This window comes from Tachysurus vachellii, chromosome 5 (assembly GCF_030014155.1).
Source record: "Tachysurus vachellii isolate PV-2020 chromosome 5, HZAU_Pvac_v1, whole genome shotgun sequence".
NCBI lineage: Eukaryota > Metazoa > Chordata > Actinopteri > Siluriformes > Bagridae > Tachysurus > Tachysurus vachellii.
The window spans coordinates 14,271,483-14,415,661 of NC_083464.1; the positions used below are offsets into that span (position 1 = coordinate 14,271,483).

A 144,179-nucleotide genomic window follows, 5' to 3' on the forward strand; every position below is an offset into this window, starting at 1 on the left:
CTAAATTTCTCAGTGGTTTTAGAAATTTCATCATGAAATCATGTAATAATATTAATAATAATAATAATAATAATAATAAATGTATTTATGCCATATATTGAACTGATAGCTGTGGCTTCTAGCATGTGGCCATGAAAACTTTAAAAATGTCAATAAATCATATCAGCATTTGAAAAATAAAGCTGATATTTTTTTATTTACCTTGCTGGAGCTGTGGGGTAGATCACTCTGATATGCTCAAACGCCATGTCTTGTGTGAGAACATCACGAACCCATGCTCGTAATCCCTGACCGGTGTCTCCTTACATATCAAACAAACCAAATGCCATTTTAATACATCATACATCCAATTTTTAATACAGTTCAGTTCACTCTAATATCAATTAAATATAGCAAGAGCAAAGCAATCCATTAGGAGATGGTTTGACATTTTAGTTCTGACAAAAGCCATTACACCACAGCTCTGCTGAATTCTCTTATCTTATTGGTCAGAAGATGTTGATTCATTTTTTGTAACACAAACCAGCTCTGACAATAGTGTAGTATTAGTAATATGCTTAATCTAATAGGATATCGTTTCTATATTAACGGCTCATAAATAGAGATATGTTTAAGGAAGACATCCGGCATTATTTTTGTATAATAGCATGCCTTTATATAAAATTGTGTTGTATTGTGTTTTATTCCTTATATCCAGGAATGGCCTTTTCCAAAAAGTGCTCAAGTTATTCTTGAGTCTAAATCCAGCAATACCACGTATTCAGTGATGCTTTGCAACTTGTCAATCGTGCAGGAGGTCACTGGGTATGCTTTTACCTAATCAGGTTACCATTAAAAGCCTCTTATTCTACTCAGTATTGATAATGTCCATAATTAGCAAGGGAGAGAACAGCTAATTCAGTTCTGCAAATTCATGGAGCCCGTTTTGTGCCCCAGTGCAGGGATATTGTAATGCTACAGCACACAAAGTTATTCTAGCTGATTATGTGCTTCCAACTTTCTGACAACAGTTTGAGGAAGAACCACATATGGGTGTAATAGTCAGGTGTCCACAAATCTTTGGCCATTTAACTTTGTGTGTTGCCTGGTGTGTGTAATTTGGCTGCCTACTTCAATTCAGACCACAGGTTATTTATACAGGGTTCAAATCCATAGACTTACACAGACAAAATACTTGATTATATATTCTTGGAACAATCCTTATATTGATTTAAATGTACATTTGAGGTTGTTATTGTAACGAAAGACCAGATCTGTAGCAACACCAGCTCATAAGTTCTCTTTCTAACAAATTTTAAGCATTTCTGCACAATGGAGCTTTTAACTGTTTGCATATGCAGGTCAAAATATGTCTTTCTGTTTGGTGTTGAATAGTTTATCCCCAGCAAAATTATGCCTTTTACAGATGCACAAACTCTGAACGTACTATCGGAATGGTATTTTTACATGGAAAGCTTTGATTCTAAAGTTAATGTGTGAAAGTGTGACGGTATATCAATTTAAAAAAGCATTTTTATGAGTGTCCAAGTGATAAGTTAGACAAGTTAAATTTGCATGAACACACTTAAAAGCAGAAAGCAAAAGATGTGTAGAGAACTCACAGAGCTAGTTATGCAGATTTAGTGTTCATCAGTGACACAAAAAAATCCTAAATACATAAATAAATAAAAATAAACCATTGAGCAGACTTTTTAAAAAATAAATAAATCAGACAGTAGTCTATGTGAACAGGGATATCAGCCTTTATGGCAAACAAAAACAATGTGTAATCCAATACAGCCGACCAAAGTTAATGGCAGCGAACAGAGTTTTATCCAGTAGAGTCTAAATATTGTGACATACGATTTAATATAGCGGAGCACAGTTTTGGACGTAGCTAACCTTAGTCCAGACTCATTTACGCCTCATCCATTCTACACGAAGCGTTTCCAGCAGGTAATCTATTAAAGAGCAACTGATCTGTGCACTTTTGTACAGACTGTGACTGAGTTTTGCTCATGACTAAGAACAGGCACCACTGAGGCTGAGTGTAAACAAACTGGTCTAATTCATAGCTGTTGCCTTGTGATGGCAGTAAATCATAGTGTTCAACAGCTGTATTTAATTACAAAGCCTGGCTGTGATATGAGGATTCCCTCAAAGTCTAGATACAAATACAGAAGGTAAATTCACTGAAAAAAATGCTCTCTGAAACACTTTATATTACTTGTACAGTGTACTGTGTACATACAGTATGCCATTACACACATATGTATATTACTTTTATCTTCCATGTCACATCTCAATGCTTTCATTTTAACTCTTATACAGTACTACACAGTACCATCCAACATACTGTTTATTATGCACACAATACAACGCCTGTGTGTTACATTCCCCTCATGTCTCCATACTTAGTTGGGGAACTGCTTGGAGAAATGGAGAAGAAAAGCTTAACTCTCAGTGCCACATCACCGACGCCTTTCACGAGTCTGTCCTTAATTACTGTTGTTGTTGTTTCAGGCGGGTAAACAATATTTACGAGCTTATTAATGTCATGTCACTGTAATACAGGACAGTTGATATGTTTGTCGTCTGAAGCGCAGTAATAGCTTGTTAGCGAGACTAAAGAGAAACTCCTTCAAGGAGGAAAAATGTCCCAGCTCTTAAATACCGAAATTAAAAAAAAAGGCACCTGAGCCATGAAGAAAAATGACAGATGCGGTGTGTTGTCCAGTCTGAGACACTGCACACTTTTGCAGTTTCTGTACAGCAGCCATATCGACGTCAGGTGATACTTGTGATCTCGCGATACTTTGTTGTGGAGTGGAAGGGATCAGGATGCATGAGGGCGGAGGAAGTCCACGCGCCTAACAGAGGCTCTGCTTACAATAAAATTATACTTAAAATTGTCATCATAATCCTTATTATTATTATTATTATTATTATTATTATTATTATTATTATTATTATTATTATTATTATTGCTGTTAGAATTTTCAATAAAATGAAACAAATTTTTTTTAGAAATTTCAATAAAATTAAAAAAAATCTAAAACGGGCTGTGCTTAAAATTAAAATTAGACTTAAAATTGTCATCATAATCCTTATTGTTAGTATTATTATTATTATTAATTACAAACAAATTAAAATATATCTAATATTAATCTTGAATTTTTGTATAATAATAATCTTTATATTATTCTTTATATTAACATTTTGTTTTATGTTTATGTTCTGTAAAGCTGCTTTGAGACATTGTCAATTGTAAAAAGTGATTTACAAATAAATTTGAATTATTATTATTATTATTATTATTATTATTATTATTATTATTATTATTATTATTATTATTATTATTGATGTTGTTAGAATTTACAATTTCGTAATTGTGATTATATGAGCTGCATCTTATTATAATTCTTATTCATTATGTCAGTACAGTCTTTTATTATTATTATTATTATTATTATTATTATTATTATTATTATTATTATTATTATTATTATTATTATTATTATTATCTCGTGACTGATCGTTTATTTTTGGTGCTGTTTGGGTCAAGAATGAATGAAGAGCATAGCCCTGTATAAGCTGTCTGATAACAACTGGTCCTGCTATGTGCTCCAGTGAGCTCTATCATGAGCAGAGATTTAGTGGAATGTCTGGATCTACAGTTCAATTTAAACACATTCTGGACTCTTATCTTTAATAAACATAGATATGTTTTGCTTTGATTCTGGTATATTTCAGTTGCTACACACACCCAGACCACACATTTTGTGTGCTAATCCTAACTCTCCAAAATACTGTCATTATGTTGAAGACATTGGTCAAATTGCCAAAGTGTGTGTGTCTGTGTGTGTGTGTGTGTTTGCGTGAGAGAGAGAGAGAGAGAGAGAGAGAGAGAGAGAGAGAGAGAGAGAGATGGGGAGGGGTGGAGAGGTGGTGGTGGTGTTGGTGGGGGGTATATCTGAGTGCTGTGTGTGGTCAAACAGACAAATTACCTGGGTCATCTCCCCACATATAACTGCAAAAAATTACCTCCCAGTGTCTGTTTATTCCTCTTCTCTACACAGAATTATGTAATGCAATGAGATCAAAATCATCTGATTTGCCAAACAAGTTCATGGCAATAACTCTGAGTCATCTGAGTTAGAACTTTAGAAAAGTTATTTTTTATATTAATAACAGTAGAAAGTGTTTAATGGAGAATAAACATCAATAAAATACCCGATGATCATCTTATCTTTATAACAATTCATTACTGCTGTTGCTAAAAATGATCCCATAATAAATGACAATAATCCCTGTGTAAAATCTAGGGTTTAGCACAAATGCCTTCCACCTCTGGGGTTAGGTGTTTGATTCCCACCTCCACCCTGTGTGTGGGGTTTTTATGTTCTACCCAATCTTCAGAAATTTTTCTTCCAGGTTCCCTGCAATCCTGTTTAAGATAAGTGATGCAGAAAATGGATAAACAGAAAATACTTTAAATTCCTCCAAAAATTTAGATATAACCTAATCAGAAAATCTCTTTTTAGGCACTTCAGACACAGCACAAGTTTAATGCTTTTACCCGGCATATGAGCATTGATAAGGCACTCGTTTAGTGATATACATGAATATTGTACATTTCTCACAGATTTAGGTATACCTCTTTTATTGCTAATCTGTATGATTTTGTATGATCTGTGGCAATTGAAATTAAAATGAAAATGGAATAAATAAGTGTTATATGATCAAAAACCTGGCCTGACAGTGTATATTAGTAAGAACCAGCCAATATATTCTATAAAGCTAGAGTAGTGTACAGTAGTGCAGATACAATGGTCTAGATGCAAACTTTCATTTACTTTTTGATTCTATACATTTGACAAAATCTACCATCTCAGGTAATTTCTCATTAGCTCTTGAATGCAGTACTGAGGTATTTATGGCCAGGGAAATTATACACAGCACAGTAACCTAATAGCAGGACTGCAAATAGATAAGTGTAAAACATCTTGTGATACTGAACAGATAGCACTCTGTTTTATTAGATGATTCACTCTGTTTATCTCTCGAGTGTGGGATTTTATGCAGTGTATAGAGCCACTCATACAGAGTGCTTGTCTGCTGAAGATTTGTATTGAATACAACTGCTGTCTACAAGGCTTTATATCTCCAATGCTGCCACATGCTCCTTTTTAGAACAGCCAGTAGTGGAGTTTGCCAAAGCAAACCTACAGCAAGTACATATTAATGCACCACCTCTTTGTAGTATCTATGAACACACACACTCTCTTGAAAAAAGGCATTCATTGAGTCAGAGAGGACTAACGTTTCTGTTAATACCTGCTTCTGGTTTTATCATAGTGGAAACTCTGAGAGGGGAGGAAGACCACTTTGACGGCCATGATTTTTCACCACGCTATTTTTCTTCAGCTTTCTTTTATGCCGTCCTTTCGTCCTTTTTTTTTTTAAAAAATGAGCTCACCGGTTAGTCCCCATGAGCTTTCCCTGGCACACTACTTAGCACTCATCAATCAGTGCTGATGAAAGACATGTCACATTTGCGCTGAGAATAGTGATGACTAAAACAACTAACCATTCTGATTCAAGCCATTCCTATTTGATTTAAATTCACCATTTTGAATGGGGGAGTTGGCTCCTAGATGAGTTCTCATGGTTCACTGGGTGAGGAGAGGGTGCTTGCAGGTCAAACTCAGCTTATTTTAATCAGAGGAGACTTGTATTTGCATTTGCTCTCTCTGCATGTGTCAAAGGATATCATGTTAATGCTCTTTGTGGGTATTTCAAAGAAGGAAGAATAATTCAAATACAAGGGAGACATTTTACTCAAGTCAAGCAAATAACCAGCAACACCTGATGATGCATAATTTAGGTTGGTAAAACCATCCTTTTTCCCTGATTGGTCATGCATGATGCACACAACCAATCAGACTTGCTCCATTTAACCCCTCAGTAAAATTGTACCTAATTCCGACATCAATGAGGAACTCTTGATTGAGATCGAAACAGTCAGAGCAGGACTAAATTGTCCTCCATTGTCTTTAGGAAGTGGTTTAAGATTCACAACCTCAAACGCTTATGTTGTGCTCCTTTCATTTTTCTGAACATGCATCACAGCTTTTAAAGTTTAAAGCTTATTTACTAAGTTTTCCTTAGGTTTAATCCCACTGCCATTTACATGCATGCACTGGGTACATGGTCACGAGTGACACTTTGGAATACCTAAAAATTTTACATCCATTTTTGGTAAAGAGTGAGTGGCAAATAAAACTTTATTATACTAGGTTCATTCATTCATTCATTCATCTTCTACCGCTTATCCGAACTATCTCGGGTCACGGGGAGCCTGTGCCTATCTCAGGCGTCATCGGGCATCAAGGCAGGATACACCCTGGACGGAGTGCCAACCCATCGCAGGGCACACACACACACACTCATTCACTCACACAATCACACACTAGGGACAATTTTCCAGAGATGCCAATCAACCTAGCATGCATGTCTTTGGACCGGGGGAGGAAACCGGAGTACCCGGAGGAAACCCCCGAGGCACGGGGAGAACATGCAAACTCCACACACACAAGGTGGAGGCGGGAATCGAACCCCGACCCTGGAGGTGTGAGGCGAACGTGCTAACCACTAAGCCACCGTGCCCCCCTACTAGGTTCATGATTTTTTAAATTAAACATTATTCCAAATACAATCTTTCAAAAGATATGCCTGAGAGATTTATTACCCTTCTAATTAAGTTAGACCCAGCAGAAAAAAGATTACTAAACTGTACAGTTCATTGTCGCTGAGTTACATTCAAGGGTATCTTTTGTTCTTTTAGTGTAGGGTACCTTTACATTTTACTCTAAAGGGTGATAACAGTGACTGCATAGAGTCTAATCAATTGCATAGAGTCCTTATTCATTCAACCACAAGAGCATTAATGAGCTCAGGCACTGATGTTGGCTGAGGTGGCCTGGGGTGCAGTCACGTTTCAGTTCATCCCATACGTGTTCAGTTAGGTTGAGGTCAGTGCTCTGTGCAGGCCACTTGAGTTCTTCTAACTCCAATTTTGGCAAAGCATGTTTTCATGAACCTCGCTTTGTGACCAGGGGTATTGTCAAGCCAGAACTGGTTTGGGTCCTTTAGTTCCAGTTAAGGAAAATGTAAAGCTATGGCATACAGGGTCATCCTATAAAATTGTGTGCTTCCTACTTTATTGCAACAGTTTATAATATAACACTTTATAATACAGTAGTTCCACTCCACGTCTAAAACTTAAGGTTCCCTTCAAAGCAAGCCACACTTTAATCTCTTTGCATGTTAAAGATTTCATATTGTTCACAACGCCCATTGTTTGTCACTGCTTCATACACGAGGCTATAATAAAAGAACCATTACTAAGAAAGCAATCTGGCTCTCCCAAATCACAGGCTATGCTTTTATCTCTCATATGGTGTGCACTAGGTCGAAGCTGGCTGCTTGGATCGGAGCGGACCGCTCACACCCCTGTTCTGCTTCCACCTCGGCGGGAGTGCGCGCTCTTGGCCGCTCGCTCGCGCCGTTTATGGCCTCACTTCAAAGCCCCCTAGCGCAGCTCTGCCAGAGTGCACCACATAACTCAGCCAACATGAAAGTATGGCCCATCGTAAATTTCACGAAAAACTAAAACAAACATGCTGGAACACAACGAGCTTAATATGTAAGAAACTGTGTTACAGGTTCCGACCCGAGCTCATGGCTCATGTTGAACACGTAGTCAGCTGTTTTGATTTCGGCTTAATGTGTTTAAGTGTTTTTTCCGTATACAAGCTCTCTGTAATACATACACATACAGATCTGCAGAGGTATAGGGTTTTTTTTTTATTATTTTTTTTTAGGAATGCGTATAATGGGGCCAGGGAATTTTTTTTGGCGATAGGATTTTATTTTCCTCAGTAGACTTTGATGTGGATCAACGTATTCTCTGTTCTTTCTTTCTGCTGTGGAAAATTAGAAGCATGCATGTCAGCACAAAGGTCAAGGGCAAAACAAGCTGTTACAATGAACTTAGTTTTTTTAATTGGAAGGTTTTACTCAAAACAGTTACACTTAATGGTTAATTAGTGGGCAGAGTTGCACAACCAGCTTTAACAACTCACTCCTAAACTCATTGTACCCAACAGTAAATAATAATACGACCTCCAAAAAAAAAAAAACTACACTGATATTCACTCAGGATTTCAGTCAGCCTTAAAAAAGTAAAGAATAATAAACTTTGTCCCATATTATGCATCTACAGAAAATATCCCTGCTCGCTCAGAAAAAGGACGTTCCAGAGTCTGAGGTGGTCTCATATATTTAGTAAATTTCATGTGAATCTATATATAATTCACATAGAGCATAATAATGCTTTATATATATATATATATATATATATATATATATATATATATATATATATATATATATATATATATATATAAATACAAAGAATTGTACTGTATAGTACAATTTTTTTCTTAGCATGTAGCAATAATATTTGCTGAAGCTACTGCTATATGGATTGAGTTGTTAAAGATAATTTCCCATGTCCCTGTGTAGAATCCTAAGGGTCTATGAGGTATAATGTTACAGTTGGTCCTATGATCTATAGCACACAATGGCCCTGCAGTCCTATCGGTGTCATATTTGCGTGACTCTACATCCATGTATCCGGCCGTGACCCTTCGTGGCTAACGCTGCAGAAATTAAAATAAACACTGGCAGTGAGTGCCTGCTTGTCTTCATTTTCATGTCCACTGTGTAACAGCAGCACCTTGATGACCTCATTCCTCGCTCACCCTATAATCCTCTCCTCTTACTAGCTTCCCCTGTGCGGGGTTTTGGAGTTCGGGGAGCACCTGCTTTCACCAGTCCTCTTATCAACAATAACACCATGGTTCTCTCTCTCTCTCTCTCTCTCTCTCTCTCTCTCTCTCTCTCTCTCTCTCTCTTCTTGAGACAAGTTTCCATTACACTTGGAGGGGGAACCAATGTTTCCTGTCCTCTGCACCTCTGCTCTTGCACTTCTCTGCCAATTCCACTATTTTTGGAAAATGAAGAGCCAAAAGAAAACGTTGTTGGGACGTTTGCACTACCGACTCCAAGCTTGCGGTTGACTTTGGACCGACGTAGCACTCTGGAATCGATCTTCACACTTTGTTTTGATGGACTTGCCATGTGGAATGAAAGAAAAGCAAGAAAAGATGCAAGAACGTGAGAACAAATGAGAGGGAAAGGGACAAAAATGATGCAATATGCAATCAGTAAAATGACATAATACTATACAAATGTAATCTTTGGTAATTGTGAAAATACAATATCTAGTTTCAAAACTACCTAACAGAGATGATGAAATCACTGATTCAACTTTTGAGACTTGGCTTCAGAGGTTCAGCTTCATAAGGTGTTATTTCTTATACGTGGGACCTTCTGACCCAAATTGATTCAATAAATGTTGCTTAGAGCTACATGTTCAAAATTGGAGATGATTTTTCTTTCCTTTTTCTCCAGAGTTCAGATGAAGTATGTGATGCTGATATGGAGATTTGGAGGATTTGCGCTGCGTGAAATTCTATAGTCTCCAGGAGGGGAGCAGCTGGGTGGTTCCTGATCTAATTTGCAAACTCTTTTTTATTCCACCCTTACATTCTGTTCCCAGATCATTAGATTGTGATGGCCCATCCCAGGGGTCCAGCTCTTTCTCTCCTCCATCACATCCTGGTCCTTGTGTTCACTCTTCTTTGAAATCAGACACTGTAGTGAATAAGTTATTTATTATTCTCTCCCCTCTCTAGTCAATCTCTACTGGAGGTAAAGCAAAGAGAGTGAGAGCAAGAAGAAAGGAGGGTTTTGTTGTAGAGAGTTACTGAAGTTATTGAATCTCACTCTTTTCCTTTGTCTCTCAGTGGTATCGGTCCCTGATCTGTGCTACTGAACACACAGTGGTCATATTTGGGGGTCAGGCAAATTAAACATGTGGAAAGAAGACAGAGATCTGTTATTTTCACACAATAAGGGATTGTTTTTTGTTTTTTTTTTTGGAAAATGTACAGTAGAGATTTGTCACTTGACCATTGTGAGATCATTTAAAGTATTTGAATCAGTTGTGGTTGTGGTGCGGCAGGAAGTTGGCTTAAACAAATCACCACAAGTTTGTGCTCCATTCAGAATTTTCAGTCCTGGGAGCTGGGAATTAAAAACATATTCCTACCTTAAAATGCACTATAGAGCACTTTATTAGTAAAAATGTAACCCCATTATTCCCTTCAGTTCTGGGTAGCAGATTTGAACAATTGGTATAAAATTCAATGGCTAGTTATTCATCATTATATAGACTTATAACTGATTGAGGCAGTATCACAGATCAGCCTCTCTGTGAGGTTCAGAAATGTAACTAAGAGGAACAAATCTGAAACCTGAAATCCCATTTGGCTCTAAAACCCAGCAAACACAGGAAAACAGAAAGGTGATTGTGAGTGTGTTTATTGCTGTGTGTGTGTGTGAGAGAGTTGGGGTGTTAGTAATCCATCCTTTCCACTTAGCTCTGTGCTGGAGCCTGTTTGGTGATTTCTTACAGGATGAGGTTAGGGCCAGAAGAATGAGTGAATAAAGGTCTTATATATGGTGTGGGTGTACAGGGAGGAGTTGAGGCCAAGTATTCACTATGTGTCATGACAGGGCAGGAAGCAAACGTCAGAGGGAACATACTGAAAAGATGCTATTTACACTTGTTTTGCAGGTATATGATAGAGGTGTAACACACTAGAATTATCTGTACCTGTATTTGTTTAGTATCCCAAACATATCATATCTGTTCAGATTAAATCTTAATTCAAATCTCATTTTCACTTTGGTTTTTATATTTGTTTCAATGTCCCTGCAATTTTATAACAAATGTAGCTGATTCTACAGTATTTCCTAAAATCTAAACAGCCATAGTTTTAACTCCTGAGACCCTGACCAGGCAGTTACTAAGGATTCATGATTGATAGTTGTAGATGCATCACTGCAAATGCAATTTCATGTAAATGAATGCAGTATTCCATCTTTCTGCAAACTTTATATCTGCCCTTTTGCTTGCATGAAAGTCCTGCCTTTGTGATCTTTTCCCTCTAATTCACACCTCTAGTGTCAAAAAATGCCATGTGGTATGCCTTTCTGGCATGCTTTCATAAAAAACGGGGGAAAGAAGGGTACGCATCCTTTTCCTATTTGTATCTGTTCATTTACAATAAAGTAATATGTCCCTATAATAACTATCAGAGGAGAAAAAAGTTTTAAAAAATGGACCAATATGTCAAGTTTCAAGGTTAGTGCTTTAGGCACTGTCATCGATAATGGTGTTAAGATGTGAATATCAGCTCCAGGTGGGGGTCCTTGAGAAAGTGCAGACAGGGAATTTATTTTTCAGTGAATAAAAATAACGAGCAGCAATCATTCTTCAGATAACTAAGTGTCCAATGGTCCTGCTCTTGGTATGATGTGGATTTGTTGTATGATGAGATCAAACAGTAAGAGAACGCAAATCTTGACTAAAGACATCCAGACCTGGACAGCAAGAGAAGGAAGTGAAATATATTAAAGCAAGATTAATGGTGTTACCTCTCGACCAACAAACAGCATATGCTTTTACTTTATGTAGAAACATGATGTAGCAAAGGCAGCAAAACCTTTTTGCTAGAGATGAATATTCCTATGTGAACAAGGCGCTGACTCGAATACTGAATCCATTATTTTCCATCTTTTGAGGAATCAGTAAATGTGTAAAAGCCATTTTGCCCATGTGGAAAATGTGTGTGTGCAAAGTGAAGAAACAGACATTGGTGCTTTTCCAGAGCCATATAGAACAAGATTCTGGATGAAAGGATCTAGGGGCTGAATGTGTGTACACATTCACATGGGCATTAGTGTATGTGTTTATGTAGCATGTAGGTGTCTATGCTTTGGGTTTATTTATTGTCTGCTGTTGTAAAGGATTTTCTTTTCTTTAAATTATTTGGTTTTCTAGATTTGCTTTTTCTACCCAGATTTCCAGCAGCCCCAGTGAACTCTTAATAAGCCTGTGTTCAGTTCGACCACCTGCTCAACCAGGTGCTCTAAAACGTTGTTATTCTAATGGAAATCTAATTTTGAAGTCTGCTCAATGATCCCTTTAGTCACAGAAGATGGGTGGAAATAGACTGTAAAGGTCCACAGGTGGGTAGATGATCTTTCAGAATAGCCAGCTATATATACAGCACTAAAGTTACGCTTCCCACATGCTAGATTTTAGAATGGTAACTGGATGATTTCTCCAGGTTAATGTAATAGGACTATTAATCATAACCTGGACCCCTAGCCAATACTTGCAGCCAATATGTGCAAAGTTTATTACATGTTTTTATATATGTTATATATGGTAAGGAATTGTGTCAGAAATGTTTCAGAAGTATTTCTTTAAAAAAAACAAAAAAGGTCTTTTTGAAATGATTATCTGACTCCAAGGTTTCAATCCATATGGCAGTGGTGGCTCATCTATAAAGGTTCTTGGTTATTGATTAGAAAGTCAGGGATTCAAACCCCAGCACTGCTAAGCTGCTACTGTACCTTAACTCTCTGTACTGGCTGTGTCATGGATAAAGCCCAACTTCCTGACAAGCTGAGATATGCAAAGAAAAGTGTTCCACTGTTCTGTAATGTATATGTGACAAATAAAGGCTTCATTATTAAATACAAGTCAAATATTTTTCATTTTGTTAGAATTTATATCATTATTGACACTGCATTGGAAGTGTTCCTATGAAAACCTATGTAAAAGTTTCTTTTGCTGTTCCTTCCAAGATTTTATTATATCAATTATTTGAAAGATTAATGTAAAATTGTCCTGCTTATTTTCCTCTCTGTTTTTTTTTTCTTTCTCTCTTTTTCTGCCTCTGTGGGACACGCTCTCCAGGACACTGCGATATGTATTTGAGCGTAAGGAATCTGGTTGCGGAAGACTGCATTTACACAGTCATGCTATCCCATAATTCGGATATAATGTGCAGCTGCGAGCCACAGTAGGACATTTCTGGATGAACATATGTGTGGAGGCCTTGAAGACTCGAGTGATTCACTGTAACCGGGTGCATTTGCTTAGTATCCTGGCTGCAGCCTCCTGGCTCCCGTACGCTTGCTCTGATTAGGTCCAGGTCAGATTCTACCACGCCACAGAGACCCCACAGACACTCTGAAAGCTTTTTATTCCAAAACATCTTGCTTTGTCGGTGTGAATCAGTCTCATGGAACTGCAAACACAACTCACTGTAGCAACATCGATAAAGCTTCATCGTCGCATTTTCACCCTGTCTGTAATCACATATTGCTTCCACTCCTCGGCTATGAGCTGTGAGTCATGGCCCCTGTGGATGCTGGTCACGACCCATGTGCTTCAATTGCTCTCTTTTGTCTCATCTAATCTGTCGTCAGTTCAATCAATCAGAGTGACTTCACTTCTCTCTCCACCCCCATTCACATGACATCACGCCCTCATGTGGCTCTAAACGGACCGAATGCCGCACAGGTCCCGCGGGCTCTCACCTTGGATGCAGCTCCAGAAATCTTTCTCAATATTCATATGTCATCGCTTGCACTGAGCTCCAGAGCTGCTGTGGAGAGAAGCTCCGCCACCCAAGTTATCACAAGAATGTTGAATGTGTGTAATGAGGCGATGAAAGGTGGCATTGAGCTTGTTTTAAAGCTAGTGTGTCAGGTACATTACAAAAAAGTGTCCCTCTTTTTTTTCTTTTTCTCTCTCTTACGCTCTCTCACCTTTCTGTGGGACTCACAGGACACTGTGATATACAGTACATTTGAATGAAAGGAATTTCACTAAGGCATTGTAAGTTCCTCTTCCAGCCTTTTTGGCACACACATTTACAGTAAGAGTTTTCCAAGCCCTTATCTCTTAAAATAAATGCCTACTGTATAGTATTATGCTCAGGTGATCGTGACTTGCTTAATCATTTCTTCATCCTGTTTTACATACCTTGTTTTTTCTCATAAGGCAAAAGGCAACAACTATCTTCTTCCCTGTAGGCAGAATAAGAGAAAACAAGGGAGACTGTTGACATACAGATAATAGTAATGGCTTTTGCTTGAGCGATGACATGATGCTGGTTGTTGCAACACTAGAAGATCAAAACCAGAGAGCAGGGTGTGGGTTTAGCTTTTAGATTCCTTCTCCACCCTCTGTGTTATTTTTTTTTTCAGCCTCCTGGCCCCTGAGGTACAAATATGCAATCAGTGAGCCCATGAGGGAGTCCATTGTGAAAGTTCTGGGGTAGTTACAGAGACAAACACTCCAATTGCCCCTTTCATACCTTTCTGTATATGAGACATTCTTCTCAGTAAACTACACACCATGTTTGGGAACAAGAGGCAAATTCAAGTTTGCGTGTGGTGAAAGGAGGGCAATGGGTTTATGATCCCATTTTACCTATTTACATTTATTTAACACAGATATGGTCACCAGTAAAGCTGATTCACTGACTATAGTAGCCCAAGTTAGTCACCTCAAGCTGAAACACAAAGAAAAGAATTGTACACTGAAATCACGCTTCAGCAATGAGAACACACTTATGACGTCAGTTTTATTTTATTTTCTTTACTTTTTGAATGGTTAGGGATTGCCTGCTTGTTTATATTTGTTTTTTAATGTTTTGCATTTTTGCTACTATGACTGCAAGGAATCAGATTAAATTTAAGAAATATAGAATATCTATCTATCTATCTATCTATCTATCTATCTATCTATCTATCTATCTATCTATCTATCTATCTATCTATCCACACACACACACACACACACACACACACACACACACATACATACACACACACACACATACACACATATATATATATATATATATATATATATATATATATATAAACAAATAAATAAATAAAGAACAGATTTTGTCACATATTTAAATGACGCTTAGTCCAGTTTAACACAATTAAACTGCACAAAACATACCCGAGTCTACATATGAATTATTTTAAAGCTTTTTTAGGACAGTCACTGAAATCTTGACTTGCAATATTGCACTTTATAGAAAGTACTTTTATTATATGTAATGTCTGACTGCATTATTACTTTACATCTTCTCTTAAACCAGCGGTGGAATTAAACAGGTGGAATCAGGTGTGGCTTCTGCTTGGTTGGAATGAAAACCTGCACCCACACCGGGCCTTTGTGGATAAGATTGGACACCGCTGTCTTAAACGGTCCTTCCAGCATTTCAGTGAGATTTGTTGGGATTGTTGTGCCCAGTAATGCTTGATTTTGGCTTTATTTTTTATTTTTTTTACTTATGATGCAAGTTTCTGTATATTTTTTTGCAAATAACTGCTTGAATTGGCAAAGCTGCAAGCAAATGATTCTACTTTTAAACTACTACCAGTGAAGACTCATATGTAATTACTTTCTAATATAGTTATACTCAAGTTCAACGCATGTGAATTTAAGAAGGCTTTGGCTGTCGTTTTGTTTGTAATGACGTCATATGATGTTTTGGTCCAAATCATGTGAGGAGTTTGCTTGAGTTTGTGTTACTTTTTGCAACTGCATTATTATGAAATACTGGAAGGATTGCTTAAAACTATTGCACTGTACTGTATGTAGCTAACCCTTGGAGGTGGGTCTTGCTGTACAGTACCAGTTCCTTATCAGCTATTATGGTTTTGGATGTGGATCTTCCTGCATATAAACTCTTCTCCATATTAGCTAGCTCACTAAGCTGTTTCATTTTGGTTGGGATGTAGTGCATTTTTAATGCTATTGTTTGTTGTGAAAGTCAGTCAAGTATTTGACACAATTACTGTACACTCTAACTTTCTGTTTCACATGAAAATACATCAATATCAGAAAGGACGGACAAAGGAAGCTCATGGCACCTAAGTAGAGTTCTGTAGACGTAATACAGATTAATCCGTGTCTTGTTAACAACATGGAGATTAATATGTCTACTTATCATTCAGTTTTGGTTAATGGTACATGGCCACAGTAACATCACATTTTCTAAAATCATCTAAAGGTACTTCTCATTATATGCAACATGAGCAATCCTGAAATGAATGAATCTGCATCTGTGAACAAGCCTCAAATTACCCAACAATAACAAACATGTTATTTTCAAATCAACATAATTAGTGGTTATTCAAAAGTTCCTTTCACATTAATGATTGGTTTGAAGATTTATGGCTTACCATGGTGTGACTCACCATTTCTTTCCAAAGAGATTGCCTCAGCCTCATCTAATCTGATGTGCCCTATGAGGGATGAAGACAACACAAAGGGTGCCTCCATGTCTTTACATAATTCCCTGATGTTTTTCTCCCCCAGTCCTCCTTTAGTCAGGATCTGGAGGAAAGGAGAAGCCTCGTGATGCAATGCTATATTGCAGAGCATGTGTGTGTTTATAGAGTTCAGCTGTGAAGGAGGGGAAAGGGCAGATTCAAATTGTTCACTAATGCATTAATACTACAGTCATTTATAAATAACTGCACACCTTAGAGAGCAAGAGCAAGCACAGCTGTTTAAGTTTGTGTGCGTGTGTGTGTATTTGCGCAATGTTAAAACAGAGGCTTACTGTGTGTGTGTGTGTGTGTGTGTGTGTGTGTGTGTGTGTGTGATATAGTGAGAGAAAGAGAGAGAGAGAGAGAGAGAGAGAGAGAGAGAGAGAGAGAGAGAGAGAGAGAGAGAGAGAGAGAGAAAGAGAGAGAGAGCAGAGAAAGCAGAGACTAAATGGCTCGCTGCATTGTAAGCTGTTTAATTCCCTGTCAGAGTGTTTTGCCCCTGAACACCCCCACACACTCTCCTGGCCAGAAACACAGGCAAACGTATGTCAAGGCCACTGATGTCATCTCTCTGTGGAGATTTGAGAACCATGTGCTTGGGACTTGTACACAGGTCAAGCAGTGTATGCCATGAATAGAGCCAAACACTGAGAGAGCACTTCAGGTATTTTCACCAGAACAGAAGAAATTGTAGAATAATAGAGTGTACAGCCAATGACACAGTAACAATATGAGTCATGACTGTAAAGACTGTAATGTGCTTTAGTTAATGAAGGGGAAAAACAAACAGATGGGTTTAAAAAAATAAATTCAAGAGTAATATATTTACATTTATATTAAGGGTCATTATTTACAACATTTCAACACTTTTAGTCTGTTATGTGCTTCTTAGCTTTGTTTTTAATTTTGCACAATATATTTTGAAACAGGAAGTCCCAGTGAGGCGGTATTGAACTGCTTGACTGGCTTACATAAAATGATCAGACAATCCACCAAACGATCAAATCCAAACAAATCTGAAAGTAGCTATGCAAATATGGAGAACAGTGAAGAGATTAACAAGAGCTTTTAATTCACTATTAGTGATGGAGAAACCTTGACACTATATAAAGACTGAATTATGTTCTTATTCTTTTCTGTGGAAGCAACATATTTCAGCAATGAACAGATCCTGTAGGTAAAACACTTATATATACATCCACTTACCTTATTTCTGTAGTCTTTTACCGCTTATCGTACGTAGGGTCATGGGGAACCTGGAGCCTATTCCATGGGACTCAGGGCACAAGGCAGGGGACTCTCTGGATGGGGTGCCAGTCCATTCCAGGGCACAACTAAGCACACACTAATACATCCATTTACACACTATAGACAATTTAGAGATGTCAGTCAGCCTTCAATGCATGTTTTTAGAATAAGGAGGAAACAGGAATACCTGAAGGAATTTCCAAAGCATGGGGAGAACAGGCAAAAGCCACACACACAGGGCAGTGAGTAGACTCAAACCCCCAACATGGAGATCTGATGTAAATACACTGATGTCTATAACACTAAGAGATCTGTAGGAAAAAATCTCTGAAACCCCAAATTTGATTTCAGGGCATTTTATAGCACATTATTCAGTAACCATTATGTTCATTACCACTTCAGTAACCAATATACAGTCAATTCACCATGATCAATATGAAACAGTGCCTTAATTATTATAATCATGGTTGTTAGATCTTATGTAAGATTCAATAAAGTTACACCATGGGAACAGAATAAAAAAGTACAAACAACATGCAATAGAAGAATGAATACTTTTTATAGTTCTTTATGTGTTCTTTGTGATCTGCTAATGTTAAGTACTGTTGTAAATAATGTTAGTTAAGAAACATTAATGTAAAGCTTAACCATTGGATTTTAGTGGGTAAAACAGGAATAATGGTATTTTTGTAAAAGAGGAATTATGTGACTACAGCTATAATTATTTTCATCTGACTGATTTAACACAGTTACACAGTAAAAACTAAACATCTGCACTGATCATGGCTTACAGCTGAATAAATGATTAGCTAGAGTTGTTGGTGTGAAAATGAGAATTTCATCATCAGGTTTTAAAGTTCCAAATTGCCTCCTGACTCACTCACTACTTATTACTACATCACTACGGCATCTAAAGCAGCCTGGCACTGAGGTCATATTTTTCCATAATGGTAAAAGCAGAGTTAATGTGTCTTCCTAAGCCAGAATGCAGCCACAGTGAGTGAGACATGAAAATGAGTGTAATTGTGACCTTCTCAACAGCAGTCAAGCATAGCAGAGGCGGTAATACACTTTATATGATCGTTCTCCAGTATCAGATAAAGAGTACATTCACGTCCTGGCTAGATTACTTAAAGATTAGATTATTTCTGTCCATCTCTCTCTCTCTCTCTCTCTCTCTCTCTCTCTCTCTCTCTCTCTCTCTCTCTCTCTCTCTCTCTCTTTCTTTCTTTCTTTCATCACTCAGCCCATCTTGATCACAAGCTGTTTCATGAAAAACTGGTGTGGATCATTTCAAGCCCACATATTATTTCCTTACTGCAGATGACAGGGCTATAAACTTGGACATAATAGAGCTACATTGGCAGATCTTCCCTGTTCCCACTTCTCCTCCTCCTCCTTGTCCACCTCCTTCTGTCTCCACCCTCACCTGCATGCTGTATGGCACTCTCTCATGCGTCTCATCAGATCACACCTCATGCTGCAAATAAAAACAATACCAAAGCCATAGACTCACTTCCACCACAAGAAATAATTCACCTTGCACTGAAGCGCTTTACAGTAATGGGCTGTAAATGGCTGGATAGACAATGGTAGTAGCAGTGTTTTGGAAACAGCTCACTCTGTTCAGAATACCGGGAATAAAAATGAACAGGGTAAGGAATACAATCAGTTGACATTGCTCGGAAAACTGGAAATCTGCCCTGATTAGGAAGAGCACAGAGGGCCAAAAACTTCCACATATTGGTAAAAGGACATATCTGACATAGAAATTCACCTTCTTTACACTTAAACACACACAGCTGTCCAAAAAGATTAAGTGCTTTGAAAAGCACAGATTTCTAATTACCAACTTCTGTGCCCATAAACCAAAAACCAAAAGCTGCTGATTAATTTGCTGGGTAATGGCACAGTTCAGTTCACTCTTTCCCTAAAAGAAATCTTGGTTTGTTGGTGAAATACCCACACTTTTCTGGGTGTAAATATAAAAACATGTGTATAACATGGTTACTATGGTTTGCCAGTCACTATAATATTTTAGTCGGCTCTCGTTTCATTAGTTAACAAATATGAAGGAAATATATGAAGAGCTGCAAAAATGTTTCATAAGAATGATAAGTAGTTTTCAAAGCTATATGATACTGTATATGATGTCCCTCCAAAGTATTATTTGAAAGTACAACAGCACAATCGTAATAAATTTTTATTTATTAATTTATTATTTCATCCTGGTCAAGGTTACATTGAATCCAAAGCCAATCTTGAGAAGTATAAATTTTTTGACACAGCTCCAGGGTCCTGGGTTCAATCCTGAGGTATGGTTATTGTCTGGTTATGGTGAATGAATAAATGAATGACTGGACAGATGGATGGATGGATAGATGAAATGTTGCACTAATAATAATAATAATAATAATAATAATAATAATAATAATAATAATAATAATAACAACAACAACAACAACAACAACAACAATAATAATAATAATAATAATAATAATAATAATAATAATAATTATAATAATAATAATAATAATAATAATAATACTTTCAGTGTCAATTTCTGCCTTTAAATTGAAATACTGATGAAGATTACATTATTTGGAAAGGTATACTCAGGTATTACTTTTTTTTTTGCCTCAATGTCACTGGCTGGAAATAGTAGACCATGACCAATGAAATGTAAACTTCATAGTTGGAGACTAGTGAGGGTCACCAGATTACAGAGAAGGTGTCCTTCACTTATCACAGATGGCTGCTGTTCAAGTCACTCAAGAGAAGTTACTCAACTGAGTTAACAACATTGGAAGGTATGCTTATTGTGGCCAGGCGTTTCATGTTTGGTTAGATTCAAATGATCTCCAACATGTTAAATTCATCACAGTTAAAATGAAAAGTAAGACAGAGAGAGAATGTGCAGTCAGTTTTTCCATTCTCTCAGTTTGAGCTCAGTTTGAGTGAACAAGGATCATGTTGAGTGGAGAGAGAGAGAGAGAGAGACAGAGAGAGAGAGAGAGAGAGAGAGAGAGAGAGAGAGAGAGAGAGAGAGAGAGAGAGAGAGAGAGAGAGAGAGAGAGAGAGAGAGAGAGAGAGAGAGAGAGAGAGAGAGAGAGAGAGAGAGAGAGAGAGAGAGAGAGAGAGAGGGAGAGAGAGAGAGAGAGAGAGAGAGAGAGAGAGAGAGAGAGAGAGAGAGAGAGAGAGAGAGAGAGAGAGAGAGAGACAGAGAGATGTGTGTGTGAGTACAGTCTGGCCTTATGGGTCTATTGTAAAAATGTCTCCTGGCTGTAGTGAAAGAATAGGGATGTTTGGTTTCCTCTGCTTTGACCATCTCCGCTTTAACTACTACAGGCAAAGTTGGCATAACTCCAACTACTGTCCAATGGAAACAATACCTTCATATGGGCTTGTAAATAAACAATACCTTCACACGTTCTTGTAAATGTCCAGACGTTGAAGCCATTTGGCATTATGTCAAATTCAGAAGATTTCAGTTGTTTTTCAATTAGTAATTTGTATGAAAGATGTCAGAAAAATGACTTAGCTGTGAAAGTTGGACCTTCATCAATGCTACTACCCCTTATCCCACCCTCCTTTTCTCTTTCATAGCTGTACTCATACACAGGCTTTCATTCTCCTCCTTCATCTGACCTCTCTTTCCCCTTTCTCTTCATCCCTGTCCACACTCCTTGGACCTGTGTCCATACAGCATGCCTTTAATGCTTGCTGCATGTGGTTTTATATGGCCTTATTAGAATTTATATCTGACAAGTGTTTCCCTGCGATATGATTCATAGCCTAATGCTGCTGGAATGGCCTGGGAATCTCTACTGCGAAGGGGAACCTCAGGTAACAGGCCAACCCGACATGCACCCTCTGTTATAGGCCGGCAAATAAATTGGGGGGAATAAGATTGTAATATTACACATAATATTCATTTGAGAGGATCATGTAAGGCGCTCATAGTTTCCACAGCAGGAGGTAGTAGAGGGAGTCATGTGTGGGTGTTTCTGTCTGGTGTATTCAGGAGGCGAATACTTCATTGCCTCTGAGAGAGAGAGAGAGAGAGAGAGAGAGAGAGAGAACAAGAGACAGATAAATGTGATACGAATAGATCAAATAACCCTGAACAGCAGAGAGGGGGCTCTTGTTCTTTTCTGATCTCCTTAATCTTTCTAGCGAGCATACTCTGGTTAATGTTACCAGCTGCCACAAATATCTGAGATAATCACACACCCTCATACACATACCACCCCTATAATGATAATACTAAAATATATGCTTATAAAACAAACAGTCATTTTGTGAAATCCTCCTTGAAAATGCATGGCACAAAATCACGAAAGCACATCTGTAGAACTATTAGTACATGTCACAGTGGGCATAGTTGTATGAGGCCTCCCAGCATGTCCAAACACATTTCCACACCTGATTATAAGATCATTTGTCCATATTTCATGCAAAATAAGGGAACAGCAGCACACAGCATGGGTCTAATGTTCTCCAGCAAGGTCCTGTAGCAGAAAAGGGGAACACTTTGTCCAGGATTATGCAGGGTTGTAGGATCAGGTGGCGCCTGTGGCCTGAGGGAAAGTGTGTGTGCGTGTGTTGAGGTTGTTGTGTGGAAGCGCAGCAGGTGCCTGCACGTCAGACGGCGCACTGGGGAGAGGCGACAGCCTCTGATCTGACAGACAGATAGGCTTCACACGCTACCCGAGCCTGATCTTCTTTCAGCAAACACTTCTGTCACGCAGACTCTCTCTCTTTTTCTTTCTCTCTCTCTTGCTCACTCTTTTGCCCTGTCTTTCAATCTCCCTCTCTCTCTTTTCTCCTTGTATTCCCATCTTTTGAGAAGATAATGTTGCCAGGGCTGGGAAACTCACTCAACTCTTTATCTTTCAAATTTGATCTTCTTCCCTGATCCAGGTCCAGATTTGAGGTTTCTAATCCTAATGGTTAGAATTTGATCAGGGACTAGGGGTTGTTGGGGTTGTATTTGCATGTGTGTGTGTGTGTGTGTGTGTGTGTGTGTGTGGTGTTGAGTGGGTTGGGGGGGTGTTGGGGGGTATCAGACGACAAGATACTGATCAGTGCAAATAGTGGTATACACTTTCAACTGATAAAGAGCAGGAACAGAGCGACTACACAGTAACTGTTTGAGACAAGAAGCTGTAGTTTTTCCTGTTCCTCAGATGGCAAGTTGTTATTAATTGTTTTTCAAAAGCCTACATTTTTTTTTAGGAATTTATAGGACACAATGAAAGTGAAAATGTGAATAGTCGGTTTGAAAAAAAGACTAAAAAAATGTGGGTCTTTGATATGCAGTGACTGAGGAACTGAATTTGAAAAACTGCACAGAAAATGTAAATGCACAGATTGAAAAAAAAGAGTTGTGTACTTAAATTAATGCTAGAATAAGCATAGGGTGATGTCAATAACATTCTATTTATCATATGGTTAAAAAAATATGCTAAAGCAGTGATTCATTTCCTATACATAGTCCTCTAGCTATCATGACAGATTGTCTAGTCCTTGTGACTGTATGCAGTGAGTTAGTAGCAAATATTAACACATTTCTATGCAGATGACGTTTCATAGCTTAACTCAGAAACAATTCTACCATGACCACAGAATCAGAGCATTTTTTTTTTTAAATCTGAGTATACTCACTCAATTACTTTCAGTAATAGCTTTATGCTGGTCTGGGCAGATCTTATGAAGGCTGGACACCAGTATATTTCACAGCAATGGGCACACACACATTTACAAAATCATTCACACAATCATTCACAACTATTTGCAATCAAACATTGTCAATCTTCTTGTATATAGTGAGCTGGGAGGAACTCTGAGGAAAGCCACACAGACAAGGTCATATCATGCACTGAAACATCACCAGGACCTGACATTAGGATGAAACTGGGACCCTGTCAGCAGCAATGTTACCTGATGCCCTGTAGATGTGCCAATTGGTTGATTTTTGCATAATTAGAGCTGCAATCATGTAGCCTTATCCAGATTCTCTCCATGTCTGACAAACCACCAGTAATCCTGTTTACATTTTCCACAACTTTGTCTCAACAGCTTACTGACAACAACAGCTTATTTACTACTACCCACAAAACCTTATTTCATGGGTTATTTGTCTATTGTGTCTTTACAGACAGTGTTATTGTGTTAATGTTACTTGCACGTGTTAATGCTGGTTTTTATAATGCTTTTTCAATGCTATTTTTATTTTTATGCTTTTGAATTGTGCACAATTTCTGAAACCAGACAGAAGACATAATGTTCATTAAATTCTATCTATAATATAATGTTTTATCACTGTTTTTAAATTTCTCAACCAACCAGTGGTCAAAAGCTATGTTAAGTAAAACACACACACTCATGGGAAGTATGTGGGGGTATATACTGTACATAGTACTCATGTAACTATTGATAAATGCATTTTTTATTATTGAGTTTAACATTTTAGCCATTAATTATGTAATGCATGCCATAATGTATTTATATTTTATTATTATTTTGCCCAATACTGGTTTATACGTGGGGGACACGCTGGCTTAGTGGTTAGCATGTTTGCCTCACACCTCCAGGTTTGGGGTTCGATTCCCACCTCCGCCTTGTGTGTGGAGTTTGCATGTTCTCCCCGTGCCTCGGGGGTTTCCTCCGGGTACTCCGGTTTCCTCCCCTGGTCCAAAGACATGCATGGTAGGTTGATTGGCATCTATGGAAAATTATCCGTAGTGTGTGAGTGCGTGAGTGAATGAGAGTGTGTGTGTGCCCTGCGATGGGTTGGCACTCCGTCCATGGTGTATCCTGCCTTGATGCCCGATGACGCCTGAGATAGGCACAGGCTCCCCGTGACCCGAGAACAGTTCGGATAAGCGGTAGAAAATGAATGAATGAATGAATGGTCTATACGTCTTTGCTACTAATGCCTTCAAACAAGCTTTAATATTTTGATTGAATAACATAGGCTTTCTGAATCTTTTTGGCCAGTTTTTGATAAATAAATATTAACTAGTATTAACTGGTTAAGTAGTATTAACTAAAATGTATAGATGAAATGTTAATGTAAGATAATTGTAAAAGTATGATTTTTGATCTTATGACGTAAGTCATAAGACTTACGTTTTATGATAGCATTTTATGATAGTGTATATTATAGTTTATTTCCCACTATTCATTCTCCTTTTAATCTCTTTTTAAGTGTATATTCGAATGTGGTATTGATACAAAGTTATTGAAAAACAGAATATAAAGGAATTAGGTTCTTTTTGAATAACTGCAGTCATAGACACAGTACCGAAATGTTTTATTAATAACCAACATTTTGTTATTACATTTGGTGAAACACTGAACAGTGCTATTTTGTTAGGAAAATTGTGGCTTTACTGGAAAGTGAAAAAATGGTTTAAACTATAATGTTGTTTTTAGGAAATCGTAGCTGACTTTGGCCTCGACCACAAACACTGAGTCATGTTATGGACTTTAGTAAACTGATCCCTGGGGACCTTCATTCCCCTTCTCTTGTCTTTGCCAATTGCCATGGATTGCCCTGTATTAAAATGCTACTCTCTGTCTCCAGACTAAAAGACAATGTGCAGGATGAGTTATGGCACCTCTGGTATCCACTTAAGAGAACACATAGTGAAGATTCTTCCACTGTGGATGGTCTGCTCCATCACCCACACCCCCGTCATACCTGGAAGATTATTGTCTTCTGCTGAAATGCTGCAGATTTTTCACATTCTTTCCCCCTGTTTTCATAAGGCTCTGAGAAAGTGAGAAGGGAGCCACTGGCTTGACTGGGCCAGAAACAGCCTCTGAAGTTACAGGGTTCAGCAGTGGTTCAGTGTATTGGGTTTTGTATTGAGGTGTGTGTGTGTGTGTGTGTGTGTGTGTGTGTGAGAGAGAGAGAGAGAGAGAGAGAGAGAGAGAGAGAGAGAGAGAGAGAGAGAGAGAGAGAGAGAGAGAGAGAGAGAGAGAGAGAGAGAGAGAGAGAGAGAGAGAGAGAGAAAAGGAGCTATTAAATCAAAGAGATCTATTAATTTGTGTGGGAATGAGATTCAGTGAGTGTTAGTGTGAGGGAGAGTAAGGTGATTTAAATAGTGTGTGGTAAAAAGAAATGTATTGGAGTGTGTGTGTGTGTGAGAGAGAGAGAGAGAGAGAGAGAGAGAGAGAGCACTGCTTGAAAACACTGACACTATTAACCTGTTATATAGAGATAATGAAGAACAGAGTTTTTTAAGGGAGCGGGAAGTGCTGGATTCTACATTGTGTTATAACCTTCTTGATGCAATGAGAAAATAAAATAAGTCTTTAATAGGCCTTGAGCCTCATAATTTCCAAAAATGGAAATATTGTAATGTCTAAACTTGGGTCATGAGCACATCCTAGAAATGCACAAATCGGATGGCATCAGTCTGTGCGCTCAAAAAACTGCTGATGAATTTGTGCTTGCCATTGGAGAAACACTTTTCATCTAACCACAAAGATCAAGCATGGTGGACATCATGTGTTTATGGTGGAGAATATTTCCCTTTATGTAGGACTGACACAATTTTACCAGAAGAATGACACCCTTCTTTTGTTATTTAACGAGCACTTGTCTTAGAAAATGGCAAAAAAAAGAACAGACTATGTGGAGAAGAAAGCAATTCCATTGTTCTGGGTCCAGTAAGAGACAAAAATGGCATCTGATTAGGTAAAATGTGGTCAAAAAAGAATCTGAAGCCAGAGAAGATGTGTGTCTCACACAGCTTGTGTCTCTGTTTAATTTCTGCAATGTCAAAGAATAACCTCTGACCTTAACATCATGTGATAGAGCACCATTTTACTCTCACACCAAACATGGCTCTGAGGTAAGCAAATGGGGCCAGAGAGACCCCTAACCAAGACCATGAGAGAGAGAGAGAGAGAGAGAGAGAGAGAGAGAGAGATACTGTTGATGTGGAAAGATACAGTATGTGAGTTCTATGCCACTGCTGACAGTGTAGCAGACACACACCAGCACTTCTGAGCAAACACGCCCGCACACAGGGTCTATCACACACCCTCTCTTTCTTGTCTGCCTGACTCCCACACATGTTCTGTCTGTGAAGCTGACCATGGCCAAGAGACCGAGACACAGCACATGGGACTGTATGTTTGTTTAAGATAGGAAGGAGAGGGGCTTTCCCTGCCAGACTAAGAGCCTCCTGTGAGTTAATGTGAAATACACAGAACATTCTAACTACAGTCTTACTACAAACACAGGGCGCCCTTGGCGTAGTTAGGGACCGTGGTACTCTCACAAATCACTGAGGCCATTTGTGTCAAGAAAATCACAGGAATATACAGTACTTGGTGCATTGATTATCATCATCATCATCATCATCATCATCATCATCATCATCATCATCATCATCATCATCATCATCGTCACTGTCATCTTCATCACCACCATCGTCATCATAATCTTCACTGTCATCAGCATCATCATCATCACTGTCACCATTGTCGTCGTCATCATCATCATCATCATCATCATCATCATCATCATCATCAAAATTGTCTCCTTGCTTAAAATTATTTATTTAAATTAAGCAGCTGTAAAATCATTGTCAGTCAGCTGTTAACCATAAGGACCATAACCATAAATCGTCTTTATAGCCCAACCTTCTGTCCTGTCATCTAAGAGTCTTGACCTAACCGCGTTCATCTTATGCTCTCTTTCTACATCCATGCATAGCCACAAATTTGACTAATTTTCTAGCTCTCATTGTTCACCCTTTCTTGCCACTACACTCCAGCTTTCCGTCAGGCACTACCTCTAGTGTTTGAGGTCAGAAGTTGAGCTGTATGAGCCACCCACTGAGACTCACAGGTACACTACATCATCAGCAGGAGCGATACTGGCAGGCTCGGGGCAGGCAGGGAAGACAGCCAGCAGGTACTACACCCAGATAAAACCACCCAGGAAGCAGTGCTTGAGTCTGACAGAGCCGGAGTCAGTGAGTCTCGCGCACAGTGTGAGTTATGGCACAGTTGAAACAGTCAGACTGTGGAGGAAACACAGAGCACCAACAAACAAGTGCTACAGTTTCACTTACAAAGTACAAGATCATCAGCAATTAATAAAACGGTTGGAAGTGCATGTGCAACATACAAATTCTTCATTTTTTAACTCCTTTATTTAAACTGGAGATACTGTACATTACACATACTAAGTGTATAACTGTCTTTTCTATCAGTGGCACTTTGGTTACTGTATAATTCTCATCAGTTAATAAATATTGTGCTTTAAGTACAATAAGCCATTACATGTGTAAAGCACCTACTTAAATGTACAGTAACCAATCACTTGTAAATAAAGCAGCTGCTAAAGTATTAGTTTTAAGGGAGATGGAGAGATTTTTGAGTTTAGCCAAAAACATACTTAAGTTAAAGTACTCCTGCTTAAAAATCACTCAAGTACATGTAGTATTCAAAGTAACTACATAAGTGAAAGTTAAGAAGTATCTGTGAAAAATATCATATGACTCATGATTCATAATGGGTCAGAACAAGCATTGTTAGGGAGTTTAAACTTATTCAATGTAATCTAGACAAAGAGGTTAAAAAATATTCAAACTCATGTTTTATTATATTTATTACCTCATACAGAAAGTGCATTAGCTATGTAGGTGAGATAGACACAACCACAACTTATCACAACACAGCAGTACATCTTCAAATCTCAAGTCTTTTTATATGTGACCAAGGACATCCAGTCTCTGCCAAATCACTAGTTTCTCCCACTCATCCCTAGTTTCTCTAATAAATATATCCCGCTGAGCAACACGGTTGACCTTAATATGACAACATTTATAGGGTGAAACTAAAAACTCTCTGGTGAACAAAATGAACCATACTTACAATGCATTTAAATGTTTGTCTACAGGTTTACTGTGTGAAAAGGCACTTTATTAACATAAGTCTTACTATTTATAATACAATTTATCCTAGTTAGCATTTTTTAAACTGTAAAGGCTGCCGATGCACTGTGAAAGGCCAGTGGTAAAATCCTCTTTTGTACTGTATATGAAGAGAGACTGTTGAGCAGAAAGGGGCAGCATTGTTGAGAATTTGAGTGAGCTTAATGAGGCTGCCACACAAACACTCCTTCCAACCCCCCACACATTGTGGCCGGGTCGGTGGGTTTACCTCTGATTAGACTCATCAGACTGATGGACAGGGACAGTTGAGTTTCCTGGCTAATGCCCAAAGCTGGCATTCTGCCTGAGAGGCACTTTGTTCAATAAAGAATCCATTTCACATGGAAGCTTTGCTTCATTCATTATAACGTAATTTCATTTGCTAAAACTTTCACCAATTGATGTTGCATATGTGTGTGTCTGGTACTATTATGAAATACTGTTGTGTTCATGACAATGAACTAAAGTCAGTGTTATGGATGTGTCAGTTGTGTCTATGTGTTTCTATGGACCTGACAGGGCGTGCAATGGGAACTGGCATCAGGAATTTATGGGCAGGATTGTGCTTCTGTACCATGACCCGATGTACTGATTCTCATACATATAACAAACACAACAATTGTCAGTAATGCAGTATGTTACAGTGATTAACCATCAAAAGTGATTTGGCCACTTAGAGAATGATGTATAGTAACGTTGGCTTGTGAAGCATTTTTCTCTGGTGCTCTCTGTAGCCAGCAGTCTGTTTTTTCCTCTTCTTGACAAAATGGCAAAAAATGCAAGGCATTCTTTTTTTGCTTTTATAGCCTTGGGTTTAGGCTCTGAATGATGTTATCAGTGCTTGAAAGAAATGCGAATGGCCTGATTGAACTGCGTGCGATGCTGCAACCATAAATGGCTTCTATCATGCCATGTGCTGGACTTTAAGAACCAGTCATTATTCTGTATGAAATGGTCAAATCTGGGTTTGTCGTTTAAGATAGTTGTTACATACATCAAAGTAAAAATGTGCATGTGTGCACACACACATACGCACAAAGGATATTTAAGCAGCTGCACTGCCTGCAGACAACATGCCTCTTGGATAGTGAGGAGAGGAGCTAGCTGAGCTTACAGCTCACCCAGGGTCATAAAGGTCTCTGGAGATATAGCTATCCTTGGCAATGATGAGAGAAGAAGAGTGCGAGGAGGAAACAAAGTTGGTCAGTTTTGAAGGATGTGTGAAAAATTACATTTGCTCTGTTATTACTCACAGCAGCTAACGACAGCTCGATTACACCCAGCATTACAACCCATTATGTACCATTAATCTTGCAGATTGGACCAAGTCATTATGCACTATTAATCTCTACTCTGCTGGGTGTAACACATTATGTGCCATTAATCTTTAGGAGTCAGGCTTAAATGCAAGCTGCACTGGCCCATGGGTCAGACCCAGCTCTGGACAATTCCTCTTTAAGATACAGTATTGTGCTTTACAGTGAAGAGTTGGGTAACATACAATGGTAAAAATTTCATGAATAACAACTCCAACATGCATATTGGGTAATAAAAAAGCCCCCAGTGCCTTTCACCACCTCTCATAAAGGGATTGTTGATGCAGCAACTTGCACATGAAAACAAAGTATGAAATTGTATCTAAAAGACTTTGCCAACTAAGCAATTCTAATATTAATCACCAAATCCCACACTTTGTTCCTAATTGTTAATAGTCTAACTTACTGTTAAAAGTTCCTGATTGAGAAAGAACCCTGAAATGATTCTGCAATGCAATTTTTTTTCTTCTTTTCTGTTTCTTTTTCAATATTAATATTTAACAAACAAAAAAATGTAAGATGTAAAATCCCAGATGTAAAAGCACCCCATGGGGAGATTTGCTTGACCTCTAGAGGTGCAGAGGATGCCACTGGATTCTAGCCTACTACCTGAAGAACATAACAATGGGAAAATCATGTACTGTAACTGCCGAGTATCTCAGTGAAGTGCTGTACTGTCTGCTTCAGGCTCTGCTGTTCATGCTTCCACCTCCACAGATGTTTTATTGAGGGCCCAAGAAAGTGCTGGATAGGTAATTTGCCTCTAAAAAAAGAAAAACAGAAAGACAGAAAGACAGAGTGAGTGGGGGGAAAGTAAAAAAAATCTGTTGCAGGAACGACTGTGGTAAAGATGTGAGTAGAAGAGGAGCCATGCACATACTTTCCATAAAGTCTCTCTTCCATATCCTTCTTCTTTTACGCCGTCTCGCTTTTGCTTTTTCTCCCTGAGCTAAAGAACCAAGTTGCACAGCCCTCTTACCCCCTTTAACCTCTGCAGGGGGTCTAGGTCATTCTCCCTTTGCACAAGATAAATTAAACACATATGTGTGCAGCAAATAAGTGATTCTAATAAAGAAGCCTATTTGACCTATAATGCAATCCTTACTTTGCTTCCCACTGTTACACTCAGGGAAAAATGCACTCTCTGACACACAAACACACATGCACACACACACTGACATACACATACCCACACAGGAGCTGCAGTGTTTGCTTATGTGTTAGGTAAAGTTTTGGTCAGTAACATGGTTGTGTGGAATTTCTCAAAAGGTACAAAGCGAGAGATCAAGCCAGCAGCACTGTACAGTCCGAGGTAAGAGTTAAAACTTATGCAACTTTCCTGTCTTGGCAGTACCTCTATAATGACAATACCATATTGCTATTATCACCAGCAATATGAATGCCCAGCATCCACCCTCCTTATTCCCATACACTTCTCTCTCAGTAGCATCCAATAAGAAGCCGTTTCAGGGGCCGTTGAATTACAATTATTATTTGCTATTATTGTGGGTTGTGTTTTATATGTAAAGTCTGAATGTCCCACCGGGATCCTAAATGTTTCCCAGTCCTTTTCATTGGTCACTTCTGCCTGCATGTCTTGCATGTTGTGGATTTTCCCTTTACAGCACAGTGAATTGTGAGAGAAAGAGATGGCTTGTTCCTACAAAGGCCACACTGCAGTGAAATGCTACCAGTATCAAGCGTACATAACAAGCCATGCACTTTGACAAAGTTTGACACTTTATTTGTGTGTGTGTGTGTGTGTGTGTGTGTGTGTCTGCTGAAAAAGGTTCCCCCACTTAGCAACACAATCCACAATATGTGCAGTTATTGAGAAATCACTATCAGGTTTGTGAAATAGAAACCCCACTGTGAAAGAACAACCTGGGCTTTTCTATTTCAAGCCTCCTTGCTCTCATACTCGTTACTATGTTACTATGGAACAATATCATCTATACTGTAAGTGTTATAGGTTTGTGTGTTTGTCAGTGCATCTGTGAATACTGCCCAGATTAGGAAATGTGGCTCAGGGAGAAATTAAAGCTGGTGGATGTAAGATTAAGAAATTTCTGCCTTTCTGGTTTAAGAATAGCTCCTGCTACCTATTTGCAGAACAACATTTGTAGCATGTGGCTTAATCACAGGGCTGCAAGTGCCAAGTAATACACATTTAATTAGAATTCAAGGCTGTGCAAACAACTTACTGCACATTAAGTAGTACATCTAAATATTAAGTATACCAAAGATGTACTGACATATTATTTACTACAGTAGTATGCTGTTTGGGATGCGACCCAAGTCTTCACAGCTCTGAGGATATAAATAGACTGTTGCCATAATGATATTACAGAAGTGTTATGAGAATAGAAACTTTTTCAAAAAGAACCTCTTTTTAATGACAGCCACCCAGCTTTCCCAGACACTGTATGCATGTCCAAGGCTAAGTTAGCCCAATAAGTCTAGCCGGCTAGCTAAAATGTCTTAGTGGGCAGTGTAACTACACTAAATACACTAAACACAAGTAGTTAACACTTTTCTATTATTATCTCTGTATCAAACTGGCATTACAAAGTCAACAATGAGAATTAATCAAATGGCTACCATTCCCTAACCAAAGTAGACAGCAAATTAAAGTCTTAGATTTCCACACCTAAATCAATATTTCATTGGATTCATTCGCCCCCTCTTTCTGTCACATCTGATTGGCTGTACCAAATCAAATATGTGGATCAGATGATCTGCTGTGGTGACCCCGAGCAGGCAGCCGAAGGACAACAAGAAGAAGTATCATCTCAGATGGAAGGTTTATTTTATTTCTTCCTTTTTTTTTTTTACCACTAACTAAAAGTATATGTTGAAAAATAAATCCTACAACATGAGATTTTTAAAAGATATTTGTAAGATGTCTGGTTTGCCAATGTGAGTCCTTCAAAAAGTTCACTTCTTCTTGTTGGATGTTTCAGTGTGAACATGTGATTTGGAACACAAATCCAGCTTTTGCAGTGTCTTTTTCATGACTTTTGTAGAAATATTTGGGCTGATTAAGTTTCCCTGTTTGCCTTTAGAGTACTTATCATCTCCATCAAGATCCATTTAGGAGTTGCTCATAGGCAGGTGTGTATGGTCATAGATGAGTTAACATGGCCATAGGCCCTGGGCATGTGGGTGGTCATGGACCATATGAGTTTATTTGAAATCCATAAAATCAGAATGACAACACAATACACCAGAGAATCCTCCTGCATGATATTACCAAATAAAACAAGCTGTAATAAGCATGCAAAATCAAGGGGGTAAGCCCCAGGCTTAACAATCAGCAAAACCAATGGATACATGCTTGCTCTGTAAAACTATGAACTTAATTAAATTAGCATGCCTATGACTATACCAAGTGATAGCTTATCAACCAATCATTTCACAACACATGGCAAAACACTGCAATATTAAAATAATCAGGAATGATCTAGCTGTGTATGTTTACTATTAGTAGCTCTTACGTGCATGAACTTTTCTTTAATGATGTCAAACAAGACTGGCATTTAAGAAACATTATAGTAAGATGTTTGAGAAGATTATCACTGTCTATAAAACTGTCACTAGGATATCTTGACTAAAGCTGTGAGGATGATTCCACACAGCTTCTTATTATATTATTAAGTAAAATAAAATAAAAATTAAAAATAAAAATCGATGATACTTCATCCTTCTCACTATTACTGCAGTTCCTGTTGAATACGTACATGCTATATATAAACTTCGATATGAAACGTGCATCAGATATGGCTGCCAGACCTGATGGCAGATCTAAATAGATCTGGCAATCCAGCAGCCATAGATATGCATGTATGTGACATACAGTACATGTAAAAGAGTAGAATAAGCATATAAACAAAATAAATCCTCCAAACAATGAGGGTTATTTAGAAGCCAAGGGCTATTCAAATCCATGTAAACATCTCGGAACAAGTTACACCATAGCTACAACAGTGGCAATGTTGAGAGCTTACTTCCTAAATAAACAACATCATAGACAAACATGGTGTATTAACCAATATGAATACATACAGTATGTATATTTTTGAGGCTGTTGTAACCGTATTGCTTAGGTTGTGATTATGTCTATATGTTTCTATATGATGTAAAAGTTGTATGCATGTAAACATTTTCTGCACCAGGACATACTTACTGTGTATACAAACTCAGCTATTGTAGAGAATCTGTGTGTGACAAAGAGTGCGTGAGCAGCATGCGTGTATGGCTTAGAATGAATTATTGTAACTAATATTTATTCCAATGAAAGATCTAATTTAGAATAATTATTCCACTTGCAAAGATAATACGATGCATATGGGAGCAGAGTGTAAGGATGTGTGGCAATTTGCTCGATGCATTTTGCCCAAACTACAGACATGCAATTGAGTACCAAAGAGATTGAATGCCTGAGGCACTGCATTTCACTCCCAAACCTCCTCCATCGTATCGTCTCCAAAATGTCTGTCAAGAGGAACTCAAGAGGAAGGTGGAGGGCTTGGAGGGAATCACTTTGTACCTGTATGCACTGATACTTCAGTCTGCCAGTTTCTGGTGGATTTTTTGTCTCTGCAGTGCCCTCACAAAGAGTTACTAATCCTCAGTAAAAACAGACTTTCCTGTGTAATTACATACACAATACAAGACTCTAGTTACAAGGCAATTACTGCTGACACATGAGAGAGAGAGAGAGAGAGAGAGAGAGAGAGAGAGAGAGAGAGAGAGAGAGAGAGAGAGAGAGAGACATGGTTTTATCTTTGTAAGACATTTCCATTAGAGTTTGTGTTACAGAAGCTGAAGAAAATTAAACACTGAAACCTAACCTTAATTTAAGTACCTATAAAAAATCTTTAGCACTTTCTTTCTTTCTTTGCTCTAAAAAAGCAGTGGGGGGAAAATGGGGGCAAGTCAAATGTCTCTTGCAATCTTAAACCCAAATGCAATCTTAAACCTGTCATGTATTCCTATAATCATGGGATATTTGGTTGTTACATAAAGCAAAATAAAGCAAAGTACATGCTCACACACATACACACAATTTTGTCATTTCTAATTCATGTCTAAATTGTTGTCTGTGCTAATGGGTTTCCTGCATTGTTGCACAATGACATCACCTTTGAGAGAATGCCTCTTTCTGATTTCATATTATTGTGTTCAGGCAGCTGCAGCTGAATTACCAAATCCCTCAAATGGCTGTGGTCATACAGTATTGCCAACCCTTTTACCCCAACCCTCCCTTGTCCCCCTCATCTTCTCAGGCCTTTGGTGTGTGTCTGTGTGTGTGTGTGTGTGTGTGTGTGTGTGTGAGAGAGAGAGAGAGAGAGAGAGAGAGACAGAGAGAGCGAACACTGCCCTCATTACAACTGAAAGCCTCGGACCAACTAGTGCAAAGTGGACTGCGGAGTCCAGCTTTGTTAGCATCTTATTGGGGATTAATTAAGTACTCTCTACTCTAAGTAGTGGTGCTAGGATGTATCTACATCTCTAAGTTAATATATTTTTTCTTGTATATTAATTCTTGTATGGATTTCCTTCTTATTGTGTTTAATTAGGAAGAAAATAAGTCTCAACAAAGATTCTGATGGCAAACTTTTTCTGAAAATGACCAGACATAGCAGAGCATCCAGAAAGTTTATAAAAACATACAGCATATATGTGTGACATCATCTGCTTGTTGTGCATTTATCTCTAAAATGTGGAGTTCAGAATAAATCAAAGTGCATGCACTTAGAAATTGACAATATCCAGAGCATAGCCGAATCCTCAGCTTAGCGCCTAAATAAAGAACTACAAACTTACTAATGAGGCTGGCACCACTCCAGGACTGAGGGGCCACTGGAGGATATATGGTATCATAGGATCCTCAAAATAAGCCAAAGGGCATATAAGGCAGTCTTGTGTGTGTAAAAAACCTGTTTGTGTACGTAAAACAGAATAAGAAAAAAGTCAATGGAAATGATTTTTTGGGCGCACCATTAGGTGACCTTTCCCAGTTTGCTTTGAGATTTCATAACTTTGCCTTTATATATTAGAAGAGTTGCCACCATTTGGAGTGTAAATAATGAATCAATTTGCAAGGTGTAGGATTTGTTTTGGCAGCGCTGTTTGTCTATTGCAGAGCCAGAGTCTATATTAGGTTCTGTAGTCGCTTTGGCCTGCGCACAGAGCACAGACCACACCATCTTTATTTATGCAAACGATTGCCCAGAAACGTGCCACACAATACTTTTAACAGGATGCTTTCTGTCTTCTTGAGCTGGATCACTGCAAAATACTGTCCCTGTTACAATACACACTACACTGTAGTTCACAGTAACAACACAGTACAGAAACCTGGCAAATTGTTTTAAACATGTGACAGCAATAAAACAAAAGCATAAAGGCATTACAATTCAAGCAGTTCAATTCACTTGTATTTGTAAAGCATTTTTAAGAACAGACCCTTTCACAAAGCAGCTTTATAGAAATCAGTATGTAGATTTAGATCTCTAACGGCCAAACCAGAGGCAACGTCAGCAAGGAAAATGTGTAAAATAATCTGAGGAAGAAACCTCAATCTTCCTCATTGGTCTTCATTCAAGTGATACAGAATATTAGGATTATAAGACATTACGTTACATGTTACGGATAAAAAAGAAGAATTGTGTTGAAAGGATGTTCAGTATTCACCCTGGGATGAGCACAGGACAGTTTTTATGATTACAACAGTATGTCTTAGGTACAAATCGTAAGTGAGAACTGGGTATAAACTTAAGAATACATGAAATATTATTTTGTATTACTTGATTTTGTTGTACAGTATATACAGGCAATGTGTATACTGACAATTTACCTGGAAATAAAAGTTGTAAAGTTTCACTTCCCTTTGAAATTTCATATTTATGCTTCCAGTTTAGTGCATGCAGTTGTAATAAAATTAAGGCCAATTGTTTTGTGTTCACCCTTGTTTTTTATTCTAAACAGTAGCCATACAGTATCCATAAAGCCATAAAGTAAGACAGGTAGACACACGTCTTTTCCCTTGTTACTTAAATAATTTATTTACCACTAGAGCATCACAACAATAATGTGTTACAATACATCATAGTGAGTCAACAAGATCAACATCATCATAAACAACAATAACAATATACAGGTCTAACGTAGAGGTCACTGATATGGTCCTCGAAAACCCTTGGCCGTGCCACACTCTATTCTAGATCATATCAGAACCAGGAAGTCAGAGTCGCAGAGTTCTCTTTTACATGGCTTAATATGATCAGAAATGGAAAAAGAACAACAAATGTGGTTTGGCGAGAGGTGATGGAGGACGGAATAAAGAAACCCCTATTCTAACGTGACAATGGTTGTGCTTCTTTCCACTTCCTGTGTCCACTAGCACTATGAGGAGCCTGGGGTAAGGATGTTGTATACTGTCACCTACATATTATACAATGTTGAAAAGATCATTCTACACTGATCTGAGCTGTTTCCTTTTTGTCTGGCCAAATTTTTTACTGAAGTTATTCATGTCATTAACACTTGCAATATGTTAAGGGTGAGGTGTGGGGCATGAACTACAAGTAAAAATCCAACAAACAAGTTACAAATAAAAAAAAGGTAATAAAATACAGTCAGTGCAATTCTTTGTATCAAAGGATCTTGGTTCCTTGGAACGGGAAAAATAAACAAAGGAGGGGCTTTGCTCTCAGATCTGAGTGCAACACAAAGTTTCTCAATGGCACATATCCATCCATGGCTACTCAAGTACGCTTGTGAGGCTGGCCTGGCCCCAGTTATGCCACATGTTGTAACTTGATAAGCTGGAAGTGCCAATCTTTTACTGACTCTCATTACCATAGCCAGCCACAGAGACATTGTCAGACATCTGCTCTACATGCCTCTAATCACTTGGCAAATATCCCTCTGCTGTTGTCCTGTCCTTCCTATGACTTTACTGACACAATCTCCTTTCCAAGCCTTCCACAATACATTGTCACCTACCATAAACCTATTCTCAACTCATTACTTTGTAGGATGTTGACATGACTGTACCTGATGAGCAAGATTGGTTTTATAGGAACTCTTAAGTTCCTTCATTATAATTCCCTAAAGTAAACACTTTTATGTTCTTTTATGCCTTGTAAAAAAACTGCCTTTTAGGATAAACGTGTGGGAGTGCATGTGCGTGAATGTTTTTTTTTTTGTAATCATGACAGATGTTCTGTAGTATATAATGTGTTCTGTAGTGTGTAATCATGATCGCTCGGCATTACAAATGATAACGAGAAAAACAATCTTTTTGTTTTAACTGCATGATTCACAGCGTCACAGACCCTAAACTTTCCAAGTTCAAAAATCATCCTTTTATAGCAGATTCCTTAACTCTGTGCATATCATGAGGCAGACTTCACACCTGCTGCTTTTCAAACTCTTCCAGTCATTCACATGCTTGTTTTTTGGAAGTATCTTGTTCAACTCTTGTTCATCTGCAACGGAATTTAGCAAAACTATTTTCAGTCCCTTGGTGTCTTTCCATATCACAAAATCTCTTCACCTTTCCCTTTCCCGTTCCTCTTGTCATGTCTTAGCCAGGAAAGTCACTAACAGGCCCCACTGACATTAAATAAGTAAAGTCTTCAACTATTTCCCAGAATCAAAACCAGCTTTAAAAATAACAAAAAACAAATGTTACTAAGGTTTTGAGGGATGTACAGGTAAAGAAAGGAAAGAAAGTGACAGGGTTTGCTCTAACTGTTTGCTGAAATGAGGGATTCTCTTTCTACTACTTCACATGTAGACACTTAATCATGTACTTCCAGTGTTTACCATACTCACGTCCTGGTGTGATGAGTGTGTGAGATGAGATGTACTAAAAGGGCCATTTTTCCCCCAGCACACATACACACACAAACATGTATGCGCACACTTAAGTGCAAACTCTGCATGTGCGCCTTTGTGTGCTCAATTTGAACAAATACATATGCTGGTTGAAGGAAATGTACATTTTTGTTCCCGGCCTGCACAGCAATTTCTATACCTGTGTGAATGAGACAGTTCGTGACTGAATTAAAATTATAGTGTATGTGCTGTGTGTGTGTGTGTGTGTGTGTGTGTGTGTGTGTGTGTGTGTGTGTGTGTGTGTGTATGCAGCTTTAGCCAGTTCCTAGCTGCATTTACAGGACTTTACAATCATATTGGAAAGCTGCTCAATTTTGGGGGTCTTTCCAATGAAGTAAAGGATGGTAAGAGGTTCCAGGTCTTGGGACACGCAGCATGGAGAGGCTGATGCTTCTGGATTAATGGTGTTATATAGACCAAGGACCTGAGAGAGAACACAACAAATGTTATTATCAATCAATATTTCAGTATTTCAGTAGTGTTGACACAGTTAGTGACACATTTATCAACACAGGAAAATTTCTTCTTTTGTATAATAATTTAAAATTTTTGTATGCACAATAAAATTACGATGCATCAAATCTCAGGCCATAGGCCTGTATGGAATTTGTGGCTTTCAAAATCTGACCAGGAAAAGCCAAAGAAAACCCCCTCTGCTCGGAATCCTTTGGCTGCTCACAGCATGAACAGTAAAGTAGTGCCTTTAAATGAGTTACTGAAAATTAGTTCGAGATCAATCAATATACAATCAACCAACAAATTAACTTGTTCAATCTACACCTGACTTTTTCACCTACATTGTATCCCCAATCCTTTGAGGTCAAAAATGTTATAATTCTGATATGCAGAATTGTTAAGGTGAGTTGAATGCTTATTAAATTCCAGTTGTTTGCTTATTTAAATACTGGCATGCCTAATAATAACCATATAACGTTCAATTAAATAAATTTTTAATTCAGTTTTATTTGAAAAGCCCTTTTAACAATGGACATTGTCTCAAAGCAGCTTTACATTATAAGAAATATAAAAAATATTATTATAAGAAATATACTACAGTTCAAGTTAGATAAATATGGTAAGAAATCATTTTTGTTGGTACAATAAGAAATAAACAAACAGCGAAACATTACTGAAACAAAGATAAGATTTTAATAAACAAAGTGAAGAGATATTTTTGTGTGTTTGTATTGCATTTTTTATCTAATATTTTCATTTACAGTTTTTTTTTTTTTTGAGACAGCGAATTAGTCAAACAAGCTTGTTTTGAGACATGTTTGAAGTGTTTTGTTGGATTGCGTGAGTATTGGAGATGAAATCAACTGGTTGGCCAAGACTCATATTGGTAATGCAAACATTATGAAGTTTAGAAAAATTGCTTCAGTATTGGCTGAAGCTTGTTAGCAATTGGAAAACAAAACAAAACAAAAAAACACATGTGATGCAAATCAGCAGGGATGGAAACCCTTACAATAAACATATTTAATTTTCTGTTCACACTTTAATTGCAAAATGAGTTCAGTCCATAGTTCTACTGACTTAATTGTGCACGTGAGCTCTATCCAAATTGCATGACACACAACATTACTCATTAAAGAGAGGAAAGATGCATCTTTACCATGTTCACGCTCTTATCCTTTTATAGGATTGAAGAGTAATCACAAATGTACTGCACTGGATTAAAAAACAATTAAATTAATTTTACCAATTCATAAAGAAATCCTGAGCTTAGATATTCCATTTGTAAATTATAGAACTGTAAGCAAATATATTTTGTAATATATATATATCTTGATATATATTTGTACAGCTGAGCAGTTGAGGGTTAAGATCCTGACTTAAAGCTCCTGCAGTGGCAGCTCCGTGGTTCTGGGATTTGAACTCATGACCTTCTGATCACTTGTGCAAAGTCATTCAAAGTCTCTAACTACAAAGCTACTACTTTTCTTATTTACTGATACTATTTATTACTGATGAATTAATGGTCAAGGTTCTAAGAATTTGAAGTACCATGGAAATATCTGAATATCTGATCTGTTTCTGATGCGTGAATGGCCACATAAGGACCTTATTACTATAACGGCATCATAGTTGCTTAATAATAATTGCCTAATACCTAGGGGATTCTACTTAGGTTATCTACAATGCTACAATTATGATTTACATCAACATGAGCTAGATATTCCTTAATTAATGAATTAAGTCTGCATGGATTCTATAATAGTATCAGACCTCTCAGAAATATGATCCAAGGCTACAACTAGGATAACAAAGCTAATTTCAAGGTTACACTATAGACCCAAAATTTGAAAGCAATAAAAATAAGTTTACATGTAAAGATAAAACAGAACATTTTACTTTCTTTAGCTTTAACGACAAACTGCTGCCTTTATTTAGATATGGTAGGTATGGTCTGTGTCTACTTTATGTCCTTTTTCTCTGAGTGCTCAAGTAACTCTCAAAGGAGAAGCCATATTAAGTGTTTCTCAAGGCCAGAGCATTTTGCATAATACACCTTGACGAGAAAACATTGTGTTGTGGTTCTGGTTGGCAAATGAAATCAATTGTAAAATATTTTTTAAAACTTTCCGCTCCAAAGCTTCTGGCCTGTATTGAGTACATTTTATTGCATTAAATATTCTTACCTTAGTGTGTTGGGTGTCTGCACTCCAGAGATAAGGGCACGCTCCAGCACAGAAGTTGGCATTGTAACCTTTTGGCTCATGGATCCATCTCCATCCCAGGTCCTTCTTGAAATCAATGTATAGTGAGCGCAGGCAGCAGTTGTCCTGAACGTTCCTGTGAATCAAAAGCGAATATGTGGATATTTGATGACCCAGATGCATAATGGCAAATGGTAACGCACTGTGGTTTACTAAACACTCTTTTCTAGAACTAAATGGAGACTATATGTCTTCTGACCTGGAGCAGAAAGCAGCATCTAGGGCTCGTTTTTGTCTGTGGCTCTTGTGCTGGGACTCCAGGCGGTAGGATGGGAGCAACATGAGCAGCAAGTGTGGAGACTGGCCACTGTGACGGCGGAAACTATCATCAATCCCTGTCAAGCAGCATCCCCAAAACTGATTAGCAAAGCCAGGAAGTGAGAACATTTTTAATTCAGTGATTATGGAAATTACTGCAAACATTTTAATCAGCTAGGTGGATTTAGAAGATTAGGTGTCCTGCTGTGAGATAGAAACAAATATGTAGAGCATCTGCAGATGTATTCTTTCAAACTTGGACAACTTTGTTCAGACTGATTAAAAAGAAAACTTAAAGGGAAAAATCCCTTGTTGAACTGCAGAAAGACATGACACACTTTCTCAATTTCCTCTCTTCTCACATATGCACACATTCCCACACTGCAACCCACCTGCAAAGCGGGCCTCCAGCTCCTCACTCTTGTTTGGAACGATGTAATTATTTGATGGCACAAATGTGCAGCAAGGACAGTGCAGACTGATCTTGAATCCATTGTTTCTGTCTGAGGGAGGGAATGCGGAAGAAGTCAGGGCGGTTAACCTAGTGGAAGTTGATGAGCTTACCCTGGAGCTGACACAGAATTTGGGTGACTAAGATAACTCACTCCTTCTCTCCGTCATGTGAAGATACAGCTAAAGCCACCAGTCCCTCTATGCAAACAAAGCCAACGTCTGCATTCATCACAATCCTGCCAACAATGCTGACTAACACCCAGTGCACTCAGTGCTCTCTCACTCATCTCTTTCATTTCATTTTCAAAAAATGATTTTTTTTTTCTTTACTTATGCTGAATGTTTGAAATACTTCTGCAACATTTCCAACACATTGTTCATTCAATATATTACTCTCTAACTGTATACTACAGCAAATTTGGCGTCTTCTCTTTTGTCTTGATAATACTGTTTATTGTTTTCACTATTAAATAATTATGATTAACACATATCATATGCATTGTTCTATCCCTATGTTTTATACAGTATATAATGCCTTATTTTGTTATATTTACACACTTTAAATATATGTATGATTTTGTAGGCCAATTTTAGCCATATATTTTACTATCTAGAAAACGTGGCAATAATCTATATAGTGTAAAATTGACAATACTTTATCAGTGTATTATAAAAAATACTTTAACATGCATACAATATAAAAATGTATTCATTTTATATTTTGCTGTCTTAAAAGACGTGATTGATGTGGTTGCTATTCTGTTCTCAACCACAACCACAGCTCTCTCTCACAACCGCAATTGATTAAATATGACGACTAAAGAGTAAGAGTAGCTAGCCAGCTTATTGAAGGACAATAAATTGTCGTAATTTTTTTGGGTAAAGGATATGCAAGTAGACACTCACACATACAAAAGTTGCTCACTTTTTCCCTTTACCTCTGTGAAGTAGCCATTCGCTGACCGCTTCGGTTACGTCAAAGGATAGCCACTCGCCCTCTGTACGAGTGCGCACCACTTTGCTGTCAATGTAGCGCTGTGTGGGTGATGTGAGGTCTTTATGACCCAGGATCTAGAAAAAAGAAACAGAAAAGATGTTTAGCGCTCACAACTAACAGTTCCCAAACCCCTTACAACCGTTCCCAAATTTTTCTTTCCTTTCTCGTTCCTGCAGTGTCCCAGTGAGTGCAAAATACAGATTGGCCATCTGCCTGCTGGTTAAAGCCAAAGTTATAAACAGTTCAGCTGCACAGGTCTGGACAAGGCTGCCAGCCCCCATCTACATCCCACCACCTTCTCCACCTACTCCTTCTTTACTCCGCCCCTTCCCGTCGGAGGCTCCCTGATCGATTAGCCAGGTCTGGGAAAAAGGCTCGGAGGAGCTGTGCTGGCGGAAACAGATGCTGGCCGGACCAAGCTGTTATTGCTCTGTCCTTCATGGCTGTGTGTTTACGTTGGACCATGCACTCCTTAATGTGTAAAACACTGCTGGGTCTGCAACATTGAGAAATTCGGCCTGCCTCGCCTCCGTGGCAAATGTTAGACATGAGGCTCATGCTGGGTCTAAGAGGTTAGAGTGTACACTAGAGACCCACAGCTACACTACAGGCATCTGTAGGAGGAACTAGGGCCTTGTCTAGCTGTATAGCTGTAGTTTAGTTTCACCACAGGAGATAGTGATACAGTAAAAATCACTGTCAAGATGCTGTAAAAACCATAGAAAGTGAAGGAAGAAATAAAAAATGTACCCGAGTCATGATGTAATGAAATTCCTATTTATAGACAATAAGTTGGAAGGTTTATCTGGTTTATTCTGAAATAAACCATAAACTTTTATTTTGTTTTTTTCAGCCCTCCAGAGTAAGACAGGCTAAATCATGTCCTATAAAATCTGTCCTGTATGTAGCCTGTGGGTTATGTTGTATCACGAAAGGATTTTAAGGCTGAAAAATGTTCTCCCTTTGCACCTTCTATACCACATAGATCATCATAATCTGTGTGTTAGGAAGAGTGAATCCCAGCTTAGCTAGTGTTTACTGCACCTGTCATAGCCGCCATTAGGCATAAACACCATAGTGTGGAGGGGGAGCCAAGTGGAAGCCAGAGACAGAAAATAGGTATTTTCAATCACCCTCCAGAATTCAAAGGAAAAACACTTAACAATAGCTGCTACCTATGTGAAGAAAAGCTGTTTACTGGATATGTGTGGGTCATTTATTTAGTGTGGATTTTGATAGTTGTAAACACTACCATTAATGACTAATTTGTGACGGGCTACAATTCAACCTTATAACAGGACAATAAACGGATAAAGTTTCAAGGGCTCTGCCTCAATAAAAACTTACAACTTCGCTAACAACCAGATCATTAGCATAGAGTCTTAATCACTGAGCTACCACTACCACTAAAATACTGGATCAGTGCAAGTGGTGGGTTTATGACTGTACAGAATAGATGAAACCAAACACAGTATGAATACATTATTTTCCAGACAGGTTCAAAGGGCATCTAGTTGAGTTTAGAGGTGTGCACTGAGCTGGGGAACCAATAAAGTGGTGAGCTGGAATTTTTACTTCTCTGTACCAGACAAACTAACCCCGGGTTGACATACATTCAGATATATTTACAGCATATTTTCATTTATCCTTAGTAATTGCCTGGCCAGGATCATGATTGCTAAATTAGACTATTCCTTAATTTATATTTTGATAAATAGAACCAACCACTTGATATCTTTGTAGATGGGAGTTTAGAATTGGTTAGTCAAGGTGACCAGGCTTGTGTTATATTATTTTATATATTTCTGCGGTTTCAGTGATTGCATTATATTGCAAATTGATTCAGTTCAATTCAAGGTGCTGAAATAGTAAACATTAGTATTTTGTATTGACAAACAGAGTAATGTATGGACACATAATGCCTTCAAGATAATACTGCAAGTCTTCCATAGTGAACACTCATAATGACCTGTATTATATATATATATATATATATATATATATATATATATATATATATATATATATATGTATGGGTCACCTGATAAAGCTCAATGCGCTGCTCAGTCACACGGGCCTTTGGGTTCTGCAGCCTGAAAATCCTCAGCTCGGCCTTCACTAGGTTCGAGGCATTCTTCTCCATGGAGCTGACGTCAAATCTGAGCCGTCTGAAGTAGGGATTGTAGAGGGTCGGAGGGATAACATCTGTAAAATAGAGCGGACTCTCTTACTGACAATCAAAGACAGTCAAATGTGTACAGGACAAAGATCTTTAACACCAGCTGCACTGTTTTTGTATGTTCTTGGCAAAGCTTTTTCACTAGCGATTAGAGGCTGCTGCCAAATGAACGGACCTGATAGCAGAGCCATATGTTGGACGATTCAGAATGTTCTAGAAGACTTCTGGATTGCACCTGTAGTACACACCTCATCAGTTATTTAACCAAGGGTTACTTGGAGGACGTTGGAATTGATGCTTAAATGCCTGACTCAAACAATGTACCTGACTAACATTTAATTTTATATCCTGAGTAACAACCCTTGATATTGCACATTTTGATGTACTGATATAAGTCTTGATATTACACATTTTGACAAGATACATTAGTGATAGGAAAGGCAAATGTGTTTTTTTTCTTTTAATATAAAAGCTAATGAATTTGTCATGATCCACTGTAGCATAAAGAATTCTTAAAAATGGATGTTTTAGTAAATAGATCAGAGACAGCTGGGGATGTGGTGCCTGTATGAGCCCAGCAGTACAACAACACTTGCATAATACTCTAAACCATGTGTGACAGCTGTGTGTTTTGACCGGGTCTTGTACACCATGTAGCAACAGCACAGTGAACTGTCAAACACTGTAATATGAACATCTTTTTGCAAATGAGTAAAAGCACTCAAATGCCAAACAAACTACAGTTCTTAACTCACAGGCCCAGCTAACCATGGTAGCCATCTATAGGCACACACAATTGCCACAACCACAGCCTACAATAATTGACCCATAACCAGGTATATTCAATGTATACTTGGCATGTCCAGACAGACAGAAATCACCTATGTAGTTGTGGAGGCTCTAGTTTAGCCTGCTTGGTGGTGTCGGACACAGCCTGAAGCCCTAAATTAATGGCTGTTAGGGTGTGCAGAAGCCGAGGATTAAGGAACTGCGGTGGTTTGTTTAAAGAGCCTACACAAGCAGGATGTCCAACCAGTGAGTAAAAAAAATGCTTAGCAGCTGCTTCTAGAGTCAGCATGACAGTGAGTTCAATCATGATTTTCAGGGAAAAACCCATTTACTAACTTCTACTTCATGGGAATGAAGTGTGTGTGTGTGTGTGTGTGTGTGTGTGTGTGTGTGTGTATGGGGTTGAAGTAGACTGTAGCTGCTTTGTCCGTGGATTTTCAACATCAGATAATAGGTGCCTATGTGTGATGATGGAACTACATGTAAAAGTATGAGTTTGGGCCTACTTTGTGATAGAAGTGTGGCAGAAATATATATAGTGGAGACAATATAATGACGTACAATTGACATTTAACAACATTACTAAACTGTTTCCAAAACTCATGATTTTCTCTCTCTCTCTCTCTTTCTCTCTCTCTCTCTCTCTCTCTCTCTCTCAGATGATCCTTCTGACAGGCTGCCAATACTAACTTTTCAGTGTATGACCAGGAGGACATATGGGCCAAGACTAACTAAGCGCTTGCTAGCTTCTTTCCCATTCATCAACAGAAAAAGAAAAAAAAAATCACACTTCAAACCTCCAGTAGGCGATCTTAAGGAGCAGAGTTTATATAAACTTCTCCCAAGCATCCGCACTCTATGAATGACTCTGCTGTGTTCAGCTTCGCGCTGGAGACTTTAAGCTGAGAACTACTAACGCTGCTGCGATGAACACACCCTATTGTGTCTTTACACATAAAATTACATCACGTGCAGGCATACTAAGAAATACTGAGACCTCTAATCCCAATATGCCATGTTTTTCCTGTCACACTCTGATTCGCTGGGGAATTTGGGCTGACTCAGTAAGCAAACCACCAAGTTACTGAGGTTGAGAAGCAAAGAGGAGAGTAACTATGTTACCACTGATTTATATGAATTTGACATGAATGTGATCCACCACAACTGGCGCCACTGTGGTCTGAATGCTCCCTTGCCCTGCTTCAGAAAAGGATTTCAGATATATTTCAGGAGGAAGTTCTCATCAACTAACACTTGCTAAGGTTATAGGAAGTTATTCTATTATTCCTTTAGGCTATCAGCTTTATACACATAGTTCGGACTCTTCAATACTCAATCTACAATGGGCTGGTAAGGCCACAGGTTTTCATTCTAACCAAGCAGGAGCCACACCTGATTCCACTTACTTAATTAGTTCAGATTGCTCTCCAATCAATTATAAAGAGTGCTTCCTGTACACTTTATAGCTGATTATAGTTGATTCTTATATGAGGCTAGAATGAAAACCAGCAGTCTCAGCAGACAAGTTTGGAGAAACCTGTGACTAAGTTTTTACTAAGTGACTAAGTGTTTTCTTTGATTTAATGGGTGATATTACTGGGAGACTGTAGGGAACCATGAATTTTACATAATCATTCATTTTACGATATCATACTTACTCCTGTTTTTTTTAGAAGCCAATATATATATATATATATATATATATATATATATATGTATGTATATATATATATATATATATATATATATATATATATATATATATATATATATATATAGGGCAGCTTGGGGGCATCTCATAGCTCTTAGGTTCCCAGCTTAGTGTTTTCTCTGTGTCTGTATGGATTCCTCCACCCACCTCCCAGAAACATGAATATGTGTGCAAAGGACTGCACACTGTTTCTGCCATAGGCTCCAGATTCACAGTGCCTCTGGCCAGAATAAAGTTACTTCAGTTACTGAAGATGAATGAATGATATATATATATATATATATATATATATATATATATATACATATATATATATATGCCATTTCTAACTTTAATACATTAAACATCATACAAATTTCTTTCACATGCCACAACACTGAATCTCAGCTTTTGCACATTCCTTGTTTTCACTCTCTCCTTCATAAGCCTCTCCATCTCAGGCCATTACAAACATTTGGTTAATAGATCCTGAATGGCTTCCTGAGTGAAAAGTAACAGGAGGAAACGTGAACTCTTAAAACCATCAAGCAAGAACTTCCTTCCTGAAGGAGAACACTCGTGCAGATGCCTTTCCCTCCTCTTCCTGCTTGGCCTGAAGGCCTGTGCTACAGCAGTAGATGATCCTCTCTTGGTCTGTTGATAATCAGCCACCACTGCTCGGCCTGTGCTCAATAGGCTCTAAGCCAACACATCTCTGCACCACCCAACACACATAAGCCTCACCTCACTCACCCTTACAGAAACGCACATTCACACACATGCAAACAGAGGATGTAATGTTTGCTTCCCTGCACATAATATGCATACAAGAGAAGCTCTGAGATCTGTTTACCCTAACCAGGATTTGCATCTTGGGGTATTACATTAAGTAGACATTTGTTCCAGCACACTGGAGCCAAGTTCCAAATCTGCGCCAGTGTGTCTTCTCACTGATCAGGAGATCTGTGCCAGGAATTCGTTCCCAATGTCCTTTACTCGTTTGCTGACCCCAGATTTGTTTCCTGTGCAATGGATTCTCTCCAGTATACAGTGTGCATATATAACTGTTGTTGCTGAGCAGGCAATCAAACTCACATTATACAAGGCACAGTGGAAAAATACAGTTTTATGGTAGTTTAAAGGGGAGATGAGATAAAGATAAAGTTACCCGCATACAGACCCTAACATATACATACACACAGGCTGTACAAATGCACAAAATCTGTCCCTAAACATAACCATACCAACAAAAGCTCTTGCTTACTTTTTAAAGTAAAAAAGATATGTTTTATTTTGAAAGGCAAATTCCTGAGGAAGGACCCATAAAAAGGAAATTCAATTTTATTTCAATTGTATTAAATTATTCAAAGTAAAATAAGCTTTAAATTATGAGTAAAATAACAAAGTTTGTTCACATTGTAAAGCATTATTCATTTTTTCATTATTCGTTTTTTACAACTTGAAATTGAGAACTCTGAACAAATATAATTATGGCAGGGCTAAAAAGTTTCAGGGCGAGTAGAGGGGAAAGTATCTGACCTACTTTTGAGCATTTCACACTTCTGTAAGATATGCTGTCGGATTCCCCCTGCTTCCTCTGCAGAAAGACACACTGTTCTCTCCTTCTCACACTTGATGGTGAGAAAAAGACAGGATGAAAGCACTGATCAAAAAAAGAGAGAAGAGACAAAGAGGTAGAGTAGAGCAATGCTCTGAGGTCAGACTATCATTCCTTTTGATACGTGGCAAGACTGCCGTATCTAAGAACACTACTGGTTGACTCAAGGCCTGGAGAAGTGGAACCCAATTCTGTCTTACCACAGAGAGCAGGAAAACAGTGGAGGAGTGGGAGTAGGAGAAGAGAGAATGAGAAGCAATGGTTAGAGCAAGGAAGGAACTAGTGAAAGGTGGAGATAGAGAGACAGATTGAAAGAGAATTTGAGACAGAAGAGTGCTCCTGCCTGTGCCATTTCATGCGGATGCCTCCGCCCAGTCACTCACCTGCCAATAGCAAATTGAAAACAACTCTGCACATAATCCCTGGGAACTAAAAATATCCAAAGCATTGAAGACCCATGCATAAACTCCTGTCAGTCTGCTTACGGTTCCTTCCCAGCAACAGCCCAATCAACACACACACAGACACAGACACACACACACACACAGACACACACACACACAATAACAATAGGGAAAGGAGGTAAGAGATAGTTGATTTGGAAAGGTCTGTTGTCCTGCTGGCAATCTGTTCAGGCTTCCTTCAACTGTTGTATGGCAACCAGAAAACAAGCAACTGCAATGAAGAGATTCTCAATGACTCTGCTAAAACCAGCCCAGATAGACAAAAGCTTGTTCCTTTATCAAATTTCAGAATTACTGCGTTGTTGCCATGGTGTCACAGATCATTTGCGAAGAAACATTGCTGGAAAAACAGTTCTTACAGTGTCGCTTCCTGCACACTCTACTGCCATTTGCAGAACTGTGAAATAACAATACAGATAAACAATAATGGGGATGACAGTTGGCAGATTCTCTCGCACACATCCTCAACGTTTTACTTAATTAATCTTCTGCAATACTCCACACGCCTTCCCAGTGCATCCCTCACTCCTACAGCCCCATGAGAGATAAATAGGCTCCAGATCTCTTTCCCACACTAGGATTTACTTGTGTTAGAATATCATATTACGCAGGACCTGTGCTCTTGCTGTAAACAGTATGAAAGTGTTGGAGGAAAAGTTGTTATTCTTTTACGCTATTTCTCCCTCCCCCTCTTTCTTTCTTTCTTTCTTTCTTTCTTTCTTTCTTTCTTTCTATCATTCTTTCTCTCTCGCTCTCTACTCTCTCCCAAGTTACGCAATTGAGTTTGGCCGATGGAAAAGCGGCATCGCATCCAGGTCTTGCGTAAGTTTACTGAGCCCCTCTTTTCACAACTCCACCATGCACAGTGTGCCCATAGACTAATTTCTTACCCTCATTGAGTGGCAGAAAGATTTCCTATTTAGAATCTGGTTGCTCTAAATCTATACATGTATCTAGTAAAAAAAAATTTACTGGGTTAATCTGATACTTGAAAACTGTACAGATTTGGCATGAAATTTAAATTCTGACATCACATCAACCACGCAAACACAAACACACCTACGCCCACACAATCAAACAGAAAGCTGATTTCAATGTGCAACGTATTACTCCTAGAAGAAGAGCAGCAGCTTACAAAGCACAGAACCACAGATTGAATGCCTTTGCTAGCTACACATCTCCTCGATTATGATCTCCAGGCGTGTGTTAATAAAGTGTTATCACATGCATGTTCACTCCTTGCGGGTTGTTGGAGATCAAACTCTATTTGTTTCCACTGATATCACACAGATGGGCTGCACAGCAGCGAAGGCTTCCCCTTACACACTCTTGTGCAGGGGTGTGGAGGTCTCTGCATGGCTCTGTGTGCTGGGTTGATTTTGGGAGAGCCCCTCCACACCACAGTGTTTATTTACAGTGCAGAAGGGAAGAGGGGCTCGAGTGTTCTCTTGCAGTCACAAAACATAATCTGTCATGCACACGCACTAGGCTTTTCACTAAGCTGCAAAAACACTGACACACTTCAACCTCTCGCTCTCTCCCTCTACCTCTTTTGAGCTGCTTTTTCTTCTAATGCTAGCATGCATACATAGTTATCACTGAACACATAGAATACAAGTTTTGAACAGTACAATATGTATTCATAAATATTTTAAAATCTGGTCTGGTTATTGATAAAAGATACTATGACAACAGCACAATGGGCAAATAAAAATGTCACCCTTTAAATACAGTTTATATACCTAAAGATTTGTCAAAACTCTTATGTCCATCTTGGCACAGAGTAATTTCCAAGATGACTAATTCTTCCACTAAGTGATAATTAAAGTTTAATGCACAGTTCAGACCAGGGAAATTTAGACAGATGAACGTTTCTTTCAATGTTCATGGCTAGGGAGAAAAGTGTATTTTAGCTGTATGAACACTGCCATAAAAACAAACTGAGACTTTTATGGTGTCCAATGAAGCCCTAATGGCTTATTTATACTTATTTATACTTTTTCATTCATTCATTCATTTTCTACCGCTTATCCGAACTGGTCACGGGGAGCCTGTGCCTATCTCAGGCGTCATTGGGCATCAAGGCAGGATACACCATGGACGGAGTGCCAACCCATCGCAGGGCACACACACACTCTCATTCACTCACGCAATCACACACTATGGACAATTTTCCATAGATGCCAATCAACCTACCATGCATGTCTTTGGACCGGGGAAGAAACTGAAGTACCCGGAGGAAACCCCCGAGGCACGGGGAGAACATGCAAACTCCACACACACAAGGCGGAGGTGGGAATCAAACCCCCAGCCCTGGAGGTGTGAGGCAAACGTGCTAACCACTAAGCCCTTATTTATACTTATACATGCTTATTTACACTGTGTTGTATCTTATTTGTGTTATGATGCACAGATTTGGTTTATGAATATGATCTGTAGTGCCTACATGTCAGTGGGGATTGGTTGAGGCATTGATGTATGTTTTAATGTGTAGCCTGAAACTTTGACATAGGAAGTCCTGGAGGATTTATTCCATATGTTTAGAGTAATATTGCCTATGTTTGGTGGCCAAATGCTTGGTGACAACTGACCATCAAACACATGAAATGTTTCAGATTTAGTTCCCTCTGCTGTATAACAATCTCTATTCTTCCAGGAAGTATATGCACTAGATTTTGGAGCATGGCTTTGGTGATTTCTCCTTTCAGCCACAATCAGGTGAGGAGGATTGGACTGCAGTTGGTTTCCAGTTTATCCCGAAGATGTTCAATGGGGTTGACATCAGAAAGTCAACTTTAGTACAGCATCAGTACAGTAATTTAGAACCCAGAAGCACATACTGTTGGTTGGCTTACTCTGTCCATTCTTTCAGCATCGAAATGCAAAATTCCCAAATAGTTTTTTTTGCTCCACTAGTGTTCATGTTCACGTTCTGTCTAAAAGTATGAAATCAGTCACCTACGCGGCTGTCCACTCTGCAGTACTCACAAGTTCAGGAATACACAGATGTAGAATTATAATCCAGGTCTAAGATGACTGGATGTCTTTAAAGACAATGCACTAAAGATAGATTAGTTTGGTTACATGGCCTTACAAATGGTGATGTGGAGATGTGCTGTTTTAGATGGTCAGATATGTCACTTATGACACTAATAACTTTCATATATTCATACATACAATTGACTCCTAAGTAAATCTATATGATCTACATGACACAAGTATTTATACACATGAAATAAATTCAGACGCTTCATACAATTCACTACAGTAATTGCTGTTACAGCTATTCTCTTTATGCTTGATATGACCAGTACAAGAAACACTTGTCTTTACTGAAATATGTTCATAGTTTGGTTGCTTAAATGATCTATAACACTTATGATGTGTGCTTGTGTTTTTATAAACAAGCAGGTAATAAGGTTGTTCAACTAGAGGAATTAATCTTTATAGATCCTGACTGATCATTGTACTCTCTCACATATAGCTTTAATCATTATGTCGGCTTTGTAGAAGCCAACATTCTGTTTTCCTATTTAAGCTTGGACAAAAATTTATAAAATTTAATGCGGCCTAGGGCTTTTGAGCCACATGCACCAAATTCGGATATGTTGTAGACCCTGGTCTGAAGTTTGTTGCTATTACTATTCCGGTACCGGGTCTCAAAGTGGCCTTTTTTCCCATAGACTCCCATTATAAACTTTGGAGGTTTATAACTCGGCAAGCTTTTGAACTATCTACACCAAACTCGGCCAGCTCCTTTAGGGTGATACTCTGAACAAACTTTTAAATTGGTCTACCGACTGGCCTTCTGGTTGTCCCGCAGCCCCGCCCCCAATATATGAAAAATCAAAAAACTTTTTACAACATGGACATGTGACATATCAAAACACTCAGAACAATGAGAGGAACTCCCTCACGTGCATTCTGATGACGTCACGTGCTCATCTCCACTTGCCTCCAAATGTTTTGCCACCCTATCTTTCTGTCCACTTGCCTCCAAAAGTAACACTGACCCTTATGTCCACTCGTCTCCAAAAAGCACCTGCCTTTGCGAATACTTGCCTCGTCAAAGCCAACATCAAAGTTTGTTGCGACGAACTTTACAAATCTAGTTATGTTTGTACTGAAATGCACAATTATTTGCATAGATTTAGACAACTAAGAACATGTAGAATGCAGGACATGGTTATTACTATAATATGAAAATGGAACATAATTCAAAACAACCTAATTAAATCGATTTGGTAGACCTGGGAGCCTTAGACCTGGGACAATAGGAGCCTTAAGATTTCATTTTACTATGCCAAAAGCTGAACTTAAACCTCTATTAAAATGATTTTAACAACCACTTAAATTTAGGCTTTGAATAAATTGGATACCACTTAGCACAACCACAAAATATGTGAGTGCTTTGTGACTATTAAGTGGTACAAGTACAATATTTTTGTAAATATTTGACATCCCACTTAGAGATCCTCCTGTTAGCTCTCAATGCGTTTAAGAGCGCACTTTTGTCTCTTTATTAAAACAAATTACACTCTTTACAAATGGTCTCATTTATCTACATTCCCAGTCTATAACAGATCATGTGTAATCTATGAAATCGATTCCACTCTGCAACACCATCAAACAACTTACCCATGCACATGATAGTAAACTGCACATACTGACATCCCTATAAAAATGACTGCAACTGCAACATTTCTGAGCCCTTATTCCATGTATGCACACAGTGGAAAGCTTGAATTCATCTGCACTTAGCCACAAGTTTATGCATGCATGGATATTTAATAGCTCAGCATATGTGTAGGGAAAACAAAACTGACCAAGTGTATGCTACATTAGATTTATTCGATGCTCCTTTGGGACACTAATGTTTCTATGTGAATACCTCACCTTTTAGACACGTTGTGTCCAAAATATGGGGAGAAATAAACCATGTATCAAATCCTGGAGCCTGTAAGAGACATCAAGTACATTTAGAACTGCTGATACAGCCACAGTGTGCTTACTAATAAGGCAAATATTCCGAATGCTGGGAAAAGAGTCCTGCTGAGTCTGCCTAATAAAATACTCAGCATAAAAATAGCTGCTTTTGGAAATATTTTGTTTCAAAAGTTAGAGATGCTTTTGTAAATTTCTAACACACCAACTGTATAAAAAGTATTTATGATATATAAATGTGTATGTCAGATTAGAAAGGATATATATGAAGTGGAGAGAGGGCCATGTGTGAGGCAGAGATGCCTGAGAGACTCTGGACAGCGTTTAAAGGGGGAGAGGGGTGTAGGAAAGGGAAAGCCTCTCTGGTGACTAGCACACTCCACACCCCAGCAACAGCGGGTCTCCGGCTGGAATTTTCCATGGAGCATGTGGCACAGAGCAGCATATATGCACGCTACCTCTACTGCACTCCAGGAGTGTTTCATGGGTTTTGCCTGCTGTGTCCCTCTCACAGCTCACCCCTTGCTAGCACTCTCTTTTTTGGTCTCCCTCCCTCCCTGATCTCTGCATTTTTGTTCAGCTTCCAGTACCGCTGTGCCCCGCAGTGCTGCCTGTGTGGACTTCCTGGTGCCCAACCAAATTAGGCTGATAACCCTGTGCATTTGGGCAAGCTTCAGTCAACTCAGCCATATCAGCAGTCTCAGAAGTGGAGATTAATAACGGATGATTTCTAAAATAACCTGCCTCTCTTCTCTGTGTGTTGACACAGTATTATTTATACCCCATAAATGCCTTCCAGACTGAGGCTGGCAATAAGCCAGATCTATTCATATTTAGGGTATTTGTACGACAGAAGGGGCCAAGAATAATATTTAATGCAAACTATACCTTGGGGAATCTAAAATATCTCGTAATTATATTTTAGCCTCTGTGCTATGTATAGGCTCACATTTGATCTGTGAGGAGAAAAAACATTTCAGAATTAATGGCACAATAAGTCCATTGAATATTGTTATTTTGCTTATACAGTCATGACTTTGCAATCACCAACATGCACAGTAGGCCTGTGTAGGTGCATAGTGGTGTATTATTCTAGCAGAATGGGGGGGGGGGTCCCCTAATAAACATTTGTAGGCCTGTTTACTGAAACATTATTGTGGAAATGGCTTGTGTAAAAAGGTTTAAGTAATCCAGCACATGAAAGTGGCTTCATGCTGGGGATTATAAGGAACACACAGACTATACATGCATTCTCTCTTTCTCTTTTTAGTTTGTTTTTCACTCAATACATGGAAGCATGTCCATGTGTTGGCATTTTATCTGTGTGTATAGAAACCAGAAACGTTCTGCAGAAACTTGAATGCTTTCAAGGCAGCTTAAAGAAGTCATCTATCTAGAAAAACATACAGTACAGCTGAGAAGTGCTCTGAATATGTCATGCATTTCTGTAAGGAGTAAGAAGAAGTTTGGGATTGGACTTAATTTAATTTCATTGTTGCCAAAAGATTACTGCATGCATTCTTCAAATCAGATTGGATGCCACTGAAGGCCCCCAGTGTAACTGAGGCAATAGCTGGTTAAAATGCTATGTGTAATGCTTACTGAGTGTGAACTTATTCCACCCATTAAGTTGCATAAAAAGTGTTTTTATATGTATATACATAAATAAAACTAAAAACCAAGATGTAAAGTCTTGTAGTGGGAATATTAGATTGGATTACTAAGTGACCATTTGGGTCTAATAGCTCAATAAACAATTGAAAAATACACAAGCACACAATGAGTGGCTTGTGCTGTGGAATAGAAACACATTTTGTAGCAGGTATGTCATAGTGTATCACTCACTCTCAGAGGGGTAGAAAGGCTGCATGTCGATTTTGTGCACCTCCTTGGCGTAATACTCCTCCTCGCTGCGCTGGCGCTCGCAGGTGGCGGCGCGCTCGTTGGCCTTCTCCTGAAGCAGGTCCCGGGTGCTGTTGTAGATGGCGATGATGTCCCGGGACACGTCTTCAGGCTCCGGGAACTCCTCTGGCGGCTTACTGAGTTTCAGTTTGCTTAGGATCTGACCGCGGATCGCCTCGATGCGCTTCTTCATGAACTGGTCCATGTCTAAGGTGCTGCACGTGGACAAGCCGAGCGCCACGGCCACTAGGTCCAGGCTCAGAAGAAGACTCACTACGAAGAGGTTCATTTTCGGGGGATGATGGCTGTGTTCCTCCACAGTTTTCAAAAGAAGTAGTTTTCGAGCTATAATAAAGTTTGTGTTTGCTGAATTAAGCACACCCTATTAAAGAAAATGAGGCGATAAATGCATTTTGTAGCCTATCACCAGATCACCTTTAGAAAAAATGTTTGACGTGAAAAGTTTAAGATATACTAAGTTCATTAGTTATAGGTCTTTGTGTCTGGATATCCATTTGGCGTGACAGTACCGAGAAGCTTTCAAATGGCTTGGAAAAAAAATTCCTGGAAACGAAGAACAGATCACATATATGATCACACCGCAAGCCCAAGAGTCAGAGTCACGGCCATCTGAAGTTTAATTCTGCGAGGATTTGCGGGTCAGCGCACCTCCACCGCATCCAAGCTCCCCAAAACCCTGCTGTGAAAACCGTGAGCGCGCCTCACACGGTGCGCGTTAAAACTCGGCACGATCCGCTCGTGCGCCGCCGCGCATCTCCACCGCCTGTCCAGTCGTATATGATCCGAGCGCGCGCGTTCTAATCGGTCGCTGAGAAAACTTAACAATGCAGCGAGCGCGAACACGTCCGGAGATTGAGAGAGAGGCTGAGAGACAAGAACGGAACGAACGGAGCAAAGAAGTTATTTTCCCTTCGGCGCGACAGAAAGAGCGTTAGTGCGCTTCTCCATCCCCTCTTGTGGAAAACGCCAGTGCCGCGTGCCAGCGCGCACCATCTCCTGGCGGCTGCATGGACAGAAAGTGAGCTTTATAAAGGGGATGCACCTCACCACGTGCTTTCGTGCTCTTTCACACCGAGATTGTGGTCATCGCCTTCAGATCGAGAAGACTAGACTCCAACCTACGCGTTCACGGCCACTCATTATCCATATTTCAGCGTGTGTTGACATGGTTCAAAAAGACAAAAAAAAAACTACATCCACTAGGTCCTAATGCCGACTGGTTGAAGTTCACTAAATGCACTTTATTTATATTTCCTTACACTTCATTTGGCCATTCACAGTCTTTGCATCTTTTTTCCTCTCTAATGCAGTTTATGACTATTCATTCATTTATGTATTTTTCTGGCAGGAACTTCTCTCCCAAATGACTTACGTCGTATCATTTCTCACTTGTAAAGGACCAAGAGACTTACTTGATTGCCCAACAGAGGTTCTCTGGCAAGATTTGAATTCACAACCTTCCAAATAATTGCTCAATCTTCACCAATGAAACAATCACATTCCCATTATTTACGGCACAGTTGATTTTCTAACCATTTTATAACCCTGATTAAATTTATATGACAGCTTTAACAGCTGCCACCATAGAACATTAGAATACACCAGAAAGGAGAGATCTGAAAATGGCCAGAGAGCCACTAATGGGTGCTTGAATGAGGCTTTAGCCACTCTGATCATATCCTGTCTCAATGCACTATATACACTCGGTGCTACAATAAATACACATTTTGAAAAAGTGCTGATCTTATTTTTACAGGAGCATTGTTTGCATGACTAGTAATTCTTTTCAGAATTAAATTAGAAATTATATTTTTTGGTATGAAAGGTAGTGTTGCTGAGACACTACATTTAAGAAGTGTAATGTAATCCTTTGCTCTTTCATGCTTTCATAGACACAACACCACCTGTCTGATTTACACTTTCAGGGAATTCCTTTTTTTTCCTCATCTTTTGCCAGAATACCCCCTCCTAACCCAAATCCCAACAATTGGTCAGCTATGACAGGCTGTCAGAAGTGTTCTGGCAGACCAGCCACCTGTGTGAAACAGATGTGGTCACTAAATCAGTACTAACATTGACAGATGTGGAGCAGATAGAAGTCTTTAATTGTGTGCAAGTGTGCTGAGAGCTTTTCCCTATTATAAATTGTGTCAGGAAAGGCACAAAGTGCACTCATTCAGCCACCTGCTATTTTTCAAACCTTATCTCCTCCACAGGTGAGTCTCCAGAATTCAGACACACTCTTATTCAGCCCAGTATAGCAAGCAGGAGAAAGAACACATAGAATGTTAGAGGGGACACATTCTGAGGCCAAGTGTCAACAAGGCTTGGAGAAGGCTGGCATTCCTGAGTGAAAGGGTGCAGTGTTGCTGTGACGGATGGACACTTTACGTGGCGAGACAGGTTGACCAAAACGCAAAGCCATGCCTTCTGTGGGCGATAAGACACACAGCAAATATTTCCATTGAATGTGTGAACAGAGCTGGGAGGAAGATGAGAAAACGTGAAAAGAAGCAGTCAGCAAAATCCTTCATTCCACCATGACTGCTCCCTAAAAGGGCACACACACTGAGCAAGCCAGATTTCCTGGCAACCTTCCTACTGAGACATCCAGACAGACGTATACTGAGGCTCAGTAGGTGCACACACACATTAATACTAGTGTGTGCAGTCTTAAGTGTGCTTATCATACTGCGAGATGCTAGAGTAAACTTAAACATTAGGGTCTTTAAGAGCTTCCTGGTGTGAAGTATGTTTACATTAACTGAAATGGGGTTTTCCCTCCAGGTCATAAAGTCATACTTGACCATCCTGTCACACATACGTTTAAGCATACTTCTACAGTTTGGCCAGAGCACCACCATGTGGCCATTCTAAAACAGAGGTTAATACTATTGTTTGAGGTTTGTACATTGAGGTTAATACTATTTCACCAGATTAACTGTAAAATTATAATTGTAACATAATTCTGAAAGTACCAAAACTAACTATAAAAATGATTCATGAATAAAGTTATCCATTATAAATGATCGGTTTTAAAAAGAGAACAAATAGTTTGATGCTTCTCTACGAGTTATATCAATTTACATGGGAAAAAAAAAAAAACATTGATATAGAACATTTTACAAATACATCTTTAGAATGTGATTTGACTTTTTATAGTTATAGAATAAAATAAAGGAAGTTCACCCGGTTTCAGAAATGAGTCAGTAAAGTCTCACCCACACTGGCAAAAAAAAAAAAAGAAAATCTGAAAACGTCTGCCAGTCTTCAGCAGTCTCAGAATCTTGTTCTTTGCTGAAAGGAATGGAACCTGATGTGGACTTCGGCTGTTGTAGCTAATCCAGCTGAAGGTTTGAAGTGTTGTGCTTACTGAGATGCTTTTCTGCTCACCACATTTGTAAAGAGTGCTTATCTGAAATTAGGTAATTCCACCTTAAACCAGTCTGGTCGTTTTCCTCTTATCTGTGTCAACAAGATGGTGTGATGTTTTTCTCACAATCTTTTATAAACTCTAGACACAGCAGTTTCTGAAATACTCAAATCAGCTCACCTGGTACAGTAACAACACAGTCACAGAGATCACAAATTTTTCCACTTCTGATGGGAACATGAGCATTAACTGAAGCTCTTGACAAGGGTATGTACATACTTCGATGTATGATTTTATGCATCGTGCTTCTGCCACGATTGGCTGATTAGATAACTTAGGGGAGTTCACTTAAAAGATTAAGTAAAGTCAGTAGTGTTTAAGACTACATTTTTTCAGAAGATTTAGGCACTTTCAGTATTCAGTAAAATTCATTCATTCATTCATCTTCTACCGCTTATCCGAACTGCCTCGGGTCACGGGGAACCTGTGCCTATCTCAGGCGTCATCGGGCATCAAGACAGGATACACCCTGGACGGAGTGCCAACCCATCGCAGGGCACACACACACACTCATTCACTCACGCAATCACACATTAGGGACAATTTTCCAGAGATGCCAATCAACCTACCATGCATGTCTTTAGACCGGGGGAGGAAACCGGAGTACCCGGAGGAAACCCCCCGAGGCACGGGGAGAACATGCAAACTCCACACACACACACAAGTTGGAGGCGGGAATCGAACCCCGACCCTGGAGGTGTGAGGCGAACGTGCTAACCACTAAGCCACCGTGCCCCCTATTCAGTAAAATATCTGATGAAATTCTGAATAGAAATGTCTATAACAGAAAAAATGGCATGGATCATCAACATCTAACCAATCGGCCCAGGGGCACTCTCCTGTTAGTTATTTGACAAATCAGAAACCTTTTGCACCATCAGTCTCTTATTAAGGTATACACACACACACACACACACACACAAACACATGCAGTGATCATGTATGTCATTTTTGGCTTAGAAGGAAACATTAAAGGGAAATGCTGTATTTATAAAATTTCAAGTCAAAACAGCTTTAGCAATGAAAAATTGGACACAAACTATGTTAAAGGTCACTTTATTCCTTGGCCTATAATCAAAGAACTATATACATGGCTGAAACAGAAAAAGCGAGTTAAACACCAATATTATAAATTCTCTGGGTTAATTGAACAATCCATTGAGTTTTGAAACACCTCAGGTTTTCAATCCAAACCTTGACATCTGGTCAATCCAATCTCAGCTATATGAGCAAATGCTCAGAACTCACAGAACAGGATCCCATACATAAAAGCAGGGTCTGTGAATGAGGTCCATCCACCTTACATGTGAGACACACAGCATGTGTTGTATGGATGTGCTCTCACATGGAAAGAAACACACACACACACAATGATTATCTCAGTCTGAATCGCTGTCCTCTGCATCCCCTGGCTCCTTATGTCTCTCCTCTGGATCACTCTCCTTATCCCAGTCCTTCATGGATGAGCCCATCATGAAATCATCCCTTAGGACACTCCATGCTGGCTTCTTCTCTTTCTGCACTTCAGACTGCCAGGAACACACAAGAGCATAGCTTAGGGACAGAACACACTGCACTCTCAATTTTATTACTGTGCAAAGTATTCTGGATGTCTGGCAGTAAAAAGTCAAGGTGACTGGACTGGTGTAAGAAACTATTATTACTCAGCACTTATCTCGGGTGCTTTGCCAATTCAGTGATTCATCATAACAGGTGATGAAACAGTTCATATGCAAAGGGTCAAAACATGTCTCCATGGACAATAAGTCTACACACCCTTGTTAAAATGATAGACAGACAGACAGATGTGAAATTACAACATTTAAAAAAATTAAATAAAACAACCGGAAACTTTATAGGGAATATTAAATAAAAAAAGGGTACAGTAACCTGGTTTATAATTAGGGATGTGTCTGTGAATAACATTCAATCCTTTGTTCAAAAGTAATTATTAGGGATGAGCGAGTACAGCATTATCTGTATCTGTTAACCATATGAATTATCTGTAACTGGACTCGGAGTGGGTGGGGCCTAACCCGGAAGTAGGCGGGGTTTGTCTTGAAATGGGCGGTGCTTTAACTGGTAATAATTAATTTGTAATATTTATAACACTAGCTTACTACCTTTTATGTTTTTATGAAATACAGCAAAAACGTGTCAGACACTCAGTGTCTGGTAACTGGTTAGAGACAGCTGAAGGTTTAAAAAAGAAAAAAAATCTCCGACAGGCAGAGACGCAATGCGAGTCGCATTCTACCAAGCAAGCACCACGTCTGAACGAACCCACGTTTACCAGAACTCTACTGGTTAGTAAGTACGTATTATTAACGTTACAACCCGAAGTAAAAAGCTGAAGAAACCCTAAACGTTAACGGAAAAGACCCGCGAACCCGAGTGACTGAGGGAGAGACAGAGAGCTGTTCTGTGTGTGACTGTGAGTGAGCAGAGCGAGACACAGCAACACAATACATCTGTATGTGTGTAGGGGAGGGGCGCTGTGACTAGCCTATCACTGTAGGGGAGGGGCGCTGTGACTAGCCTATCACATAACGCTGTCACAATCAGATACCCAATTTATGATTTTCATTCAATCCGAGCACAGATATTGACTCGTATTACTCGTATAATACTCGTACTCGGCAGAAGTGCTTTATCCGTACCGGATACTCGTTTCAGCCGAGTATCCGGCTCATCTCTAGTAATTATACAGCTTTCATCAATAAAATGATTCTAATTAACCCCAAATAAAGAACAGCTGTTCCTGTAGGAGTTCCTTCACATCCTCTTGGTGTCATTAAACAGCTGAAAAAAGTCCACAAAGAGCCACAAAGAGCTTACAAGGCATGTGTTTTATCTCACTTGTTGAAAGGTATCGATCATATCATGAGAGGGGTGTAAAAGATTTCCAAAACATCAGATGTACCATGGAACACCGTAAAAGCAATCATCAACAAATAGAGAAAATAGAGCAGCACATTTATATCAAGTACAGGATGTCCTTCCAAAATTTATAAAACAACAAGAAGAAAAAAGAAAAAAAAAAAAACAACACACCAGGGAGGCTGCCAAGAGACCACCAGCAACATTAAAGGAGCTGAAGGAATATCTGATAAGTCCAGATTACTCACTGCATGTGACAATCTCTCATTCTTCTCATGTCTAGGGTGTGGAGTCTAGATGGAAACCCTTTCTCACAAAAACAACCACGCGCAAGTGAATCAGGCCCAAGCTACGTGGTGAAATGTGTTATAATCTCATGAGAACGATTCCAAAAGGTATACCATTTCCATAAGGTATGTTTGTTGAAAGAACATCATACCCACAATGAAGCATGGTGGTGGCAGCATCATACTTTAGCGCTATTTTTTTTCAACACCCATAACTGGGGCTTTTATCAAGGTGGAGGGAATCATGAATAGCTGCTAAAGCTTCAGATTTTGTTAGTAAGCTGAAAAATATTTTTTCACAGCATTCATCCGAATAAACAAAGGATCGAATTAACCAAAAGAATAGACGTTTTTAGATTTTTGAATGATCTAGAAATAACTCGGACCTGAAACCAACTAAAAATCTATGGTGTGGCCTTAAGTGAGCTGTCCACAAGAGATGTTCTTATAATTGATAGCTCTAGAATGATTTTGCAAGAAAGAGTGGGAAAATATGGGCAAGTCAAGATGCTGAGAGACTCTTAGTGGTGCGATAAAATCAAAACGTACTCCAACAATGTATTAGTTCAAAGGTATGCACACTTCTACAAATGCTATTTTAATTTTTATATGCAATTTCACAAACATGATTTATAGGTCATAAAATAATTTAGAACAAAAATGAGGTTTTATTATTATTTTTTACATCACAAAAGCCTGCCACATCTTAACAGGGGCGTGTAAACTTTTTTATATCCACTGTATGAAGTCCAGACAAACTGACTTCACATTTTAAAATCTGCAGCCAACGAATTTAGAGTAAAGACTGCCACCTTGTGGACAACATCAGTTATGTCTGCACTCCAAGTGTTAACTGTCTTCTTCAAAAACTAATTTATGTTTACTTTATAGCTTACAACTGATACAGGAAATAAAGATCTGTGTGTTAGTATGAAAGATTTAGTTTAGGCTCAAGCTCAAACCTTATAACTTGCAGAGCTGATGAAAATGAAAACAGACAAGCAGTTAAGCAGATAAAATAGTTGTCTCAACAAGATTAAGTCTCGAATGTGAACAGGGAAATAAAAAAGACTTAGCAATAGGTAACCAACACCTCAGATCCAGCTGTTTTAAAGCTAAAAAAAATAAACCCAATTTCATTTAACAAAAATTCTGCAATCAATTTTGTGACTGCAGAAATTAAGGCAAAAAAGCAAGCAAACTCCATGATATTCCGAAGAGCTTGCAATTTTATCCACAGTTTTGAAATAAGATGAATCATGGGACATCATCACAAGGCAAAAGGTAGCTCAGTATTTAAGAAGTTGGACTACAGATTGGAAGGTTGTGTTCAAATACCAGAACTGGGTCCTTCAGCAAAGCCCTTACCTCTCAACTGCTTAATTGTATAAAATAAGTTATGTGCAGTTCTTTCTGGATAAGGGAGTTTTATAGACCCTCTGCTGTATTATGCTATAACTCCTGAAAGGACTGTCTAAAAAGCACTCTATATTAGGGATATATATTCTTAAGGAGTATTTACATACAAAAACTTGCACTATTTCCACACTTCCTTTGTTTGCAGGAAGTGCAGAATCATGACTTGCTTCTTTCAATGCTCAGCATCATTTCAATGCTCAGCAAGCAGCTCTGTAAGGCTGCACACTGCAAACTGCAGGAGGGTTTTGTTACTTTTTTACATTTACAGCATTTATTTATCCAGAGCAACTTACATCTCATTTTTATACAACTGAACAATGGAGGGTTAAAGGCATTGCTCAGGGGCCCAACAGTGGCAGTTGGTGGACCTGGGATTTGAACTCACAACCATCCGATTGGCAGCCCAACACCTTAACCACGTAGTGATTTTATGCTAATTAAGAGCAGTGTTATACCCTTAGTGCCAGACCTCCTCAGCAGCAGTAACAAATAATTCTGTAACAGAACCTGAATATAACAAAAGTATATATTTGTATATATAAGGCAACACTTAACCAAAAAAAATATGATTTAATTGAAAGTTTTAAGCAGCTTCAAGTTGAACAAAACATAGCAAATCTACCAAATTCAGGTGGTCTCATTAATAAAAAGCTCATAGGATGAACTAAAAACATACTCACCGATGCTTTTTCAGTCTTTATGGCTGCCTTGTTACAACCGGCAGTTCCTCTCAATACGTCAATAAAATCTTTCTTCGATACTGAGGAAAGGACCTTTGCCTTTTTCCTTTCAGATCCACCGACTTCCTTCATCTTCTCGTCTACATTCTTCTGGTGTTGACGTACTGCATTAAACAACTGCACTACACCTCTGAGTGGACAATACAATAAAATAAAAACAATAAGTGAAGAGAAATACTAAAAATCTGTTCTCTGTAAGCATCATTCACATTTCCAGCATTTGGAAGACACCCTTATGCAGAGCGACGTACAAAAGTGCTTTTGAGTCTCATTAAAAGACTTGAGGACTCTATCTTAAAATGGGCTTGACAATAAATAACGAGATATTTCCAAGACTTATTGCTTCATCAACCATCTGGCTTCCACTAACAACCTCAAGAATTCAATTCAATTCAAATAGATTTGTATAGCGCTTTTAACAATTGACATTGTCTCAAAGCAGCTTTACAGAACATAAACATAAAACAAAAGGTTAATATAAAGAATAATATAATGATTGATATAATACAAAAATTCAAGATTAATATTAGATATATTTAAAGGTGTTTGTATTTATCCACAATGAGCAAGTCTGAGGTGACTCAGTGACTGATCTATCTCTTTACAGAGGTTCACCAAGACATTAGTACACAGAAGCAGGAGCCCCAGGCAAACACTATAAGCTCCTGGAAACTGTACTGCAACCTACCTAGGGTTGCAAAATCCTGGGAATTTTCAAGGCTGGAAACTTTCCATGGGAATTAACGGGAATATATGGGAATTAACGGGAATATATGGGAATTAACGGGAATATATGGGAATTAACGGGAATATATGGAAATAAACTGGGAATTTTTAAAAAATGCAGAGCTGCCTATAACAAGGAACTTAAATGTAGTTAAGAAAATCTTGCAGCATAATTGTGTTTAAAACAATAAGATTTAATGCAATTTAAGTTGAATTTGTACCCTGCGTTCCTCAGTCACTTGCACACAGCACACTGCTTACTGGAGGGCCATTGAGGCCAAACCCCCTGCATGTACTTGCATTCTCCCATAACATGCTCAGTCACACTTTATTTTAGGGTCATTTAACTAGTTTCTTATTAGCACGAATATTAATAGAATATTGGCTATTTATTAGTACTTATTAAGCACATATTAATGCCTTATTCTGCATTACCTTATTCTACATTCTTAATTGTACCCAATATCTAAACTTAATAACTACCTTACTAACTCTTAATAAGCAGTAAATTAGGAGTGTTAAAACATGCACAGATAATTTGATGACCCCCCCCCACACACACACACTCACTCCTCCTGACATAAAAAAAATCCTCTATAAAATAATGTTTATTACAATTATTAAGTTTATTATGTTTATTACAAGCATAATAATATTTATTATGCTTTTGTGTTACTCAATGAAATAATCAATTAAAGTTCTTTTTACAATTAAATCAGTCAAGACGTCATTTTCAAAATTTGTATTACCTTGCATGCATGTCTGCTTATGTCCAAACAAAATGTTTATTTATGTATGTATATGATATAGTTTATATAAATTTCCCTATATTTCGAAATAATTCCCATAAATTCCCAATTTAATTTTCCAATAATTCCCAATAAAGTTTCCAATTTAGAATATTTCCAAAATTCCCCATATTAAGTTCCTGTGGAAAGTTTCCGGAAATTTACCGGAAACTTTCCACCCCTTTGGAACCCTAAACCTACCTGGTAGCAACTCTCTGCAGATTCCTCTCCTTCTCTTTATCCTGCACAACATCTGGCTTCACCCGACACATCATCTCCCATGCCCTCTTTTTATCTGCCTGTCAGTCAGAACACACACACACATATATATATACATAAATACATACATGTACTCTATCCAAGACGACATTGTGAGAAGTTTTTGCTTGAAAAACAAATCCTAACACCTAGACACACACACCCAGACACACACACACGGCTGTACCTGTTTCTTCTTCTCTGCCTTTTCTTTCCTCTCCTTTGCATTGAGCTTGTCCCGCTGTTTGTTTTTTAGCAGAATGCAGGGCTTGTCCTCTGGCGTTTTCTTTCCCAGGATTTTGGCCATGACATCTGCCCAACCAGCATTGGGATTCATCTCAACCTCTCCATCTTGTTCCTTCACGTTCTCTTCCTCTTCTCCCTCACTCCCATCACCAGCTGATCTCTCTCCTTCATCACTTCCATCCTCTGATTCCTCCTCTTCACTTCTTTCCTCATTCTCGCTGATCTCACTCACATCATCTTCTGAGTCTCAACAAGGAGGAACATTAATGTTATATTTACATTAACAGTTATAGAAATTTAATGACGCACGCTAGTAAAAGCAAAGAAGCCCAACATGTTTGTGTCTGGCTATTAGGGTCAATAAGACAGTGGCTGTAGTAGCTATAAATATATATCAAAATAGCTTTGCTAGCCAGCGGCTGAAACACACACACACAGACACACAAACAGACACACACACAGACAGACAGACAGACAGACACACACACACACACACACACACACACACACACACAGAGACACACACACACACAGAGACACACACACACACAGAGACACACACACACACAGAGACACACACACACACAGAGACACACACACAGAGACACACACACAGAGACACACACACAGAGACACACACACAGAGACACACACACAGAGACACACACACAGAGACACACACACAGAGACACACACACAGAGAGACACACACACACAGAGACACACACACAGAGACACACACACAGAGACACACACACAGAGACACACACACAGAGACACACACACAGAGACACACACACAGAGACACACACAGAGACACACACAGAGACACACACACACAGAGACACACACAGACACACACACAGAGACACACACACACACACACACACACACAGAGACACACACACAGAGACACACACACACACACACACACACACACACACACAGAGACACACACACACAGAGACACACACACACACAGAGACACACACACACACAGAGACACACATACACACAGAGACACACATACACACAGAGACACACATACACACAGAGACACACATACACAGAGACACACATACACAGAGACACACATACACAGAGACACCAAAATGCCACCTTACTAGCAAGTGTCTATTGCAGTAACCGGTAATGTATAAAACTTTAGTTACAAAACGGTCCTTTAAAAATCAATGTCATTATTAATACAAACTTGAAAAAATACAGCCAGATAGTCACTGCTTTAGCAGAAAGAGAAAAAATACAAGTAATATTTCAGTAGAAGTTTGCTATTAAACTTAGTGGCTAATGAAAAGACGAGTACGTATATCAGCAACAACGTATTTAAACAAAATTAGTCAATATTAATAATCGTATAATTCCCATCCAAAGTCACTACAATATAGACGTAATAAATTCTTTTTAATTACCTAGTTCAATCTCCACATGTGGCTTTTCTACGGATGCCGCCATCTTTCTAAACGCTCCCGTGTTACATGAAAAATACTCGGGTAAAGAAAGTGAGCCACACCAAAGGTTCCGGGTTTCCGTCTCATACCAGTACGAAAATAAACATAACCGCATTGCTGTGCATTAGGGACATGCAGTATAGAAGCGTGTTAGAGAACATTAGTGAACAAACAGCATCATGAAGACCAAAGAACACACCAGACATGTCAGGGATAAAGTTGTGGAGAAGTTTAAAGCAGGGTTATGTTATAAATTAATATCCCAAGCCTTGAAAATCTCACCGAGCACTGAACAGTCCATCATGCGGATACCAAGACATGGCCGTCCACCTAAACTGACAGGCCGTGCAAGGAGAGCATTAATCAGAGAAGCAGCCAAGAGGCCCATGGTAACTCGGGAGGATCTGCAGAGATCCACAGCTCAGGTTGGAGAATCGGTGGGAGAAACTATTAGTCGTGCACTCAACAAATCTGGTCTTTATGGAAGAGTGGCAAAAAGAAAGCCATTATTAAAAGAAAGCCATAAGAAATCCTGTTTGCAGTTTGTGACAAGCCATGTGGGGGACACAACAAGCATGAGGAAGAAGGTGCTCTGGTCAGATGAGACCAAAATTGAACTTTTTGGCCAAAATTCAAAACGTTATGTGTGGCGGAAACCTAACACTGCACATCACACTGAGCACACCATCCCAACCGTGAAACATGGTGGTGGTAGCATCATGTTGTGGGGATGCTTTTCTTCAGCAGGGACAGGGAAGCTGGTCAGAGTTTATAGGAAGATGGATGGAGCCAAATACAGGGCAATCTTAGATGAAAACCTGTTAGAGTCATGGAGTGGTTTAAGATTAAAGCATATTCATGTGTTAGAATGGCCCAGTCAAAGTCCAGACCTAAATCTAATTGAGAATCTGTGGCGAGACTGTGGAGAGAATTGCTGTTCACAGACGCTCGCCATCCAATCTGACTTAGCTTGAGCTATTTTGCAAAGAAGAATGGGCAAAAATTTCACTCTCTAGATGTGCAAAGCTGGTAGACACATACCCCAAAAGACTTGCAGCTGTAATTGCAGCGAAAAGTGGTTCTACAAAGTATTGGCTTAGTGGGGCTGAATACAAATGCATGCCACACTTTTTAGATATTCATTCATTCATCTTCTACCGCTTATCCGAACTACCTCGGGTCACGGGGAGCCTGTGCCTATCTCAGGCGTCATTGGGCATAAAGGCAGGATACACCCTGGACGGAGTGCCAACCCATCACAGGGCACACAAACACTCTCATTCACTCACACAATCACACACTACGGACAATTTTCCCAGAGATGCCAGTCAACCTACCATGCATGTCTTTGGACCGGGGGAGGAAACCGGAGTACCCGGAGGAAACCCCCGAGGCACAGGGAGAACATGCAAACTCCACACACAAGGCGGAGGTGGGAATCGAACCCACAACCCTGGAGGCGTGAGGCGATCGTGCTAACCACTAAGCCACCGTGCCCTCCTCTTTTCAGATATTAATTGTAAAAAAAATGTGGACACCATTTATTATTTTCCTTCCACTTCACAATTATGTGCCACTTTGTGTTGGTCTATCACATAAAATCCTTGTTTGTGGTTGTAACGTGTCAAAATGTGAAAAAGTTCAGTGGGTATGAATACTTTTGCAAAACACTGTATATGCTGGAAAACTAAACCTTCCTTTCATTGTTCTTAGGTTTGTTAATCTCTAATGTAAAATTCCTAGCTTCATATGAGAGCTGTATGTTTAGACTCATTAAAATTTGATCATGCTTTAATAGTAATTTTAAAAAATCTTGATGATTCAGTAATCACTGTAGAAAGAATGGTGAAACTAAGGGCTTTCCTTTATATAGAAGATATCACATCCTGAAAATGGATGACTAAAACCAGTGTAACTGGGAATTGCAGTCTCTTCTTCTTTTTCTTCTTCTCCACCTTGTTATTCTTCTTCCACTTCTAACTCAAATTTAGGCTGTAACACTTAAAGAGTAGCTCCCAGTTGCTGTTACTGTTGTTTTCACTGAGCAGTAAAAAAAACAGTGGCAAAACCTTCACTGAAATCACTGGTGCGATTGTTTTTATTCTAGCACAGAATCCTCTCCATATCAGATTGTGTGGACTTCACAGACTGAATTTAAGACCATACACTTTATTAGAAACACCTGAGTTACACCTAGAAACACCTGAGAAACACACAGAGTTTCAGTCCAGTTTAGCTAAGCTTGTGCCTGTGATCTCTCCATGTACTACCTAAGTTCTGCTCACAACTGATCCAATGAGATCGTAAGCTCTCTGTTGTAACAGATGTGTCCTGTATCCTGCTGTAGAAATAACTTTTGCATGACCTGAAGTCCACTGTGGATCTGCTCACCAGCATCACTTACTTCAGGATGAAGGTACAGTATGTGTATCTTCAGAAGGTGTCATTCATTTCCAATAGGTTAATGCCTCACCCCAGTGAAATGTTTCATTAATGTAAGAATGTTTTAGTTTAATGTGCATGTGTAATGCTGTTCCTTGTGTGATTTTATTTTGGTTAAGGGGTTCTATGTGCTTTGAGGCGTTTTGATTTTCCCAGACAAAATGGTTTTGACTCAGCAAGTGGTTGTGTGAGTTTAAGCAACTCGGACTCAGTGATAAAAAAAGGTTGGCATACAGACAAAAGGATGACGCTGTGGAGCATCATTTTGCAAAAATTGTAGTTTAAATTCCTTACTTACAAAGTGACTAACATGACTGAAAGCTAACATGGCTGAATGCCAAAGACATTTTACCTTTTAATGTTTAACAGTTAACATTTATTTATAGCTGTAAATAAGACCATATGAAGTGGTGTTTTATGTAATGGTGCTTTTGTCTAATTGTAGATCAGACATTACTCTTGAAAATGAAGTGACTGAAATGCAAACGTTTTACATCCAATCATAAAACCATTCTTATTTTCTTTTTTTTTTAAATAAGCCAAATTGTCACATTGTTATCGTTTTATTAGTAATTGACATTTCATGCCACATTCATATCAGCTGACAGTCACAAAAGACATGTCACACCTTCATCACAGTCACTCAGTCACATCCTCCTTCCTAAGATGAATAGATCTGCAGTTACAGTACACAGTGCTGTCTTTCCCTTATTAAAGCTGGATGAGATTGTGGACCTTGAGCAGGAGGAAGATGAGCTGTGTGTGTGTGTGGGGGGGGGGGGTGTTTAGGAGGAATTGTGATGTGGTAGGAACTGACATGGTATATATACAGTACTTGCATACATTATTATTTCTTTCTGGTCTTTATGTTGTCTCTGTACAACAAATCAGCTTGTAGCTGATATGAAAAGAGGAGATGGTTGGTGAGGATGGTGTAGTAGCTGTAAGCTATAATAGAGCAATCCTGATCCTGATTAGTCCATCAAATTATCTTAAATAGGTAGAGAGTTCCTGTAGTTTGTAGTAATTATGTTTGCAGTAAGGTCCAAATTCAGATTCTTAGTTGATTCTCTATTTTTTTTTCAATGTTTTTTCTATACACAGCATGACAGCAAAGATATTAGGGTAGGTTTCAGATAAAGCATACATACCTACATCCATGTCGGTCCATGCATGTGTATATCTACACCCACAAAGCATACAGTAATGTAAAGCATTTTATCAAATAACAGTCAGACAGTCTGTCTTTACTGCATGAGGTGACAGAGGTGGTGACATGTGATGTCTGTTCTCTCCCTCCTTCTCTCAGCTGTGTGACAGTGCGTTTGAGGTTGATGATGGTGAGGTGATTAAGGTTTGTTAATAGAGGTGTGATGGAATCAGTGTGATGGAAGTTTTGTCCATTGATCTTATCTCCATTTGATTTTATCTCCCAGGTTTGTCCTTTGATTTTATCTCCTGAAGGTCACCTCATGACCTCACCTGAGTGCTTGTGCCCTTATTGATCTGTAACACACACATACACACACATTTTCCCCTCCCTGAACATGACTTTAAGCAGTTTCCAAACTAACTACCATATGTTTCTTGGATGGATTTGCTTCAAACTTATTGTTCTTGAAATGAATCCATTAGAAAATAAATGGATAGTCTGTGCAGTAAGATATGGTTGCTATCTCACTACATTGTTAGTTATTTGAAAAGCATTTGTTAAGTTATTTAACAGTTGGTCTGTTCATTTATAAAGGAATCTTATAGCTTATGTCATCTTGGCTAAAAAGCCATTACATGTGGTAAAAGTATTGGTTTGAAATTTCTGAGGAAATTAAAATGATACGTATTGATGTTTACTGTCTAACTCGATTTCATCTACTAAACAATGGTGCTGTGGTGCTTTATTACATGTACAAACTGAGGTAAAAACATGGATGCCTTCATGCTTGTCTTTCGTGTGTGTGTGTGTGTGTGTGTGTGTGTGTGTGTGTGTGTGTGTGTGTATGTGTGTAGTGTAGTGTTTTCTATCATCACTGGAGTTGATGTACACTTCCATGTTGTCAAAGTTTAATGATGTCACTTGGTGCAGTAAATGTTCAGTTCAGGATTGTGTACCTCTGCAGAAATAGATGAAATAAGATTGATCTGTGTGTGGACACAGAAGCTAGCAACACACAATGAGCTGCAGATGAAGCTGAACAATGTGCTGGATGAATTGAGCTACACGTTTTCAAATACATAATTCTACATAAGAAGTATATTGATAGGAATTTTCTCAAATAGGATTTCTTTCTCAGCTGCAAGTTATGAAAACGTCAGACAGTCAGACAGTCACTGTCACTGACAGTCACTTACACTGTCTTTCAGTGTGAGACATGTGTTTTCTTTCTGTTGATAATCTTACACAGAATTTTAAGGATTGAGGGAGGATTCATATTAAGTAAATATTAAGTTAAAACAGTGGGATATTGAGTCTGAATAACAACATGGCACTTATAAAAGTTTTCCTGAGCTTCTTAATGTTTTTGTGTTGTTTCTCTAAATTAATCCATTAATCAATTCATTAATTAATCCATTTCTGGAGCTTCAGCCTTCACAATGGCTTTAGCAATTACAGGCAATTGTAGTAATTGTGTCAGTCTCTCTCTCTCTCTCTCTCTCTCTCTCTCTCTCTCTCTCTCTCTCTCTCTCTCTCTCTTTCTCTCTGTGCGCATGCACGAGTGAGTGAGTGTGCATACGAAGACGGAGTGTGTGAGCGTTTAGTGAAGTGTGTGTTTGTGTTTGTATCAACATTAACATGAAACACTTATTGCACAAAGCTAAACCTTACAAACTATTAGTGAGCATGCTATGTTTATACAATTACAATGATAGGGAACAGAGGCCCCTCTACTGTGTAAAGTACAAATACTAGTGTAGAAAAACAGGTAAAGGGTGTGTACATTAGATCATGTGTCAAGGAGCACACCTTCACTCATGCGTCAGAAAGAAGGCTGCTGCCTCAGCTTGAGCAGTGCTCTATGGTTGAGTGAGTTTTCATAGTTGGATGAAATTATTGGAACATACAGTGTGATTTCCTGAACCACTATGGCACCATCTTGGAAAAGTAAGACAAAGAACTGTTTTTTTTATTCTAACAATAAAATGACTATATAAGAGAAAACAATATGTGCGTATTTTAAGTGATAACCTCAGTTATATGTGAAACTGTGATTAAAGGTTTTAAATAAATACCAGTTGAGGGATTTCTTTTTTCCTAGATTTTGTAATAGTGGACCTGGAAACAGCTGGGGTGATCCAGTTTTGTTTTAGCTGGGAATTATTGTACCTCTTTTCATTTTTTTGCTCTTTTCAAAGGTCAAATCTTTTATTTTGTTTTTATTGATTTAATTATTTTTTTAAATAATCTAATAACATTTAATAGACCACAGTGCACTAGCTCTGGATGGAAATCTTTAAATCTATTTCTTGATTATTAAGATTCTCTAATGAGCAATGCTCAAAAGAATTAATCCTGAAGAAGAGGCACTTTTCCTAGATGTTTTTTTAACACGTATTTTGTATTACACTGGTTTAATTCACACCCAGTAGCATTTAAATAATGGTAACCCTACACCAGTTTCCTATTTCACAGTCATTTTGTAACTATTGCCTGAATGTGTGTGAACAAATACATCAGGTCTGTGACTACAGGTTGGGCAGGATACAGGTTCTGAGAAATCATTTATCTTAAGCGGGTTTGTTTATACTTGAGACGAAAAACTTGAGAGTGATACTTTCTTTGTTTAAAGTCGAGTTTAAAGAGACTACTTTTTGTGTCACTACTGCATGCCTGAATGACTTGAATTTATAAAAACCTTTAAGTAGGTTTAAAAGAAGGATTCTAGGAACACGTTGGCAAAAATTATAAAAACTAAATAAATAAAAAATAAAAACAAGATGAAAGGTTTTAAGTTGAGCCGATGCTGCTTTAGCTGGTCAGTCAGTTTTGCATTGGAGGTTAACTAGTGAAGCACCAGGGTCCTAGAGGAAGATTCTTTAATTTTTCTATATACTGCAATAGCTATACATTTGATCAGATGACAAGAAAAGCTTCTTCACCTGACTTGAGCTTGCTGGTAAACTATTATTGCTGGTGGCAATAAGTGATTTCAGAGAAAGCATGGAGTATTTTTGATAGCTTTCTTTTTCTTTTCTTTTCTTGTTTCCAATTAGATACTTGGAGGTTTTCTTTATATGAACTGTCATTATTAGTATTTTTTCTTCAGTAGCAGTTACATCCTTGTATATCTTTATCATTTAGCACTGGCCCTCTTAGTCTTTCCCTCTTTTTTCCAGAAAAAAACAGGACATTAATGTAGAAAGGATTTGCTTAGGAAAAATTGGTATTGGATTTGTAATATATATCTTGATTTTAGTTAATCATTGTATATACAGTATTAAATATAATCCACTATTCTGTTTGACAGCATGCTCTCTGTGTTACCAGATCACAAGAGTTCAGTCAAGGAAGGAGCTGTTTGCTTTGTGTTGGGAGCAGTGGGAGGATGTGCACTAGGAGCCACAGTGACTCCAGTAAATCAGGTCATGACTGAGATAATCTCAGGGTCACTGCTGAAACCAGTCATGGATGGAGTGAGGACTGTGGGGCCACTGGGTTTGGGGACATTACTGGGAGCGACTGCAATATCCACAACAATGGCCTCAGGTGCAGCAGGAGTGACTGTAGCTGCTTTATTTACTTTGGTGCTTATAACACAAATGAAAAATGTGTCTACGTGTGGATTTGTGTGGATTGCAGCTGGGGTAACTGCGACATTTACCACAACATCCTGTGGAGCACTGCTTGGGTTTATTATAGAAAAACACATCATGAAATCTGGGGTGGTGGCACTACTCTGGGCTCTAGGGATATTCACTGTGCTGAAAGCATTCATTCATATTGTTGTACAACTGGCACTCAGAAAATGGTTGTGCTGTAGCATCCTCACCACTCAGAATTGCTCTGAAGAGCAGTGCTATGAGACACTGGACATTTTGCAGTCTGAGCAGAGAGAGAAAGTCACTGTGGAGATTGAAAAGATAATGATTGCCTTTGAGACAGAAAAAAGCTTTAATGGAGAGAATGTGGAAGATTTCAGAGCTGCCTGCCAGGCCCAGAGATTGAGCAGAGAGGAAATGGAGAAACAGCAAAGGAAAACAAGAGAGCTGGCATTGGAGCAAAAGAGCATTCAAGAGCGTCTGACCAAAATTGTAGACAAATATATGGAGTTTCTGACATTCTCCAGCATTCCTATGACGGTGACTGCCGCTGTAACTGCTGGCTTGGGAATCTTTGGATTTGGAGGCTACAGATTTGTTTTTGTTGTCCTGTTAGTCCTCATCCTATGTATGGCCTACATGTTAACTAGGCTGATGAATTTGAACTTCTGGATGCTCACAGCCTGTGTAGGAATGTTTGCCACATTCGCCATAGCTGTGCTCACAGTGCATGCAGGACAGGATGTACTGGACATGTCTGTAAGAATGCGAAACGCTGGACAAGTCCTAAGTAAGGAGAGTATTGGTGATAAGATGCTCCATAATTCTGCACTAGAAGCCATAACATCAGGGTTTTTTGTATCAAAAATGTTCCAGATTGCTTTAGGTGCTACAGTTGGAGGTCCATTAGATCAGAAAGTGTTGAATAAAGTTATAGTTGGAGCATCTGTTACAACAGTAGCCCTTCTTTCAGTAGTTGAAGCCTGGTCAGTAGCTCTTGGGATTGGTGGTGTGACAGGGGCATTGCTGGGGGCACTAGGGGCAGCTGGAGTGTCCATGGGGGCAGCTGCAGCTGTAGCAATTCAATGCTCCTCATGGACAGGAACCATAAGCACCACAGCTGGGATGCTATGTGGAGGTTTAGCTATTGGAAACTGGGACATCACTAATATTGGACTACAAGTGCTTGTAGCATACATATTTGCTATGATAAACTGACTTTATTATCCTTACTGACTGATTTCTGGTGTAAGGACTGAAGATTTTAACCACAACTTAATGAATGGTACTTAATTGTGAAATCCATCAGCTGCTGCTCATCGTGGTGCTGCTGTGGTGCAATTCTGAATGGCTGTTAAACATTATTTCCAGTAGATAAAAAAAATTAAACCAGCGAAAGAGTAGTTTTCAGTAATCTGTGTCCAGTACATTTTACCACTGTACAGTAATTATTTTTTTTTTTTAACACTTGTGCTAAACAGAAACGCCATGTTTTGTAAGTAGAATGACATATTAAATACCTTTATAAACGGTTTTAAATGTATGGACTAAATCTTGTTTGTGATTTTGTGATTGACACAGATGAGATGTGTGTCCCTCCCACACAGGGAGACAAGGAAGAGAAAGAGAGAATGAGCATTCCCCAAAGGTCACACTGTTTGGTAATAGTTAGAAATAGTGACGAGCGTAAAGACTGACCAACTGACAACACAACAATTTGCTGCTATTTTTCCTTTTTTTCAGTTCTTAATTTCACATTTATTTACAAATGTGTCCCACACATCTTGTTACCATTACATTTTAACTCTATAACACATGCATAACATCTTTTTTGTAAATATATGCAAATAAATAAAAGAAGACATTTTATAACTTATTTTAAATAATCAAAAATTCATACAAACCCAAGTTACCACAGTAACACATCATGTGCCAGTTAGCTAAATTACTAACACTTGTTTACTATATTTTGTCCCGCATGTTTACTACAAGCTGTTGTATATGTACCTGTCGAAAGTACAAATCCAGAAGTTGTGTCTAAATGCACCAAAAAAAAAAAAAACACCCTGAGGATTACCCCAGTTCATTGACTCAGATAGTCTTTGCATATTACAAGCTGGACAGTGGTAGCTATAAAAAAAAAAAAAAAAAAAAAAGACTGTTTTAATAAAACGTGCTATAAGTCCAAAATATAAATGTTTTGTGCTACAAACATTGATAGAATATTTAAGTATTATTTTGGTGTATTCATTATTTTGCTAGAGTAATGATGAAATTCACTACTTGCATTCATACATAATTCTATTTAAAAAAACAAAACAAAAACAATCCTATTGAAACTGTGCTGTTATAAAAGACCTTCTGCCAATCAGATCTGAGTGACAGTGACAGTTATCAAGTTATCGCTTGCATACACGGAATTTCATGCTAGTTCACTGTATACACATGAGTCTGAGTGAAGTTTTGTGTGAAAACTTTGCCTAAATCAACATCACTGCGTTTATTATTTATGTTTGCATCACTTTCAGAAGTGTCACATGCTTCCCTACTGCACCATCCTGTGGTCAGCAAAGGTAACCATGAATAGCCACTGGTAATCAAACAAAAATAAATAATTCAAACATTTACCAGATAAGATAAATGGGTTTCCAAGTTCCCTGTGGCTTTCCTCTATGTTCTTTGGTTTCTTCACACTTTCTAAAACAAATCATTATTTAGTAAAGCATTTAGGAAAGACTCCTCAACACACCCTCACAATATCCAACAGCCCTGTGTCATCTGTGGAGACCTTCAAGTTTCTGGGCACTACCATTTCCCAAGACCTGAAATAGGAGTCCAACATAAACTCCATTATCAAATAGACCCAGCAGAGGATGTACTTTCTACGTCAATTAAGGAAGTATGGTCTGACACAGGAGCTGTTGATGCAGTTCTACACTGCAGTCATTAAATCTGTCCTGTGCACATCCATCACCATCTAGTTTGGAGCAGCAACAAAACAGGACTGCAATGCACAGTAAAAACAGCAGAAAAAATTATTGGTGCCCCCTGCTCACTCCCAAGGACTTGTACCATACAAGAACCAGAAACCAGGCAGGAAAAATCACTACTGACCCTTCACACCCTGGACACAACCTCTTTCAGCTCCTCCCTTCTGGCAGGCTTTACAGAGCTTTGTTTACCAAAACTGCCAGACACAGGAATAGTTTCTTTCCCCGGGCAATCACCCTGATTAACAACTCACCATAATTATATTCCCTGCTTCATATCTATAAGTACTGCATTTTCAGCACTGTCAGTCATCATCCGTATATGTTACACACACTACTGCTGCTGCATATTGTACAAAAGCACAATACTGTTATTTGCACTACCATGCACTTCTCACACTTTATGTACATTACTGGTCTGTCATATATTCTGTATTCATATTTAATATTCGTACTGTCTATATTCTCTCACATTGTCTGTCTTGTCCTGTATAGTCCAAGCTAATGTATGGTGTTATTTATATCTGTACTTTTGAGGGTCACAAACAGCTGGAACCAAATTCCTTGTGTGTGTGTCAACACTCTTGGCCAATAAACCTGATTCTAATTCTAATTCTTACAGTACAGTCATAGCCTGTGTACAACAACAACAACAACAACAATAATATTCATTCATTCATCTTCTAATGCTTATCCGAAGTACCTCGGGTCACGGGGAGCCTGTGCCTATCTCAGGCGTCATCGGGCATCAAGGCAGGATACACCCTGGACGGAGTGCCAACCCATTGCAGGGGACACACACACTCATTCACACACTACGGACAATTTTCCAGAGATGCCAATCAACCTACCATGCATGTCTTTGGACCGGGGGAGGAAACCCCGGAGGCACGGGGAGAACATGCAAACTCCACACACAGAAGGTGGAGGCGGGAATCGAACCCCGACCCTGGAGGTGTGAGGCGAACGTGCTAACCACTAAGCCACCATGCCAATAATAATAATAATAATAATAATAATAATAATCATCATCATCATCATCATCATCATCATCATCATCATCATCATCATCATCTAATTAAGAGCCCTTTGGCAATGAAGTAGGTATAGTAAATGTTAGAAAAAACAGAGGAACAGAGGAAAAAAGCAAGGAAGGGTGGCAGATAAAAAACAAAAAACAATCCACAGGATAGAGGATAGCTACTCCAGGACCAATGTTGGGAATTGTTCTCTAGAATAAAAAAAATGCAAGAGGTTTGATCACATTTGCTGTTTTTCAAACACGTTTTAAACGACATGCAGCTATTTCATTTAACAAAATCTAAACTTGGGTTAGAAAAGGAGTTTTTTTTTTTTTTTGTCTCATTTGAACGTCTTTCATTCGTAAACATTATCCAGACAAGGAACAAACAGAAAACACAAGGTAGGCTTCTTGAACACCGCATTTCCGCGTGCATGCCAGAGAGTCAGGTGACAGTCAAGCACATGACTCTAACGGATCTCCCCACATCCGCGGCCTCCTTTAAGCACTGACAGCAAGGCGGACCAATAAAAATGCAGCTAGCCTACCGATTGTCCAATAATCAAGCAAGGGGTGGGACTAAAGTAAAGCTTTCGATACAGAGAAACATTGGGGAAGACGAATGTCTCTGAACGACTTTGTTCTCTATTAATAGACAGGGAGGCATTTTGTGCTTGTTCATGCTGTACCGTATGTGTCCTAGATGTCCGACATCCGTGTGTTAAAGCACACGAGTGTAGAGTAAAGGGGTGAGGGAAGAAATTTCGGGGAGAAAGCGTCGTTTGGGTCAAGATGTCGATTCAATACGAAACACTAGCAGATAGCTACGGGGTGGCCGACTCGTTCCCCAAAGACTTCGGCTATGGAGAAGAGGAGGCAGACATGGAGGACAGTCCAGCAGCCTCTGACAGCAAGCCGAGGATATTACTGATGGGCTTACGGAGAAGCGGGAAGTCCTCCATTCAGAAGGTACAGTGTGAACTAGACTGAACTAAACTCCTACTGCTCTAAGTGTTCATACACAAGTTCAGTAACAAACGCTTCTTTATTACACACACAGTCCACTACACCGGTTATAGAAGCTTTTCTTTAATGCGCCATGTAGTGTGTTGATGTACTGTAAAGAACAAGCAGTGAGTCGGGATCCAGAGATAAAAACACCGAGTTAGCAAAGATGCTAAACACATAAATAAGCAGAGATTCGTCCGGAATTTGTCTCCAATCCTATTAGTGCTCACATTATTGTGGTCACATCAACATCTCGTGCTGGAATTAAAGCAGGTCAAAGTCTTGGGCCTGCTGAGTAAGTCCAGGATTTAGTCTCATGTCTGTGGTCCTTGGTGTAACACAGACTCTTTAGTGTCTATGAATGGGCTCCTTTTTTCAGCCAGGAGTCTCAATATGTTTACTTACTTTTGTTAGAATTCATAATATAAGAAAGTTTCTTTCTTCAGGTCGTGTTTCATAAGATGTCCCCCAATGAGACCCTGTTTTTGGAGAGCACAAATAAAATCTACAAAGATGACCTCTCCAGCAGCTCTTTTGTCAACTTTCAGATCTGGGACTTTCCTGGTCAAGTAGACTTTTTTGACCCAACCTTTGATTATGAGATGATCTTCAGAGGAACCGGCGCATTGATCTTTGTCATTGATGCACAGGTAATGTAAGAAATGTATTTGATACAACTGAGATTGGCATCAAGGCAGTTTATTTTAACGTTACATGTTAACGTTACGTTGAGGCAAAAATCATGGGCATGTGTATCCTCTAATGTCAACTCTAGCAGACATGGTCTCCTGCTTGTCTAAATATTGGACAAAAATGGTGCTTTCAGGTGATCAGGTAGGTGCACTGGTTTTACTGCTAGGTTAAAACAAAGCCGGACATGTATGACAAGACCGTTCATAAGTAGTTTTATTCTCTGGCTTTGCATGTCCTTTGGAGAAAACTGGATAAAGCACATTTTCTTGCTATGTCCTGTATGATGGCTCCTCTTTTTGGTTGTGAAAATGACAGCAACCAGGTCAAAGTTGTGTCTGACTGAACTTTGAGCGCAGCATCGATGTGTCTGTCAGAGCAGAGTTTTCTGTTGACAAAGCAGCACAGCTCTCTGCTTCGAGAAACAGGTTTCCTGCGGATCAACTGTAGGCTGCCTTAGTGAACCACTGTTATGAAATATGAAATATCCCTTGAATATTCAAGACACGTTCTAGGTGTTTAAAATAAATTGTTCTGATATTTAAAACAGTTTGTTTACTATTCCTTCTGTAAGCATAAAAATCATTTCATTCATCTCATGGCACAGATTTATGTATTGTGTTTTTTATGAGAGAATAACGTTACGTATACCACCATTTAGTTGACTTTAAGATGATCTCATTTAATATGTAACATCATGTAATATAAAACATTAATGCTTCAGAAGTGGTATTTCATAGACTAATACTGTACAACATGTACAATATTAACTGATAGTCAGCATAAAATGTTGGGGATAATCGCTAGCACAATAGCTGTTCATAGAGCGAAACAAACTCAACAGATAGATGGTAGGTTAATGTTTATTTGTAAGCTTATTTATAAGCCATAAAAATGGCAGGACAAAAACAACACATCCCAGTTTTGCTTAAATTAATCTAATTAATTAATTACTAACCTGTAGTAATTTAATCCCATTTGATCTCATATTTACTAGCTTTCTGCACTGCTGTAGAAAAATCTTTTGCTAAATAAAACCATCAATGATTTCTTTCCTACTGTTTCTTACTGTTTCCTTACAGTGATGTTTATGGGCGAGACGTTCCGCTTACTTAACTTAACCCAGTGTGATACTGTATGTTGTGAAAGATGTTTGTTGTGCTGCTTCCTTTTTCTGTATCTGTGTTTTCAACATTAACATCAAACCTAATCCTTTATCATTGTAAGTCTTATTTTATTTAAGAACACCTTTTTTAATTAATTGATTTATTTTTTATAAAAATCCTGAAATCTTGCAGCATCCCACAAATGATCATTAACTGCACAAACACAAAGCCACATTAAAAGGGTGTGGTGGTGTTTCACAAAGAAAACCAAGTCATTACTGTAGTGAAGTTTATATTAGATGATGGTAGTAATGTAAGTGATAACAAGGTCTTAATTGTCCCATGCATGATTTGTAACATTTAATATAACCATAAACAGGTAAAAAGCACAAAAAATTCTAATTGTTAGCAAATCGCTGGTGTGATCAACCCAGCACGAAATATTTTTGTACAACAGCCTTTGTGTTATTCTTTAAGAGTAAACTTTGGTGTGACCTTTAGAGGGCTATAAGAGGACCTGTGTCATTCATCAATCTGAGAAATGTGAGCCCTGATTGAGGAAAGACCAAAGATTCTATAAAAATGTGAAATGGTGTACACACGCCTTTATCATCAGAATTTCTTTTTTTAAATCCTATGAATTTTTTTGCTTAGGCTTCCACTTCAGTCTTATGGAATGCCAAACTGGAAACATACATCACATACATCATATTCTTTATTGTCATCCTGCACTGACCCCATTGTTTGCTGTTGTGAATCAAATAATCTGTGCAACTCAGGGAAGTTGTCTTGTTTATCCTTTTTTTTTTTCTCTTATAGGATGACTACGTGGAGGCTCTTGGCAGACTCCATTTAACAGTATCTCGGGCCTATCGCGTCAACCCTGAAATCAACTTTGAAGTGTTCATCCATAAAGTTGACGGCCTATCTGACGACCACAAAATTGAGACACAGAGGGATATTCACCAGAGGGCTAATGATGACCTGGCTGATGCCAGCTTGGAGAAACTGCATCTTAGGTAAGCTTCTTTTCCTTTTCAGCGTGAATACTCTGCATTTGTCTTTCTGTGAATTGTGAAATACTAAGCAAATCAAGTGTCTTCACAAAAAGCATTACTGTTGCTTTTTCATCACCTTCTCCCCAGTTTCCAGTTGCCCTATGTGATGCTGGCTTTTGCAATATTAGGTTTATAAAAAATTTAATACATGCTAAACAGTGCCGCTATTGCATAAATAGTGTATTGCAATAGAATTTGCTGCTTTCATTGGGTCATAGGTTTGCACAGTGGTAAAAATAAAAAATGCCTTACCCGAGATACACAGGATAAAGTTTACGTAAACCAATAGTAAAATACCAATAAAGCCTTGCAGTTCTACTTGTAATATAATTTAAGAAAAGAAAAACTATTTGGTATGTTAAATAGCGTAATGGATTAGTAGGTTTAGCAAATATGTGTCAGTTGCTAAGCTTACACAAAGACCATGAAGAACTTATTCTGCTTTGGCATCACGCTAAGAGCAGCTCAGTACCAGAAGTGACAGGGACTGAGACTTTGGAACGGCTTCTCATGGCTTGTTTCGGCCAGATGGGAGGAGTAGAACGCATACCACATGTTCTGCATACTTTGATCAGCAGTGCTACATTCCCCTTTGACTCTCGTCTAAAGATGGGTCAAAATGAACAAGCTTAGGTTTGATGGAAACACAAATTGTAATGTGTGTTTTTACAAATACAAATAAATAAAACAACCAAATTCTGAATGCGTGCTTGTGTTCGCTGGGAGTTAAACATCATCTGCTTTAAATGGGATTTCAGGAGAACTTTGATGTTGCTTTGATGAACCTTGATCTTCAGTAGATCCTCTCAATGAGTTTCATAATTTATAATTTCATAATTTCAATATATATATATATATATATATATATATATATATATATATATATATATATAATCTAAAATGTATATATGTGTGTGTGGCATGTGTTTTCTCGTTTTCTTGATATATGTGTGTGTGGCATGTGTGTATATATATATATATATATATATATATATATATATATATATATATATATATATATATATATATATATATATGTGTGTGTGTGTGTGTGTGTGTATCTCATTTTTACTGTATTTCAGCTTTTCCTTTTTGAATTTATTCTCTTTTATTAATTTATAGATTTTTAATATATATATATTATACAATTTGTATTTTATTTATTTTTTTTCCCATTTGGTTGAAGTCTTTATGTAGTCATAGTAATGATGATAATAATAATTGATCATTTATTATTCACTTATTCTTATTCTTTATCATCACATTTATTTTTACTAGCAGTGATTTGTAATGTTTGAATTGTTTACACAGCACTGCTGGGCATTACGTATCTTTTGCTTTCTGTGTGTCTTTATCTGGGTGTATGAGAGTTAAATAAACTTATAGCCCAGCTGCATTAGCAGTGATGCGTATGCACATGACCCAGCATTTGTTTTCACTTCACTATGGCCATCTGTCTGTATTAGTTTTCATGGTCTGTGGGACTTTTACTGGTCTTTTGTTGTTCAATGCACCATTCATTTTAAAAGATAATTGTCAATGCAGTAGGATAACATTTTGATAGTGCTGTATTTTTACAAACTTAACTCTTTTTCTTTTTCAGCTTCTATTTGACCAGTATCTATGACCACTCTATATTTGAGGCGTTCAGTAAAGTAGTGCAGAAGCTCATTCCCCAGCTGCCCACATTGGAGAACCTTCTCAACATTTTTATTTCGGTATTTACTTAATTATCTTTTTATTATATAAGCTTTGAATCTTTGAAATTTTTTTTTAAATCACATTGAAAATGTTGCAGTGAGCTATTGTGTCTCAGACTCTCACCCTGCACCCCTTCTGCTTTCTTGCTGACAGAATTCAGGGATTGAAAAGGCTTTCCTGTTTGATGTGGTTAGTAAGATCTACATAGCCACAGACAGTTCACCGGTGGACATGCAGTCCTACGAGCTGTGCTGTGACATGATCGATGTGGTCATTGACGTGTCCTGTATCTATGGGTAAGCATCCTGATTCCAGAATTAATTCATAAAAGCATAGTTTATACGCTACTTTAGCATAAATGTGTGTGGATTCTATTATGTAGTCAATTTATGTCCGTGTAGAAATGTTGCACTCTCCTTCCACATTTTTGTTAACATGTATATGTGAATAAAATGTTTCAGCTTTACCTTATACTGCATTTTTCTATCAGGTGGTTGTGTTGTCTAACAGTTATTTGTTTGGTCTGTACAGGTTAAAGGAAGATGGCAGTGGCAGTGCGTATGACAAGGAGTCAATGGCGATCATTAAACTCAATAACACCACTGTCCTTTACCTGAAAGAAGTTACCAAGTTTCTTGCCCTTGTCTGTATTCTTAGAGAAGAGAGCTTTGAGCGCAAAGGTTAACATCTTTTTCCTCCCCTCATTTACCCCAGTAATTAAGCTTTACCATTGGCATTAAATATTCCTCTGAGAGTGTTAGACTCCAGTCCTGGAGGTTCGCAGTCCTTTGTGGTTTACACATCAGCAGTGTATTGAGTCAGACGCTGACTCTGCAGTGAAGTGTCCCTCTAGATCTGGATTCCATCTCCCTCTGTATTGATTTTTTTTACTTTTATGGCTGATCCTTTTCGTAATAGCTAAAATGATAAACATAATTATCTTATGGCTTCTTGGAATCATCATATTTCGTTGTACCTTTAGATACATTTTGTCTATTTCATGATAATCTAAAAATAATTTGGATAAAATAAGATAAATAATTATTACACAACCATATGGTCTAGCTCATCAGCATCCCAGCTGATTAATTGAAAGATTTGATGGTGGTCATAAATTGTGGTCATGATTTTCTGTAGATTGACTTCATGATTTACTCTTCCCGTCCATGTTAGTTCTAAACAATGGGCCATATTTTTGTAAACAGTTTGAGTGCATGGTATGACACTGTTCTTCCCTTTGAATTCTAGGCTTAATTGACTACAATTTCCACTGTTTCCGGAAAGCGATTCATGAAGTGTTTGAAGTTGGTCTGTCAACACCGCGGATGGGAGCCCAGGCAGCTGGAACGCCCTGCTTGATGAAGACAGTGGCACTGAATGGCACCCCCAGGAGCACCGTGTAGTGAATGCGTAGATAAGAGGAGGAAAAGAATAGCGGAAGAGGGAGTCAGTAGAAAAAGACAGAAAGACAATAAATGGGAGGCACACTGCCATGCCAACCATTCTGCCTGCTCCCAAATGCCTTATACACAGAGCAAAGACTCTACAGCCTCTGAAATAAAACACAGAGCAATGGGCTGGATGTTTTCATCATAATAAGGTAAGCAATAGGACAGAAGGGAAGATGCACAAAGAGAAAGCTTTTTGTGTTATTAAATGGCATTAACAAACTGGTCTAAAAGAATAAGATTAGGCCACGATCAAATGACAAGAAATGCAAGCCGAGGCGAAAACAGTGTGGCCCTCTCTGCACACAAAGCCTTCACACACTGATCGCTACCTGAGAAACAAGCTGAATGAACCCTGTACTGTTTTACTCCTGGCCTCATGAGCTGATTTTACAAAGCATCCGGTTTAATCCGATTGCAGAAATTGTGACGGTACTTGCTAATGGCCACCGATTGGAGAGCGCAAGCTGGCGATGTGTACACGATAATGCTTGTGAAGCCTTATATGAAGGAGACTTGCCTGATGCAAGTACCTGCTTACAACATTTACCTAATCCTATGTCCTAAGCTGTTGCTTTTTTAAAGGTTTTCCAGGGAGTGTGAAAAGGGATTAAACTGCATTGTGTAGCCTGTTTGTGTGTGAAGAAGGAGGTGCACACATGTGTATGTGTATTTATGTATGTGTGTTCCTTTCCTGCCTGTTGAGGCTCACAGAAATGTTGTGACCTCACACACGGGGCTGCACAGTTGTAACAAAACAATAATTGTATTTTTTAAAATTATAATTAATTGAAATAAACAGTTATTATTGTCTCCAGAGAAACCCTGATGCTTTGTCAGAGAGCATTCACACAGCACTCATTAAATGCATAGTGCTGTTCAGATATAAGTATATAATAGTCAGCTGCATTATAATCGAAATGGAATCACTGTCTTTTGTGTTGAAATGACTTGAGTCCAAAACTGTTATTTTTGCTATAAAGCGGTTGAGCTGTGCAGCCCTCATCTCTCACTCTGAATGTTACAATACAGGGAAATAATTGTACAGTTAAGCATAGGACACTGTGATTGCACTCACTTTTGTTTAGTTGCTTGGTCTCAGAGACTCTGCAGGTCTCTGCACACGGGGTTTGAGTCTGAACGAACCTTTGAATGAGCTACATTCCGGTTTGTGTGTCTCCAGTACCTTCTATCACTGACAAATTCACTTTTACACTCTACACAGAATTACCAGTATTTTATTTGGCATAAAAGTAAATCACATGACTCCACATTGTAGCCTGGTTTATATCACACTCATTCCAAGCATGTCTACTGAATCCATATAACATGTTTTTTGTTGAGTTTTAATGGGATGCACACTAACCGTATATAAACAAATTCAAAGAAGGAATTTCTCTAGACCTCTTGTGATTCTTGCTTTTCAGACTGCATTTAAATTATCAGATTATTATCATCTGGTTTATGTTCTAGAAATGTTACCATTCACAAGAAATAAAACATGCACTGAAATCATGCTGGCTGGTGTGTTGTAGCTATCTTTCATATCAGAAATGTTGGTCAGTTTGAACAGACAACAAATGACCATAGACACTCATCCAGACCCATGCATTTTCATGTAGTTATTGTCAGCCTATTTGGGTTTACAGTGGGTTTATTTGTCTATATTAACTCAAATAAGCATTCTTTACAACCGTGCCGAGCAGAAGAGCATCTCAACGTGCACAACACTTCAAACCCTGAGTCAGATTGACTACAACAGCAGAAGACACCATCAAGGTCCAATCGTCCAAGCATAAACTCACCTTTTACTTTGGAACAACTGCTCCTAATAAAGTAAAAGCTGAGTGTATGCTTAGATGGTTTGGTGCTATAAATGAGCTGTGTATATGTTTTGGGGGAAATTCCATTTTACTGATCTAAGTTTAAATTAATTAGTTGAAGAAAGACTGAAGAAGCCAAACCTGCTGTAACATAACTAAACTAAGTCACAACCCACTTATTATTGAAGCTCCTAGTTATAATTTAGTTGTTATTGGTATAATATAGTCTGTTAAATTCCTGTACAGTTTACAATAATGTTTAAATATGTCCCTAAGGTGTTCATTTTATTTTATTTATTAACATTATTTTTTAAGAACTCTGACATTAGAAGAACAATTTAATACAGAAAAGAGCAGAATCAGAAGAAGAACGAGAAGCAAGGACACAGTAAAATAGAAGGTGTTGAATGAAGGTGTAATTAGTTTTAGATTTAGATTTTAAATTTAATTGGGAAGTAATGTTTATATTTAAGACCTTTTTTGAAGGTCTTCTAAGACCATCTTTATATGTTTTTTAGAAATAGAGAATCTTTAGATTATTGAATAATTTAAGTTTAGAGAGTGATGTGAGCATGTGCTACACTTTTTCTTATGTCTGCAAATGTGAGCTAAAATAAACTATTTCTCAGGCAGGCTGGATCCACTTGAAGGGAGAAAAAACTGCTCACATTTCTGGGATTATCTGACCTAATATGTAGATTAGGAGTTGTGTAACTGTGTGTGTGTCTGTGTGTGTGTGAGGGTGTGCGTGTGTTACAAATGGAGAGTTATGAGATGAACCTTGCTATTCTTCAGTCTGGTGACGCAGAAGTACTAAGTAAACTGTGCCGATCTTATTTAGCCGAATGATGATGGAGACGTTTCACATAAGAGAAAGCAACATTTTATTTTTAAACCAAATCTTGTCAGTACAATCACAGAGATCTAATCAGAGCTGGAGAAATATGCTCTAACCATGCTGATGAACCTTTCAGCAGGAGAAAATCCTTACAAATTCAGTGTTGTCTTGCTAATAATATTAACAGGCTATGAATTAGCACAAGTGTATTCTGCATTGTGTAACAGAATAGTTTGCATATTTTAATGCCTGACATTTGGAACGTAAGATGCTGGAGAAGCCAATAAGCCTCGCAGCTATTGTCACGAGTCATTATGAAAAGTAGGCACGGCAGTTAAAATCCACTTCCACACAATTTAGATGCAATGAAACAGTGACAGAATTTTTATCCACTTCATTAAGCTACTAATTTCTGGTAAATATTCAGCAATAGATCCTCTAAATGGCTTCCTGCTGCCCTGAAGTAGCATGCTGTTTCACCGCACATTGTCTCGCCTGCCTGCAGTATTGTTTACCTTAGAATGACTAATCTCTTACTAAAGCATGGAAATAAACCAATTTAAATCAAATGTCATGGAGTTAGCTATATGAAGTGTTTATACATATATATATATATATTGGCATGTCTCAAAGTCATTGATGATTTATAGCTCAAAGTTAATTTTATTAACAGTTGTTCTTGTGCTGATTGGCTGTCGAGTTGCTCTCAGTTTGGCAGTTTACACAACACAGCGTGCCCCAAAAGTCTTCATACATTGAGGACATTTTTTTTTTTTTTTTTTTTTTTTGCAAAATAGAACTTTACTTACAAAACATCCTAATGATTGCTATTTCTTTATAAACACACAGCAAATTGTTTTACCTAACCTTTTACTGCCATTTTGGGAACAGTGTTGTGTGATGTGATGTAATGTGTTTGATATGTTTCTTAAAATCCACAGCAACCATATAATGACTTCTCAAGCCAAGTATGTTTTGTTCATCTTTTTTTTTTCAAAAGACAGAAAGAATAAAGATTCAAAACACAGTTTTTAACGACAAAAACCCCCAGCAATGACAAATATTGAGGACCTACAAATACAACAATAAAAAATTATAATAAAACCAAAATGTAAACAAAGTAATTCATTAATTTTTAATTGAAATAAAAAATACAATTAATAATCAGTGTAAAATAATATAGAGTCTGAAGTATGAAATACGTAAAGACTGCAATATAATAAATATTGTTTTTTTTTTTCAAATAATGTTAAAAGCTTTTTTTTAATAACAGTTAAACTTAAAATAATTATTTTGACAAACAGGTGAATGATTTAATCCTTAAGTAAAGAGAGGGGAAACAGATTTATGTTTCTACAATGTATTCAGCTCATACTGGTAGCTTTCTTCAAGACCTATTGTAAAAGAGTCTTTCATAGCCACAGTTGTCTCAAAATAAGAATCTGAATCATTTCCCTGTTGCAAGAGTATTATGAATGTTTAATGTAGAGAGCAGATTCTGTTATTCCTGCCTGCTTTGTTCACTTGATACTGTAAAGCCAAATAGAGGTCCTTGTTCTTGATTTAAAATGTCCATGAACGATCACAGACCACATTCATGCTGCAGATTTGCTGGTGTTGAAGTCACAACCTTATGCATCCTGTATATCCGTGGCTGAAAATTTTCAGCACCTTCTTATGAGAAGTGATGCAGATGTAGTGAGTATTGATTTAAATTGCTGTAACAATTTTCTTCTTTTAATTTAAAAAAAAAATAAAATAAAATTACGACAAATGATCCTACTCAAATATCATAATTTACTGTTATCTGAATGAATCATTGTGTCTGTTTTTTTTTTTTTTTTTATCTATTTGAGGCTCTCACATTCCTGCTTTTGAGTGTGAAGTATTTTAGCACACTCTGTCTAACCGCAATAAGTTAATTTATTCAAATAGTATTGCCCGCAGAATGCAAATGTTCACACTTTTTACAACGTGTAAATAGACACGAACTCCATAGAGGTATTGAATTGTTATCATGCTGCTTGTCATGCATTATCTGTAAAGAGTAAAAGTAAAGAGACAACATGATGGACCTATGAATTATGGAAAATGTACAGATGTATGAGTAGATATTGGGAAATAATACAATTATGCTTCATGGCACGGTCCAGCTCAGGTGTCCTTCTGTACTCACTAGATGGAGCCAGTGCTCTGATTTGGTTTTTGATGAGCGACTGTTTAGCCCAAGGTTCTGTACGGACACAGTGTGTGTTAGCAGACATGCAAATGAAATGTTAACATCACACAGTTGTAAAGAGAGGAGGGGGAAGGGAGCAGCATGATGTACAACTGTAATTTGGCTGAATAGCAGCCCTTGAAATTGCTTTGCTTTATCAAAACTGATGCCACACTTCCCATCCCCTCCACTGGCAGACACTAATGACCAATAGCTAATAAGTGGAAACATCCATGGCCTATTTATTTATTTATTTATTTATTTATAATACAAATCATTTTAACAGCGTTATTTTTTTTTTTTTTACTAGTGTTATAAATGAGATCATGAGGCTTTTTAAAGCAAATTTTTTTTTTGTCAAATTGTTTTGGGAATCTTCTGGAAGACTGACAATTTTGCAACTGTTGAATTAATTGTGTTTCATTAATGACCACTATTAAATTCTGGCTTGAGTTTCTTTTAAGAAAGTGTGAGATTTTGTCTCATTTGTTATGCTTATTTTACTAGTATACTCATGTATATATGCAGTTATTCAATCCACCAGTCATGTGGCATAAGTGCATACAATTGTGCATGTACAAGTAAACTACTTCAGTTAATGTCTCTTCAAATATAATGGAATAAAAACGTGATTTTAGTGACTTGGTTGTTGGTGCTAGACGAGCTGGTTTGAGTATTTTAGACCAAACTGCGCATCTCCTAGGATTTTCACACTCAATATTCTAGAGGTTACACAGAAGAGTGTTAAAACAACAACAAAAAGAGAAAACGCATAAGAAATTTCTGAATTACTCAAAACAGTCTGTTTTGCACCAACAACCATGTCACAGACACCAGCATTACATTTTCCGCGATATGATGTTTAATATAAACCTTACCTGAAGCTCTAGACTTTCATGCATTGTGCTGCTGTGACATGATTGGCTCATAGTTACATACATTTACAGGTGTTTTCCTAAAAAAGTGGCTGATGAGTATATTTCACTCACTGTATAGGGATGACGGGCTCTCGTTCAGATCTTGCCTTTGTTCACAACATACCCTGATTTTATTCCTTCTTATATTCTAATAAATGTCATTCTGTGTAAAAGGTTGATTTACATTTTGATGCTCTTATGAGCCTCAGTGGGAACCTCGACATAAACAGAACTAGCCGTGGCCATGGTTCAGTCCTGTTTAAGCACTTTTAACAGGCCAAGAAAACTGAACAGAAACCACCCTGAATGTGTGACAGCAGGGAGACAAAAGGCAAGACAAGGAAGGAAGGACGGAAGGAAGAACGAGGGACAAACAGAAGGGTTAGAAAGTGAGAACGAGTGAGGAAAGGGGAGGGGGAGGGAGAGAGTGGCAGCAGTCTCCGGTATTTTTGTAGGAGGGCATCAGAGCATGTCAAGCCAGGGCAACCAGCCAGCAGTAAGCTAATGGGCAATGCACGAGCGGCTGTGACTAAAGTAGCAGCGACAGATGCCATTATCTCAGCCTCATGCAGATACAATGTGCAGGACAGCACAGTCAGGCCCTTGGACAGGCTCAACCTCTGAACAAAGTGTGTGTGTGTGTTTGTGTGTTCCCCATGCTTGTTTAAACTTAATGGAACACGATGGAGAAGCACTGGATAATCGCTAGCACAAGGATGTCCTGTTCCCCTTGTCTGAACCCGTCCACATTCGGTGCCTCCAAGTGAAGCTGCCTCAGTGTGTGACTATGTATATACACACACTCTAGTTCCAGCTAGAGGCACAGGATTCTACTCACTCATCTCTCATTGCCTATTCACGAGGATCATGAAAAACATATTGCATGCTCTCTGCTTTCATCAGACTCAGCTTTAAAATATGCTGTTCTCGCTTCACTAGGGATGTTCTGGTCATAGACAGGGTTAAAAAAGGGAGCGTGTGCGGTGTGTGTTAGAGTCCAGTGGGCTTCGACAGAACCCGAGTTGTTAGACAGTGTTTTTCTGGGTGTAACAAATGTGAAGCATGCTCGGCGTGGTGCAGCCATGTGGGGCACTATGATGTAGTTCAGGGATGCTTGTTGACAGTGGATTGTCACTCTTCAAGTCATTTGCCTTTCTCAAGTCAGATGTGAAGCTGCCAAAGCTCTGAGACGGGAGGACGGGAGGAGGGGCGGGAAAGAAGTAGCGTACTCGTACTGTAAGTGTGTGTCTTTTCCTTTGTAATCTGCATACAAGGCTGTTTCCTTATCGACTATTTTTAAATATCTTTTTTTATTTGCCCTTTCAGTTTCTCTATACTTTGATAGGTATGTTATTTGTCTTTTGATCTAATGTTTTTTTTTTCCAGCTTGTGAAAAATTGGTGGAAAATGTAGTGTTCGATTCATAACCACATGCTGCCTATAATGTTATAAAGCTTCAAATGAATAAATGATTACGATCACGCTTAAGTTAAATTGGAATCTATTGAAAAAGTTCTAATCAAACTTCTCCATTTGGGTTCGCTGAACTGAACATATGCCTAAAATGAAGGCCAAAATTATGTGACCATGTTAGAGAAGAAATGCATTGCTATTATTTTATTTTGTCTAGGATTTTCAGTAAAGTTCTCACCTGCCTTTAAAATGAATATACACACTGTTCATACAGTACAAATTCATACTTTGAGCTGAGGGAAAAAGCAGCTGTAACATCGTGATGATGCTCCAGGCAACTAAATTAACTGGTGCTTTTCCCCCCAAACATAATAATACTTTAGGATGATGGCTAGCATCTACAGTATAGATTTTCAAGTTATTTCCAGGTTTGTATTTGTAATGACCATTTGTAAAGTAAAAGGATTTGTCTTTCAAGTTCTTTTCTATGTTATATTGTTTTTTTTAAACAGATAGAATATTGAATTATGTATTTAGGAAAAAAAAACCCACTTCCACATACTTCCTTACACCAGGGTTAATTTACCTGACTTTTATCATCATTATAGCTATGGATCAGTACCAGGTTTGTCTACAAGGAGCTCCTCAATTGGATGATGAATTAATTAATTTGTTACAGGAGTAGGAGTGCTTGTAAAATTAAAGGTTAAGTCATGTACAAAAAGGCATGTTAGAATTATTCACAATTGTGTGACTCTTTTTATTTGTGTTTGTCATCAAATGCACCGGACTCTGTCTGTATTCCTCTTCTTTTCTCCGAATACTGGACCAGAAAGTGTTTTTGTGTAAATCTAGTGTATTCATTTGGTTCAGCAACAAGTTACAAGTTACGCAATATGCACTGCTATGGTTGTTTATTGTTTGTTCTCCAGTCCTTTAATCCTTCTTTTTTTGTAGATTGCTTGATAATTGATCAGTCAGTAATAATTTAAAGGCTGGTAATGAGAATTATTATAGGTAACAGTATTATAGTGTATGCATATGTTTCAGAGTTGTTTTGACCACTAGATGAAGCTACAGAGCGCATTTCCATAGAGAATGCAGTCCCGAGAGAACATGCACTGAGGTGATGAAGTAAAGCCTTATTCACATCAGCAGGTACAGTGTATTGCTCAATAATCCACAAATGCAGCTGAACAGAATCCATTTGTTCCCTAGACTGCATCCGAGAAACCATGTAAGCTGATGAACATGCAGATTTTTGTTATGGTGTGTAAATAGTGACCCAAACACCAATTTCGCAGTGTAATAGCATTTAATGGAAAAGTAGCAAACCTACAGGCTTTGTGGTAGGAACCAAACATCTGACAAACACAAATATGAGAATAGCAATGTGATGTGCTGAGTTTTTTTTTTTTTAGCATTGGGATCCAGAATAAACCAAACATCAATTTTCTGTATCGTGAAATAATGTTGAAGAACAACCAAAGCACGATCAGAATAAATATGAAATTTATTTATCAGTACAATAATGTCTTGTTCCATCGATCTTTCTGGACATAAGGAAATATTCAAAACTGGATTTAAATGTGAATGGATTGCCCTTGATGCTGTCAGTTCTAGGAAGTGTATCACATGGGTGTCATTAGACTTTCTACAATCAGGTTGTCAAGATAAAACCAATGACTTTATAAACAGTATAAAAACAGACGATGAGACTACCTGATATGTGTATATCCCAATTAGGATTCCCATCAGATTAAACAAAAGCAGACACACAAGCAGCATGAATTTATTTAAGCTAAAAAAATCATAGCTAACATAATATTAGACTACATGAAGTATGCAAATGTAAAATACTCACTATAATTATCTAATGCAAGCTGATCATGAACTGAATAAATCCAAATTTTATTCCTCCATAGTATGACTTTCATTATAAAAAAAAAAATAAATAAAATGTTGGTTTGCTCACCTGTTTGCTCATTGTGCTCAGTGAAGCCAGGGAATAATTGCAAAAGTACACCTGAAGCAGAATAAATAATCATATTATCACTGTGAGATGTATAAAAAATGATACTTGAGAACTTTTGATACTTGAGGACTTTTAGAGCACATCTTACATCATCCCGATTTCAGGATTTAACATAAGTTACAATGACATGCTTGCTTCTGCATGGCAATGGAATGCAGATATCCTTATGGATAGACAATAAAATAAATATTTACATTTCCCAGAAATGTTGTAGTGGGTGTTCTGTTATTGTCCAAACTAGAATGTCACAGAGGGATTTGTTCAATTTTGTATCATTGTGACATTAGTAATAACACTATAATATAGCACTGATACGTCATATTATTATTATTATTATTATTATTATTATTATTATTATTATTATTATTATTATTATTATTATTATTATTATTATTATTATTAACAACAACAACAGCAACAACAACAGCAACAACAACAACAACAACAACAACAACAATAATAATAATAATAATAATAATAATAATAATAATAATAATAATAATGTATGAGGGGCTGTGAACTCACAGAAGAATCTCCAGTCTCTTGTAAATGAGTCCGTCAGAATGAAGCAAGCATGCACAAAAATATGGAACTTTTCTTACTTTTATTCGTCAGCGCTCATGAGGTTATGAGCACCATGCATTGCAACTCAATACACACCTTCCCGTGCATGCTCGACCTGCACATACAGTTACTCATACATCAGCGTGCCAAATTCCAATAACAAAATTACCACAATATACACAATAACCATGCAAAAATAAATCTCACAATAATAAAAATGTCTTAGTAGAGAGGTCAGATGTGTTGGCAGGCATCATTCTAGGGTAGCACTGGCCATCCCTGACCACCGATTATCTACACCCGAGAGTATACACACTGTGTACTAACCTTCTATCTAACTGCATTACAGAGCAAACCAGTGGGAAATTCCTTGGGTTTCAGTAGCAGATGGAAAACACTGACATGAGAAAAGTAAGTGCACCTTGTTGGGGAAAAAAGTTCTCTTAAGGGATACAAAATCGATCCTCAGGGGGAGCATCCTGCAGATAAAAAAACACTAAAAGCACCAGCCCTTCTCCAAAAATATCACTCTTTAATGAGAAAGAATGTGTGCCAGAAATGGCCTTGCTCAGCGTCCGAAAGATCATGAGCATGCACTTGCGTACAAAGAAAGTTAGAAATACAAAAATACCTACAGCTGATTGCTGATCCTCAGACACTGGAGGAGAGAGAGTGCTGTTTCTGGAAAACTTAGATGTGCCTCTGGTGGCTGCAAAAATAGATGGATCAGGATGTAATGGCTTCCAGAGACTATATTGCGAGGATAATCTAAGAAGTTAAGCATTGTCTATGCACCGACTCAGCAAAATATGTTGTGTGTTGCTAGAGGAGTCAATTCTCTAGTACTTCAAGCTGCGGTACAGAAGCTATCAGTCTCACCTTGGTATCACACCTCGGTATGGAGTGGATCTGTGCAACGTGTTAAAGAAGCATATGCACATTTCAATCCGGCGCATGGCTCTGTGCACATCTCTTCTGATATTTGTTAGTAAAAATAATAGAGACAAGGTTCAGTGAACATACAGACATCTATATCCACTATATCTAAGTTGTGTTTTAGTTTCAGAAAAAAGTCTTACTGAAATTAGCCTGGGGAGACAGTCTGTCACTAAGAATTTCTTTCATTTCATTTCATGATACCTGCATTAATCTCTTGTTCTCTAATCATTTTTGAACGCTAGCGACAAAAAGTGCTAAATAAATCTTGGTGTGATTTATTAACAGACATTTATTTTACACTGTGCCACTTTGTGTATAGTGTTTTGAAAATGCAGCACAGAAACACTCGTCTTGTTAAAAGGTGAGCATCATAAATGTAAACTTAAATTTAAACAAATTAAAGCCATTTCTGAGAGAAAGATTTTGATGCATGTGCTATAACAGCGAGTTCAACGTTAAAAATTCAATGTGTGTGGGTCTTTTTTCCTTAGACTTCAGGTTATTTAAAAAAAAAAGCTTTTTTTTTAAATACTTTTTGTTAAAGGTGAATAAATACAAAGATTGATAAAGTACACTTAATCAATTAAAATTTTCAATCACTGTATTTCTATTGCAATTATTAATAGCAGTTACTAATGTTATTTTAGTATTAGATTTTCTTCCTAATCAGAATTAAGTTTTCTGCCTTTCATTTGTAATAATTTTACATTTGTTGGTGTCTTAGAAATGATAAAAAAATAATAATAATAATAATCAATGTATCAGTGTTATATTTTAATTCATACTCAGAGAAAAGACAAATCCTTGTCTTGTCTGATGTGTTGTTTGTCACATAGTAAAAGTGTTTCTGTTTGCCACAGTTGTTGGTGAGTGTCTCAGAAAGCTTTTGACAAGAGCAAAAAGCAGAAGAGCTCCAGAAAACAAGAAACAATCAAATACAAGGTCACAACATTTCTAGAAACAATAGGTTATTCAGAAAGTTCTTAAAGCAATCTAGTATTCCTGCTTGACTTATTGTCTTCATCCGAAATGTATAATGAGTCTTTTGTATTTTATACTTTTCAATTAATTCCTCTCGGCTATTGGATGCATGACTTTAAAATAAGAATTCTGCAGTATGAAAGCTACAGTTCTCCAAATGTTTGCAGCCAGAAACCCTTTAAACTGTTAATTCCACAGACCCCGTCAGCACAGATATATTTTATGACACGAATCCAAGCATTAAATAAACCTATTAAAGTATTAAAGTATTAAGCTTGTTACTTAAATATGTACTAGAACATTTTAAATATTTATTGGACTCAACGATCTTTTAGTTCCTTACTGTAACAATATAAAGAAATCCTGGACCCCCGTCTGTGCTTCATGGACGCCTGGAGGTTCTTGGACCCTAGTTTGAGAACCACTACTTTAAATAACATAGGGTCTCTATAACACTTAATTAATGTGAATGTGTGGCGAGAAGAAAAAACAAGCAGCCAGTCACAAGAGAGAAAAAAAAAAAGATGAAATATAGTTGTGGAAATACATAACTTAATGAGCCGTAGGGCTCGCTTGGAAACACAGCCTGCAAAGCTTAGAGTGTGATCTCGTGTTTTTTAATCATGTGTGTAGCAGGAAGAACAACATTTCATTTTGAACACAGCCTGTTCAATATCTGAATGATTGCTGTCCCTGATGTGTCTCTGTGTCCCTCTTGCACACCTTCTTCACACCTTTCAGGTAAATATAATGTTACATTTCTCTTGTCTCCCAGCACTCACACATATACACACAGATTATACTGCATTCATCATTCAAATTTAGACAGCAATTCTGACCATGATTTCTACAATAAAACATAAAGCTCAGTGATCACTGTATCTGTCAATATATATGCATAGAAATGTGTAGAATTAACAGCTTTATAAGCAGCTTTTGTTCTATGAATACAACGAGTGTAGCTTTATAAGGAAATGTCAGCTTTAATAAAAGGTTCTTTACACCTAATTTGTTTCAAAAACATACAAATGATGTCACCTTTTATTTTTTTTTATCTCTCTGTCTGTGTGCACAAGAGGCTCAAGTTTATTCTGCTTGTGGCATTTACAACCCAAAGCTGTTACTGCTGCCATGAGTATAAAGGATGTGAAATAAAGCAGAAGAAAATCTGAACAGACTGATTAGAAATCAGCTTTGTGGTGTTTGGTTACAAATTCAAGCTATAACAAAAATATGCGAACTAATATAAAATACAATACAAAATAAAATACAACAACTAATAATAATAATAATAAGAAGAAGAATAAGAATAAGAATAATAAAATACAAAAATCAATTCAACGTTCGCCTCAAATCCAGATTTGGGGGTTCGATTCCCACCTCCTCCTTTTGTGTGTGGAGTTTGCATGTTCTCCCCGTGCCTCGGGGGTTTCCTCCGCGTACTCCGGTTTCCTCCCCCGGTCCAAAGACATGCATGGTAGGTTGACTGGCATCTCTGGAAAAATTGTCCGTAGTGATTGCATGAGTGAATGAGAGTGTGTGTGCCCTGCGATGGCCTGAGGTTCTTCGGGTAAGCGGTAGAAAATGAATGAGTGAATGAATGAAAATTCAATTCAATGTAAATTTATTTCTATAGTGCTTTTAACAATAGACATTGTCTCAAAGCAGCTTTACAGAACATAAGAAACATAATACAACAAAAATGGATATTACTGTATACAAAGATTAATATAATACAACAATTCAAGATTAATGTTGTACATATATTTAAATGTGTTTGTATTTATCCCCAATGAACAAGCCTGAGGTGACTGTGGTGACTGGGGCAAGAAAAACTCCTTTAGATGGAAGCGGAAGAAACCTTAACCTTAACCAGACTCAAAAGGGAACTTAAATTATGAATATACACTTCGGCAGTTGTATATTGATGAGGAGGTTGTTGTCCTCAAAGAACACTTGTAGTTGTAGTCTAATCTTCTCTTAGAGTGTCTGAATACTTCATGAAACAGAGTCCAACTGGAGCTGGTATATCTCTGGATGCCTCTGGATCCTCACAGAATTGGCCTTTTCTCACTGAAGGTCCGAAATCTTCATGACATGGAACACAACTGGACCTGGTTCAAGTAAAGTATATAGTAAAATGTAATGTGTTGCAGTCATGGGAATCTGTAACAATTTAGCAACTTTAAAACTTAAAATTATTGAAGTTTATGTAAGAAATATGAGAAATATGTTAATCAAGTATGATGCATACTGTATATTTGTACAGATGTACTGTATATTCTATATTTTCACCTCATAGCATTCTGCCCTCTAACCCCTCAGTCACTGTTTTATTACAAATATGCTGAAACCGACTAAAAACAACTAATTCAGTTATAGACTGCACTGTAGGAGTGAAAGGTGGACCAAACCCAATATGAGGTTCAACTAAAACTTGAGTTCCATTCAAATTTATGTGCATATAGAATGCATTTCTTTATTTGCTTATATAATAGTACATCCTACTGTCTATTTTCTCTGTTTCAGTAGTGTCACTAATTCAATTTATTTAATTATTAGTCTTTCAAAATTATTTGAATCGTGCTGCAGGGAAAGTTGCATTAAAAACCTCATGTTTGGAACAGTCATGGTTTTTGCAGTACATGTGTATGAGGTGTCTGTCAGAGAGAAGATCATTTACACAATGCATCAGTTCTGAACCTGGAGTCATTATAACTTATGTTAAATCCTGAAATCAGGATGATGTAATAGTGAATTAACATCAGTAAATATAACGCATGGTTATTTATTCTCTCTGTATGTTTGTATAGTAGGCTTGATTTATTGGTATAGACATCAGTAGCTGCTTTATCCTGGTCAGGGTCTATCCTGAGAATACTGTTTATTAGGCCAAAATATACCCTGGATGGGACTTCAGGGAAGGATGTGACATTAAGGAAGGATAGAACATGACATCATGCACACACTTTCACACCTTTTTTCTCCATTTTCCACATGGTTTTGTTCACATTGTTCAGCTATACGTTGAACATAGCTCAAACTTTTTATATTGATTTACCCCAAATGTAAAATTATCTACTTATTATTCCAAAAACTTTTGCTTATGTTTTGCTTTATAATATTATTATTATTATTATTATTATTATTATTATTATTATTAGAATTTTGTTATTATAATTGCTACTCCTCCTAGAGCTTTCGAGACACATGCACCAAAACCGGATATCAAAACACTTGAAGGAGAAGTGGATTGTGGGAATTCAGGCAATGTCACATGTTCCTATCCAGTCACCTCTAAAAATATTGGCACCAAAGCAGTCCACTAGCTTTCAAAAGTATTGCACACTGTCCACTTACCTCCAAAAATCACTGGACTTTTGCGAATACTTGCTTCGTCAAGCCAGCATCAAAGTTTGTCACAACGAACTTTACAAATCTACAAATCTTTTTTTTTTTTTTTTTTTTTTTTTATTTTAGAAAAATACTCTATAAAAAGCTGCATTCTAAATTTTAGATACACTTTTTTTTCCAAGTTTGCAAATGCCACACACTTCTAATGAATCATAGTATAAAGGGCAGGTTCTGACATCAGCTCAAGGATGCGTGCTTTTGTTTCCCAGTAAACATGGCCACAGCAGAGTAGGAGAGTAAGCATACCTTCAGGCATCCAGTAACACAAGTTTATTTTTTTTTTGCACTGGACTGCTTTTGAACCCTATTTTGGAAGCACAGATAGGTCGCCACCTTATTACACCAAAAAAGTGAAGGTAAATATCTAGTGAATAAGAAGGGAAGATTCTAACTCAGAATATAAACTGAAAGCAGAATATAAATCATGCACAGCATCTACTGTGTCTGTAGTGCAGAGTAACACAGAAGAAACACATATCATATCTGTGCTTCAATATGTTTAAGAAATGTCTTGTTTTTTGGTTTAAATTACATTTTATCTACTCTACTGATACAATCTGTATTTCTCAGATTTCATTTATGAACACTGAATTTCACAACATTACATTCTAAGCATTTTACCTCGGTTTGTCTTCATTGGTTAATGGGTATGTGGAAGGCTTTTTCTATAACAAAAAAGTTGTAGAAAGAAACTTCTCACTGCAGCCAGAGGAAAAAAATGGAAGGATTTATTTTTACATCAGCACAGAAAACAAAAACAAGAAAATGAATTGACGTAAAAAAAAAAGAATATGTTGTTTCGTTGGTTGTTACCCTGATTCATGCCTATTTCAGCTCAGAAAACTGATTATTTTGTTAGAAATGATGTATTTTCCAGTGCTGACAGTTTGGCAGAGATGACGCAATGATGGTGCAGTTTTCATCTGTAAATCTCTCTCCCTATCTCTGAAACAACTTTGTGTCTAATTATTTAAATAATATTTATTTAGTAAGGTTACTGTTGGGCTTCATTTTTAGGCAGATATCGGTTCATTATTCTCTAGTACTTATTTGGCAATATGCCATTATAAGCGGTTAATTGATTGCTATCCATGCTAACAAGGTTCTATGAGAAAGTGAGAAATAGGAGGCATTAGTTGAAGTCCCACATTAACATTACTGGGTACTTTTAGCTTTTTTGAACATTAGGCCAGACAAACAGGGAAGCTGTCCTGAGCTCATCAGTAGTCTATTAACATTCATAATAAAATAAAGTATACCTATAAAATGCTTGCAACTTGGAGATATATATATGAATATTTTCTGTTTTGTAAAATGGTCTGAATTATTATATATATAGGGTTTATGGCTCTTACTTACAAAAACAAGGAAAAGGAACAAAGACGGAAAATAAATATAAAATTTTAAATATCAGAAATGATTATAAATGATTATAAAGAATGATTTATATATATATATATATATATATATATATATATATATATATATATATATATATATATATATATATATATATATATATATGAATTTCTAAATCTTCCCAGAGACCATTGTTTCTTTCCTTATAGTGTAATTGTGTACACAGTTTGCAAAATAAATCTTGTACTAAGTATCTGTCCATTAATGGCTACAAGAATGCCTGAAGAATGTGTTCATGTTACCATGCAGCAGAGGTGAAATGCTGACAGCAATTCGATTTGTGTAGTGTAATGTATAGACACTGTCACAGAGCGGCTTTAAAGAAACATACATGTAAGATGTGACAGAGGGAAAAGCGAACACTTCAATAACAACCCAGAAGTGACAGCAGGTAAAGGACAAACTCCCTGAGATGACATCAGGAAGAAACCTTGAGAGGAACCAGACACAAGTGGGAACGCTTTTGCATGGCATCACATTCTTTTTTACTACTTTATACTAATTCAAACAGTACTAAGTTCACTATGTTCACAAATCTTAGGTAGAAATCAACCGCAATCCGTTCAGATAATGCAAAGATTGTGCAGCGACTGAAGTACAAATCTTATCCATGTGGGATTATCCACAGTAGCAGACATTTATGCAAACTCTCTGCTAGGTACCTTCCAACTGAACTCATTTAGCTTACAGTGCCATGGTCATGAGTATCTTGTGGTGTAGGGATGATACAAATTTCTCTTAAGTGCAACTAAAGTTGTAGTCATTTCTTCTGATTGTGCTAGAGCTACACATTCATGTAAAGCCATCTTAAAAAAAAAAATCAACCATTAGCATTCTTCATGATAAATCAAGCATATAGAGATTCAATTTACTATATATGCTGAACTGTACAATTATGTGTGTGTTTATTGTAAGTAGATTAAAGCCTGGATTTATGTTTGTTTCATTTCATCACATAAAACACTATGAACAAGTCTAACAGAGTTGCTACGTTTAAGATACCATGATGACTCTGACACCTTCTGCTCTCTTGGACCTGTCTGATACATTGTGATGCAATTTTTCTGGTTGGAGTTCTTATCACTTGGAGGCTGCTCGCTGCTGTTCAGGACAGCTTGGAGATACAGGGGATTGCTATGGACAAATGTAAAACCATGAAAGTTTGAATGGCTTTGGACTGAATAAATCAGTAGACTAAAGTTTCCATCAGTGATCAGTTAATAACCTCAACAAGATAGACTTCATGTTTAAACTAGAATGATTTTCCTGGTTATACACTTGCACATTTTGACCATGTAGTAGAGTTATAGAAGGGGAATTATTTTAGAATCACAATCCGGTGTCACACAGATAAGGATGGATTTCCTTTTGAGTCTAGTTTCTCTCATGGCTTCTTCTTCCTATGGTCTCAGGGAATTTTTCCTTGCCACTATCACCTCTGACTTTTTCGTTAGGAAAAAATTAAAAATCATAATTTATTTCCTAAATATGTATATTCCTGTAAAGCTGCTTTTTTTCCAATGTTAAAGTGCTGTATGAATAAAACTGAATGAAATTGAATTATAGATGTTCAGGATTCTAAGATAACTTCAGTAGGTTCCAGTGCGTCATATAACACATCAAACAAGATCATGTCAAACATTGTGATTTAGATTAAGCATTTATCCTTTAGCTGATATGTAAAATTAAAGAACATGAAAGAAGATGAACTTGATTGAGAGAAAACAAAATAGAAAAATTCATAAAGAAAATGTACAAAAAAATGCTTCCTTGATCAAAGTGTCTCATCTAATCCTATTCTATAAAAAGAAAAGTATATGATTGACATAGTATTACATGTCAGGCAGAATCTTCTTGAAAATTCATAAGACATGCATGAGAACATTTCGGTCTTTGCTCTACTGAGAAGCTGCTCAAACTGCAGATTTGATTTTCTCCCTGTTTGCGTTTTAGGGAGTGCATAATTGGTGGGCAATTTGCATTTCTGTTTTTCTCCTGCAATTACACCCATAACTCTTCATAAAGTCATGGTGTCAGCCTGTTCACCCCAAAAAGAAAAAAGAAACATAAAATGAAATTTGTGGCATACTTAATAAACTTGAAGGAGATGGCTGGGTTTTTAAATGGGACAGGGACATGAAGTGCACACTTAAAACAGCACAGGTTTTTCCTCCTTTTTCCCCCACTTTAGCTCTGACACAGGTTGTTTTTTTACATCAACAAAAATACTTTAAGAATTGTATAAAATTGACCAACAATTCTGCAAGCTAGTGTGAAGCCAAACAGTTTGTTTGTATCACATCTTATACAGTATGCAGTATACTAAGTTGCTTGGTTTGCAGGATTTTCCTATTTGTCGGCAGATGTGCGCAGAATCGTGGTTGGCAACTGTCAGATCTGAGTGTACTCGTGCCACAAATGATCACATGTTCATTACTTACAAACTCAAAAGAGATTGCAGGGACAATCAGCTGAATCGTGGCTTTCCTCTGTGAATCTGGTCTTTTTTCAGGAAAGTGATGGAGAGTGGAAGAGCTCATGAATAGAGGGTTGAGAAATGTGCACATGGGAGAAAGTGAAAAGAGAAGGAGTTCAAGAAAGGAGGGTGAGGATGAGAATGCCTGGGAAACATGCGAAGAAGAAGAACAGGAAGGAGGGAGGAGAAGTGAGGGGTCAGAATGACAGACAGTGAGAGACAGACAGACAGACAGACAGACAGACAGCAGAGCAGGGCTGAGTGATAGAGGGTGGAGGGTATTGGAATGATAATGTGAGCGAACGGAGCGGTGTGTGAGGGAAGAGCTGAGGGAGTTCTCATGTCCAGCTGGCCTTTGCCTGTGCACCTCATTAGACTCACACCATAGTCACACCAAATATTTAAGTGGACTTGGGGGAGGAGTGTGTGTCTGGATTAACTGCTGAACAGGTCAGCTCTTATGTGGAGTAGCAGAGGTTAGCGCATATGTGTTTTGGGGTTTGTCTTTTAATGAGGTGAGAGGGTAAAAGGACAGCGAGGAGTAGAAAGCACTTTGTCCCAGTGTCCAGAGCAGGATCAAATCAAATTGCACAACAATACAAGAACTGGATAATCAGCGATAACTGACTGAATGAAAGATGATCAATTCTTTTCCGACTCTAAGTCCAGGGTGCAAGGGTTTAGGGTTTAGGCCAGATGAAGGGTAGAATACAATTAAATCCAAGAAGCGTGTAAAGCGCACTGACCTGGGAGAGGGGTGAGGGTGTATGTGTGACACACATAATGAAAGGTTGAACTCTCTGTCTCTGAGGTGGCATACCAAATCAACTCACCCTGGGAGAGGCACAGCCATGGAGCCAGGGAGAGGGAGATATATAGAGAGAAACAGGAAGGGAGGGGGAGCGAGAGAGCATGGTTGCCACGGGGGCTGAGTGACAGAAATTAATAATTAGTGACAATGATTGACAGCACGCTCTCCATCTGCGGCCCACCGTTGCCTCCGAGCGCTTGCCTCCGTCGGCGACCGCGGGCACAATGAGCTCCAGCGGGATTCTTGGAGACAGCAGTGATTGACAACTGCCTCCTGGAGAGATGGGGACAGTGCACATGGAGGGGTGATGCAGAGAGTGAGGGAGGAGGAGGAGAAGGAGGAGGAGGAGAAGGAGGAAGGTTGGGAACAGGGGTTTGGGGGTAAAGGGAGATGGTCAGGGTTAGAAAAAAAAAGCAGCCCTACCTTTTCTTATGCTCTAGTGTATCCTCCTTGCCCAATACAACACAACCATTATGCAAAGCAAACATGCTGTCACTAAGGGGGGGAAAGAGAGAGAGAGAGAGAGAGAGAGAGAGAGAGAGAGAGGTTTGGCTGATTCTAATAGTGAGAAAAAGTTGATAGTTTCTAATAGAACACACTAAAATGTGACTGACCTCTCTCAGAGCTGACTTTTTTTTATAAAATACTCATAACTAGTGCAGTAAAAAACAAAATTACATTCTGTGAAATATTGCACTTTATTCTAAACTGTGGGACAAGATGCAATGAGTAATATTAATAATCTACTATATTTTTATTGTGTATTGTGTGGTGCCTCTAAGGAGAATTGTTTAAAAAAAAAAAAAAAAATTCTAATAGACTCTCTCAAGATTCCTAAAAATAAAGTTGCCAAGATGTTACAGTTCAGATCCGTAAATCGAAGCAAGAAGCATTTTGCAGCTATATTTTTAAGCAGTTTATCATCTTAGCCTTGGGATTTTAATTTGCGTGTTCTGGGTGTGTCATACACTATTCGACTGGAGCTTGTGGTTTGTGTGACGTTATTTCTTAGTTTCTAAAATAATCCTTCATCTTCTTTTTTGATGTCTATTCTTTAAAAGGTCTGGGGTGCAAATGACATAAATTTCGGATCCTGATTATGTCCACAGATTAGACAGAAAAAAAACAATAAAATCAATTATTTCACCTTTAATCAAGTCAATAACAAAAATTGCACTTTTGTGCTATATAAATGATGTTAATATGAAGACATTTAACAGAGCACACACATGGCTTGAAACCCTGTGCATCACAGCAGTGGATTCAGAGAGCATTGCCTAGTGGAATTCCTTGCGTGCCAGACACGTTTCAGTTTACTTTGACATGGGCTGTACTAATACCTCTCAGAACCACTTTAGCTTGGACACAGGTCTCTAGTGCTTACACGCACACACCTGACCTTAGGGGGTAGAAGCAGGGCAGCACAGCAAACAGAGGGTGCTGCTGGGAAATGAGTCATATCACAAGACATTATTGATTCCAAACAGCCTCTTTCACCACTGGTATGTCTCTTTCTATTTTCTTTTCCTTCGCCTCCAGCAGGTGATGCGTCTGTTTTTTGTCTGTGGTCATAAATAGAAAGCACCTGTACATAATTACATTCTTTCCATTGCAACTTTTTTTTTTTTTAAGTAAAAAATAGTCTGTGAAGAATTCAATTTGTGTTTAAATAGGCAATGATTCTGTATAGGTAGCAAGGTAGTAAGGTATATTTATTATAAGTTCTTTATTATTATTATTTATTTATTTATTTTTATTTTACTTATTTATTTTTTACATGTATATTTGCTACATCTTACTTTAGAGCATGTGTGAACTGAAATGAGTTTTGAGTGATGATTAATGTGCTAGTAAATGTGGTGTCAGATCGACAGAACGATTCGGATCAGATTATCCAGTTCAGTAATCTAACTGATCCAGTAGCCTAGTCATCTATTTTTAATAGATAACTTTTACCCAAACCCTGAGAGTTCTCACATGATTTATCTAAAATGATCTTAACACCTTTACTGAGAAGAACAAATGTAAAAGGTCTTATATTCTGATATAAAGTATTTCTTCCACAAAGATTTTGTGTACATTTATTTGAATATAGTGTGTTTTTTTATGGTATAGAAATGTTCAAGTGCACTATGAGTCCTGCAGGTTTCTCATGCTTTAACTGTATAAGAACAGGAAAGAATTAGATGTAAAAGAAGAATGATAGAAGTCTTTTGTGTGTGAAGTGTGTGAAGGAGTAAGTGTGACGAAAATGTCTCTGCTCACCTGTCAGGCAGACACACGGTTCTGAAAAGGAAGCAAATGATAATATAGGGAGGAAATAAGACTCTAGGGATGTTTGACTGCACTGATCTGGGAGATTTCTGCCCCGAGTAACCAGTGAGCATGCCTGGACTTCTCTGCTAGAACACTTATAGTCCAACACACACACACACACACACGCACACACACACACACCACACACACACACACACACACACACACACACACACACACACACACACACACTCAGGAGAGGAGCACATGTGAGTTGACAGCTGGCGTCCGCAGGACCCAGCAGGTGCTGTGTAGAGCCCAGGGAGAGAGCGACGCTTTGGGGCCCCCTACCTCCACCGAAGTAAATGATGTCTGGACTTACGATTTTTTTGTTGACTTACATGTTTCTCTTTCTAAACAGAGTGCTTCTTTTCATTATACGAGACCCTACTTGTGGATCAGTTATAAGAGTTGTATAAAATAATAAATAGTATTATTAAAATAATAGTTGTATAAAATAAAATGGATTTATATATAAAATGGACACAGGCCCTATTTGTTATTGCTTTGATACAAAAGTATGTACACTGAAGAAAGATATGATGAATAACGGAAACGTTATTTCTAGTTTGTCAATATGGCATTATATATATGTGACAGATTTAAGAACATTTCCAAGCCATTTTTTACAAATTTCAGCTTTTAATGGCAGATAATTTTGTGTATTTCTAGAAATAAACAAAATATGTGTAATTACCTGACAGTAGAATAAGTTTCAAGTTTCAAATGAAAACAAAGATAAATAAAGAGATGAATGTATAAAGATTGTGAAGTTGAAGTAAAGATTTTTGCTTTTTCTTTAGACTAAATTTGTGTAAAATAATACAGCATGATTGCTCAAATTCATATTAATTCACATGTGAAAAATATTTCCTGCAAATCAGATTTTTTTTGAGCTTCCTGTGTATAGCCTAAGAGAGTAAATAGCTAGGCTCTGGGTTCAGACCTTGTTGTATGAGAGCACTGACACAGCCTCTCTCTCTCTCTCTCTCTCTCTCTCTCTCTCTCTCTCTCTCTCTTTCTCTCTCTCTTATATACATGGCCTCTATTGGTCAGTGTGGGACCTCAGTGCTTCATGATGTTGAAAGGCTCTGCACACACACCTGGCCGCCGGCTGCCTCTTTGGTCTGCATCACCTTTTGTCAAGACCATGTTAATTAAGCCCTGTCAGCATCACACATGCTCACAAACATGCACACACGCACACACACATACACACACAAACACTGGGGTGCCTTTTAATGAGCCTGCCAATTGAACACTATAGACACCAGCCGAATGCCCTTGTTTTATTCCTGGATGCGCTTGTGTATGTGCGTTCTGAGGAGGTAGAAGACACACATGGAGGAGGAGGGGAGGTCAGCTGATGAGAGATTGTTTATTAAAAAAAGGGAGTCATCCTTCTCTCTTTTCTCTCCTTTTTTTGGGTGGGGGTGGAGGAGGCTAAGTGAGATGTATCTCTTCTTTTTCAGGGAGATGAAAGGGCCCTGGCGTGGGGCTTCCAACAAAAGTGCCAGCGATCACAAACAAACCTTCAAATGAAGCACATCAAAGGCGCTGCCCCAATTGTTAGCCTCTCGTATCCAGGGAAAATTGGCTCATTAAGGGCAAAAAATGACATTGTTTACATTAACCGAGGGCTCTGATTAGATGCAGCCATGTTTGTTGTGTTGTGTTGTCCGCTTTCAGTGCCGCCGCTTACCAACAGCCCACTTCATGCCCACGCCACACAATCGCTCCTTTGAAGGCTTTCTTTCAGTGGAAAAAGAGAAGAATGGGAGGAAAAAGAAAAGGATAAACACACAATCACAATTACATGCGTGCACAAACAGACATGATAGTTCTTTCTCTCTCTCTCTCACTTACTCTCTTTCTCACACTCTCTCTCTCTGCCCCCCACATCAGTGTTCTCTATTTAGAACTAATTAGGTTGCCTGTGGAAAGAGCACAGGATGAGAGGATAGTTGGGTCTGTGATGAATCTGTTTGCGTGGTAAAAGAGAGGGGTGATGTTGAAGGAGGGAAAAAGAAAAGGAATGAAGAGGGAGCTCAAGGCTTCTGTTCATCTCTTAAATGAAAATAGTCCACTTTATACTCAAAAGCGTTTGTCACTGTCTAATTGCTGCTTCAGACATTCTGACAAGTTTTGCCCTGTCATGGATTGGAAAAAGATGGTGTCATTGTCTGGTATGGTAAATGTGCTGATCTCTCCATGCACATTAAATCTCCTCATTCTGTTCCACCATGATGTTATAGATGCAGTTCATAATACATATGTTACCATGTACCAGATCAATTCATTCATTCATTCATTCATTCATTCATTCATTCATCTGTAGTAGACTCTATTATAGTCACAAAAACTTTTGGAGTCACCAAATTTGGAGTAGGACAGAATTAAAATTGAAAGAATTAATACAATTATTATTATTAAAGTTAGATGCTGTTGTACTCAGAACAGCTATGACAGATATTTCTATAAATTTAGTAAATCATCATAAAAGTTGTGTGATAATTGACTCATGCGATCATACCACTACACCTTTCTCTCAGATCTTTCATAGAAGTCAACCAAGTTGAATTTTATTTAGAGAGCACATTTAACACAACACACCTCTACCATGCGTGGGTGGAGTTTACATGTTCTCCCCATGCCTCAGGGGTTTCCTTCACATACTCCAGTTTCCTCCAACAGTCTAAATACATGCATTGTAGGATCGATGAATTTAACACACTGAAGTTGGCCCAAAGTCCTATACAATAGAAAATATAGAATATGAATATAGAAAGACAATTACATTAAAGCAACAATAACAACAATACATTATTATTCAAATTAATGAAAAGCTAAAGAATAAAAATAAATCTCAAGAATAACTTCAAAGACGCTCAATGTTTCGAGAGACCCTGATGACTGTTCCAGAGCTTAGTGGCCGATATAGAAAAAGCCTGGTCTCCCTTAGATTTACAATGTGAATGAAGAACATATAAACAAAGCTGCTTAGGGAACATATACAGCTGAAGGAAATTACAGATATAGTCAGGAGACATTTTGTGCAGTACATTATAGACAAATAGAAGAATCTTAAAAACAACTTTAAATTTAATCAGGAGCCAATGCAATAAGGTAAGAATAGCAGAAATGTTGTTCTTTGTTCCTGTCATCAGTCAGGCTGCTGCATATTGAAACATCAACATTAAGTGAATTGTTGGATATTGTTGAAGGCTAGCAAGAGAACCTCCGTTTTATTATCAGTTAATGAAACGGAGAACATGAAAGGAACATGAAAGAACATGAAAGAGATGGTTAAATATCAAGTATTGTCTGGTTTGGTCAGAAGGGTAATTTATAAATGATATATAATGCAACATTTTTTAAACTGTGGAACTTTTACTGAGCAAATTCATTGTGTATATTTTGCATACATGTACAGTAAGTGACATTGGTGGGGTGTAGTTCTGGATAGCTAGGGTTAGCTTAACACACCAACAGTGCAAATGCAGAATGCTTTACTGGGCAATGAGAAGCTATTTTACAAAACAGTCTGGAAGGCCATTGTTTTGGTCAGTCAATTTATACAGGATTGATTTTTCTGTCTGGTTATTAGTTTCTGTATTAGATTTTACTTAACCAAACTTACGTATGTTGCTAATAGTGACATAAACTACATATAGCTAGCTGGCTAGCCCTACACCATGGCTTTTCTGTGGAAATTTAACATGCTAGCTCACTTATTAATTCCCATCAATCAATACAGTTAAAAGAGCATTGCATGAACTGTTGCAACCTAACAATCAAGAGAGCTCACTGAACATAACTTATAAGGTTTATACAGGGATCTAGCACATACTGGCTTTAGTATGACACCGTTCTATAAAGTTATATAGATATTTGCTTAAGCTTAGCAGAATGAATGGAATCATCTATAGAAATGTCTTTATTGTAGTATAAAGTTCACAACATATTCTGAAAGTCTTTTGACCAGTTTTCATTAAATTTCCTACTTACTACCAAAAATCTGCATCTGTGTGTGTGTGTGTGTGTGTGTGTGTGTGTGCATGAATGCAAGAAACATCATTATCACACTTTTCTTTCCTTTCTGTCCCTCTCTTCCTCTCTCTTCACCCTTCCTCACCTCTGCTCTCTCGGGGAGAGTGACCTCCCTGTAAATAATCATGACCACTGTGCCAACATTGACCCTCCCTCACCTTCCCATCCCTAAACCTCATCCCCAAACACATGACCCACAGGTCAATTCACCATATTATACACCCCTTACACACACTCATCCCCTCTATATTCAAGTTCCATTTACATAGAACTTTTTTTTTCTTTTTTTTATCTCTCTCTCTGCATTATGACAGGCTCCAGACAGCTGAAAATGCTGTGGTAATTACCATTTAAAATAGTTGAGCATTTCTTTTTGGGCGGGAGGAGAAGTTTGCCCAGTAAAGCACTGGAGGGTGGCTGTGTACCGGTGCAGTGCTGCTGAGGTGGAGCGGAGAGGAATTCGAATTGCCTTGACTTTTGACCAGGATTGTCTCCTGAGGGAATCAGTGCAGTATCGGAGGGCACACTATGACTTCTTTTCTCCATTTAGGCCTCATATGGAAAATATAAATTGGTTGAGGCTGAAAAAGGGATGATGCATTGGTATTCTGCATGCCAGCTATTCCGATCATCAGTTTGTTTTATGTTTCTTGTCGATTTTCCATTAAAATATCTACAGAATGATTTGTTTTTCATCCAAACTCTTGTGATTTTTCTGATGCTTGACTGGACCTTCTTATCCCATTTAAATCTGAATAAACTAACTCTAAATGATTGTATAAAAAACTTTATCATTACTAGGTACAAAGAAATAAAAGTTCAGTGAACACACAGTAAATACAAAACTCTTTCAGAACGTTGTTTATGTTTATGTTTTGAAGTTCTCATTTTTTACAGTCAGTCTGCTAATATACTGTAAAATAGAAGAATCCTACTAAATGAATGGGATTATTTTGGATTACATATTAATGAAGTCATAAACAAAGGTATAACCCTGCCCCGCAATCTAGCCTTAAGCAATACGAGTTGGCTCATGTGAATTCTTTTTTTCATGCCCCATTTTTCTCCCCAATTTGGTTCCCTGCCAATTTCTACCCACAGTCAGCTCTCCACTGATATGACAGCTACCAAGCGGTAAGGGTGAAGGCTAACACATGCTTCTTTCAAGGCACGTGAAGCAAGCCATCCACATCATCTGAACAGCTGCTCATGCAGTGTAGCATTCTCGGAGTAAAGCTTTTTCTACCGTCTTTCGCATACGCGAATGTTCTGAGTGATTGACAGGGGAGAGAGCAATGTCATCCCTCCCACTCAGAGAGCATGGCTAGTTTGCTCCCCTGGCTTCCAGTCACATGCAGCTAAAGCATCATCAGGATTCTCGCAACGCATGTTACCGCCCTGTTAATGCAAACTTTCTTAACTCCTTTATCTAAATGATTATTTGACTGATTATCCTGAGTTTCTAGATGATGTGGAGCTAGCTTTGTAATTCCAATGTATAGATAATTAATATTAACTTTCATACTTTGTAGAGTAACTTCTATGTAAATACTGTTTGAACAAGAGTCTACTTTACTCTTACTACACCTTTTGGTGGAAGAAACATATTTCTGCCTATGCTAGCTTTTGCACTCCTCCTTTTTCGCTACTTGAGTCAAAACAAATATTTCATGTCAGATCATCCAATAAAACACAAAATAGATCATGCAATAAACTGCTAAACAAATCAGTGTTTATTTTGAGGCAGATTCTTCAGGATCCTATTGCAGAAAATATCATATGACCTCATGCAGTCCAGGAATTGTTTTGAAGGCTCTAACGGTTATTATGGTATTATACAATCTGATTGATTTTATGCAGTGAAAAACTTATATAATTTTATGGATTCAAATGGCATGAAACAATACTCCATGATACTTTGTCTCAACTATAGTTACAAAATAAATTGAAAGCACTGAATTCAAAGAAAAAGAGCAAGAAACACAAAAATAGAGAAAGTCAGCAGTAGTTGGATTAAAGCAAGAGAATGGGAACTCAGTGTAGATTTTACTGACATTATTAGAACAACCAGATGCAGTTTACGTAAGGAATAAAACACATAGTCTCCTAGAAACTAGATCCCTGACATGATTATTTTCCAATAACAGCATGTCCCAACATGTGTTTTACTCTTCTTATACTGTAGCACAGCGATCTGATGTCCCCTAAAATGTTTATTTATTAAAACATTATACCTCATACTTTTAATTATTTTATACTCACATTTAATGTTGTGGAACAACCACAAACAATTTTTTTTTCTGTTATGACTTACATTATAGCAGCTATAAACAGTTTTTCCTTCACCTGTCTTTCTTTTTCTCTAAGTTAATAAGAAAAAAATGCTTGTCACTTTGGACCAGAGGGAGCAGAGGGAGCATCGATGAAATTGTGCGAAGAGCAGAGATGAGAGTAACTGAATAGAAGAGATTTTACTGAGAAAAAAATTGAGGCTTAAAATTTACTTAAGGGTATTCCTCTCCCAAACCTATTCTGCCCTTAGCAGCGAGCTCAAAGCTGGAGAGTGGAAATGTCCTTAAAATAAAAAGCCAGCTACTGAAATAGGGCTGGATTTACAGACAGATCAATTTCAACAGATTGTCCTTTAGAGGAAACACCATCTGCAACATCTGAGCACATCTGCCATCCTCCCCTTGTGCTTATTTCACCTTTTAATTTTTATAGTGTTTGAAGTACTTTTGCCGATGCATGTTTTAGAGTCACCAAAAAAAATATAATAATAATAATAATACTACTAATAATAATAAAGCATACACAGACTTCAAATAAAAGCCATATTGTGCTGTCAAAGTTCTCACTGATTTTCCTACGGGTTTCCCTCAGGGTTTTCTAAATGGTGTCTGTGTATCACTATTAGAAAGGTTAACAATTATTTTTTCCCCTGAAATTAGGGGCAGTGACCCTAATATGAGGCCACTTAGTGCCTGTAATAAGACGATAATTGGGCAATGATGATAATGAACCCACACACACAGATCACCCGAATTTATGCTCACTGTCAGTTAACCATAATGGATTACAGCCACATTACTTACATTTATCTTTTCCCAGGAATGAAAGAGGAATGGGAGGAGTGTGTGTGTGTGGGTGTAAAGAGTAAGAGAAGGAAGAGGCAATATTAATATCCCAAATCATCTCATCTCTTTCTTCATCATTGTTACTTTTTCCATTCATTGCCCCTCTCTGCTCACCCCCTTCACTGATGGCTGTTGTAATTGCATATGCACATTTTCCCTAAGGGCTTCCAAATTAAAAGAAAGTACTCCATCCATCCAACCACCCCCACACGCGCACACACACACACACACACACACACACACACACACACACACACACACAAACACACACACGCACGCACGCACGCACTCACACACACACACACACACACACACACACAGCTCGCAGCACTGCTCTGGGGACAGTAAGCTTATTTGAATGGAACCTCTTGAATCCCTCTCATGCTTCACGTCACTAATGAATAAATAAAACACACACAGGCAGTGGATTGACTTTCACACATGGGTGCTCTTACTGTGATGAGATGAGGGCAGTCATTATCATGGGCAGGAGAGATCTTAGTATGAGCTTGACGGTGTGAACCTGTCATTTCTTATTGCTTAGGATATAGTATTTTGTGGTATTCTTATACTTTATTGATCCCTAAATGGGATTATTTTCTTGCCAATGACATTCAGGAAAGGATCCAAGCGATACAAAAAGCACAAATTCTGAAAACCTTCATCCTAACTTTACTGTATGGAGGATAATACAGATTCTTCTAGTAAGTGCATATTAATCACATACACTTTCCGGTTTGGAGAAAACATGAGCGGAGTACTAAATAGATAGTTACATGAGTGAAGACCTGGCTACAATGGATACATTTTTTGTTGGATAGTGTGCATTTATCTCGATCAAGTAGAGGAGAATGAGACTGAATTATGTTAAAAAAAGAAGGAAAAAGTAATGTTAGAACAAAAGAAATAACATGCAAACATTTCCCAACAACAGGAATAGCATGCAAACATTTTTCAGTGCCTTCCTAATCAGAAACCTCTTAATCATAGCAAGGATGCTGAAGAGCGAGGATCAGTGCTTCTCTGTACTGTCTTCATCATTGTAGTCACATTACAGATCTTTGACATACCCACATGATATTTCACTTATTCATCTAAGAGGTTGCTCAGAAGCTGTAGGTTGTGAGTAAAAGTCCAATACTGATGTTTTTCTGCAGGGTTGCTTGGCTCTGTGTGATACAATGATGAGCCAGAATCCTCCAAATTGAGAGGAGTCCATTGAGGTGGTTTAGCCAACATGCAAGGATTCCACAGTTTCAATGAACAGAGACCCAGGGGCAGACCCATGAACTGCAGGAGAGATTATACCTCATAATTGGCTTCGGAGCTAATTGGAACTTTTCCAGGAGGAGAAGGTGTGACTGGATTGACCTTCCCAGCATGTTGCCAACCCCTAACAGGAAGAGGAATAAATGGATGTAAGTGGTGTCAAATAATCAGATGTTAAATATCTTGTGCAAATATTATGTACTCTTATTAATGCCAGAATTGTTAGCTGGTATGTAACTGCTAAATCTGTACATTTGTGAAAGATTTTCAAAGGACCATTTGTAACATCTAATATTTATATTTATGGTATTACAGAAAATTCCCAAAAGAAACCCTCAGAAAAAAGCACAAAAACCAATGAGCAGCGAGACAGACTGACAGTTTAATAAGTAAGTAAGTAAGTAAGTAAGTAAGTAAGTAAGTAAGTGAATAAATAAATGTATTAATTAATTCATTCATTCATTCATTTTCTACCGCTTATCCGAACTACCTCGGGTCACGGGGAGCCTGTGCCTATCTCAGGCGTCATCGGGCATCAAGGCAGGATACACCCTGGACGGAGTGCCAACTCATCGCAGGGCACACACACACACACACACACACTCACGCAATCACACGCTACGGACAATTTTCCAGAGATGCCAATCAACCTACCATGCATGTCTTTGGACCGGGGGAGGAAATCGGAGTACCCGGAGGAAACCCCCGAGGCACGGGGAGAACATGCAAACTCCACACACACAAGGTGGAGGCGGGAATCGAACCCCCAACCCTGGAGGTGTGAGGCGAACGTGCTAACCACTAAGCCACCGTGCCCCCCTATTAATTAATTAATCGTGCAAATATTATAAATTATACATGTATCAAGAATTGTATCAAATATGTCTAAATTTACTTAGGAGAATAAGTTACAGTAGGTGTAAAATTGATCTTTAGTCTGTTGCTGTCTTTAGTCTGTCGCTGAGCTAGAAATGATCTCAACCATTTTAAAAAGACTCCATCTACAATACATTTCCTCTTGGACTCTTTCGAGAGCTTCAGCTCAGCATCGGTGTGATTAAGATAACTCAGCTCAGCTCAGCGATGAGATTTACTGCATGAATTCAGGCAGAGTGTACAATCATTGTGCCCAGTGAAATTCTGTGCTAAATCATTAATGAACATATAACAGTCCCTTGATTATAATTTGGTTACTCAATTCTACCCAACAGGAAGTTAGCAATGAATATAACAATGCACGTTTGCTGCTGTTTTACTGTTTACATGGGTGATGAGCGGTGATGGTAATTATTCAGTGTTTGGTAGGATGTATAGGTTGTCAAGAGAAAACACTCTATACAGCAACCTCCAAATATCCCTGGAATTGGTCACATAAACTTTACATCCATTTTTACATAATATTCATTATTTAGTGACTAAACACTGCCCAACAACCACTTATTATGAGTTCTTAAATATGATTTAATATTTATACATCCAATAGCCCATGCAAATTACACATTTGTAGAAATAAAATGTTTGAAATAATGTTTGAAATCTTTAGTATTTATACAGTGTCAGGAAATTATTTGAACTGGGAAAAACTAATTGATACTTCTGACCTTAAACTATATGCAAATATGACAAATCTTGGTACATCTGGATAGGTTTGCACTTCCATAATGCACTTCCAATGTCTTCATATGAGTCTGACACAATACTGGACGTTCATTAGATGTCTCAGGTTGGTTTGTTCTCAGTGTGAAGAAACAAAAGTGATAACCTTCATAAAATATTTTCTGTGTAGCCACATATAAGGGGACTTTGAAAAGGTGCCATTAATTAGTCAATGATGAAGTTATAAATGAGAAAATCAGTGTTTGGCTAGAGGTGAGAATTTTAATGGAATGTTGAAGTGGGTTACCCCTCAGGCCCTGTAGTGGCCTTAGCCCTCATCGTTTATCACCTGTTAGCACCAGTCCGACACAAACAGAGCCGCTGTGCATCATTCTCAATGGCCGTTTAGACTTCTCACCCATGCTGCTCCTTTGTGGCTGCTGCTTTTTATCCGACAAACAGAACATGCTATCTAAGACAAACTGACACTCTCTGCCTTTTTTTCCCCTCTCAACCTTGAAAAAAATGGCTGTAGATCCTTGAAAAAGTGTTTAAATAAAATCATTATTTGACTTTATTGATCTTTGTCCCCACGCAAGACTCGATAGGTTATTGGGGATTCTGCCAAATAGACCAGGGAAAAATCATTAGCACAAGCTGCTGTGATTTACGTCCTTGTTTGAGAGAGGCACCCAAATGATCTGCCTCTCAATCGGCATCATCAATCACCCTAAACCAGAGGGCACCTCCGATAACCTGGGCTGCGGCGCTTGTGCAAAAAAGTACACATACTGTATGCAAGTGTGTGAGTGTGTATTTCCATGACAATATACTTGCTGTCATCCCGGTGTTAGTGTATATAAGTCTTTGGCACAGATCCACACAGTCTTGTACTTGTTTCAATTGGGTTGGCACAATTTCTAATGCTGCAATGCTGCCTGCACCCCTTAGTTAGTTCTGGGCTACTGCATCAGCAATTGAAGCCAACTTTTTCCATAAAGGAAAAATGGAGTTAAGTTTATATGTGTTGTGTGACCTCATCAACCATACTGCAGTCTGTAGAGCTGTGAATTGATGCGAGTCGGTGGATTGTACTAGAAAATTGCAGCTTTGTGTCTGTGCCAGTGTTTGGCTACACTGCATCATACACTGGGGTAATGTTGATTGACCTAGAGAAGTGCTAGACAGGGGTGATGAGGTGTTGTGTTTTAGACTGGTCACTGTACAATGAACAATACGTCATTCTCGTTCTCATTCGGAAAAAAAATAAATAAATAAATAAACAGTTAATATACCTCGAAAAATGTAAGGGCTCTGAGATTCTCAACAAAAGAGTCCTTTTCTTTCTTATCACAGCCACAATTGAAATTTGATGGCATGGTATGAATCAGTACTATTGAAAGACAACTCAGACATATTTATTATCATATTGACAGATCATTTCTCCTGACTGATGGATCATGATGAAAATTCAATGTGACAACACTATCTAGGTAACTGTAGAGAAACACACACAATAAGCCACTGCATGTCCCTGTAGACTAAATAATCCATTGAATACACACCTTTACCAGTAAAACCCACATCATCTGTGATCTGATAGCTCTGCTATTTATCCTGTATACGTAATGCATGCTGTGTATTGAGGATTGAATTTTGTCTGTACTCTCAAAATGCAGCCACATTTTATTTGCAATTCTAAATCAGTGCTATCATCATATGCTAAATAGATATTTTATAAAATCTTATCAGCTGCACTGTGTGCTAATGTTAAAACCTCATTTGCCTCTGTTTTACAAGGACCATAACAATGCTTTTCAGAATTATATGACCCTAATGATATGCATAAAGCGCCATGAAATTGCTCCCATATGCAAATTAATAAAATCCTACAAAGCAGATAAACTGCTGCTTAATGATTACGTGAATAATTACAGAAGCCAAATAAAAGACAACACAGCACTGCATGGACCCGATAACCCTTTAAACATGGAGTCTTTATCTGTGCTAGCACATTCACTGTTAACTGCATGAAATATTGCACGCAGTGAGACTGAAGGACGGGGTGGCAGTAGAATTAGCTGGGTTGTATAAGCAATTATGGGGGCATGGTATGTAGCTAAGCGCCCTAATAGGTATGTAGAGGAGGCATTATTCAATTAAAGTGGCGGCTTACAGCATGAGCGAGGCGAGGCGCGGTGACAGCGCTGGTGTCTTCTCCTTATGAAACAACCTATTTAAGCTAAATCAACTCCCACTTAAGAGCGGGCGTAATAAGCGCGGAGGAGCGGCGCCGTGGCCCGCGGGGCCCCATCCGTCATGCTGTAATTCCCAATCCCAATGACTGATAACACCTAGCACCGTGCCTGCCGCATCGCCTCACAGAGCACTGCCGACTCTGTCTTTCAGTCTTTTTCCGCTTGCTATCCCTCTTTTTCCTTCTACTCTCTCTCACATGCTCATTATTCAAACCCTCCTTCTTCTTTCTCTCTCCCTCACCATCGACTCTTGTTTCTGTTGCTCTCTTTTTTTCTTTTTAGTTCCCTACTTCTCCTGTTTTAACACTCTATTGCGTATGCATGCAGAAGGCGAGGTTTTGAAAGTGCCCTCAGTAACTTAATACCTGCTCCTATGGGAGAATACATATTTGCGATTCACAAACGACCTGTTAGAAAACACTTGATCCAGAGTTTTGCTTCATCCATTGCTGTTTACCTAGATTTTCTCGTGCCTTTCATCTCGTGACACAGCTGGATTTTGACATATCAAGCTAAATTTTGATCACTTGCATTTAGGTTCATGCAAATATTAAATCTGAGGAAGGTCTTTTCTCTCCTTCCCTTAGCCATGCATGAGCGAAGAGTGTACACGCAGTATTAGCAATTTTATTTCTGTAACATATTTAGATTAGGCACTAAAAGCAATTGTGTTTTTCAGCTATTCTTTTTATTCTTTTGGTAATTAGAATATGGGAAACATCTTGTTAAAGATAATGTCTACAGTTTTTGGAATAAGAATTACTAATAAAGGAAAAATATTATTAAAAACACAACAAACTGATTTTGTTTATTAAAACACAGAAGGAGAAAAAGTTACATAAAATGAAGCATGTCTGGAGCGTTTGAAGAAGATTCAAAGAGCCTTTCCGTCTCTCTTTTTTTCTTGTTTGTTTTTAGCCAGCTCTCTCTCTCTGTCTCTCTCTGTCTCTCTCTGTCTCTCTCTGTCTCTCTCTGTCTCTCTCTGTCTCTCTCTGTCTCTCTCTGTCTCTCTCTCTCTCTCTCTCTCTCTCTCTCTCTCTCTCTCATCAGTGAGTTGTGCTCAGTAATGACTCCCACTGTGGCAATGCCCCTTTAAGATTAAGCCCCCCTCTAACCCTCCCCCCCATACCCCTCCATGTATTATTCATCAAAATCAAATGAGGAAACAACAGGAGCAGGAGACATGGTGCATGGCTTTTCCTCTCCTGCTCCCCAAGGTGCCTCAGTCTGCTGGCCCCTCCACCCCTCCTCTTTCCCTCAGTGTTTTTTTTTTTTGGGATGGACGTTGGCATCCCCACATGCCCGGCTGTGTAGCGGGTGACCCCAGTGCCCTCTGAGCCCCCACTTTTCCTTCTTCCATCTCATCCTCCTGCTCCTCGTGTCACTCATCTCAGCGATCTGTAGTTGTATGTTCTCCTGGTGCCCCTCATGCTGAGGTGTGTGTACGGTGTCACTGCCCTCTGTTTGGCCTCGATCAGCTTGCTTTTGGACCCACAATTAGGCCTGATTGTTTAGATATTGTGTACTAAGTGAGATTATATACTAATACATCAGGCTTTGTGCCAAGTTCAACCTGTATGAATTGCAAATGAAGTAGTTGTGCGAATTGGACGACTGCTGATGATTTTTGTTAATCCTCCCAGGGTAAATCAAAACTGTTTTGAGAATACATTTGGGGACACTGGTTTTTGTGCACAGTTGATATCTTGATTTGTGATGAACATTTAGCCAACTGTTGTCATGGGAACAAAAAAAGTCCACAGGGTCAATAGGTTCAATTCACCTGAAAACGACTGTGTGGAACTATGAGGTCTACAAGTCGTGTTGTGAGTCTGATTGACATTCACTTTTAACAGCACTATCTTCAACTTCCAGCTTCAAATCCAGAATATTTTTTGCCAATTTCTCTCACACCATGTGATGCTCTAAGCCTGAGTGAAGCACTAGATATTTCATGACACTTAGGAGAGGCACTTTAATATTTGCATGAGCACAGGAGGGGGTTGATAGAGTATCCTGGTTTGGTTTCAAAAGCCTACTGCATTGATTACTTCACTGAGAGAAAGAAGGGAGGGCTGTGTGAATGATTTGATGTCTCTGCTTTACTCTTGCATCTCCTGCTGTTAAAGGCAGGTAGGCTACATGTGTAGAACATGACTACCTGCGGCAGTCTCAGCCTTCACACAATGACAGATTCCAGTCCTCTGTGAGACTTCTGACCTCATCTGTAAGCATTTCACTGACAGAAATTAAGACACTAAGTCCATGCTCGTATCAGTACCTCCAATTCTGTTGCATAGAGTGATAACATTCACAATGATTACAGTCATATAACTTATATTTTAAAAAGAAGGCAAACAGAAGGTAGGAACTAGTGGAGGGCGTTCTGTTGCTCAGTGGTTCTTGAAAGCTCCTTGTTTAAAATATGGTGTCACATGTCCCAACTTCCAGTCTAGGTTACTGCACCTGCCCCCCTCCAGCAGTGTGGCTATAACTGTGCTGGGATTGGGTTATGATGATGAGGATGTCTGCAGACTGAGTGGGGTGATGGGTCTATCAGCAGGCTAATCTGGGGCTAATGGCTCTGACCCATACAGGACCCATCTGGCCCCCAGAACCCTCCTGATTGGGTCCATTTATTAAGGAATAGAGTGCTCGAGATGGCCTGCATAGTCATTTCACTTTCAGGTTCAATTCCCGGAGTGCTGATGAGCTCCCTCCGCCCTTTCTCCTCCTTCCCTCCTTACCTCTCTTTTGTTCTTTCATAATGGCTCAATTAAAGAGGTTAATTCCAAAAGAGCCCTGCACACATCAGCTCTCCTTGCCCCTCCCCATCCCTCCTGACTGCACCACCCAATCTCCATTTATTATTCATCCCAATCAAATAAAGTGTGCATAGAAGAGAAAGTTGCTGTTCTCTCTCTTGCCTGATGCCACCTTCGTCTCCTCCGATCTCATCCCACCCTACTTCTGCCTTCCACTCTCCTCTCTTTGCTCTTCTGAGGAAGAATTGGCTTTTATTGAGTGAGACTACACACACACACACACACAAATACACACATACACACACTACCAGGCCCCCTACTTTTCAGCAGCCCATCCCCTTGCCTGGAAAATGAGCAATTCTCTCATTGTAATAATGCGCCTCTGTCATCCCCCTATTATCGGCATGATAAAAGATGAAATATTCACAGCGGCTGGCCTCCTAACCTGATCTGGGCACGATATTGGAGCTTTGGAAAATGAGTTTTATCAGCTTTAATATACTCCTTGGCAGACTGACCCTTGAAATTAAACATTATTACAGAGCGGATATTTAAAAAACCGAGGCCACAAATTACATCAAAATGAAAATATTAAGGAACATTAGGAATATATCAAGTGGCGCGAGGCTGGAAGAGAGGAGAGTCGGCAGAGGTGCCGCGACGTTGCGAGTGACACTGCAACCCGGCAGCTGAAATAATAACAATGCAGCCACTGCTGCTGTCATGTGTTGGGATAAACTAATTATCCTTTCCGACATTCTCATAGCCAGCTTTATTAGGAGAAGTGCATCATGTGGGTGTGTGCATGTGTGTATGTGTGGAGAAAGCGTTGGGCTCTATCAGGTGCGAAGCTGTCGGCACCCTTTCTTGTCTTATCTCTGTTGCTTTTAAGAGTTTGCCACAGTGAGAGAAGGTCTTGGTGATGGCAAAGTGGCTCGGACTTTATCAGTCGGATATGAAGGGCAAAAATAAAGTGTGCCACGCGTAAGCTGCTTAAACTTACTTACTTCTCCAAGTCCAAATTTGGGCGGGAGCACTGAGTGTGTTTTCAGCCTCTCAGGTGATTTGTCATGTGGTGATGGGGGAGATGAGAAATGCAATAAAAGCTGGTGGAAATACGATTTGAATAGATTTCAGCGGGAGCGCCTCCTCGGGGAGGATGGAGAGGTTGAAGGAGGGATGAAGTGAGGGAGGGAGGGAGGGAGGGAGAGAAGGAGGCAGGGAGGGTGGCTGAGTGAGTAAGCAGGGCCCACAGGGGAATGAATTAAAAACTTTTACTTTTGGTCAGACCAGTTTCTTTCCTTCTGCTTCTCCCGCTTATCACACACACACCTGTGTGTGTCCTGCGTGGTTAGATCTGCCCGTGCCACTGCATGCCCTCAGGTTACAGAGAGATAGAACACATGCTTTCCTCTGCGCCAGACTCAGATGAGTATGCAAGTAGAACTGCTGTCTTTTAACCTGCCGCCCAGACTTTACATACTTGCAAACCCGAAAAAAAACAACCTTTAACTTCATCCCAGTGCCTGCCTCTGGGAGTGCTGAGGTGCTAAGCTTGGTGCTTGCTGGCTGATAACAGGGTGTACAGAGCCGCTGTGGTAGTGCTGCCAGAAAAGACAGGTAAGTGTTGTACAGTTGGATCAAGGAAGTAGCCTTTTACAACAGCTAGCACATGATTAGCAATGAGGTGCTCATTTCTACAGAGCTGGAGCTGTACTCAGGATTCCTCAAAAGCAAAAATCAATGAATCAAACAAGCAATTAATACAAAGACAAAACAACAAACAAATTTACTAGACTAGCCAGGATTTGTTTCAGACTAAATGCATTTATATTTCAGGTGCTGAATACACCTAGACTACTGTTCACCTACCATAACTAGCTAGCATTCTTAGTGACTCCACAACTGAGGTGCCATTAAACATTAGATATTTATTGAATTATCATAAACATTCAAAATAAAAAAGCATGCATTTAACCATTCAAGAAATATCATTGTTACAAGTTTATTGCTTATAAAAGGTGGAGCTAACAGTGTAGCATATTTTTGACACTCTATTAGCAAAACCTACCATCCATGCTAATGAGTTAAAGATATAAAGAGATAATTTACTCATCATTAATAATGCAGTTTCATTCCAGAATTTGGGTCGACTTACTTGTCGACTTACACGTTTCAATCATGAGATTTTAAATAGATTCACACAATCATGCAAATAATACATCACTGAGCACTTCTATGCGATTTTAAATATCATGGAAAAAATGAGTTACATAAGTTACAGTAGCTAGTTATTTAGCTAGCTGTGAGTTTGCATTACATTAGAAAGTAGTTTTAAGGAGAGAATGATTTTCTGACTTTTATATCTAGGCAAAAATATGACTGTTGCCTTAATGATCCATTACTTTTGCATGTCAGATCAAACTGTTTGGTTTTTCACGTTTGGTCAAGATTTTCTGAAGACCACTGAGCAGAATAATGGCATTTTATACACAAAGAATAATACATGCAATATTGCCCTGAAATTTGCCCGAAATAAGCAACTTCTGAGGGAAACTAGCCTATAAATAGGACAGCCATTATCTCAGGAGTCTATGAATACTGGCAAAAATGCTGCCTATTCCAGATTGAAATGCAATGAGAGTCTTATACAGAATGAGGGAAAATTACAATAAGCTACTGTGTATACCTGGAGAAATGAAGAGAGTATGGGGGGAGCAGAGCGACCAAATGAGAAAATAGAGGAAATACTAACTATAGGGGTTTGTAGCCGGAAGGGGAAAAATGGCAGTTTTTTTTCTGCCATCATACTGCATTTCTCTCTCTCTCTTTCTCTCTCTCTCTCTCTCTCTCTCTCTCTCTCTCTCTCTCTCTCTCTCACTCTCTCTCTCTCTCACTCTCTCTCCTTCTCAGGCACTTGATTCATTATGCTGATATACACAGTATTTGCTTCCTGAATTGGCTCCCTCCTTCCCTCCACACACACACACATACACACACACACATGCACACAGGCTAGGTGCCGGTACCATAAATATAGCAAATGACAGAGCCTAGCAGCAGAGCAAGGTCAGCTGTGGCCCCTGATGACAGTGCCGTGGGCACTGCAGTGTGCTTGTGTTAGAAATACACACAAATAGCTCATTAGCAAGGGCCCCTGAGGCCCCCTGCCCAACCACACACACACAATCTCACACACACCACATCCCCACACTCTTAAACTAATGCATATTGTAAATAAACATATTCTTTCTTGCACAGGAATATAAATAAACAACAGAGCAGCACACAGACACATATACACACACACACACACACACACTCACACACACAGGAGGAGTGATGGACTGAGGGAGAGGGAGGACCTTCTGTGTGCCTAGGTAAAGCAAAGATACAGAGGTGTTTGACATTGTGAGAATCAGATTGCTCTTTCTGCTATTACATAGTGATTCTTGGTGCAAAAGAATCACCATGTAAGACACACACACACACACACACACACACACACACACATACACACACACACATCCCTTACAATTAGCAGGAATGCCTTTTGGATATTTGCCATTTTTTATTCACTGACCATTTGTATTCCTTCACCAGGCAAGTACTTTGGTACAGTCTTCTAAACATGTAGTGTAAACATGAGTATGTCTTTTGTTTTGTGATTTAGCTTACTTTAAATCTCTCTTTCCCCTGTACCTGCACTCAGGTCACTTCTCTCACACTGTCCTCCCCCTTCTCTCTCACTGTGGCACAGGCCGTCAGACAGGCAGTGGGCTGTGACCGGCGGTCCCGACTCCTTGTTCCCTTTTTCCTCCTTCTGCTCTTTCTCTTGCATATTCTCCCTGCGTGGTCTGGCGCCTGGAACTGCTCATCCGGTCCATCCTGCCAAAAATCCCCTCACTTCCCTCCTTCAACCTCCAGTGTCCACCCTGTCGCCCCTTCCCATGGCTCCCATGAACTCATTACTGCAGCCTTTTTTATCATTAGTTGTCACCAGATAGAAAAGAAAGCACATACTATTCGATTCAATTTAATTTAATTTAATTCAATTCAATTCAAATTTATTTGTATAGCGTGTTTAACAATAGACATTGTCTCAAAGCAGCTTTACAGAACATAAGAAATATTGTACAAAAGTAAGTACAAAAAAGTTAACATTATACAAAGATTCAAGATTAATATTGTACTTATATTTAAATGTGTTTTTATTTATCTCCAATGAGCAAGCCTGAGGTGACTGTGGCAAGGAAAAATTCACTTAGATGGAAGAGGAACAAACCTTGAGAGGAACCAGACTCAAAAGGGAATCCATCCTGATTTGGGTGACAATGGAGGGTGTGACTATATATTGTTTTAACACCGGTGAGAATTATTATGAATAAAGTACTTTCTCCAACCATATAACTCCAACAATTGTGTACTGATTAGGAGGTTGTTGTGCTCAGAGACCACATGGAGTTGGTAACTTCTCTTTGAACATTCACGATCTTCAAGAAGTGAAACACATTTGGAGCTGGCACAAGCACTGGAGGCCTCAGGATGGGTATAAAAGCGATGTAAAGTTAAAGCATGGGTAGACTTACTAGGTGTAAAGAGTTCAGCCCTGTATTGTTGCTTAATGTTTATGTTGTTGTTTTTATGTCTGATTGACAGCCTAACTCTTCTCTCTTAGAAACAATATTGTTTTTGCCAAGTTATACAAATGGTGTTAGTTACTGAAGAATGGAAAATGATTAGCTCACCTTGTAATGGGTGGACTAGAATAAGAGCAGAGGCACGTTTTCACTTTTTACTATTTACTATTTAACTATTACGCATCTCTTTTTATTATTATTGTTTCTACATATTTAAATTACTAGACAGATGACATATTTCGTACATAATTCGTGTTTGACATTGGTTATATAATTTTCGCTGGTGCACTTAGTGAACATAGTGAACAAAAACCTTTAATCATAATCCATTTTTCCTCTCTGCATATTTCCAATTGAATCAGCTCAGTTTTTTGCCCGATGATAGCAGTGAGATAGTGAAGACATTATGTCCTTTAATATTACTTCCATCTGTAATTGTTAAAGTTTCTTTTCTTGCCCATGCTTGCATGGTGGTGTACTCCCAGACTTAGTTACTTATATTTATTCCAATATTAACAGAGATGTAACCTAACAAGGTAAAAACAGTCTGTATTGATTTCAGGTCAGTTTTATGCTCATTTTTCTTCTTGAATTTACAAATACAGACTGGTCCTAAATGAACATAACTAATCTAAACTAAAATAACTAAAATAACAAACTCAGTCACCTACCACTCTTAAATTACTCTAGCTTGAGAGATTTCTATTTCCTATCCCAAGCAAACAGAAATTCAAGCAAAAATATAAACATAACACAGCCATGGAACTGGAAAAACAAAGCACACAGGCAGATGATAAACAATTAATTTTCACATCCAAAGAACTGCTGTACTGTACAGTCCTTGATGTACTTATTGTCCTGAATGCAGTTGAAGGTCTTAATAAGATATACCTTTATTCATCCCACAATGGGGAAATTGATGTGTGTGCAAGAGTTCGCCTCTGAAGACAATGTCACAGATAAATCTCAACTTTAACTGTACTAGGCACATGGCGGTCCAGTATTTGATGTCATGTGTGTGAGCATTTTGCTGATATCAGCACTGTGAACAGAATGGCCCACAAGGGTGGAGGGAGATTTGGTATGGACACACATCCTCCGTACAACAAGCCCAAATGCATTTCATAAACGGGGATTTGAATGCGTAGCTATACTGTGATGAAATCCTGAGGCACATTTTCATACCATTCATCCACCAACATCACTTCATCTTCCAGCAGAACAATGCACAGCCCCATGTCGTAGTGATCTGTAAACACTTCCTGGCAGCTCAAACTGTCCCAGTTCTTCCATGGTCTGCACACTTGCCAGAAATGTCACCTTCTGTGCATCTTTGGGAAACTCTGAATCAACACATGCACAGTTTGTAAAAAGTTATAGTAGAACAATAGAGCAACATTCTACAAGCCACAATCAATAGCCTGATAAACTACATGTGAAAATGTGACTAAGATGTGATGTAAACTAATTCTTAATATAGGAATTCTGTTTCATGACCCTTTTTTAGATAGTTTCTCTGACCAAGAGACAAATATTTGCTTGGCTGTACTTGACAAGTATTTGCTTGATTAGTCTTATTACAAGGTGTTTACCTCTGTAGTTTCAGAATTTTTTTTTTTACATTCTGCATAGCCTTTTCAGTGACCAAATTGAATATAGAAACAGCAATGATAATGTGGAAGCAGAATGTAGTCTACTGTGAAACAAAATTTTGTTCTCCAAGACTCACTCAGCAGTGAGGATCAGTAGGATCTCAACTGACAGAAATCTGAGTCTAAAATAGGTACAGGTTCACAAAAACCGGACTGGACCTTTCTAATCTTCAGCTGCCCAGTTTTTCCAGTCTTTAGCAGTTTGTGATGAGCTACTTACTGTAGCCTCATATCCTTGGCTAACTGCAGTTTAATGTGCTCTGGTCTTCTGTTGTTGCAGCCCATCCACCTCAAGTTGTGTTGTGTTGTGCATTCTGAAATGCTCTTCTACTCTCCACAGATGTCAAGAGGGGTTATTTGAGTCACAAAGACTATTGGGCAATTTCCTCTGAACTTTTTCACAAACAAAATGTTTCCACCCACAGAACTGCCCCTTACCTGCGTCTGCATGATTTTCTTCATTGCGCTGCTGCCACATTATTTACTGACAGGATAACTGCTGTGAGCAGGTATTCCTAATAAAATTGTGTAATAAAAGCATATAAATATAAGTGTTTAAGAGTGTAGACGACAGTCTGTTCAATCTAAACTACAAATAACAATGCTTTCCAAATCAGCTTGCTAGTTGTGTTAAAGTTAGCGGAAACATTAGCTAAGAACATAACACAGTAACATAAGCTGATACAGTATATAAGCTTTGTTGTACATCACATTTGTAATGCATGCATACTTTAATTAGTGAGGAGAGATGCACACAGACACAGAGAGAGAGAGAGAGAGAGAGAGAGAGAGAGAGAGAGAGAGAGAGAGAGAGAGAGAGAGAGAAAACCTGTAAACCAAAATATTTAACTCAGTAGAATTAGACAGTTTAATTTGAGACAGACTAGCATATGGAAGAATGAAAGAATATCAGTTGCAGTGTATTAACTATGAAGTAGGTCACATTCTTCTGCATCGAGGACCTCACTGAAATCCTGGTTACAGCCCTGTATATTATGCTTTAATTAAGAAGGAACTAAATTGTTATTCACAGAAGCGGTTATGATGATCTAGTTTCTGTCCTCATATGAGTGTGGCAGAACTTTGCTTCTCTCTTTCTCTCACATATGTGCATGTACACACACCCTTTTCGGCTTAGCTTCTCTAAATACAATACCCAAGTGATTCGACTCTTGCAAAAAAAAAATACCACATACCTACAAACTCTGAGAAGGTGGAACTTTTGCATCCCAGAGAGAATGCTGAAGACAAGTGACACTGTTTGGGAGATTGTGTGTACAGGTTGTTTGTACTGTGTGTGTTTGTGTGTGTGTGTGTATGTGCGGGCACGCACGCGTGTATGTGTGTGTCCCGCCCTTCCTCCAGCCCTGTGGAACTGCAGTGTTGGGGTCAGGGAATATAGAGAAAGCAACACAGGGGGGCTGCACTCGACAACTTGAAAGGAATTCTAATGAAGCAAGAGAGTCGTGCGGGTTATTCCCTCGACAACAGGCTACAAACAAATAGTTACATTTGATGTCCCTCATTTATGGTTTGGAAATTTTTGTTTGTTTGTTTATTTGTTCCTCAAGTGTGTGTGTGTATGTATGTGACACACACACACACACACACACACACACACACACCTAAACACACACACAAGCGCAATCATTGTGAACATGAATATATGTGAATACAAAATATTCAAACACAATAGTCATACTTAATAATATGAATATTAGACACAATAATCGCCATCATTTACTGTAGTATCAGCTCTGACAACATGACAGACGCCTGCTACTGAAATCAAGGCGTCAGTTATTAACTTCCGGCAGAGCAGCGAGCGCGTGTGAACGGCGAATCAGGACCGAGAGCGCGCACAGAACAGCTCGTGAACGCGCTTCATCAGGAATGTGGCTCAGGTGTATTGTGATATCGAGCAGAACAATACGTAAGAGAATAATATGACTTGTATGTACAGTAAAACTGCAGAGAAAATGTGTCACTAACCTGCTATAACTAAAAACCTTTTAACAATACTGAACACACTCGTGTTCATCATGTCACCTTAAGTTCACTGAATTAATATCATGAGAGGTTTGACAATGTTTTAATACAATAAAGATACTTTAGGTTTTTATCATTCTGTTTAGTGACATTCATTTGTTTATTTGTTTGTTTGTTTGTTTATCCCCCCCCCCCCACACACACACACCTATACACACCCACACAAATACTTTGATTCAAGTAGGACTATACAACAAACTGTCTATAAGTTAATATTCTGGGCTACAATTTACACACCAGCAAATTCTATGCACCCTTTATAAACATAATTCCAAGATTTGTATTGCAATATTCATCTCTGTCCAAGTCCAACTCTAAACAGCAGTTTATTTCCTAGCCATTGGCCAAGACTTAGGTCCAGGATTAATGCTAAGCAAGACTCCATCTAAATTGATTTGTGCTTATTACATCTGCCTGTTGTATTGTCAGCAATATGTTCATACGTCTTTTCAGTTCCAGCTGTGCTATTTCATTTTCATCAAACTCCTATGCAATGCATATAGTAAACTGTCTTTAATGGTAAAAATCACTTAAAATAACTTTGGCTGCACAATAGTATATTTAATTTCCCTGACTAAAAGCAAAGGCCATGTTTCATTTTCCAGAAACTGAAGATGAGTGTGAGGATAATGTAGGCCTGTAGATGGCAGTCAGGACATTAGGAATTGGTAAAGCTGCAATTCTGTACTAGACAGACAAGAGCTAGTTTTACCTTATATATCCAAGGTGGAGAAACAGACTGTAATCCCCAGCTAAAGGACTAGGCCACAGGTCACAACAGTACAGTTTGACAAATTGTTTCAGAAAAGCTTTAGAAGGCTGTTCTTCCCTGCCCTGCTTCACTCTAGTTCTAATCTTAACATACCTGATCCAGTTAATCTAGGTCTTTGGTGGCATCTACATTTTAGACAAGAAGACAAGAAAAAAAAGAAACTCTGTAGGGTGATATTAATATAGAACATCAGATGGATGCACCTCCTTTAGAAGAGGAGATCACTTCACACTCTTACACTCACTTTAAAATGTATAAAGTACGATCCTAAATATAGGACATTGGATTTAACTTTTTTTTTCTGGTAATTTGTGGTGTGCGCTTTCTGAAATATGTTGTGTATACAATGCTACAACCCACAAAAGCACTCTGGGACATTTATAATGCTTAAGTCTTTGTATTGCATTGTGTGTTCAGCAGGGTGAAGTCCTCACTCAGACAGAGATGATAGACAGGCAGTGAGGATCAGCATGTCCTGATCAGGACCTCGTTTCTCCTCAGCTGAGACAATGAAATGATAGAAAGAACAGCAGGGGTGAGAGAGCGTGAGCTAGTGAAAAGACAGAGGCCTGGAAAAAGGGGAGCAGACAGCAAGAGAGTGGGGTGGGGTGGCTTGGGGTGGGATGAGGAGGGGCAGACCGGGCATCTCGGTCACGCCCGTCTCTTTACACTCCACTGCTCCATTATCGACACGGCTGAAGTGATACCCCAACAAAGAGCCTCTGCTTGCACAGATGTCACCGAGAGCAAGGGACCCCTTGGCACATCAAGACCAAAACCTACCACCTCTCTTAGTTGTACACTGTTCACACAACGACTGCTGGTATTTTGTGCACACACACACACACACACACACACACACACACACACACACACACACACACACAATAGGGCCAGGTTATAGGTTAAAGGGGCAAAGTGCAGCATGGGGCATCATGACTAAAATCAATAAAATACATCATGTCACTGCATGATCACTTGTGTGCATGGAAGATTTTGAAGGTGGAGGAATATTTACAGTTTATAATGTTTCCCTAACACTAACAATAAGTATATTTACACAGCAGATGTATCAGACTTTATTTACTTTATTTCATTAAATATTTCATATTTTACATGAATATAATATTAGAACATCGAAATTGGCTTTAAATGATGACTATTATCAGTGGAGACATTTCGGATCAATATAGCATTATTCCAAGGGAAACAGCTTGATTTTTATTGGTGTCACAGGCATAGTGTACAGACATACGCCATATTCTATTGTGTTGTAATTTGTGCATTTGCATGATGTATTAGCTATGATTTCACAGCATGAAGTTGTCTCAATTTTTAACAAGCTTCAAACCTGAATATTCTGTACAGTTTTCATTTGTTAAAAATATCATTTTTAATGTTTCAAATTTACCTTCATTTTCACCAAAAAGGAAATGTCAAAATGAATAACACAATTTTTTAAAATCAACAAAAGCTATGATGATTTTGAGGATAATGATCCAACTCATATTTATTTGATTTTGCCATGTGCTCTGGGCTACAGCATTGATGAACTAGTGTTCTTTAAAGATTTAGTGAGGCCGGTGTGGTTCTGCTTTTAATGACCAATTAACACAGGCGAAGCTACACATGTAGAGATCTGTTTCATGACGATGCATTTGCTAAAGTAAACACATGCCAGTCATTACAGTGGTGAAAAAGAGAAAGAGAGGGAGAGAAAGTGAGAATGATTGACAGATTCTTCACACTTGCTGCTTCACTTACCAAACATATTTTGGATGGACAGGAGTCTCTTTCTTATGTGTACCTTGTTTGCTGAAAGTTAGTTTAAATGAGTGAAGGCAGGTTATTGGCATACTTAATCACGTAGCTTCAGGGCAGGACACAGTTTTTCCAAGGCCACAGCTTTTGGCCCCAGAAGTGTACTAGCTTCCACACACACACACACACACACACACACACACACACACACACACACACACACACACACACACACACACACACACACACACACACACACACACACACACACACACAAATACACAGCAACAACATGCAACTTCTTTATAATTTTACAGAAATACTAACAGATTTTTCAGCCTAATCTCTGGCCAATGATGTGTTGCCTCGAAAGAGAAAACAAAAATCTGTTTACCTAAAACCCACTTATAATTGAAGTCTAGGAAACGTTGCTGGACTCAACATAATAATTCTGATATATATTATGTTTTATACACTTTTCTTCCCACAATCTTCAGATTGTTTAATGTTGCAAGCTGTGGCTCTATGCACTTATGTGCATTATGAGTAAAATAAGCCTGAAATGTCAGTCATTCGCTCTCTTTCGGTGAGAATAGGAAGTTTTCTAAAGTTTTACTAAAGAAATGAAGCGTACCCTGAAATGATAAAATGTAGGAGTATTCTTTTAACACTACTTATCTTGCCCTTATATGCATAGAGTTACAGAGGCTTAGAGTCCTGTAAAGTAGGGTGAAGTAGAGTGAAGTAAAGTAGTGCCGGCCTGAGGACACATAATGCACTGTATACATCACAAAGTTTGCAAATGGTTTCGAGCTGTGTCTCTAAGAAAGAGATAAATCGTATGCTTAGGGAGGTGAATATGCAGTGTGAGTAAAGTGAACACCAGGACTGAATGCTCATGGGCTTCATTTGTGTATAGACCTCCAACTTGCAACACAATGTGCAATTATACCTCCACAGCCAAATTCAAAGAGACAGCTCTTGGGGAGAATTATGTCGCTTCTGTGAATGATGAGACAATAGAAAGAGTGAAAGCAAACAGAAACTCAACTGCCTCATCAGCACTTACCTATTTTATCTGAAAATATAATGAGAAAAAAAAAGAGAAACAGGTAAGAAAACATGCCTTTAGTTTTGTGGCTACAGACAGGAGGCATGATGTTTAGCATAACAGCAAGACAGTATCACGCAACTAGAGAAGGGTATTATGTAGAGATTTGTTAGTGCATGTAAACATATTTGATCATTATTAAATATGTAAGCATCAGACAGGTTTAGCACCAGTGGGGAAAAGGAGAGCAGAGAGAGAGAGGGAGAGAGAGAGAGAGAGAGAGAGAGAGAGAGAGAGAGAGAGAGAGAGAGAGAGAGAGAGAGAGAGAGAGAGAGAGAGAGAGAGAGAGAGAGAGAGAGAGAGAGAGAGAGAATGTATTGTTTATGATCTGGCAATAAAGAGAATTTCACAGTGAGTTGCTGTCAAGATGGACCACACTGAGAGAACAAGAGAGAAAGAGAGAGAGAGAGAAAGAGAGAGAAATAAAGAGAGAGAGAGAGAGAGAGAGAGAGAGAGAGAGAGAGAGAGAGGTCCTGTTTAAATTCCGTCATAAAAATTCAAAAAAATAATAATTTCAGCTAAAACTACGCAGATCTGGCTGTAGGCTGCTGGAAACGGCAGAGTGTTATGGCATGAACTGTGGATTATAGTCGCTTCTCCACAGGCTTACTTGGTTCATGCTTCAAGCCTCTAAGTCTATTCAGGCTTATTTTCTGCTGAAATACACATGGGCATTTCTGCTGAAATGGATTTAAATATGTAATGGGATATACTGGATCTGAAATCACAGAGGTCTGGTTGTAACGTGTAGGCCATAATAAAGCACAATATATGAAAATCCTTATAATGAAGCAATTCTGTTTACATTATTGAGTTGCTCATTTGTTTTTGACAGCATTGTTTCAGTGTTATATTATATCTGTGCTGTAATAGTTTATTATTATTATTATTATTATTATTATTATTATTATTATTATTATTATTATTATTATTATTATTATTAAGAGTAGTGCTCATAAACTGAAATAAAAACAGAATCAATATATGGATTGAGGAATTAAGCTGGAATTAAGCGGTTTTGTGTTCTTCATTACTGCTTTGTAAGAGTGAGTTGTTTGTGAACAAGGAGGAGGAAATAGAGGATGTTATTACCATAAGCATAATGTCAGAAGAATCGGGTATCATAAGTAAATAATACACATATTAATAACTGTATATAAAATGTATATATTTATATATTTATACATTTATACTGTATATAAAATGTTTTAAAAAAATGTAAAAATAATTATCGTTAAGCTACATTCACCTTTTTAGGGGAAAGGTTTAGGGGAAAGGTTTTTTATTATTATTATTATTATTATTATTATTATTATTATTATTATTATTGTGTGCTTGGTATATTATCTGACTTTGGCTTCACTTATAAAACAGCACCTGTACTTTAATTTTGAAACATTAAACAGAAACTATAGACGAAGATCTTATGATAATGATCCTTCATTAAGATTAAACTTTTGAGTCTTGAGTCTATTTAGTCATGACCAGTCTTTTTCTGCCATACACAGGTCAGTGTTAATATTTAACTCTTAGAAAAGTTCAAATAATTTCAGTAAATGTAGAAAAACGTAACCATAGAGAATGACCTTTTTTTGTCTGATCTGTTTTTGCATGTGCATTCTCTATTTATCTACACTCTGACTACAACATCTTAGATTAAAACAAATTGATTCCAAGAAATGAAGTGGACAGCTTGGCTCACATATGCCTCACTAACAGTCGAATAAAGAAGCAAACTGTTTAAAAAAGAAAATCATTTGTGAAAATTTTCCACATTCATTCTCATTGTGTTTCCTTTTAATCCTTGTTGTTGTATGTGTTCCAACCAAATAATTATGAATTTAAAATGGAGCTGATTTTATTCATCTGCCATTATATTCTACTTCAAATTTTTCTTTTGTCACATGCACAACACGTACACCTTTAATCAAATACTTTCTCAACTGTTTCTCAACCATAAACATAAAAATACAGAAAATACATATAGAAATTATAAAAATGTATGAATGCATGTCGGTGGCAGAACAGTATGAATTCTGTGAATAAAGTGCAGATGTGTGCAATTTTAATGCAATATGTGCTCCGCAAAATCTGTTTCAGGTAGTGGGTGTTGTATAGAAATGTTCAAAAAAAAAAAAGTTCAAAGAACCTCCACATTCTCCCTGTGTTGGCCGTCGGGGAGAAGAAGCGCTACCCTGAGTCCAAAGAGTCCATTTAGGTCCAGATTTAGATTTGGTGTATTATTTTGGCTAGTAAAAGTGCCGTCTTCATACTGAATTTTTTAAACCGTGACCATGATACTGCTGGGAAATAGGAAGTCAGTGAGCCAGAGCAGCATGCAGGGAGTCTAAGATGGACAGAGTATGCAGATTGTGCATCTGTGTGTGTGTGTGTGTGTGTGTGTGTGTGTGTGTGTGTGTGTGTGTGCAGTACAGGTTCAGTATTCTGTACAGGGCACTCTGGTCATGCTAATTGCTCCCAAGGTCAGAGCATGAGTTGGACTTTGCTGTGTGTGCGTGTGTGTGCGTGTGCGTGTGTGTGTGCGTGTGTGTGTGTGTGTGTGTGTATGCACCTTGCCCCAGCCTGTCTGAATGGCATGTTTTGATCAGACCTAATTTGATCAGCCTGCAGTATGTGGGGCAGACAGGGTCAGCCCTTTCATGTCCTGCTTATTCTGTTGAGGCAGCACTTGGGTGAGAGTGTGAGTGTGTGTAAGATTTGTTTGTTTGATTATTGTGTTTTGATAAGGAGTAGGTCAAGAATAAATCAAGGGTATATTGTAGGAGCATGTATGACTCAGTGCTGATGAGATATTATGTTGTAGTTGCTTTTACTCTGATATTAAATGACCTGCATGTCTAACATTACAATATATCAGGCATAGTTCTGTTCAGTTACTTTGAGGAGTTTGACTATAATGAAATGTACATAATTTCTCCCCCTAAGCATCGCTGACTGGCTAAAACATGTTTGGTGTTTGAAGTTTGCACTGGAAACTTCAAACAGGAGAGGTGGCTTTTAAAAAGTAATGGAAGTCAATTTCTCAGCAAACTCTAACAAACAAATATGTTTCTGTGTCAAAGACTTACATTAGAAATGGACTTCAATTAATTTTACTTGTTTATTCGAGCTACAATGCCAAAACACAAATGCAGGCACCAAACATCCAAAAGCTGATAAATTACGCTGGAAGAAATGGAGCATTTTGTTTTTAAACCAATCTTCAATTTTAACCATGCTGAAAATCATGATAATTACTCTACAGAAAAGATAATCATGAATACGAAGAATATTCATCATATCTATAAATGATCTAAAGAACATGTCTAGGATTTTTAGAAGAACTAAGAGTTTATGTACATGAAACAATCAGTTATACAATACAATAAAATGATTTCTCTGTAACTCCAGTTTACCTCTGATCTAATTTACAAATAGTTAATAAACCCATAAAACAAAAGTTCAGTAAAGAGGGAGGGAAAAACATATATATGCAAGAGAAAATGTATATAAAGTGTCATATATAAATTAATTAAAATGAATTTGTGATTGCTAAACTGTTTGTGTTGCTCTGGTTGGATCCTGTGACTTTGACAGCAGTACTGATGTCAGACTATGAGTGAGATTGATATGGTCTGTGATCAGGGACGCTGTGTTCCCTAAACAGCCCAGAGATGGATCACATTACACATACATCTCCTTCCTTTCCCAGATAAATGAACTGAGGGGAAATACATCACTCCCAGAGAAAGAGTACAACGTAGCACCATTTTTGCTTTCCTAATTCCGCCCTCTGTTTGTCCCTCTCAAGGCTCCGTTTTTTTCCCTTCACAGGTTAGATGTCAGGGTGGGGGCCAAGTTTTGTGCTGTGGCTTCACTGAGCGATTTGTCAGCATGAGCCATTTGCCGTTGAAGTAAATCAATCACCCAGAGGAACAGGAACAGAGCCAGGCAAGAGGGGTGTACTTTCTCAGTGTGGGCCTTCATCTTAACCAGCGTTTCATCTTCCTCAAACACTGCACTCGGACACAGCCTTGTTTTATCTGCTTTTGAAGTAAAGGGTTCATTGCTCAAGTTTTTTTCGACTGAAGTCTCAAGGCAGTGACGCAGCTTTTGCTCTCAGCCAGCGTCACTTTTCCTCTGGCATGCCTTATTACCTTGCATCCCCTCGCACACATTAGTCTTTGTTATGGCTGATTGGAAATAAGCACCATATTGCATTTGCACACGGCTTATTAAGCAAATGCTCTTAAGCCAGGCCTTGCTTAACTGGGTGACAGCCTCTCAATTAGGTCGTGTCTCCAAGTCACCCCTTAACTTTTTGCCCTTGCCAATAATTATTGAAGAAAGGATTAAAACATTTAACTTCAGTGAACATATTTACATGTGTCTGATAAAACAGATCGCTCATCATTTTTGTCCTATAAAGTATTAGTGGACTATTCTCTAGATTTCAGTTATCTTATAATTATATCCTTATCTGATTACTACATGTTCTTTAGAATATCAGTACAATATCAATTTAGTTATATGTCATGTATAAAGCAGTAATATTTCATTTTTTATTCAACCACATTTATTGTTGAAAGTATTAAATATTTTGATATGCACTCAGAAGACTCAATTTTATAAAGACCTTTGACTGCATATTCATTACCAATGTTTTGTGATGATGTCTTTCTGTTTACGTGACTTTCTCTTTTTTCTGTTTAGGCTATTTATTTATTTATTTTTAACATGGCCCATGAGGACCCTAGGCTGTCTGCCGGAGTGCCAGGCCCGTTTTCAATTGTGTGCTCAGCAGAGAGGCAATAGTGTCATTACGAAGTGGCAATTTGTCGGCAACCCAACAAAGAAACGTTGTAACAATTAATCACGGGGTGAATGGGAAATAACGTGTAATTATGTTCATTAGTCGGCAAGTGCAAGGGCAATTATCTCTGCCTAGCATCAACTGTCACAGGCATGGCGAGAGTGATGTCGTAATAATTCACGACTTCCAGCGATTTATCTTTGAGCACGTCGGGTATGGTCTAGTGCTTATGGAAGCGCTCTGAGCGCGAGCAGACCAGCAGGGTGAAAAACCTTAGCTCACATGAACATTCTGTCTTGTGTTGTTGAACTACATCAAAGCTCATGAAAGAGACTGCAGAGAGCTGAATTTAATATGTGAATACACTTGACCTGAAAATGCTGGCATGTTTGTGATGAACGCTTTGGGTTTGTTTTTAGTAATAATAACAATAAATACCTGGTGCCATGTTTGCACATTTGTGTCTATCTTATTATATACTGAAGAAATAAAACATGTCATTATAGTAAAATAGTCAACAACTAGGTATTCCTCCTATACTATAGTACAATACAGTGACTTGCACGCTTTACAGTTACACTTCTATATCTTTGTGCAGAACGTCTTAAGATAGACCTGTAATTGGGTATGACAGCGATAAACAGTCGTTCCTTACTGTAGGAAAAAAAAATACATCTCATTGTAGAAAACCTCAGCGTGTTGCAGAGCACTGGAGACTCATTCCTTAAACATTTTTTACAGAAGAACTCACCATTACCACAATTTGTCATATTTAGATTATGTGGAGGGTCTTTTGTACAATTCCATCTGACTGAAAAAGTTGCTACTATAGAAAAAATAATGTATTAAAACAAGAGCATTAATAAAAGGCTGTGATTTGAATTGCAGCCATTGTCAGAGCTGCTGTTATAGAAATTCAGAGAATCCAGTCTCTCTCCCTCTCCCTCTCTCCCTCTCCCACTCTATCTCTCTCTCCCTCTACCCCTCTGTAACTCTCTCTCTCTCTCTCTCCCCCTCTCCCTCTCTCCCTCTACCCCTCTGTAACTCTCTCTCTCCCTCTCCCCGTCTCTAACTCTCTCTCTTCCTCTACCCCCCTCTCTCTCTCTTTCCCTCTTTTTCCTAAAAGTAACTAAAAGTTGAGATTTTTTACTGTACCCACTGAATCATGGTCTAAATCACTCAGTACCTCTGTAATCCCTTTTATCCTGCTCTAAAAAAAAGTGATATTGTAAAGCACATCTTGTCATTTCTTCTTTCATCTAATTGCTTCAGCTATCCATAAGCAGCTCTTACCTGTCAGTCAGGATCAGATGTTTTTCCTATAGTAAACAGAAGGAAGCTTTTTTGTAGACTGTAACAGAGGTTAATCTGACAGCATGTAGTCTTGTGCACAGATCTCCCCAATCAGGATGTATCAGGTAGTATCACGCTTTAACTTTCATGTCTACTTTGTTATGTTTCAGAATGTGATATCAAATGTGATAACGTGCCTTTTTTGGATGAAAATTCCCATTTTAATTAGTGTGTTCTCACAGGCACAGACCAAATTCCTCTCGGAAACAAAATGGAAATCTAAATGGCAGTACTCTTGAGGAAAAAAACAGACACAAACCAGATAAATGATGTGGGTTTATCTGTGCATCCCTCCGTGAGCCACAACCATAGAGACCATTTTTAGTCACTGCTTTTTTAGAAGCCTTGTCGTTCAGTTATTTCTCACTTTCTCCTCCTGCACTGTTTCTCATCCTCTTCCTCTCTGTCTCTGTCTTGCTCACGCTCTGCATTTTCTCTGTAAAATCCAAGCCTATTTGGTTTAGGTTTGTTTTTACCCTTTCTCTTGTCTTTCACAATGTCTCCCCCCCCTCATTTTCTTTCACCCTTCCTTCAGTGTGTGTGCACACGTGTGTGTCCAAGCAGCTGGTAGAATATATCCGCAGGTAATCTTGGCAGAAGCGTCCTCACTAGCCCGGGTGTCTGTGGGAGGCCGCGCCTCATCTCCCTCCTACTTCCCTGCGGTTCTAATCTGTGACAGACCATTTCATAATCGCTGCTAAGGGGGCTCCTATTTCTCTCTCTCTTTCTCTCTCTCTGTCTGTCTCTTTTTTCTTTCTCACTTGTTTTTCTCCTCCCCTTTTCCTCTTCCTCATCCAGTTTAATCTTGCTATAGTGGACGTTGCATCTCATTCTGCCCTGGTTAGAAATGCTATTCCACACCTCACCATAATGCTGCACTCTTCACTTCTCTAACTACCCATTATGCATCCCTCTCACCTCCACCACCACCACCACCACCCCAACCACTTAAACATCACCATCTTCATCCTCCTCATCATTACCATTTTCATCAGCAGTGCAGTTTTGAGCTTTTGGAGTGGAATGTCCGAGTCAGGGACTAGGTGCTATGTGCACAGACACAGCATGATGATATGGACCAGAATATTAATCAGTAAAAAGCAGACAAACACAACCATCAAGAACAGAAAGAAGGAACACTTTCTCTTATTTTAGCTATTCTGCATCTGTAGGAAAATGTGACCATGCACATGTAGAAATTCAGATACATTAAACCTGAATGCTATTACCTTCTTCTTTACTGATTATTCTTTCATCTATCATCTTCAGATTTTAATTTCACTACTGTTATTATTTCATTATTATTTAACACATGCTCTAACTTACATACACAGAAGTATGTAAAATATGAAGGCTGTTTCTTATGTATAGATTTTTTTATATTATACTTACCAACATAAATGTTGTGATATTGGATCATTCTGTATCAGTTGTGTCTAACTAAGAGGAAGAGAAAATGTGACAGCACATTACATTGAGACCAACGATCTCGCACATGTACCCAGATTAGAATACATAGGTCCTG

General features: G+C 38.3%; 5 protein-coding genes across 6 annotated transcripts in view; 2 read left to right on the forward strand and 3 right to left on the reverse strand.

The window, feature by feature from the left end:
- The window catches only part of lyplal1 (lysophospholipase like 1), a 7,036-nt gene extending 4,215 nt beyond the window's left edge, over positions 1–2,821 (reverse strand). The window contains exons 1-2 of the mRNA XM_060869902.1: positions 2,675–2,821; positions 202–301 (exon numbers count right to left, since the gene is read on the reverse strand). Of these exons, the coding sequence (XP_060725885.1) occupies positions 202–301; positions 2,675–2,759 (185 nt within the window). The 5' untranslated portion in view covers positions 2,760–2,821. The remainder of the gene's footprint in view (positions 1–201; positions 302–2,674) is intronic.
- A 34,077-nt stretch (positions 2,822–36,898) lies between these two features.
- tgfb2 (transforming growth factor, beta 2) lies at positions 36,899–57,955 on the reverse strand. Its single transcript, XM_060869903.1, has 7 exons — positions 56,722–57,955; positions 45,234–45,397; positions 43,134–43,266; positions 42,135–42,245; positions 41,684–41,819; positions 41,407–41,560; positions 36,899–39,188 (listed from the first exon to the last, which is right to left on the reverse strand). Exons 1-7 carry the CDS (start codon positions 57,065–57,067, stop codon positions 39,030–39,032), a joined length of 1,203 nt encoding a protein of 400 aa, XP_060725886.1. The 5' UTR covers positions 57,068–57,955; the 3' UTR covers positions 36,899–39,029.
- Positions 57,956–61,272: 3,317 nt separating this feature from the next.
- rrp15 (ribosomal RNA processing 15 homolog) lies at positions 61,273–69,133 on the reverse strand. 2 transcript variants are annotated; one of them, XM_060869904.1, is made up of 5 exons: positions 69,007–69,133; positions 67,518–67,822; positions 67,274–67,371; positions 65,499–65,688; positions 61,273–61,761 (listed from the first exon to the last, which is right to left on the reverse strand). In XM_060869904.1, exons 1-5 carry the CDS (start codon positions 69,047–69,049, stop codon positions 61,612–61,614), a joined length of 786 nt encoding a protein of 261 aa, XP_060725887.1. In that variant the 5' UTR covers positions 69,050–69,133; the 3' UTR covers positions 61,273–61,611. The 2 variants fall into 2 exon arrangements, with proteins under 2 accessions (XP_060725887.1, XP_060725888.1); XM_060869905.1 differs by having other exon boundaries at positions 67,518–67,816; positions 69,007–69,113.
- A 5,330-nt stretch (positions 69,134–74,463) lies between these two features.
- On the forward strand, positions 74,464–77,794 carry LOC132845273 (uncharacterized). Its single transcript, XM_060869203.1, has 2 exons — positions 74,464–74,587; positions 75,971–77,794. The coding sequence occupies exons 1-2, from the start codon at positions 74,569–74,571 to the stop codon at positions 77,458–77,460; spliced, it is 1,509 nt and encodes a 502-aa protein (XP_060725186.1). The 5' UTR covers positions 74,464–74,568; the 3' UTR covers positions 77,461–77,794.
- A 3,031-nt stretch (positions 77,795–80,825) lies between these two features.
- On the forward strand, positions 80,826–88,779 carry rragca (Ras-related GTP binding Ca). The gene is made up of 7 exons (XM_060869907.1): positions 80,826–81,222; positions 81,708–81,911; positions 83,877–84,076; positions 85,719–85,833; positions 85,970–86,112; positions 86,348–86,496; positions 87,065–88,779. Exons 1-7 carry the CDS (start codon positions 81,046–81,048, stop codon positions 87,217–87,219), a joined length of 1,143 nt encoding a protein of 380 aa, XP_060725890.1. The 5' UTR covers positions 80,826–81,045; the 3' UTR covers positions 87,220–88,779.
- Positions 88,780–144,179: the final 55,400 nt, after the last annotated feature.

Bases quoted from the DNA above. Each gene is read 5' to 3' on its own strand.
- rrp15 (XM_060869904.1), bottom strand. From the start codon at position 69,049: ATGGCGGCATCCGTAGAAAAGCCACATGTGGAGATTGAACTAG. The intron at 67,823-69,006 runs GTAATTAAAAAG...CTCCTTGTTGAG, and splicing joins ACATGTGGAGATTGAACTAG to ACTCAGAAGATGATGTGAGT. The intron at 67,372-67,517 runs GTACAGCCGTGT...TCTGACTGACAG, and splicing joins AGGCAGAGAAGAAGAAACAG to GCAGATAAAAAGAGGGCATG.
- tgfb2 (XM_060869903.1), bottom strand. From the start codon at position 57,067: ATGAACCTCTTCGTAGTGAGTCTTCTTCTGAGCCTGGACCTAGTGGCC. The intron at 45,398-56,721 runs GTGAGTGATACA...TCTATTTTACAG, and splicing joins GCCTTTCTACCCCTCTGAGA to ATGTTATCCCTCCGACCCTC. The intron at 42,246-43,133 runs GTAAAGGGAAAA...TCCCTCCCTCAG, and splicing joins CGAATGGCTACTTCACAGAG to ACAGAAACAATGGATTCAAG.
- rragca (XM_060869907.1), top strand. From the start codon at position 81,046: ATGTCGATTCAATACGAAACACTAGCAGATAGCTACGGGGTGGCCGAC. The intron at 81,223-81,707 runs GTACAGTGTGAA...TTCTTTCTTCAG, and splicing joins GGAAGTCCTCCATTCAGAAG to GTCGTGTTTCATAAGATGTC. The intron at 86,497-87,064 runs GTTAACATCTTT...TTTGAATTCTAG, and splicing joins AGAGAGCTTTGAGCGCAAAG to GCTTAATTGACTACAATTTC.